This window comes from Bactrocera dorsalis, chromosome 6, assembly GCF_023373825.1.
Source record: "Bactrocera dorsalis isolate Fly_Bdor chromosome 6, ASM2337382v1, whole genome shotgun sequence".
Classification (NCBI taxonomy): Eukaryota; Metazoa; Arthropoda; class Insecta; order Diptera; family Tephritidae; genus Bactrocera; species Bactrocera dorsalis.
In genome coordinates, this window is record NC_064308.1 from 41,923,967 (window position 1) to 42,068,145 (window position 144,179).

Sequence of the window (144,179 nt, forward strand, 5' to 3'; positions counted from 1 at the left end):
AGGAAATTGAAAAGTAAAATCCTCTCTCGACGAACAAAAGCCAAACTCTATAATTCGCTCATAATTCTCGTCCTGCTATATGGTGCAGAGGCTTGGACGATGGCAACAACCGATGAGTCGACGTTACGAGTTTTCGAGAGAAAGGTTCTGCGAAAGATTTATGGTCCTTTGCGCCTTGGCCACGGCGAATATCGCATTCGATGGAACGATGAGCTGTACGAGATATACGACGACATTGACATAGTTCAGCGAATTAAAAGACAGCAGCTACGCTGGCTAGGTCGTGTTGTATGGATGGATGAAAACACTCCAGCTCTGAGAGTGTTCGACGCAGTACCCGCCGCGGGAAGCAGAGAAAGAGGAAGACCTCCACTCTGTTGGAAGGACCAAGTGGAGAAGGACCTGGCTTCGCTTTGAATATCCAATTGGCGCCACGTAGCGAAGAGAAGAAACGACTGGCGCGCTGTTGTTGACTCGGCTATAATCGCGTAAGCGCTGTCTACGCCAACAAAGAAGAAGAAGAAGAATTCTTGATTCTTCGACTTGTCTTGAAGTCCACTGATTTGTCATTTCAGTTCAAACATATTCATTTTCCAATGAAAATTTCATTTGTGATGACAATCAACAGAACACAAGGATAGTCGCCAGAAGTGTGTGGCATAAATCTGGAAATGCTATGTTTTTCACACGGCCAGCTATATGTGGCGTGTTCACGAGTTGGAAAACCATCTTCCACGTACATTTACTCATCGAAACAGAAACCAAAAGATGTTGTTTATCAAGCTGCGTTACATTGGAAAAATACTGATTATCAACACAATATAAACATAAATAAATAATAATATAAAATAAAGGTATTATGCAAAAACAATTCATAGTATTTTATACACGCAGATCATGCATTCACACTTTTAGAGATCGTTGCTTCTATTTTTAAAAATTTTAATTTTTTCTACAGGAGATAACATGCGTTTCTCTATTCCGTATTCGCACACATACACTTCCTTTCTTAATAAAAATATGTTCTTGTATTTCTTCTAAGAACTGACGGAGGCTTTAGAGGAACATCTTTCTCTTTTCCTCAATATCAGCATCATCCAAAATATCTTCACTAATAAACATATGTTTGCAATTGCTTTACAGAGAATTTACAAGAAAATAGTGGTGTCGCGCGGTATGACCTTGCAAAGGGAAACCTATTCTCACTGCAGGAAAGTTCATAAAGCCAGAAGCAAATCGCCGACCATCAATCAAACACGTGTTAGCGCGTGAAATGAGCTATCCAAAAAGATATAGCGTGACCCGATGCGACGAATAAAACTAGAACTACGCGCTTTCAGCGCCAACTAGCGAAAATACCGCAAGACTTTTTTGAGAACCCAATAATAGGGGGCGACTTCTACTTGGGCGTGGATAAAATTACACGAGGCTCTCTTATTACCTCTGATTTTTCTCTCAAACGAGTTTTAAGTTGGTGGCAATGGAGATTAGGGAAGGCGGGATGCCAGAAATAAACCGCTATAATTACGTCATGACAAAATCAGTGTGAAATGAAATTTCATTGAAGTGTGCGTACAAATTTTAGTAATGTAAATTAATTAATGATTTTGCCTTTAGACATTTATATATGCATTCTAAATGTTTCATTGAGTATCTATATAAATAAAAATGAATCACCAAAATGTATGTACGCTCATAACTTTCATACGACTGAACCAAATTTGATAATTTTTTTTTATAATGTTCGTTGAGGTTTAGGGTTGGTTTCTGCGGAGAAAAAAATTCGAATAATTGCCGGAAACCCCCTGAAAAAAGCCCTTTTCTTTTTCTCATACAAACGAATGAATGTTTGTTCGTTAGTAACGCTAAGAGAACGGCTGAACCAATAATGATGAAATTTTAAGAGGTTGTCCGTCGTAGATCGGGAAAGGTTTAGAAATAAAGAACTTGTATGTCTTTCATGAGGAAAAGTCGGAAAATTGAACAATTCCAAAAAGTTAATTTTTTCCATACAAATGTTTTTATTCAATTTTTTTGTGGATTGACATCCAGGTGTCTTATCAACTAATGCATTTGGACGAATTTACACAATCCACCCGAAAAACGACGATTGTTTCTACATACCTTCGGTTGCTATTGATTAATGTACGCGGTTCAACTTTATTTGAGTCATTGCTTACTGTGAATGGTATATAGGAATATGTGCAAGTTTTGGAGAAGTAAGCCAGCAATTATAAATACTGGAACACGTTATTCACTGGAATGAAAATGAAGTTCGCATACTTTTCGATATAAACCTCGACATTGTCAAAGCAATTTAACATCGCCTTCGCTAAAAATTGGAAATGGTTAAATTTCGGTTGATACTTCTGGTGGTTCGATATCAATTCCATCTTCCCTTTATCAATTCACGAAGGATGAACTCATCACAAATGTCCGGACATTGGACAAATTATCATAATACGATTCCTTAAGTGCACGCACAATATTAGCTGCCAAAAATACCGATGTTGTTGACTTCAACTGGAAGATTCAAAGTCAAGTTCCGGGAGACTTGCGCTCATACAAATCGATCTTGACAATGAAGACGACGCCGTGAGTTATCCAGTGGTATTCCTAAATTCTTTGGACAGGCTTGGTATGCCACCTCATCATTTGCGTCTCAAAGTAGGATCTATCATTTTTATGTTTCTCAATCTTCATGCGCCGAAACTGTGTAATGGAACCCGACTGATTGTGACGCACCTATCGAGTACAAAGAGACAGAATGCTTGATCCTACGAATTCCTTTGAGTTCTAACGATTTGCCATTTCAGTTCAAACGTATTCCGTTTCCAGTGAAAATTGAATTTGAGATGACAGTCAACAGGACCTAAAGATAGTCGCATAGTGTGAGGCATAATTTTGGAAATGCTATGTTTTTCACACGGCCGTAGCGTGCTCACGAGTTGAAAAACCATCTTTTCTGTACACCGGAACAGAAACCGAAAAATTTTGTTCATAAAGCTGCGTTACATTGAAAAAAAAATGAAATGATAAATTTAAATTTCTTTTCATTTCAAATTGCATAATTTCACGCAGGACAACGGCTGCGGGGTCAGCTAGTTTTGTATAATTTAGCGAAAATGCCAAAAATAAAGAAGTTTTCAACTTTTCTTTTAAGGAAAAGGATAGACAGATTATTGTTTTTTTTATTCAAATTTTGTTTAAGTTTTAATATAAATAAAAATAGTATGTGTGCATAAATATTTAATAGAGTTCATATAGTAGTTTTTAAAAATTATTTACTAACCTTAGTACATATTATAATATAATAATTTGTTTGTAATTAAATTTTTAAATTACGTACGTTGAATAAAAAATAATAATTTATGATATCAAAATACTGATTGTAGTACTTAGTGTAGAAATACTTTCAAAAGTTACAATATTTTGGTAGGAAAATTGTAATTAGAACAGTATAAGTTACTTGTAGTAATTAAAAAAATAATAGTTTAATTAGTAGAAAAGTGTAGTAATAGTTAGTAGTACTTGCTTTAATTTAGAGAAATATATAAATAAGATTTTGGTTGTAAGACGTAGGTTTTCATTATTTGTAGTTTTATTAGCAGAGTCGTTTGTGTGTTGGGAAAACCGAAATAAAATATCTGTCTGCCTGTGATTGTCAATTTTCTTTAAAAATGAAGTGTGACAAAATGCTAAGGCTTCATGCTGTTCCAGACACACATTTGACAAATGCACCGGAACCCAGTTATGATTATAAAAATGTTTTTAATCCCAATTCAATTAAAGAGCCACATTATTTCATTTCACATCAGTGCGCTTTTAGGCCCTTAGGGCCAACAACAAAATTACCAGTTGTCTTTGATACGTGGAGTCGTACTTCACAAATTTCATTAAACGAACATTTGTGATGGTAAGCCCAAAGAAGAATTTTACTCAACTCTTCGGTTTTGCTTACATAAGTAACTTTAAGGGATAGATTACTACAATGTACCGCCAAATAATCATGCATGAAAAAGACAGAAACTGTCAGCTCATTGTGTGGAAAGAGCATCCCAGCATACTAAAATTTTTGACTTAACACCGCAACAGAGCATTTGAAAATGCTCAGTGATGCCAATACAATGAAATATCCATTCGATTCATTAGCTACTAAAAGAGACTTTAATGTTGATGGCATATTAACTGGATCCGAAAATTTGGAGTCTCTAGAGAAATGAAGTAATTAAAATGTTAAACTCGACCGGATTCACCTTAACGAAGTGGTTTTCGAACCAGCCTAAATTTTCGACAGACAGGACAAATACTCAACTAAAAAAGGATTTGATTCGATGTGTTCCGGATGCCAATTTCAATGATCTGCGAGCTTCTAAACGAAACGTATTGTCAGTCTCTACTCACCTTTTCTATCTTCTAGGATTATGCGCCCCACTAGCTCCCACTAGTTACTTAAGGAAAAATTCTATTGCCAGAGCTTTGGATCCAAACTAGATGAGGGTGAGATGATTCCCTTGCGCCTTGACACTAGCTGGCAGAATTCCAAAGCCAACCTACTGCGCTGTCATCAATCAACATTCCTCGGTACGTAAACCCAGAGTCGAGTGCTAAATGCCAAATACATGGCTTCTCCGACGCTTCTTTAACAACGTACGGATGGCACATACATATACAAAGCCAATATGCTAATAGTGTCAAATGTACGCTGCTTACTGCAAAGACTAAAGTGACTGACTCTGAAATCGTATTGCATTGGATAAAAACGTGTCGAGGTGATCGACGTGCGTGTTTGCCGGTGTGCCAAATAAAATAAAAACTTATTAGAATTGGGTAATAAAACAAATTTGTATATTTGATGGTGTGTAATATATACGAGGGCTGTCCGATAAATAACCGACCTCAACGTGAAGCTAGCGGCACATCTGAAAAAAAAGTTTTTACTTGAAATTGTGCATATTATAATAGCTACTCGCCAAATTTCAGAAATTTATCTTGCGCAATTATCTGTTGACAGTCGTTTTTGTGAGTCTATTTCGGTGATTTCCCCAAAATGGAAAGAATTGAATATCGAGCTGTAATTAAATTTTTATTTTTGAAAGGCAATACGCCTTCACAAATCAAAGATGAGTTGGACTCTGTGTATGGTGACTCTGCACCATCGTTTACCACCGTAAAATTTTGGGCAGCTGAATTTAAACGTGGTCGCAGGAGCTTGGAAGATGATGAACGTCCTGGGCGTCCAAAAACTGTAACCACTAACGATAACATCGCTAAAGTTCATCAATTGGTACTAGACGACCGCCGGATTAAAGTTAGGGAAATAGCTGAGATTATGAAGATGTCAAAAGAAACTGTTTGTCACATATTAAACCAAGATTTGGGCATGAGAAAGCTGTCCGCGCGTTGGGTGCCGCGTTTGCTTACGCTAGACCACAAACGTGCGCGCATGAACATTTCCAGCGCTCTGTTGGCTCAGTTTAGAGGCAATAAGACCGAGTTTTGGCGCCGATTGATAACTGTAGACGAAACTTGGATTCATCATTATACGCCCGAAACATAAAACCAATCTAAACAGTGGATTGAAAAGGGGGAACCAGCCCCAAAAAAACCTAAAGCTGTGTATTCGGCTGGGAAAGTGATGGCGAGTGTTTTTTGGGACAGCCATGGAGTTATTTTTATCGACTATCTTGAAAAAGGAAAAACTATAACAGGAGCATACTACGCATCATTATTGGACAAGCTTAAGGGAGAAATTTCGAAAAATCGGCCACATTTGCAAAAAAAGAAAGTCTTGTTCCACCAAGACAACGCACCATCTCACACCTCAACAGTCGCCATGGCGAAAATCCACGAATTGCGGTTCGAACTGCTTGACCATCCACCTTATTCACCGGATCTAGCACCAAGCGACTTTTTTTTGTTTCCTCAACTTAAAACTGCGCTCGGCGGCCAGAGATTTTCGTCAAATGAGGAGGCAATCTCTTTCGTGAACTCGTATTTTGCAGACAAAGACGCCAAGTACTATTTGGAAGGGTTGCAGAGATGGGAGCATCGCTGGGAGAAGTGTGTGGAGTTACAAGGAGACTATGTAGAAAAATAAAAAAGAAAATTTTGAAAAAGTCGCGTGCATCATGGTTAGGTCGGTTATTTATCGGACAGCCCTCGTAATATGGGAGGGTTATGAGATACAACTGTATAGAACAATAATACAGCTTAAGGGTGATTTCTAAATTTCTATTCCCGCGTTGATTTGCTGATTCTGCTGCTGTTGTTGTTGTTGCTGCTAATACTGCTGCTGATTTGGCGCCTGTATGTCCGTCCATTCTGGTGATTTGTTTTATTAAGATTCTTAGATCTATTTTGATTTGGGTAAATGACTATTGTTGTGAACGGGTTGGAGGTATACTTTGGGTTTAAATCGCACAAGCACCAGTTAAAGTCCAACCGAGTGCGGTGTTTTGTGCGATCACGGTGCTGTTATCGGGGTTGAATAATCCGGGTTTCATTAAACTTAGGTAGATGTCAGCTCCCAGTTCCAACATGATTTTGTCATTCTTTCATGACACTTCTTAATGATTTCGCCACTTAAGTATTGATTGTAGGGTCGGGTCGGTAAATCATGCGTCAGTAGGCAGTTAACTTTGACATGTCAGTCGAAATCAGTTAATGATCCTATGACGACTTTGCATATACGATGCGAGTCGAGGTACGTTTTCCGTAACCTCAATTTTTGAACCAGCTCTGAGACAATTATAGTTAACTTTCAGGTCGGGTTGATTAAGACTCGTATTTTATTTTATTTGCCATCGTGTTTAACTTTGATCATGACTGTTGGTATGAGGGTCGGCTTGGCCAGTAACGTGGGTAGATCTTTTTGTTTATGCAATCTTTCTTTATTTTTTGTTGTTTTTTCTGGCTCTTTGCAGAACAACAACCTGGGGTGCCCATGTAGGGTTGATTGGTGTTCCTCATTATTTTCTCTTGCTCTTCTAATGTACATCATTCACAATGCGTAACCTGCTATCAAATTTACTTGACTACAACTCAAGAAATAAGGATTTCTTTCTTGAGCATTTACTTCAGCGCTGGAAACAGACCTTTAGCCTAAAGCTTAGTACGCAGCTCTCAAGAAACGTAAAAACTTCATATAAAAAAACGCTTAAGAAACGGTCAAGAAACTTTCCTGCGATAAATTTACTTGTGCTAGTACGCAGCTCTCAAGAAATCTAGTAGTAATTTTTAATACTTTTTTCAATAAAATGTGAATATGGCAAACCTGGTTTTGCGAAGAAACATCAAATCAACAATTGTTTCTTGAAGGAAATTCGAAGTAATCGTCAAATTCCTCCTAAATTAGTTGAAATCATTATTATGAAGTATATTCCATTTTGAAATGTTGTATAAAACCTACCAATCATCAACAACATTCCTTAAATCTCAATGAAAATATTTATGTTACCATACACATACATACATAATACGCACAAAGTTTGTTTAGTTTGTTTATTCTCTCTTGCTCTTCTAATTTGGATCATTCACAATGCGTAACCAGCTGTCAAAATTACTTGAGAAATAATGTATTTTTGTTCTTGAGCAATTACTTGAGAGCTGCGTACCAACCTTAAAAGTTAACAGACGGCTTAAACTAGTGGTAAGTATGCATAGAAGAAAGGGGTAAGTATATGTAGTTATAATTCAAAAATTTCGTAAATTCATGGTAATCGAGCATTGTAATATATTTGTAAAAGATGATGTTTTTGGTAATACAAGTATAACAATGGTAAGTATTTTACATAGAATAAAACAAATTACTGGTATTCGTTTACCTCGTGAACGGTATAAGTTTACCATTGCGTCAATGACTTGTCAAAATTTCGTTGTATAAACAATGTGCGTAAATTTGCGAGATCATGAATGCAACCCTGCAAATAGTCAGCTGATTTATTTTAATGTGGAAAAACATAAAAGAGGTTAGCATGAAGCGTCAAATTAAAATTTCAACAAATTTCCACTATTGTAAACATTTTAGAGAAAGTACAGAAAAAAGTAAAACGGAAGTCGCAGGTGCCATACTTGCTGCAAGCAGTGGCCGATGTGGTGAAAGAGGCTCGAGATAACAATTTAAAATAACGATTTTATTTGTATGCATATGTTTATTTTAGATTTATTAATGGTTTTAAGAAACATGCGGCCCAAAGGTTTTACCAGAAAGTACAAGTAAATATACCGGCACTTAAGCGGATTCTTTGTATGGCTTTGAAGAGCAAGATGCAACACCTCAAAGCATCTTACTTACAGTGAGTGGCATGGAAAGGTAACACTGGTGCTGGGCTACTGGCGAATGGGGATGAGGACAGAAATGAATCAAATGGAATTAAGAAAAATGAAAAATCAATTTGAATTAAAATTTAAGCTAAAAATAAGGTTAGTAAGAAATTGAAAAGCTTAAATTAGCATTTGAAGATCACATGAAAATCTTTGAAATTGAATTTAAACGTAAAATTTCCTAAAACCTTAATTACTACTATTAAATAAAACTACATTTTAATATTATATGTGTTTTATTTATGATATCTTAGTTGCAAACAATATTTACAAGATTTCAAGCATTCAAATCATGTATTATCGTAAGTAGGTAAATTTTGTTTGTTAGACACATCAATTTTACCTTCCTCATTTATAAATTCATTAATGTAAAAGCTTTGGTCTTTTTGAACCTGTAGAATATTGTGCGGTATTCCACAAATTAATATCCAACGACAAGCAAATTTTTGGCGAAAAAGGTGGCTTTTATTTGTATTTTCAGTTCTTTTTAACTGTTGAACCGTTCTTTTATTAAACCAAAACAATGTTGAATTCTAATTCGATACTGGCTAAAAGTTCATTTGAGCAGATTTCGTTGTTGCAAAGTGCCTTCCGTTGCATTTGTTCTAATGGCAGTTATAAGACTCGCACTCACCTTCCAACCACTCTGCTTCTGTCAATAGTACAGAAGTTTTTGTGGACAACTCGCAATTATTATATATTCTTGCGACATGTACATTGCCAGGATACCCAGGAAACGAATCAATAGATTGTGGTCACAGACACATTGAGCATTTAGAGAGTATACATGTTTTCAGGAGAAATATGCTTCTGAGTCTTCAGTAGGTTTCTCAGCCAATTTTATTTCCGTGCCGTCAACATAGCCAATACAATGTGGCAGCTCATGGAGTGTTTTAGCCACTAAAGTTCAGCGCTCTGCTGCATCTGGCCAGTACATAAACTTGTCTGTAACTTCAGAATTACACAAAGAAACTCTATTGGTTATGACCTATATTATCAAGAAATATATGATCAAGCATAGCTGCACAATCTAATGGAAACAATTTCAAGAATTGCAAGTTTGTTTTAAGTTACCAACGGAGAAGTAATAAATGTGAGTACTTCTCCGTCGGTAACTCACACGGTCGATTGCTGTTTTGTTTCGGGCTCATACGCATAGATCCATGATTCATCACCTTATAAACGTCTTTTGAAGCACAGCGATCGTATTTTTTCAGCATTTCTTTACACCAATCCACACGAGCCTTTTTTTGAGCGATTGTGGATTGTGCGCGATCCAACGAGAAAAAACATTTTTTACGGCCAGGTGTTCATGCAATATCGAATGTATGTTGGTGGGAGAAATGCATAGACATGCCTCTATCTGAAGGTATGTTACATGACGGTCTTGCATTATCAGTTCACGTACGGCATCGATGTTTTCTGGCACAACGGCTGTTTTTGGACGACCTTCACGTAATTCGTCTTTGAGCGAGCGTCGGCCACGATTGAATTCGTTGTACCAGTTTTCCACAGTGCTATAGGGTGGTGCTTCATAGCCATACAAAGATTTTAGTTCATCGATGCACTCTTGTCGTGATAATCCACGTCGAAAGTTGTGAAAAATGATCGCACGAAAATGTTCACGAGTTAATTCCATTTTTTGGCAGAGATGAATTTTTTAATTCCCTGTAAATAAAACAATTCCCGATTAAATGACACAACGTTCTGAGTGATGTTATGCTAAAAAATGTCAAACTTTCCAATGGAAATGTCAGATTGCATCTGGCAACAATTAGTGTTGCCTAGTCCAGAAATATATATAGCAGCCTATGTACAAACCAGAGAACGGCATCGGCTGAATGAAAAACATTCGTACGCGCTCAACAGCCGAATAATCACACTGTTCGGATCAGCCGATCAAACTTGCATGCGCTCACATTTTCGTTGTTGATTTTAAATTCACTCGGGTGTGTGCGATTTTTTGTTTCACTCCGAGTTTGTTCGGCTCGTGTTCAATATAACGATTTCGGGCGCTTGCTCATTCGGTTCAACAATCATTGTTTTGAACAAGAATAACACTCAACTCCCAAAAATCAACTCGTATGATTTTACTCATGCGCGCAGCAAGCGGCACTTTTTCTGCACAGATGAAATGTGAGAAGAAGAAGGTGAAACACAACACAATCAAAATATTTTCACAACAAAGCATTTATTTTCATGTTTTCATTTTATTTTAAAACAAATAAGGAACATATTCATTGGTTACATCGCATATTACATACATATTTTGATTTCAAATTTATAGTATGCGAAACTTAATTATGTTTTACATTTACATACATACGTAAATTAAGAAATTATATTGAAAGATTGTAGAAAGGAATCAATGGTCGAAAGCTTTAAAATAAGAATTTAAAAATATTAGGCTGTCGACAGATTTTGGGCAAAGACGGTTCCTCTTTTCAGTGATCACGTTTCCAGCCAAAGAAAATCCGCGCTCTGCAGCTGCACTACTTGCCGGCATTGAGTGGACCTTAAGTGCGAATTTGGAGAGTCTTGGATAAGTTTGTTCTTTATCCTTCCACCATTTTAAAACATCAAATTCATCTCCTATATCAACACTTTCTCTACAGTAGCCTTCCAGCTCATCTTCAGGTGTTTTAAAGCTATTAAGTGTCGACTTCTTAATTAGGTTGGGGAAAAAAAAAGAAACATTTTGATCCTTGTTTACTTGTGTACTTGTTGAACATCTGTCAATTGAAAAAGTTGAGCTTTCAAATAAAAATTCTGAAGTATCGCAATTTGGTGTGCTTGGGCTAATTTGAGCAGAACTTGTTGTTGTTGTTGTTGTTGATGTAACGTCCAAGTACTTCATTTGTGAAATACAAAATTTTTTTATTGCGTCTTGATCGTTGGGCTGCATTTGTAACGCAGGTGGAAACAAGAAACAAGCAGCTTTTTGCCACATACAAATATTTGGAATCCAGATTTCATCAACATTATTAAGAATCTTTTCTTTTAATGTTAACAGAGCCGGTACATCTGCCACTTGTGGCGCGCAAATATGCCGCATTTTTTCAATGGACGGTATAACGAAACAAAGGGATGGCGAACTGCAAAATTGAAGCTTCTTAAAAATTATTTCGAAATCGCTACATAAATCTACCAATTGTTTCAGCGTTGAAATGTTTATAAGCAACAATCGTTGGCTTTCTTGGTTTTCTTTCAGAATTTCATTAATGCTGAACCAATTGTCTACAATGGATTTAAACATTGTGAAATTTGAATTCCATCTTGTTGGGCATTGGTTTTTGAGCGAGGTTTGTAAATGATGCTGTAAGTTAGCTTTTTTAAAATATTTGACAATTTTTTTGCACATTTCTACTAACTCAGCAACTTCTATCGATTCCTTAAACGAACTCTCCAAAACGTTGGCAAGCAAATGGCTGCTGCAGTTTAACCGAATATTGTTCTGCAAAGCTTTGACGATATTTGGGCCTCTATCCGTAACGAACTTCATTTGGTCCAAATTATATATGCCGAATTCAGCAAACAAAGTGTTCAACTTATTTAAAATGTTTGTGCTAGTTGAACGCTCGAAGTTCATTGACTTAACACCTAAAATTAGATCCACCAATTTTAAATCTTTCTGGTAGTGCAAGGTGACTCCAAGAAAGTTGCGATGGACGTAACTGTCCGTCCACAAGTCAACTGTGGCAGTTGCTCCACCACTATGAGCAACTTCGGCTATCTCATCTTTAATCATTTTTTTTTTTCATCCGCGAACTTTAGCGTAGCTCGAGACACCGTTGTTGCATCAGGCAGTAGGTCATCAAGATCAACTCCTTCCTTATATCTCCCACCAATACTGATTAGGAACTTTGCGATGTTCCTAAATCCATTGCCATTGATTGCTGAAAAGGGTTGGCAGTCCTGTGTCACCCATTCCACACATGCGTCAATAGCATCTTTTTTTTCTTCGGGTTTCGCAGTAGTCAACAATGCTGTCTCTTTAAGCAACTTGCAGCATTTATGACGGCTTAAATTTGAAGACTGCTTCGGTGAGTATTTTACGAGATTATGACAAGACCGGCAATATAAAAATCCATCCAGAGCGATGCCATCCTCCTTCACAATTTCTGTCAATATGTTCCAAATATTGCTTCTTCCCTTACGTCGGGCAGACAATTGGTATTCATTTGCGCGAATTTTTTCAATGATATCCTCCATATCGATCAAATAACAAAATGCTACTAATTATGAACTACAAAAATGTAATGTGTGTCATAGCGAAAGAAAGATTTTGACTAAAAAGAACAACAACAAGAACAAGATACAACAACAAACTGCATAGAAATTGTAACGGTACATGCAGTCGTAACGCTCCCATCGTGTCGTCTTGTCGCCAATAGTTTACTCCAGCGTTGTCCACGGCCTATGCGCACAATAGCGCACGGACAGTGCCAGACACCTCACACCAACATGTCGCGACAAGTGTCTGTAAAACCACGATTGTGCTACTGCATTCAACTTCGTAGGCAAGCAAAGCAGAGCTTTGCGATCAGTTGACGCTAGAATAACCAACACAAGCATAACGTGCACACAGTCACGTTGGACAACACTGGTTTACTCATAATCGATCAACTCAAATTGAACCGAATGATGCTTTCGCCAACACATGCTCATTTTATTGAACCCTGAGTTTTGTTCAGTGAGTTGAATTGAGTGAGAAATTTTGAACCGAAGACTCAAGATCCTCGGAGTGATGTGTACGGCAAAATTAGTTGATTTTTACTCATCACTCTGTTTTTTTCAGTGAGTTGAGTTGAATGAAAAAGTTCGCGTATGAGTAAATCAAGAAAATAGTGATTTTTGCAGTTCTCTGGTACAAACATATTTAGAAGCTTCAATGGCAAGGGCAAGGTCTTCTCTAATTTCGTCGTCTCTTTTCGTCATTTGTAATATGATGATACCATTTTAGCATTGAACACTCCAAACAAAAGCATTTAGATTACCGTAATTTTAATAATATCTCCAACATTAGTAACTTATTTAAAAGGATGTTTCCCAAAATTTAAGAAATTTCACTTTTTCGCTTACTCTCGGCATTTGAGATTTATGATTTTGGCACCTAAACAGTTGATAAAAAGCATTTACACGAACCCTTTTATATGTGTTACGTGAACACACAGTGCAAAAATGTATAAATATGTGAGATTGATAAACTTATTCGCCTAAACGAATACCACTACTATAATTTGTTTAAATATTATTTAATTCATTTCATATTTTTTTTTTAATATTTGATTTTAGATTTATAAAGTCGCTTGACGCAACACCGGCCACTTTGACAGGTTCATGATCCTTCAACGTCGATAGGTAGCACCGCGAGCTTGCGAATGGGGCGCTTAATTGCGCCTATACGTCTCACGTCACACGGCGACTCGTGCTAGTACTCACTACTGCGAGGGCGTGTTGTCTTCGTGTACGAGGACGAGGTCGCCAGGCTGCAGATTGCGTTTCGGGTGCTGCCATTTGTTGCGCTCCTCAATATTCGTGATGTACGTTTTGGACCACTGTCGCCAAAACTGTTGTTTGAGACAGCAAACCTCTCGTAGGCGCGAAGTGCGTCCGTTGGTGGCGGCGGTAAAGCTACGAGGGAGCACTTTATGAGTAAATGTGCTGTAGTGAATGCTTCGCCATCGTTGGGATCCTGGCTTAACGGTGCAAGGCGCAACGAATTGAGGATGGCCTCCATCGGCCGGCAGTGTTTCTCGATCTTCGTCAGTGAGCCACACGTTGCCTATTGCGCATATGGTCTTCACTGCCGCCTCCCATAACCCGCCGAAGTGCGGCGCCCTCAGTAGTAATGAAGACGAATTTAAACCCTTCTTTGGCGGCGAATCTCATTAATTTCGGAGACTGGGATAAAAACGCCTCTTTGAGTTCGCGCATCTTGCGATTGGCACCGTCAAAGTTGGTTGCGTTTTCGCTGTATATCGTCTTGGGTATCCTTAGTCGATAAGTCAGAACCTAGTTCTAAGTGTACTGCTTTTGACGTGAAGCATACGAAAAACGCCAAAAAAGTTTTAACGGATGGTCGAACTCGTATTTTTAATGTAGTATAAATTGGACCACAAATATCTACGCCACATATAAGAAAGAGTCGTTGTGCTCGAAGTCTTTCGACTGGCAAGTAATAATTTTAAGGTTCAAGGCGATCAGTTAAAATTGAATGAAAACGACATATGCGAGTGTTCATGCAAGAAGGGATTGAGTTTTTGTAAATTCCGAATGTTGAATCACCTGAACAATTTTCAAAAAACTCAAGTATAATTTGTCCCTGCCCTCCGTAGGCATTTTTGATCTATTCCATCGTAATAAATATATAACCACACGAAGCAGTTTTAGATGAGATGAAAATTTTTCGATAAGGATCTATAATGTATTATCTTCCACATTTATGACTAGTAAGAAAGTACGTTTCTTCTTCTCAATCCTTTAGGAAGTGTAGACCGCTAAAACATATTGAATTATTCAATCCAATCACGTTGCAACCCCGAGACATCTGATCCGGAGGATTTTGTTTCCTTGGCACATGTGGCTAATGTACTTGTATGTTGTCACTCTATTTGCGACCATTTGTGTGTAGTGAGATGGATAAGATGGATGCGTTTTCAACCAATGCAATACGTTTTCAGAATCAGTCACTCTAGACTTTGCAGTAAGCAGCGTACATTTGACACTACTGGAATATTGGCTTTGTATGTATATGTGCCATCCGTACGTTGTTAAAGAAACGTCGGAGAAGCCATGTATTTGGCATTTAGCACTCGACTCTGGGTTTACGTACCGAGGAATGCTAATTGATGACAGCTGCAGTAGGTTGGCTTTGAAATTCTGCCTGCTACTGTCAAGACGCAATGGAATCATCTCACCCCAATCTAGTTTGGATCCAAAGCTCTGGCAATAAGATTTTTTCTTTAGTAACTAGTGGGGCTAATAATCCAAGAGGATAGAAAAGGTGACAAATCCAAACAAATTCTTTTTTTATTGAGTTTTTGTCATTGAAGCTTAATGACGTTTTAGTGCAATTACAGTCGAAAAATTTTAGGCTGGTTCGAAAACCACTTCGTTCGTCGATGAATCCGGCCGAGTTTAACATTTTAATTACTTCACTTCTCAAAAGATCTACGGACTCCAAATTTTCGGATCCTGTTAATATGCCATCAACATCAAAGTCTCTTTTAATAGCCAATGAATCGAATGGATATTTCATTGTATTGGCATCACTGAGCATTTTCAAATACTTTGCTGCCAGAAATAGAGCAGACGCAGTGCTTTAAATTACGGTGTTAAGTCGAAAATCTGAATATGCTCTGAGGGATGCGCTCTCCACACAATGATCTGACAATTTTTGTTTTCGTCATACATGATTATTTGGCGGTACATTTTAGTAATGTATGCCGATAAAGCGTACTTATGTAAGCAAGAACGAAGAAGAATTGAGTTTAATTCTTGTTTAAAATTTGAGAAGTACGGCTCGAGGCATCAAAGATAACTCGTAATTTTTTGTTGTTCTTTCGGTCTTCAAAACGCACGGATATAAAATGAAAAAGTGTGGCTCACTAGGGATCGTATTATTTGTTGGGCTCGTGTGACCCAGCGCTTTATACTCGTTCAAGAAGTCCATATACATTTTACGAAGTTCTGGAACTTTCAATGTTTTCTTCTCCAGGGCCTGAAGCCGCCGAACTGTGATTTCATAGGAGTGACCGAACAAGTTACGGTCAGCTTTAAAGGGCTATCTGATTTGAAACCTTCCTGGAGATAATGCTACAGTTGTATTGACGAAAAATTGTTCCAACTCTCTTTGTTCTGGTGTGTTCTGCAGCTCGAATTATTTTCTCCAGTATCAAATTGAAGAAGTCACACGAAAGAGACTCGCCTTGTCTGAAACCTCGTTTGGTATGGAACTGCTCAGAGAAGTCCTTCCCGATCCAAACGAAGATTTTTGTGTTGCTCAACGTCAGTTTACACAGCCGTATTAGTTTTGCGGGGATACCAAATTCAGACATCGCGGCATAAAGGTATCTCCTTTTCGTGCTATTAAAAGCAGCTTAGAAATCGACGAAGGGGTGGTGTGTATCAATTGTCCTTTCGCTAGTCTTTTCCAAGACTTGACGCATGTTGAATATCTGGTCGGTCGTTGATTTGTCAGGTCTAAAGCAAACACTAATAAGGTTCATTCAGTTTGTCGACGGTGGTAGGCCCAGGAAACGTGCAGTTTCGACGGAGTCAGACCAGAGGGAGGAGGGTGTTAGATGGGTGGGGTTTGTGGGGCATGCAAAGAGGTGGTCAATGTCATGCGGAGACTCGTTGCATGCAGGGCATACATTAGGTATGTCAGAGTCTAGTCCGGATAGGAGTCTAACCTGCTACAGTATCCAGAATGAAGTTGCGCTAGGGTCACTCGCGGCAGCTGGAGCTCTTTATCTGCTATAGGCGGTGGTTTGACTCTAAGAACGCCATTCAAGGAAATGGAGTCGGTGAAGATTGATGGCTCCTCTGTGAATGGCGGTCAGTACCTATCGAAAGTCAGTTGCCTCCGAAGTCCGGTCGGCGTGCTGTACGATGTCGTCGACGTAGTCAAGGAAGGACCTTTTGATGCTCCTAGGAAGCGGTTCCGCTCCAAGCAGGTGGCTGCAGGGGTGGTTTCTGCGAAAACATCCCAGCAGGAACTGCCTGGAGAGGAGTTCATTATGCTCCTTAACTGGGAGCATAAGCGTCTCACTATGTAGAGGTTCGATGGGAGGCATCAGAAGGCATCCCGTCGCGGTCCGGAGTGCAGTATTTTGACAGGTCTAAATTTCCTAATCAGCGTGCCACTGCATCCAGGCGACCATAAGGGTGCTGCGTAATTGAAGACCGGACGGCCGATTGCCTTGTAAGTTGCCACCAACGTTTCTTTGTCTTTTTCCCATGTGCTGCCGGCTAGCGGCTCTGTACTTTGGCGATGATCGCCGTCGTATGGGGAGAGAAGGAGCATAGACTATCGAGGGTTACACCTAAAATCTTAAGGTTATTGACAGTCGAAATTTCGACGCCGTCGAATGCAATATTAAGTTCAAGTCTATACTCCTTCGTCCTGTTCGTAAATATGGTCGCTGTGGATTTGGTGGGGGAGAGTGTTAAATTCCGTGCAGTGAGGAAACGAGAAAGGTCGGTGAGGTAGTTGTTTACCTTCGAACACATGCCATCGATTCCATTGCCCGACGTCAATATCGTGCAGTCACCAGCGTACGAGGTTATGGAAACCCCCTCTGGTGGTTGAGGAAGTTTCGAGATATAGAAGTTAAACAGTAACGGGGAGAGGACACCACTCTGCGGAACCCCTTGTTTAATTCTTCTCAGTTTAGATGTTTCACTTCGAAATGGAACGGATGATTGTGGACTGCACAGTAGTTCATGGTCCACCTCTTCAGTCCTGGAGGAAGCCTAGTTTTTTCGATATCCTGCTGTAGCGTTGTGCGATTGACAGTGTCAAAAGCTTTTGACAAGTGCAACGGGTGGTTTCTGGTTGAGGCCATTAACTATCTGAGCGTTTATGACGCTAAGTGCTGTGGTGGTGCTGTGCACTTTTCAGAATCCATGCTGGTGGCTGGCTAGATTCAGGTGGTGAGTGAAGGTCGGGAGTAAAAAGGCCTCAAGTGTCTTCACTACTGGGGAGAGGAGAGTTATCGGACGATAAGATTCCCCTTTGTTGGCGGTTTCCCAGGTTTCAGTAGTGCGACCACTCTTCCGGCTTTCCACACATCGGGTATTTGAAGAGTGGTCAGCGCCAGGTTGAGGACCTTGGTGAGATATTTTACTCCCGTCGAGCCTAGATGCTTTAACATTAGCATGTTGATTCCATCAGGGCCAATGGATTTGGAGGATTTTGCCATGTTGATGACACCCTGAACCTCCTCATCGGTGAAAGTAAGTGGCGCGCCTTCGTTTGACATTTTGCGCAGCCGTCGATTAACACATCGTTTAGATTTGTCTACCGAAGGGTGCAGAGTAAACTGTCGGCTAAAGTAGCTCGCGCACTTCTCCGGGTCCGAGGAGGCATGACCATTGAATTGAACTTCAACTCGGTCGTCATGTCTCTTCGGGTTAGACAAAGCTTTGACAGTAGCCCAAAGCTTACTCACACCGGTGGAGAGGTTGCAGGACTTCAGGTGCTCCATCCATTTCGTCCGCTTATGTTGGTTTACCATTCGCCGAATCTCCAAATTGAGATCCCTTATTCGGGGATCCCCGGGATCGGCATGGCGTAAGGTGTCGCGCTCATTAGCTAAGACAGCTGCTTCGGCTGGGAAATTGGGGCGGATTTCCGCTATTCTTCCAGCCGGGATGAAGCGAGCAGTAGCTGCTGCGATCACCTTGCGGAATTGACGTTCGCCAACGCATACGTCCGTAGGAATGGGTAGAGCGTTGAAGGTGCTCTCAGTGAATTCTGTAAAGTCGACCCAATTAGCTTTTTTGAAGTTAATGAAGGTACGGTTGTCCACAGAAACGTAATCGGGAGGCTTCTCGATTGAGATAATTATACGCGGATGGTCTGATGCAAGAGTTAGCATAGGTCGCCAGGTTATGCTGTTTATCAGGCCACCGCTAGCAATGGTGATATCCGGCGAGCTATTACAGGTGCCCATAACTCTGGTGGGGGCTTCGTCATTCATTGTGCAGAATGTCGAATCGTCAATCTGTTCCGCCAGCTCCATTCCCCTACGATCGTTTGACAGGCAGGAATGCCAAAGATCGTGGTGCGCGTTAAAGTCGCCTAGTACCAAACGGTTTTCACCACGAAGTAGCGCGCCTATATTCGGGTGATATCCTGTAGGGCAACATGTAACTGGGGGAATGTATATATTAAATATTTCGAGCTCGACATCGCCTGACCGGATAGCTATGCCCTGATATTCTAGGGTAGTATCCCTGGGGTCGATGTCTTCATCGATTTGACGATACTGCACGGTGTTGTGCAATATGAAGGCTAGGTCACCACCATTATATCGCTCGCGATCTTTACGAATGATGTTGAAACCTGCACAACTCAGAAGGTCTGAGCGGCTGTTGAGCTTGGTTTCTTGGACCGCAGCTATCGATATACGTTCCCGATTCATGAGTGCAACTATCTCCTCGATCTTGCTCTGGAGTCCGTTGCAGTTGAATTGAAGTAGTCTCGTTTGTCGCGGGTGTCCGTGAGTAATCCTGGGGGTGAGGGAGTGACTTGTTGGTGGTGTTTGTTGCAGCTGCAGAACCCGCGGGGGCGGTTGTCGCACTGGGGTGTTGGTTGGCGACGCCACTGTTGTGAGTTACGGGGGCAGACTCCTGCAGCATGAGGCAACGTAAGTTTCACTCCACTCACGTGTGGTGCGCAGGCTGGAACACGCCGGGAAGTGACCCCAGCCAGTGCAGGAATTGCACTTGACTGATATAACGTTCCGACGTATGACGGTCTGACACACGGAACAGACTGTGCGAGGGACCAAGAGCTGCTGGTTGGAGCTCGCACGAGGATTGGAGCGGGATGAAGGTTGGGGGGGGACAAGTCAGAGCGGGAGCTAAGTTTCCTGATTGAGCTCCTGGGGACCGTGGAGATCCTCTGTTGGCCACTCGGGTTGAGTGGCGGCGCGGCGCGCGAACTGAGTGCCGATTGCACAGCCGTAGAGGCTTGAGTCGCAGTATTGCACAGGAAACATTGGGCCACGTAACGCGTGGTCCACTCCCTATGAGTCTTAAGGTCAGAACAGGTCTTAAGATGGCTCCATCCATTGCATGTATTGCACCTGACTGAGGTGGAGTTTGGATGGAGCCGTTTTGCGCATACGCAGCAGAAAAATTCCTCCGGGCTCAGGTTGGACTCAATGCCAGCACGAGTCAGGAGGATACGGAGCAACCCTGCTGCAAGGCGTTGCTCTAATGACGACACACACAAATGGATGATTAGCCGAATTCATCGCATAATCCAGAATTCCGCCGAAATCATAATTATTTTTGCGTGACTTAACAAATGCGTTTATTTGGCCTCGACTTTTGTACTTGAAAAACCCGCCGTTATTTTTGTTTGTCCCAAACAAGTTGTAGCTAAAAATAAAAGCGATTATTAGTAATTTTTAAACTTATAACGAGCTCAAACTTACTTTCAACTCTTCCCTCCGCCACCGTAACAATTTGTATCGAAGTTCCTGACTCATTATCAATATCTATTGGAGCTTCCGAGTTAGAGGGGGTTTGAATTACAATAGTTGTAATATTATTTGCTTGTTTCTATTAGTAAAGCAAAAGTCAATAACTTTATATTAAAAAATGTTAAATTATAATATTAAGTACATACTCGTACATATATACCTTCCACTGTAGGATGTCTATTCTGGACATGTTTTCTTAAATTTGTTAAAGTTGTTTTATAAGAAATTTTTGATTTGCAAATATTGCATTTTGCATATATTTCATCTAACTCTTCAAACATCTGCCATAATTCACTTCTTTTTCTTGATAAATTTCCTGCCATTATTACAAATTATAAGAACGTTACACTTAAAACTTCAAACCGCTAGGACGAAAAATAGCATATACGCATATACATATATACGAGTACTGCTATATATATTTCTGGCCTAATAATGAAAATGGGCATATTTATCAACGAAAATGTTTTTTTTTTTCGTTGGATTTGGCTCGTCTTGGATCACCCACACGGTCGATTGCTGTTTTGTTTCGGGCTCATACGCATAGATCCATGATTCGTCATCTGTGACGATCTTATAAACGTCTTTTGAAGCACAGCGATCGTATTTTTTCAGCATTTCTTTACACCAATCCACACGAGCCTTTTTTTGAGCGATTGTCAAATTGTGCGGGATCCAACGAGAACAAACCTTTTTTAGGGCCAAGTGTTCATGCAATATCGAATGTATGCAGGTGGGTGAAATGCATAGGCATGCCTCTATCTGAGGGTATGTTACATGACGGTCTTGCATTATCAGTTTACGTACGGCATGGATGTTTTCTGGCACAACGGCTGTTTTTGGACGACCTTCACGGAATTCGTCTTTGAGCGAGCGTCGGCCACGATTGAATTCGTTGTACCAGTTTTCCACAGTGCTATAGGGTGGTGCTTCATAGCCATACAAAGATTTTAGTTCATCGATGCACTCTTGTCGTGATAATCCACGTCGAAAGTTGTGAAAAAATGTTCACGAGTTAATTCCATTTTTTGGCCGAGATGAATTTTTTAATTCCCTGTAAATAAAAAAATTCACGATTAAATGACAAAACGTTCTGAGTGATGTTATGCTAAAAAATATCAAATTTTCCAATGGAAATGTCAGATTGCACCTGGCAACACTTAGTGTTGCCTACGTCAGAGATATATAATGCAGCCTATGTATACTGAGCCTGAAGAAAGTTGTTACTTTTCTGGTATTTGCTATTGTGATCGCATGTATATACTGTACTATTAAAAAATCACTGTTTCACAAGTTTATTGTGAACTTCTATCGCAATCGCAATTCACAGGTTCGAACTGCTATTTATAAAATGTGATCGCAGTTGCGATTTTTCAATCACAGTGAAAAAATCACCGGTAGTGAAATATCGCTCATCACTATTGCGTGTATAGTTGTTGTTGGTTGCGGATGATGTTCAGCAACAAAAGAAACAAGATATTGGTGCAGGAATATATGGTGGCACCGAATATACACGCGACATCGACCTGCTCTGCATTTGGATACAGTATGTTCCTTACGAAAACAATGTATGCATAAGGGCACCCATTTGCCAAACTTAAGTCTCTGTTGCACAGAGTCAGTTTTAAAAGTGGTATAGGCTGCTAAAAAGTGGTCTATGGTTTACACGGCTCGAACGTTGGCTGCTTTGTGTTTGCTGCAAATAAAACGGACTTCGCTGCATTTAAGTCAACTTTTGTCATTTCTTATCGCCCAGCTATAGCATAGTCATACATACATAGCCGATATAGTCATACATACATAGCCGGCTTAGGGATAGTTGGCAGATCAAAAAGTTTTGAAACTGTATTGAAAAATATTAAACTTTCTTGAGACTTTTCGTAAAATTTTTTGAGACTTGCTAACGCATTTACTGTGCCTAGAGCCTTTCCAGAGCGACAATTAACCAGATGGTTAAATTTTAAGGTATCTGGGATATTTGTGAACCAAGCTCTCAAAAAACTCATGAAATTTTTAAATTTCGAATATTTCCCCTTGAATTTCGGCATATTAATTTTTGAGAGCCTTAAGCTGTGTGATGTTACGAATGATGTTTCTTCAATAGACGCTCTATTTTTGGCTAAAATATTTTTAATTATTGATTTCGTTTCAACAATTATGTCCTCTAACTCCCCTCGAGCCATGTCGTCTTCATCAACCTCTTCAATTCTAGATTGACGTTTCATCAATTTTTCACTATGTGAGTTTAGTATATCGATTCGACAGTATTTTTGAAAAGGCCCGTTTATAAAAGTTAGCAATAGCTTGGTTGAACGTTTTTGAAAACTTTTTTATAACTAGAAAATTTACCAAGGATTATACTATTTAAATACGTATATTTATAGTTATTTAAATAGTTTATGATATAGCATGTGCTATAAATATATATTATAATTGTGAAAAAAGGGAGAGCCAAAAACTGAAAGTGTGCACTTACTTTTATTTGATTTTTAATTTTCGTATTTTATCTTTTTCTTTTGTTCGCACCACTTTCAGTACTTCGTACCCGTTACCTGTTGCGAGTGCGTATGCGGTTTGCTTGAGAAAAGTTGAAATCCGTTTGATTGTCTGTTTATCCGTACGTCTGTCTCGATGAAACTTGGTATATGGCTGTCCTAGTACAAAAAAAATACGAGTTCCCAGATAGGCGTAGTCGGACTACAAATATTATAAGAACTTCTACCGACAATGTGTACATGGATGAAATCGGAGGAAAACCCCGCGCACACCCCCATACATACTTGTATAACGGTATAGTTGATAATTACTAAAAGCGCGATAAATCAATAACTTAATACGCCAGAGACTTTTAACTCAACCATCGAGATTGTATAAGAGAACTTTATGGGAGCCGTTGTGATAATTGGACGGTGGGTATGGCACCGCCCACTTTTTGATGAATCCCATATCTCGTGACCCTACCGATTTCGTACGTGGCATTTTTTTACATTCTTAGGTCGTATCGGCCCATATCTCTCCTGCCAATACTCTCAAAACTATTGGAAAAACTGCTTGCTGTGCGTATTAACAACATAATTGAAGAGAGGAAGCTGATACCAGCGCATCAGTTTGGCTTTCGAAAAAATCACTCCACTATTGACCAAGTACATAGAATAACTCGAGTCATTGAAAATGCCTTCGAAGACAAAAAGGTTTGCTCAGCTGTTTTTCTCGATGTGTCTAAAGCCTTTGATAAAGTTTGTCATGGCGGGCTCCTAAACAAAATTAAAATGCTTTTACCAAAAAAATATTACAATATTTTAAAATCATACCTTTCGGACCGTTTTTTTCGAATTAAACTTGGAGATATATACTCTGACTTAAAGGAAATAAAGGCTGGTGTTCCTCAGGGTAGTGTGTTAGGACCCATCCTTTACCTACTCTTTAAGTGCGATCTACCACATGACGACAATTGTATTACAGCAACATTTGCAGATGACACTGCGGTTCTGTCTGTTGGCAAAACACAAACTGCATCAATTGCAAGATTGCAGGAACATTTAAACAAAATATTTGAATGGACAGCTAAATGGCGAATAAAACTAAACGAGACTAAATCAGTACACATTGATTTCGCATACAACAATACTAGATACGTGCCTCTGTACTTAAACGGTGTGCAAATACCATATCATAATACCGTGAAATACCTAGGCATGACCCTGGACACAAAACTTAGATGGAGTGCACATGTCAAAAAGAAAAAAGAAGAATTAGAAATAAAATTCAGAAACTTGTATTGGCTATTGGGTAGAAACTCTGCATTATCCACATATAACAAAATTCTAGTCTACAAGCAGGCGTTCAGACCAGTTTGGACTTATGGGATACAACTTTGGGGGTGCTCAAGCCCTAGCATTGTTGCACAAATCCAGCGATTTCAAAACAAAGTTTTAAGATGCGCCGTCAATGCGCCTTGGTATGTTCGCAGTCACGATCTTGAACGCGATCTCGGAATTGACTCAATTGCTGCATCAATTAAAAAATGTGCAAAGTCTCATATGGAAAGACTTTCTGACCATGTGAACACTGAAGCCAGGGCTCTTGTCACTCGAAGTGAATGGAAAGAAAGGCTTAAGCGCAAAAAACCGTATCACCTTATACAGTAACCAGATTCTCTGCAATTTATACGCAGAGCACCATTAATTATTTTGTATTATACAATAAGCAAAACAAATTGTTCGTTAGTTTATTTTATGTTAACTAGTTACAATGGCACTGAAATAAAAAAAAAAAAAAAAAAAAAAATTCTTAGGTCATATTGTGAAAATGGACGAAATCGGACCACGCCTACTTCCCATATAACACAATTTTAAATTCCACTTGAATCGTTCATTTTCAGTACACAAATTAAGAAGCAATTAATATAACGGGATAAAACATTGCACGATCAATATCTTTAATGTGTGCCACCTTATGACTAAAAATTGTTTGAATCCAATAAAAACTGTTCAAGCCCCTAAGTACCGAATATTTAGACCCCGGTACCTTAGTTTCATATAAGTTCGTATAGAACAACAATTGTTCGCTCACTCCCGTTCTGGAAATTTCAATTTACATTAATGAATGAAAGTTTTACACTGATGGAACAATGTCTCTAATGGAAAGGTGGCAAAAAATGGTCGACCGAAACCAAGTACATATTTGTCTCAATGATACAGATGATGTTGGCTGCACATTTGAATTGACAGCTCGACCAAAAGGGATTCAATCGCTGCACTCCGGAGCAGCTAATCTGCTCCTAGCTTTATTGCTGCAACCTCGGCCTGGAAGACACTGCAGTGGTCAGGAAGTCTGAAACTGGAGTTGATAGAGAGCCCTCGACAGTAAACCCCTCCACCAACCTTCCCCCCAAGCTTTGACCCTTCCGTAATGAAGATTCCTGCCCCCCTCCTCCAAACGCTTCTTCCCACCCATAGCTCCCTCGTCGGTATATGGGCAGAGAAGGAGCCGCCAGAGTTCGATTTGGCGACTCCATGATCCAGATGATTGGGTATATAGTCAAAGTGTGTACGCATTCCTTTAAGAACCCAGATTCTCTGAGTCTAATAGCCCAATAACCTTCGCGGTTATACACCTTCCGGCGATGTTCACGGGCACATGGCAACATGGGAGCCCTTGCCATCCTCTGGATGAACGTAACTCTGGCAGGTCTCCAGGCTCCTGGGATGTAGCCTAGTCTGATCCTGTTCGTAAAGATAGGTGCCAACCAGCTGCATGACACTTTAAGGGCCTGCTGCAGCTGTGTTGGTATGATGCGGTCCGGTCCCAGAACTTGAACTGTTTGAACGAATTGATCGCCCATGTCAAGTGTCGCTCATCGAAAAGGTCGACAAAGGCAGTACAGTTATTATGCAACACTCCGAGAGATATCCCCACAAAAGACGTGTTGCTCGGGAAGTGAACACATCAAGGAGCATCTGAAAGGGTTCTTCACTGCTCAGGGCCTACTTCCCATTTGCAACCTTGTGACAACCCGGGGAAACTGGGTTTTTACATGAATACGCCTGAACCTAGAGAACTCGTGACAGGTCTCCACTTTTTCGCAGAAGTTCTTTCACGATGTTCTCTTAGCCTTTCTTAATTCGGACTTGTATATTGTTTTATACAATGCCGAGTTGAATACTTCGACCCACCCGTCCACCCTGGTGCGCGTGGGAGAGTTTTCCGAAGCCTCCTGCAGTACTCTTCCCAATCTGTATTCCTATTCCTAGGATTTCCAAACGATTTTCCGACTTGGCTAAACCCGATATATCTGTGGTCAGAAGAGGAGTGATCATCGAGGTTCCTCCAGTTTGAAATCAGCGGGGCAATCTCGTGTGAGGTAAGAGTGAGGTCAAGAGCCTCACTGCTTGTCGAGTTTTGGAGCGATCCTATTTTTGTTCGAGTTTTAAAGTAGCCAACCGTGCACACACCTTTCGTAAGCCCAAATGTTCGGTCAAAAAGCGATAAATTGTTGTTTTGGAGATGTTCAATTCCATTTACATGTTGGAACCACTCGTGCACTCTACTACGGGATAGGCAATCATCGCCATAAACTTGTTTCTTCAATTGAAACGTTTCGGTAAAAGTTTTACCAATTTTAAAACAAAATTTAATGATGGCTCTTTGTTCGAAGCTCACTTTCGCACCGATAACATTGAACATTCTCACTGGACAATCGATAAAGGTAACAGATTCTAACGCACCAGTTGACATATAGATGGCGCCGCCAGAGGGCGATAGATTCAAAAAATTCCTGTTTACTTTGGAACGCACCTTGTACATGTACATACATTTAGTTACTTAAGTCTATGAACATTAATTCTGACATACTAACAGAAAATTAAGATTTAAATTAGAATTCCAAAATAATAAAACTACAATTATACAAATAGATAACTTAAACTAAAAATAGAATTAAGGGCGTTAATGAAGGAATCCTTAGAGTGAGAGTTAAACTCACGCATCGCACGCTTAAAGAGCATAATCCGCAAATTTGGTATTCTCCCTTTTACAATAAAATGAATAAATAGATCTGAGACAACGCTGAGGTATATTGAAATTAATTTTTCCTACTAAATCTTATCCAGACCATGGGCTTTGCATTACCGAAACGTTAAGATGCTTGCACTACATCATTGCCGTTCGCTGACAGAAAAACGGGAGGCTAAGCTATTTGGGGATAGCTCTCCCTTGGCTTGCGTTTATTGTTTTGAAATCAGGTTTTCTACTAAATCCTTGACAGGTCAGGTCGGCATTTGTCCTTTATCACCTTTACCTTTGGTCATTACTGCTTTATACGCTTCATCCCACGGGTTTTCATCCGCTTTATCGAAGAGTTATTTAAAGCATCTAGCTTTGTTTTTCCTAATTGCTGTTCTAAGGTCTTTCCGTCTTGCTTTAAAAGTTTCGCGTAGTCGCTCATATTCCACGGTTCCTCTTCTTCTTCCTAATTGGCGTAGACACCGCTTACGCGATTATAGCCGAGTTAATAACCGCGCGCCAGTCGTTTCTCCTTTTCGCTACGTGGCGCCAATTGAATATTCCAAGTGAAGCCAGGTCCTTCTCCACTTGGTCCTTCCAACGGAGTGGAGGTCTTCCTCTTCCTCTGCTTCTCCCGACGGATAATGCGTCGAATACTTTCAGAGCTGGAGTGTTTTCTTCCATCCGGACAACATGACTTAGCGAGAGTAGCCGCTGTCCTTTAATTCTCTGAACTCTGTCATTTTCATCGTATATCTCGTACAGCTCATCGTTCCATCGAATGCGATATTCGCCGTGGCCAACGCGCAAAAGACCATAAATCTTTCGCAGAACCTTTCTCTCGAAAACTCGCAACGTCAACTCATCAGTTGTTGGTATTGTCCAAGCCTCTGCACCATATAGCAGAACGAGAATTATGAGTGACTTATAGAGTTTGGTTTTTGTTTGTCGAGAGAGGACTTTGGTTCTCAATTGCCTACTCAGTCCGAAGTAGCACCTGTTTGCATGAGTTATCCTGCGCTGGATTTCTAAGCTGACATTGTTGGTGGTATTTACGCTGGTTCCAAGATAGACGAAATTATATACAACTTCAAAGCTATGACTCTTAACAGTGACGTGAGTGCCAAGTCGCGAGTGCGACGACTGTTTGTTTGATTACAGGAGATATTTCGTCTTGCCCTCGTTCACTCCCAGACCCATTTGCGTTGCTTCCTTGTTCAGTTTGGAGAAAGCAGAACTAACGGCGAGGGTTTTGAGACCGATGATATCAACATCATCGGCATACGCCAGCAGCTGCACACTCTTATAAAAGATTGTACCTGCTCGATTAAGTTCTGCAGCTCGAATTATTTTCTCCAGAAGCTGGTTGAAGAAGTCGCACGACAGGAAGTTGCCTTGTCTGAAACCTCGTTTGGTATCGAACGGCTCGGAGAGGTTCTTCCCGATTCTGACGGAGCTTTTGGTGTTACTCAACGTCAGTTTACACAGCCGTATTAGTTTTGCGGGGATACCAAATTCACACATCGTGGCATACACGCAGCTCCTTTTCGTGCTGTCGAAAGCAGCTTTGAAATCGACGAGGAGGTGGTGTGTGTCGATTCCCCTTTCACGGGTCTTTTCCAAGATTTGGCGCATGGTGAATATCTGGTCGGTTGTTGATTTTCCAGGTCTAAGGCCACACGGATAAGGTCCGATCAGTTTGTTGAAGGTGGGTTTTAATCTTTCACACAATACGCTCGATAGAACCTTATATGCGATGTTGTTGTAGTTGGCGCAGATTGTGGGGTCTCCTTTTTAATGGATTGGGCATAGCACACTTAAATTCCAATCGCTGAGCATGCTTTCGTCCGACCATATTTTACAAAGAAGCTGATGCATGCGCCTTATCAGTTCTTCGCCGCCGTGTTTGAATAGCTCGACCGGCAATCCGTCGGCCCCTGCCGCTTTGTTGTTCTTCAGGCGAGCAATTGGGTAATGGAACGTCTGCCCCATCGTCATCGATTGGGGTATCGGGTTCGCCTTCTCCTAGTGTTGTGCGCTCACTGCCATTCAGCAGGCTGGAGAAGTATTCCCTCAATAATTTAAGTATGCTCTGGGCATCGGTAGTTCACCTTGGGGGATCTACAAGAGTATGCTTCGGTCTTGAAACCTTCTGTAAGCCGCCGCATCTTTTCGTAGAATTTTCGAGCATTACCCCTGTCGGCCAGCTTATCAAGCTCTTCGTACTCACGCATTTCGGCCTCTTTCTTTTTCTGTCTGCAAATGCGTCTTGCTTCCCTCTTCAACTATCGGTATCTATCCCATCCCGCACGTATTGTGGTCAATCGTAACGTTGCGAGGTAGGCAGCCTGTTTTCTCTCCGCTGCGTCACGGCACTCCTCGTCGTACCAGCTTTTCTTTTGCATTTTCCGAAAACCAATGGTTTCGGTTGAGGCTGTACGTAAGGAGTTTGAAATGCCGTCCCACAGTTCCCTTACACCGAGTTGACGAGTGCTCTCAGAGAGCAGGAGTGCAAGCCGAGTAGAAAGTCGTTCGGCTGTCTGTTATGAGTGCAGCTTCTCGACGTCGAACCTTCCTTGTGTTTGTTGGCGTGTGTTTTTGCCTGCACAGAGGCGGGTGCGAATCTTGGCGGCAACAAGATAGTGGTCCGAGTCGATGTTAGGACCTCGGAGCGCACGCTCAGAGTCTCTCATCCGAGGCTGTTGCTGATTTTTAATTGACGGTGTTTTTTTACGTGGTGGGTCCCAAACCCAGCGCACAACCCTATGCAGGGGATGTTTCGCCTTCTCACTTTAGGTCGCCTTCAAACGGATGTTCTTAGGCTACCCAGAGGATACTTGATAAAGACCGGAAGTCGTGAGCTGCTTGAGTCATATATAGAAAATCGACACCTGTAATTGTGAAAGGCCAAGTTGCAGCGTTCCGCTGGAAGTGCTGTCATAATCTACTTGTATATAGAGATTTTGCACATAAAAATACATTATGCTGCATTAGGTGATGTTCAGCATGAAGCACAAGTATATGGATGTTTCTGAGGAGTAATGAGACAAGGTGGGACTTCTATGGTATAATTAGAGGGTGGCGCTCGTTATACGTTAGGATTGAGTTGGCAAGCCTATCATTCGCTCGAAGCAGACCTTTCGTGTCTAAAAATGAGTTAAGAACTAAGAGTGAACTCCTTTTATCAATGGGTTTTGATTCTCTTAATAATGAGATATCGCGGCTGAAGAAATGTGAGTGAAGTATTTGAGTTGATGCGTTTAAAGCAGTGGTTGGCATGAGAGGATCTGTCACTGTGTTGGTGAGCACGAAAAAAAAGTAGCCCAGTGAGAACTTGGAATTAAAATTAAGCATCTAATCTAAATAATTAATAGTATAATGAAAATTAACAAAATGTTTTTTAAGGATATATTCTCTATTATCTTTAAAAGACTTGGAACATAAAAGGCATTGCATGGCACCAAAGGCATTTAGAATCATAAAATATTTCTCGCAGGGCATATTTGGTTTTGCGCTATAGTCTTGCGTGATGTTAATTCGTTGACGGCACGACAACGACTGAACGATAGAGCGTAAGCGTACGTGTGAAGTTAGTTCGCAAAATTTTGCTATGAAATGCCGACCACTGGTTTAAAGCGACCTTCTGTTAACCATCGGCGGCCATTCCACCAGCGGTGTGCACCTTCTGCCTAAATCCGCAGGATTGTCAGCATTGACACGTGTCGCCAAGTGGTTGATCCCACTAGGACAAGTATTTGTGACATTTGATTAAACATGTACGTCTTCCATGCGTGTGGTGATCGGCACCATAGAAACCAGTGATCTGCAGTGAATGAGTTAAACACAACTTTAAGCCACTTGCTAAAAATTGAGTATGAAGCAAGCAAATTATTCACGGAATGAGTATCAGTGTGAATACTGCTCACTTATAATTATGAGTGAGAGTGGCTTGTGAGCTGCTTAGCTTGTATGAAGCATATATTCACAAGTGTTTGCTTATGAGCTCACAATACTTGTGAATCTTTGCTTAGGATTCTCTGACATGCATGAATATACTTGAAGCTCAATTGTGCGCAAGCCACTTGAGCCGTAACGCTATGAACCAAAGGCTAAGAAATCCATTACGAAATTAGTAAGAGTTACTATTATAATATTGTGTAACAACAAGGATTTTGTAACTGGTCTAATAATGACTAGATATAATGAAATAAAAAACTAGATTTTCATATTTTGTGTTAATTTTCTCTATTATTAAAAAAATCACATATGTAAAGGGTGATTTTTTAAGAGCTTGATAACTTTTTAAAAAAAAAAACGCATAAAATTTGCAAAATCTCATCGGTTCTTTATTTGAAACGTTAGATTGGTTCATGACATTTACTTTTTGAAGATAATTTCATTTAAATGTTGACCGCGGCTGCGTCTTAGGTGGTCCATTCGGAAAGTCCAATTTTGGGCAACTTTTTCGAGCATTTCGGCCGGAATAGCCCGAATTTCTTCGGAAATGTTGTCTTCCAAAGCTGGAATAGTTGCTGGCTTATTTCTGTAGACTTTAGACTTGACGTAGCCCCACAAAAAATAGTCTAAAGGCGTTAAATCGCATGATCTTGGTGGCCAACTTACGGGTCCATTTCTTGAGATGAATTGTTGTCCGAAGTTTTCCCTCAAAATGGCCATAGAATCGCGAGTTGTGTGGCATGTAGCGCCATCTTGTTGAAACCACATGTCAACCAAGTTCAGTTCTTCCATTTTTGGCAACAAAAAGTTTGTTAGCATCGAACGATAGCGATCGCCATTCACCGTAACGTTGCGTCCAACAGCATCTTTGAAAAAATACGGTCCAATGATTCCACCAGCGTACAAACCACACCAAACAGTGCATTTTTCGGGATGCATGGGCAGTTCTTGAACGGCTTCTGGTTGCTCTTCACCCCAAATGCGGCAATTTTGCTTATTTACGTAGCCATTCAACCAGAAATGAGCCTCATCGCTGAACAAAATTTGTCGATAACAACACATTTCGAACCGAACACTGATTTTGGTAATAAAATTCAATGATTTGCAAGCGTTGCTCGTTAGTAAGTCTATTCATGATGAAATGTCAAAGCATACTGAGCATCTTTCTCTTTGACACCATGTCTGAAATCCCACGTGATCTGTCAAATACTAATGCATGAAAATCCTAACCTCAAAAAAATCACCCGTTACATATATGTATTATGTTATCACTTATAATATTACATTTTATTTTATAAAATGATAATTCAGTTCCTTTCAATGGAATTAAAATTAAAAATAAAAATCACGTCGGTTTAATGGTATAAAAATGAAATTAATTAATTACAAAATAACATACTTCAGTTAGTTTCAGTAAAAAATAAAAATACTAAGCATAACATTTACTTCAAGATTTATGTACATACATACATAAGATTCAACTCCAAAGGTACAAGTACTTATGTATATACTATAAGTATAGCTCTAAATATATCTTAAGATTGAGGTATTGCACAAAATTACTTTTCAATATCATTGTACATATATTTTTGTTTTTTAAGTTTCTAGGGTCTTCTTGTCATATTAGCCTGCCGGAAAATACACGTTCAGACGCCGCACTACTTGCAGGTATAATTAATATTTTAAGTGCAAGTTTTGATATGCGTGGAAAGTTAGTTTTATGTTGCTTCCACCATTGAATTGCGTCAAAGTTATTATCAAATTGTATTCTTTCTGTAAAATATCGATCTAACTCATCTTCGATACGTTCATGGGCGCCCATGTTTGAAATATTTGGAAAAAGAGAAGTTCAGGTCATTTGCAGGTGAAGACGTATTTGATGTTGAAGTAATTGGTGAAGATGGAATTTGTGGGGTCTCATTGGACATCTCTCATAGCTTTTGTTGGAGGATGTAAAAATAGTGCTACTTTGTGGTAAATGCTTAAATTAGCAAGCCATATACTGTCGATATATGTTGATATGTTACGTTTAAATCTGACTATTGTTGAAATGTCTGTATAAACTACTCCGGATATCGTTTTTAATCGAAAAATTGAAGGAAGTACAAAACATATTGACACAAAACCCACCCACATTTCTTGTATATATGTATAGTATCTCTTAGTAATTTAAAAAAAAAGTGAATAAAATGATAAGAAACAAAGAAGTTTCAGTTTTGTAGTTTTTACGAAGTCACTAGACTCTTCTTCTTCTTAACTGGCGTAGACAACGCTTACGCGATTACAGCCGAGTCAACAACAGTGCGCCAGTCGTTTCTTCTCTTCGCTACGTAGCGCCAATTGGAAATTCCAAGCGAAGCTAGGTCCTTCTCCACTTGGTCCTTCCAACGGAGTGGAGGTCTTCCTCTTCCTCTGCTTCCCGCGGCGGGTACTGCGTCGAATACTTTCAGAGCTGGAGTGTTTTCATCCATCCGGACAACATGACCTAGCCAGCGTAGCCGCTGTCTTTTAATTTGCTGCACTATGTCAATGCCATCGTATAACTCCTACAGCTCATCGTTCCATCGAATGCGATATTCGCCGTGGCCAACGCGTAAATCTTTTCTTTTCTCTCGAAAACTCACAACGTCGACTCATCGGTTGTTGTCATCGTCCAAGCCTCTGCACCATATACCAGGACGGGTATTATGAGCGACTTATAGAGTTTGGCTTTTGTTCGTCGAGAGAGAACTTTAATTTTCCATTGCCTACTCAGTCCGAAGTAGCACCTGTTGGCAAGAGTATTTCCAGGCTGACATTGTTAGTGGTGTTAATACTGGTTCCAAAATAGGCGAAATTATCTACGACTTCGAAGTTATGACTGTCAACGGTGACGTGTGAGCCAAGTCATGAGTGCGACTGTTTGTCTGATGCCAGGAGATATTTCGTCTTGCCCTCGCTCACTCCCAGACCCATTTGCGTTGCTTCCTTGTCCAGCCTGGATAAAGCAGAACTAACGGCGCGGGTGTTGAGGCCGATGATATCAATATCATCGGCATACGCCAGCAGCTGTACACTCTTATAAAAGATTGTACCTGCTCGATTCAGTTCTGCAGCTCGAATTATTTTCTCCAGAAGCTGGTTGAAGAAGTCGCACGATAGGGAGTCGTCTTGTCTAAAACCTCGTTTGGTATCGAACGGCTCGGAGAGGTCCTTCCCGATCCTGACGGAGCTTTTCGTGTTGCTCAATGTCAGCTTACACAGCCGTATTAGTTTTGCGGGGATACCAAATTCAGACATCGCGGCGTAAAGGCAGGTTTTTTTCGTGCTGTCGAAAGCAGCTTTGAAATCGACGAATAGGTGGTGAGTGTCGATTCTCCTTTCACGGGTCTTTTCCAAGATTTGGCGCATGGTGAATATCTGGTCGGTTGTTGATTTACCAGGTCTGAAGCCACACTGATAAGGTCCAATCAGTTTGTCTCACTCGTTCCTTTTAAAACCTCTTCGTGTAGGTATAAACTTCAGGGATTCATCTACCTAAGCTCTTCACTTTCTAGAATGTAAGATAAAGCTTGCTTCTAGGCTTAAGAAATAATTGAATAAAAGGATAATAAACAAATAAGTTTCAGATTTGTAGTCACTACAACCTGCGCGTAGGTATAAAATACAGTTTGAATAGGCACGGAATTTGTGAATGTATTCATGAATAAACAGTGAGCCACTCACTCATAAGTGAATGTATTCATGAGCCTTTCAACTCATCTAATGGTATGCAACGAATAGCTCAAACAATTGTATATAGAGAAGCAAGCCAAGCCAAGTGTAAGCGATAAGTGATTGTGAGACATATTCACACTCATTATTACACAAGCAAGCCATGAGATTGTGAGAAGATAATATTTTTAGTGAGAGCAAGTATGAGTGAACATTGGGGGTGATTCATGAATATGAGAGTGTAATCATAAGCCAAGTATTCACTGCAGATCACTGATAGAAACTAATTGTGCGAGCGTTTTTAAAGGAACCACCTTAGTCTTTGCTAATCTTAATTAATAATCGCTTTGTGTACGCACAAAAATAGTGGCGCAATATGCCTTCTCAGAGGCGTCACAGAAACAGTGTACTTCGACTTTCTATTTCAATCATTTTCAGTGGAAATCTGCAGTTTTGAGGGTTTTTATGACTTGTAATAAGGATTCGTATGGAAGGCTTCTAGACAAAATATCGTCACATACTGGGGTTGCCAGAGGAAACTATGGCTTTGTATTTTCTGCCAATTCGGGCAGTGTTCAATTGGCTAAGTATGGATGCCAAAGGTTACTGTTTTTAACTTAAAGTCGCGTAGTGGATTAGTGGGAAGTTTTCTGAAAATAATTTGTTAAAAATTTTGATCGTCTTTATGTACGACTATTTGCCTATACAAATTAGTAAAGATGCCTTTTTTACTTTCACAGCGATGTTACTCGCTTTATTCTTTATTGCTTAATGAATTCTAGCATTCCACTTCGACCTGATCTGACTTGCTTGTTTTGCTCCACGGAGAAATGGTTCTTTGTTGTTCTTTCGAGCTGCAGATCTTGGCGGGAAACAGTGCTATGCGGGAGTTGTTTATTGGTATGCTAGCCAGTCAGCGAACGCCACGCACATTCCGCACATATTGAGAATTGAGTGCAAGAATAGGTTTAGCTTAGATTATAGCAATAACCTTTGTGTCAGATTTTATTAACCCTCGTGTTTGACAACAGGTGTACCTTAACTACTCCCCTTGTTAAGCTCGAAGTGTCCGCGTTTCGACAAAGTCATTTTGAATCTCGAAAATCGATGTGATAGTGAGAGCAGGTCGAAAAAAAAATTACAATTGTAGTAGCTTATAACTAGGTTTACAAAGTTGGTTTAATGAAATGGTTACACAGTACAACAGCTAATCTGGGGGGTGAGAAATTCCAAGTCAGGGTGATGGTACCAGGTCAGTATAGTAAGACTCTCAAAGTGTTTGGCGTTCGTATGTGTCAGTTTTTTTTATGACCTTTTAAATTTTTTCCTTATCTTGATGTTTTTTCGCGAACCACTTGTCCGATTTTGATGAAACAAATTTAGAAAAATTAAGAATTACAATTTCTATTTGTTTTTATTCAAAAAAGTGTCATTTATCGCCTTTTTTATAAATTTTTTTTAGGCAATATTTATTAAAATAAATAAAAATAAATAAATAAATAAAATAAAAATAAAAAAATTATAAAAATGTTTACTTTATTTTTTTAGTAGTTTATGGCCAGAAGTCTGGAGTTATTGGGGAAAATTTAAAAAATTTATAAAAAGAAGGCGATAAATGACACTTTTTTGAATAAAAACAAATTGGATATTCCAAACGAAACCAGGTCCTTCTCCATTTGGTCCTTCCAACGGAGTGGAGGTCTTCCTCTTCCTCTGCTTTCCGCGGCGGGTACTGCGTCGAATACTTTCAGAGCTGGAGTGTTTTCATCTATCCGGACAACATGACCTAGCCAGCGTAGCCGCTGTCTTTTAATTCGCTGAACTATGTCAATGTCGTCATATATCTCATACAGCTCATCGTTCTATCGAATGCGATATTCGCCGTGGCCAATGCGCAAAGGACCATAAACCTTTTGCAGAACCTTTCTCTCGAAAACTCGTAACGTCGACTCATCGGTTGTTGTCACCGTCCAAGCCTCTGCACCATACAGCAGGACGGGAATTATGAGCGACTTATAGTTTGGCTTTTGTTCCTCGAGAGAGGACTTTATTTTTCAATTGCCTACTCAGTCCGAAGTAGCACCTGTTGGCAAGAGTATTTCCAGGCTGACATTGTTGGTGGTGTTAATACTGGTTCCTAAATAGAGGAAATTATCTACAACTTCAAAGTTATGACTGTCAACAGTGACGTGAGAGCCAAGTCGCGAGTGCGACGACTGTTTGTTTGGTGACAGGAGATATTTTGTCTTGCTCTCGTTCACTGCCAGATCCATTTGCGTTGCTTCCTTGTTCAGTTTGGAGAAAGCAGAACTAACGGCTCGGGAATTACGAAACAATTTTAGACGACCGGCTCTTTAGAGTGTCAGAATAAATGTGTCTCTTTATTTCAAAGATTTTCTTGCTTTTATAGTTTCACAAAAATACTTATCTTTTAATTTACAAAAATTCTTATCTGTGGGAAAATTCCACAGTGCTGCTTCGGCATACGCCAGCAGCTGTACACTCTTATAAAAGATTGTACCTGGGTGATTAAGTTCTGCAGCTCCAATAATTTTCTCCAGCAGCAGATTGAAGAAGTCGCACGATAGGGAGTCGCCTTGTCTGAAACCTCGTTTGGTATCGAACGGCTCGGAGAGGTCCTTCCCGATCCTGACGGAGCTTTTGGTGCTGCTCAACGTCAGTTTGTGTAGCCGTATTAGTACCAAATTCAGACATCGCGGCATAGAGGCAGCTCCTTTTCGTGCTGTCGAAAAAAGCTTTGAAATAGACGAATAGGTGGTGTTGCGCCAAGCGACTTATGTATATATGTTCAACCTAAAATGAAAATAAAACATGAACCTAAAATTACTTACTTTTCTGAAGTACATTTTATATTTGAATTTTAAAGTTTTCCTTTTGTTGTACTTACCCTAATAATGTTAAATATACTCACCTTAATCTATTACCATAAGTTAACGAAATGAATTGTACTTACCTCCTTTTTGTACATACATACATACTAACATTGCAACTGTTTTTTCCCGTTAGCTTTAAGATTTAGGCTAAGTTGCTGAAATAAAGAAGTTATTGTAATTAGACTGCCAAAGAATTCGCACGCGTTTCTCGTTTTTCGCTATTTCGCCGTCGCAATTTGCAGTAAGTTCAAGTGTCCGGTACAGGCAATTGGTCAAGTTGTGTTTAGTGAATATTTAAAAAAAAATATTAGACAAACACGCACCCCAAAAAACACAGAACTTTAATTCCCAAGAAGGCTTGAGAAATTTCATGGCGCCCGAGCAGGTTAACTTAAGATTTACACTCAGTGAAATAATAATAGTGCAAAAATTCTTTTCGAAACCAATTGCCAATTGTTCGGTTTTCGGAATTCGATGTTCACGGTTGTGAAAGTGAAAAAACAACAAATTCTAAAACAAAAAATAACCCAAAAAAAATTATAAAAAGGATTAAAAAAAAGACGTGTGGCACTCGGGGACTGCCACGTAAAGCTATTGCATAGCATTCTGTATCAACTTAAGCAATTATAATTTTATTTATTTATTTTATTCATGCAGTATTTCTTTTTCTTTGATATTAATTCAAATTACACTTTTTGAGCGTGGTGACCGATAAGAAAACAAATTTTTCTATTATTATTAGATAAACAAAACGTTAATATTGTTTAAAATATTTTTATTATTTTACAATACATGTGGGTTTTATTTTATTATCTTACAGTAGCTGTTGGTTATTCAGGAATATTTAACGTTGAAACTATAGGTTTATGATAACTGAAATAAGAAACATAAGTTTGTGATTTAATATCGTCTAAATACCTATAAAATACCGCGTCAATGGTGGTCCCATATTTTGTTGTGGACTCTTGTGGATCATTATTCATTTTCAAATTCAATTTTTTTGATAGAAAAGCTGTCAACCGCTCTGATTTTTTATCAGCGAAGTTAATGTTAAAATCGCCAGCCAAGATAAGTGGAAATTTGTTACCATTTCTACCAAGTGTTTTAAACCCTTCTTCAGTGTACTCCAGTAAAGTGCGATGAATAAAATGTTCTACCTTGTCCAATTTTGGTTTCGGAGAAATGTAAATTGCTACCATAACTATTTGTAGGCCATTTCTAAGTTTGCATAAGCACGCACAAATATCTACAACAACTGAGCGCTTAACATTAACATCGTTAACGTGCGCAATATTTATTTCAATATTCGGAGTCAAAATATTAGTAATATCATTTTCATTTTGGTAAATAGCTACCCCACCTTTTGAAACAGTCTGCCAAAGAAATAATATATGTACATATGCATGTGCCATAGAGGATTCGGTCCCCGCGCTCAAGGCCCGCGATAGAAGCTATGCAATAGCTTAAAAATAAAAATCTTCAAGCGAAAAGCTTTCCATCGAAACCTCATTCCTCTAAATCGGTTCATTTTACAAAAAATATTTCGCTCTTGAGTCATCCTGCATCCAGACACTACCGACATATCACGGAAAATATTTCTCCTAAAGAGTCATCCTGTATGCACACACTACCTTTACGGTCGCACCTTTGTGGTATGCAACATTTTTCGTCACCGCAATGTATTTTTCACGAAACACAGCGCCACCTGTGTGCCACGTTTTAAGCGTCAGGTATACTTGCGTTACGGATTTCTGGATTCGGTCCCCTCCCTCAGAAGCTGCGATTAAATCTATGCAATAGCTTAAAAATCCAAATATACACATATGTATATACGAGTACATATCGATATATAAAGTGCGTGCAGTGAAACCTGAAAAAAAGAATAAATACATATATACATACGTGAAGACCAGTGGAAATCTATAAAAAATTATATAGATACAGTGCAAAGTGCAGTGCTGAAATACTTACCCGTATACTTACCTAAGCTTAAAAAAATCGACAAACAAGAAAAGGGAAGTATTGTGGAGAGTGTGCGTATACTAGGGTGGGTCGATTCCGGACTTTTTTCGATTCGGGATTTCTAATAGTGCGGAAAAGTTGCCTTAGTACTTGCTAATTCCAATGAAACTTTTTGTTTTGAGATCGGATTGCATCTTCAACCCCAACTCCGGCCTTGAAATTTCGCCTAAAATCGTGAAATTCTCTACCTAGCGCCTGAAACACGCATCTCATGCCAAAATGTATAAAACAAAAGTTATTTGTCACGTCATTTGCTACCGAAATGGTATGCGTGATCATGGCCGTAGGACGAACCGTTCCCGAGATACGAGCGAAAATGCGGCGCGCCACAGCGCAAGGTGAAAATTGTTGCAGCTCTCAGCTTACCTGTATTGGTCACCCAGAACCCACCTCGTGGAGGTGGCTGCTCTTCGGGTTCCTCCCAAGCCCAACCCAACCAACCAACCATATGTCAGGCTTGTTTTAGTCTGAATCTGTGTCAAATTTATTGATAAAATCAGATTTTGTACTAAACTTTGGCACTTGTTGCCTAGATTTCAGTGTAGAGCGTGTAAAACGATCACGAGATTGGGGCCAATAACTTTAGAAGATGCCTCTGTCACCAGTTTGACGGTTCTATTGACTGCCACGGTGTGAGAGGGGAATTCACTAAATTTCCATACCTCTGCAGTGTCTGCCGACAGCCCTTTTATGAGTTCTTCGATAGAAACTGAACAAAGAACTGGTGGAACAGTCAAGGTAATAGTCTTCCAGTTAATCATATCGTAATAATTATTAGCTTTAAAATTCAGCTTTGGCACTTTATTACATCTAACCCTTCCATTTACAGTGTCAGACTCTGCTTCTCTGGCTGCCAGAAGACGGTCAAGGGATAACTTTCTGACTTCTATCCGTTCGTCAGTCATCATACTAATAAGCAAAGAAAGCATTCTGTTGAATGGATGAATCGACAACCTTGCGCAGTTTAGCAGGTAAGTATCTCGACCTTTGAATTGCAGCATAGAGATGGCGCGAGCCGTCTTTGATTTAACTGTTGAATCTTATTGAGAACCACAAAGGTGAGTAAACTGTAAGTATGTACTTGACCAAAATCTTTACTTCCTTTGTTGGTTTGTCAGTAGAAATGTATAATCTCAGAATTCTATTTGCACAGGTGAGCCAGCGAGATTTGCACATGTTACCTGGATGCATCGACGCTAAATCTGAGGAACATTGACCGGAAATAACAGCTTCTGATATTTTATAGAGATAAGCTTGGTCTGTGCTAAGTTGGGTCGGATTAATGACCTCAGAAGGTAATTGGCAGGATGGAAAACTTTCAAATTTAACAACAGGCAACTTTTCACAATCAGGGAGCAGTTTACCTATGTCGCCAGAGAATGTATTTGGACTCTTTGAGACACCATCTATGTGTTCGAAAAGAGCACGGAATGGAAGTTCGTTGAAATGTAGAAGACAAACAACCCACTGTAATGGCCTACCTATTCTTTCTTCTAGTTTCCGAATGATTCCACCTTTCCAACCAGTGTTCGTGTTGGTGCCATCAGCACCGACAACTTCTAGATGTTCCACATCAACTGAATTGTCTTGTAAATGTTTCCATATAGCTTGCGTCTCATCCTCAGCTGACCCGGAGAAGGAGAGGTGACGTGGCCAAAGTAATGACAACCAGGTTTCGCTATAAGTGAAATATGTTCCTCTTTGACAGTGTCGCGGTAGTACTTTTCACCTTCGCAGACTTGTGTAAGTGTATTGTCTTTGCGGCCGTCAAAATACAGCCCATATACAGAGTCAATACTTTCGGTGTTTTGGAGCTTAACTTCAACACTTTTTTTTTGCCAGACTAATCTTGCATTTGTCAGTGATAAAGCTAGCCTGATCCTCTGTTATCAAACCTGCTTTTTTGGCATCCAAAAAAGCAGATGAAACAATCAAGGCCGCTGCTCTATCACTTACTCCCAATCTTTTGGCAGCTAAAGCAGTGTGTTCTAATACTAGTGTGTTTTGTTTGGTTTTAGAAGATGGAAGAGAAAATTCATCATCAGCATCGTTTTTGGAAGAATCCATGTGCGACGCACCTACATTGTTGTCGTCTGTATGAGAGTCTGGCTGATCTGAATGGCCACGTGTTCTAGCTGATACTTTTCTGGTAAGTGTTGATGTTGAATAACGTTTTGAAAGCTTTTCTTTACGTTCATTTTTCTTTGTAATCTTTTTTGTTTCAGGTAGATCAACACTTCCAATGCGACCAATTCTTCTGGTTCCCTGGTCCAAGAGAAATGGTTGTTCATTGATAGGAACTTTCCTTTCCTTTGGACAAGTGCAAGAAGAAAAATAAATGCATTTACAAGCACCTATGTCAAATAATTTTCCGGCAGAAGAGACAAAGTCGTCTTTTTAGAGCTCAAACCTATTGGGTTCCTTAAAAACATTTGTTTAAGAGAAATAAATTTCTTATGGTATGTGGTGAGCATTTGTACAACTCTGGTGTGTGAAACTATCGGAATAGATGACTTTTTGAAAGTATTTTCAACCTTTTTTGCAACTATTTCTGTAACCTCTTTACTCCTAGGTTCATACTTGTCGCCTTGGAGTCGCCCTATACGAAATCTTTCAAACTGATAACACAAAAGAACATCCTGGTAAGTAGGTAACTGGGACTCAGAGAGATTGTACGGATATGCCAAACACCGGACATTTCTGTCTAAATTTAAATTTAGATACAGAAATTTTGAGTTCTTTGTTCTGTTGAGAGAATATAAGTGATAGCACTCGGCGAAATCGACGACAAGAGTGAAGGAACTCGATGAAAAAATATTTATGTGGAGACCAGTCCGAACGTGTCGTATGGCGCAGGGAAATGAATGTAAGTGATAGAACTCGGCGAAATCATCGACAAGAGTGAAGGAACTCGATGAACAAATATTTGTGTGGAGATCAGTCCGGACGTGTCCTTTGGCGTAGGTGAATGAATGTGAGTGATAGCACTCGGCGAAATCAACGTCAAGAAGTGTGGCCGCAAGCCGATTTTCACCTTGCGCTGTGGCGCGCCGCCTTTTCGCTCGTATCTCGGGAACGGTTCGTCCTACGGCCATAATCACATGTACCATTTCGGTAGCAAATGACGTGACAAATAACTTTTGTTTTATACATTTTGCCATGAGATGCGTATTTCAGTCGCTAGGTAGACAATTTCACGATTTTAGGCGAATTTCCGAAATTTCAAGACCGGAGTTGGGGTTGTAGACGCAATCCGATCTCAAAACAAAAAGTTGCATTGGAATCAGGAAGTACTAAGGCAACTTTTCCGCACTATTAAAAATCCCGAATCGAAAAAAGTCCGGAATCGACCCACCCTAGCGTATACGTGTACATAGAAATTCACCAAACAAAGAAATAACGTAAAAGGAGGTACTTGATAAGTGCGAAAAGTGATCTACTTATGCGGTACAGTGGTGGGCACAAATAAAGGCATAAAACGTTTTTGGCCTAAAAAATAAAAATAAAAAAAATTTATGTTCCAGTTTGAAAAAAAAACCCTTGCTTAAAGTGCCGCAATATTGAACTACCGGTAAAGCCTACATACCGGTAGAAACCAAAGTTCCGGTAAAAAGACAACCCGCTGGTGCCATCACTTCGTTGCTGCCGTCTATCCGCTGCTGCTGAAGTCATCGTGGGAATGAGCTGCCGCTGCATCCTGTGCCAGAGGGATGTAAGCGCCGGCAAACAGCTGACGCACCAGGTAACGAGTGCGAATTATTGAAAGTGGTGCAAGCAAAAAAACAATAATAATAAAACTGCAACGCACACTTTCAGTTTTTGGCTCTCCCTTTTCACATTACACACCTATTTATACATATGTATGCATGTATGCATGTGTGTCATTCTGAGGCAACCTTTTTTTTTTCAACTGAAAAACAGGCTCAAAACTTTCGAAAATGTGTAAAAAAAAATAATCGATTTTTCGGAATCGATCTCCAGTAGTCGAAGTCGATTAAGAATCGGTTCTTGACATTCGAAAAATCGATTGTTTTACGAGAAAACTCGATTCTCGAGTAGAATCGGAATCGAGTTTACCATCCATGCTGGCAGCCATCGGGGCACATATAAAACCTCCGCACACTAACCACCACAAAAAAAATGATTTTTTTCCATGTAATTTATACGGAAAACAGAAAATTTGAAATAGGCACCTCTTAATATTAATATTAAGAGCTCAGCTTTTGAGTGACTTTTTTTTACACATTTTCAAAAGTTTTGAGCCTGTTTTTCAGTTGAAAAAAAAGGTTGCCTCAAAATGGCACACTCTAATGTACATACATATATTGAAGTGAATGTGAAGGGATTTTGGGATTGCGGATTCGCCTACATTAAGGTGGGACCTTTTTGTAGATGGCATAATTTTGAAATTTTAATTCGGTCAGCTTTTTCGGTCAGTTTTCTCTCGTGTTTTCGCAAGTTTAATTATTGGACAATATTTTTTCGCGTTAAATTTTCGACTGTGCTAGTGCTCATTTTGCATAACTCATCGGTTTGGCTTTCGTATACTTGGGAATCGATATTATTTTTTCTCGTTTTCGTAACCGATTCCAAATATATTTGTTGCCAACCTTTATTGCTATTGGTTTGGCTTTCGTATATTTGGGAATCGATATATATATTTTTTCGTTTTCGGTATCGATTATTAATATATCTGTTGCCAACAGTTGTAGTTTTTCTTTCCGGAAATTTAATTTAAACAAACAAAATGCCAACCTCTCTCCAAGTAAGGAGTTAATCGACTTAAAGTCATTAAAGCGTCAAAGGATGGTGGCAAACAATAGTATTTTGCGAATAAAGACGGGCCTTTTAGAAAAAACCATGTCGTTAGATCCGATTGAATTTGAATGTCGGCTCGACACACTAAATTCGCATAGCGAAAAATTAATGAAATGCCAATCTAAAATTGAAGAGATTGATGAAGACGACATGGCCCGAGGGGAGTTAGAGGACATAATTGTTGAAACGAAATCAATAATTAAAAATAATTTAGCCAAAAATAGAACGTCATTTGCCGAAACATCTTTCGTAGCTTCTCACAGCTCAAGACTCCCTAAAATGAATTTGCCGAAATTCAAGGGAGAATATTCAGAATTTAAAAACTTTATGAGTTTGTTTGAGAGCTTGGTTCATAATGATCCAAATATCCCAGATATAGAGAAATTTAACCATTTGGTAAATTGTCTATCTGGAGAGGCTCTGGGAACAGTTAAAGCGTTTCAAATGTCGGATGAAAATTACCCGAAAGCGTTGGCAAGCCTCAAAAAGGTCTATGATAACAAATGCTTGATATTAATATCTAAACTTTTTGAGCTGCCAACCATCCCAAAGCCATCCGCGCCTTCATTGCGATCAATGATTGATGAAGTGTCTGCTGTTTATGACTCTTTGCTATCTCTGGGCGATGAGAAGCAAATAACAAACGCCATTATAATACATATAGTTATGACAAAGGTTGACTCTACCACCCGATCCAAGTGGGAAGAGCAACTTGACTACGATCACTTACTGTTTAGGCCAGCGCCTAAATTCTTATCACCCACCCTAGTGAGTATATAACAAACTATTGCCAGTTAGCAGTTGATATAAACCGCTAACAACTTTTACTCAACTGGCAACAGTTTTGTTAAAATCACTACACGTCACTCAATAGCTTAGCAAGCTAATCGCTTTTTTTTCAACCCTCAACCAATAAGGAAGAGAATCAAGACGTCCACCGGCCATCATAACCATTCTTATTAACAAAGGTAATTTATAACAATTTAACGTATTAGACACAATAATTTCGTTTTATATATTAAACACAAAATTGGGTGTTTTTCCTTAAACTAATACACTTTCCTTTTTTTTCTTATTCTTAATAATCGACGCATCGTCCTCCTTGAGTGACGCGTCGAGAGTTCGAGAGTAATCACTTACCATTATGGAAGGATTGCGAAGCAACTTAAAATAGAAGATTTCAGCAGTTAGCAGCGGAAGGAACATCTTGTTCGAGGACGAAATCCGGAGCCACAACCAGCATGAGCCACATGAAGCAGCCACACATGGACAGGACAAAATCAACTTTAGTTGCTGCAGAGGCAAAGCAGCCAACTTGTCAAAAATGCAAGTCAAAGGAACATCCTTTAACTGCCTGCCCCACTTTCAAGACGCTTCCGGTACAGCAGAGGTTCGAATTTGTGAAATCGGTGCCCTTGTGCATAAATTGCTTGCGTAAAGAACATACGGTATCCAAGTGCAGAGCGGATCGATGTCGTGTATGCAATCGATCGCATCACACATTGTTGCACCAGTACCCGGTTTCCTGCCCCGCTGCATCTCATCCGCAACCATCAACCACACATGCCATGCATACAGCGAGTATGCCGGATCGGGTAATGTTGGCGACAGCTGTTATTCAAGTGAGGACCAGTTATGGTGAATACCTGCCTTCGAGAGCGTTACTGGACTCAGGCTCCCAAGTCAACTTTATGACGGAGGACTTGACACAAAAGTTGCGGATTCGTCGCCAACACAAAACGTTGAACATAATAGGATTTGGAAATTCCAACACGAAAGTGGGGACAAAATTAAGCACGCTTGTTAAGTCGCGGGTAAATAATTACGAATTTTCGGCGGAATTTTGGATAATGCGTTGCATTTCGGCTAACCATCCAGACCATAACGTAAATGTTAATGGCTGGGAAATTCCGCACAATATTAAATTGGCGGATCCAGAATTCCATAAATCAAAAAAGATTGATATCTTATTGGGTGCATAAACCTTTTTCGATTTGTTAGCGGTTGGCCAAATTAAAAGTGGCCCTAATCAACCAACGCTACAGAAAACCCTTTAAGGGTGCGTTGTGTCTGGCAAATATGCCAGCAATCGAAGTCCTCCTCCTTCTGCAAGTAGCTCATTATGCCAATCTGAAGATGACTTAACGTCAATTAATTCGGGGGTCCAAAATTTCTGGGAGTTAGAAGAATTACCTTCAGAAACATATGGCATCAAATTCACACAAGAGCAAAAAGAGTGTGAAACATTTTTCGTGAAAACAACTCAAGTATTGCCTTCAGGACGGCTTCAAGTCAGAATGCCATTTAAAGCTGACCGTAAGTTACTCGGTCACTCTTATGAAACCGCAGTTCGGCGGTTTCAGGTCCTGGAGAGAAGGACATTAAAATATCCAGAACTTTGCAAAATGTATCTGGACTTTATGAATGAATATAGAGCGTTGGGTCACATGAGCGAAAGAGGATTTGTTTCGATTTGTTTTGGATACCAACTTTAATGATCTGCAAGCCACTAAACGGAACATATTGTCAGTCTCCGCTCGCCTATTCGATCCTCTTGGATTATTAGCCCCATTAGTTACCAAAGCAAAAATCTTATTGCAAGAGGTTTGGATTCAAAAACTAGATTGGGATGTGTCGATTTCATTGCGCCTCGACACTAGCTGGCAGAATTTCAAAGCCAACCTACTGCAGCTCTCGTCAATTAGCATTCCTCGGTATGTAAACCTAGAGTCGACTGCTACATGCCAAGTCCATGGCTTCTCCGATGCTTCAATAAGAGCAAACGGATGCTGCATATACATATGAAGCAAATCTGCTAGTGGTGTCAAATGCATGCTGCTTACTGCAAAGTCTAGAATGGCTCCGCTGAAGACCAAATCTCTTCGGCGTCACGTCTTCTTGCCAAATTATGGTCACGAGTTGTGTTGGGTTCACTGCCCGCTTTACTTACCACTTGTGTGCTTTCGTTATGCGCCACTTGTTGGTATATTTGTTTTAACAATACGAGCTTTTATGTATACCACTCGATTAGTGGGGGTTGTCTTTTCTGTCCAATAAATTCACTTAATATAATTTTTAACCATATAAGGTGCACACTCGATTCATAGGGGTTTCCTTTTTCGTACAATAATTTCGCTTAATATAAGTAATTTCACTTCTCGAACAAACTTAAATATCAGGCGATGGAACGCTGCGTAGCGGTGGCGGGAAAGCGAAGTTGATTCAAAGGCGGTAGAATCTGTACTGTCTTGTGTAAGTTAACATAAGCTGCCCTTTATCAACGAGTCAGCGAATCCACATTCTCACGCTGGCAGCTAGCAGTCAACATAAGCAGCACTTTGTCAACAACAAAGTCCGCGCGTGGCCTGAGTCAGCGAATTCACATTCCCACGCTGACAGGTAAGGCACAGCGGTAGCGGCAAACTGCCAACGCAAGCGTCGGCGTCGTATCCGCTGCAATAACTCCACAACAACTGAGACAAGGTGCAGGTTTAAGACATTTAGAATGTAAGTTTAGTTTTAAGCAGAGAACTCATCAGACAGGATGGTCTGATCAATAAAGCAATAATAACAAAAAACAAGACGGTTATTTGTAATTGGCGCCCAACTATATGGGAATAAAAGAAATTAAAGTTCGTTAAAAAATAGTAAAAACTATTCAGGAACAAAAATTAAAGTTCGATAAAAAATAGTAAAAAAACTATTCGGGAATAATTGTACGGACCATCAAGGAGGAGACGTCACAAAAAAAGCAATCACGGACCAAAGGGGATCGAAAATTTCTACAAAAATTAAACAATAGAATTAAGATTCAAAAATATGTAAGTAGAGTGCAAAAAATATAGTATGTTGAATTGCTCTAATAAAAAAAAGTAGATAAAAAAGAAAACTTATGTTAAATATAACTGTAAATCTTTGCACGAGTTTTTGAGAAATAAATTTTGCGCAGGCCAGCTTATTGGTATCGGTTTTACTTCAAGCTCATGAGTGATCAGGACCTGGACAAAATATTTGAGAGACTTAACGGAATAGAAGTTAGTAAAAAACAATGCAACAATAGGGATAATACTGAAAATTGGTGGACAGAATATAGAGTGGCAGACAAAAGACAAGAAATGGCGCTAGAACCAGACCAATTAAGGGCATTAGTGGAAAGTGCAGTTTGTAGTGCACTTGCCACTCAAAGAGAAAATTTCGAACAAAAGCTTGCAATTATTAATCAACGACTAAATGACGTTAAAATCGACACACCGAACATAGAAACATATAGGGAAACAGAAATTGTACCCGGGATTAGATGTGAGGAGCCACTCGATATTGTAAAGTCCTTACCGGACTTCGACGGCAAGCAGGAGAATTATGTATCGTGGCGGCAGGCGGCACACACCGCCTACAAAGTTTGTGAGGGCTATGAGGGTAGCAGCAAACATTATCAGGCTGTTGCCATCATTAGGAATAAAGTTAAAGGCCCGGCCGACATGGTTCTGGCCTCATTTAATACCGTTCTAAATTTTAAGGCCATAATTAATCGACTCGATTTTAGTTATTCCGACAAACGACCAATTTACTTGATCGAACAGGAGATGTCAACTCTCCGCCAAGGAAGTTTGTCACTACTACAATATTACGACGAGGTAGAGAAAAAGTTAACCCTTTTAACTAACAAAACGATAATGACTTACGAAAAATCAATTGCTGCATCACTGAACGAAAAATACAGAATGGTTGCATTACGCGTATTTATTTCAGGGACTCAGAAACCCCTTAGTAATGTGTTATTCTCAGCCTGGCCTAAAGATCTACCTTCGGCTGTAGCGTTAGCACAGGAGGTGGAATCTAACCATGAGCGATACCATTTCGCAAGCACATATGCCAGGAGCCTGGAAGACAAATCCCAAAGGCTAAATATAGAACAATCTAGGCAAAAAGGTACAAATAGCAGATATCACACGAATGACACGTATCTTGCGAAAAATCCCCATTTTAACAGAACGCGGGACTTCAACAGCAGGACTCCGCCGAAACTAGAGCCAGTACAGCCAATGGACGTTGATACCTCGCAACGCTTCAGAGAACCTTCAGCACAACAGAAAAATAGTGGATACTCATCTCGATATCCTAATAATCAAAATCAAAAATACGGACAGACAGTGAAGAGACCAAGTAATGATTCTGCAAAATTCACAGGACCAAAACAACAACGGGTTAACTACCTGCCAAACGTAAATTCTACTTCTAATCAAGAAGATACGACGTATCATGAGGTAGCAAACTCAGAGGCCTCATCAATCGAAGACGACCTTACTGAACCTAACCAGTTAAATTTTTTAGACAGGACTCCTTGCTACCGTTCATTGAAAGAACAGTTGCAGGGAGAAAACTAAAAATATTGATTGATACGGGGGCATCAAAGAACTATATAAAGCCTCTAAAAGTGCTTAAGCACATAGCACCTGTCGAAAATTCTTTCTTGGTAAAGTCAATCCATGGCTTTACTCACATTAAAGAAAAATGCACGGTAAACCTTTTTGACACAAATAGTACCTTTTTTATTCTCCCGACGCGTTTTTTCTGATCCCAATCAGGCCCTACCATTTAACACAAATATTGTCGCCACTATTCGCACCGAAAGTGACGACCCGGTGTATTCTAAGCTATACCCTTATCCAATGGGTGTAGCGGAATTCGTGAATACTGAAATTCGCGATTTACTAAGAAATGGTATTATCCGACCGTCTAGGTCACCATACAACAACCCAATATGGGTTGTAGATAAAAAAGGAATAGACGCACAGGGCAATGTGAAGAAACGTCTTGTAATAGACTTCAGAAAATTAAACGAAAAAACCATCGATGACAAATATCTCATCCCCAATGTAACCGTAATACTATCAAATCTAGGAAAGGCCAAGTATTTCACAACACTCGACCTGAAATCGGGCTTTCACCAAATAACTCTCGCAGAATCCGATAGGGAAAAGACCGCTTTCTCGGTAGGCAACGGAAAATACGAATTCTGCAGGCTTCCTTTTGGATTGAAGAATGCGCCCAGCATTTTTCAAAGGGCTATCGACGACGTACTGAGAGAACAAATAGGAAAGTCCTGTTGCGTTTACGTCGATGACGTTATTATCTTTTCAGAAACCGAAGAAAAACATGTCGAGCATATCGAGTGGGTGTTAAAGAGGTTACATGAAGCTAATATGAGAATTTCGCGCGAGAAATCACAATTTTTTAAGGAAAGCGTTGAATACTTAGGCTTTGTTGTGTCTAGGGGAGGCATTAAAACGAGCCGCAGCAAAGTAGATGCTATACATAACTACGAGAAGCCTGCCACTATTTTCAATGTCAGATCCTTTCTAGGTTTAGCAAGCTACTATCGTTGCTTTATTAAGGACTTTGCGGCAATAGCAAAGCCTTTAACAGATATTTTGAAAGGAGAAAACGGCAAGGTTAGCGCCACACAATCGAAAAAGATTAAAGTGGAATTAGACGAAAAACAATCACTTGCTTTTAACAAATTGAAGGAAGTCCTTACATCGGAGGATGTTATGTTACTCTACCCAGACTTCAGGAAGCCATTTGATCTAACGACAGACGCTTCATCTTTGGGTATAGGGGCAGTACTGTCACAAGACAATGGGCCAATCACCTTTATTTCAAGGACTTTGAAAGATCGTGAGAAAAACTTTGCAACTATCGAACGCGAGTTAATTTAAACATTTTTACAGACCATCAGCCACTTACGTTTGCGGTTTCAGACCGAAACCCAAATGCCAAAATTAATCGCTGGAAAGCGTTTATCGACGAGCACAACGCTAAAATTTTTTACAAACCGGGCAAGGAAAATCATGTTGCTGACGCGCTATCACGACAGAACATCCACGCTCTAGAGGAGGATGCCCAATCAGATTTGGCTACAGTCCACAGCGAAATGTCACTATCCTATACGATAGAAGGAACTGAGAAACCATTAAATTGCTCCCGAAACCAAATCGTTTTAGAAGAAGCAGACATGACTTTAAGACGGAATTTCATATACTTTGGCAATAAAACTCGTCATATAATTCAATTTACAAATAGGGAGCACCTTATTGAGGAGATAAAAATAGCTGTAAACCCAAATGTGGTAAATGCCATATATTGCGATCTACCAACATTGGCCAGCATACAAGATGAATTAGTAAGGAGGTTTCCGTCAACAAAGTTTTGGCACTGCAAAAACATGGTGTCTGATATTGTCAACAAAAACGAGCAGAGGGAGATTGTTGTTGCTGAGCACAATCGAGCTCACAGAGCAGCCCAGGAGAATATTAAACAAATCCTCTGCGATTACTATTTCCCAAAGATGACAAATTTGGCGAATGAAGTTGTCGCGAATTGTAGGATCTGTGGTAAGGCCAAATACGACAGACACCCACGTAAGCAGGAACATGGTGTAACTCCAATCCCCTCCTATACCGGGGAAATGTTGCACATTGATATCTTTTCGGCAGATAAAAAGTACTTTCTTACCTGTCTGGACAAATTCTCAAAATTTGCGGTGGTGCAGCCTATACCTTCTCGAACAATTGTGGATGTGAAGGTCCCAATCATTCAGTTAATGAATATATTTCCAAACACAAAACAATTTATTGTGATAATGAAGCTTCTTTAAATTCTGAAACGATGACCACATTGTTGAGGAATAGTTTTGGTGTGGACATCGTAAACGTACACTTTTGGAGATAGCCAGATGTTTGAAACTGGACAGAAAAATTAACGAGACGACAGACCTCATATTAATGGCAACAACTAAATACAATCGAACGATTCACTCGGTGACCAATATGAAACAAATCGAAATACTTCACGCCAACCCACCCGAACTGAGGAATGAGATAACCATGAAAATAATGAAGGCTCAACAAGTACAAATGGATAGGAATAACCCCTCCAGACGGAATAGAGTATTCGACGTGGGGGAAAGAGTATTGGTAAAGACTAACAGACGACTCGGAAATAAATTAACCCCTTTATATGTTGAGGAGGAAGTTGAAGCAGACTTGGGAACCACGGTTCTCATAAATGGGAGGGTGGTCCACAAGGACAACCTTAAGTAAGGGAAAATTCTTAGCATATTTTAGAATTCTTTAAATAGCATAGGGTAAATTATTTAAGCTTCTTTCACACTATCTTTCAGGATACTGATTGCGATACTTCTTATTCAAACGACGACGGCAAAATTGACCGACTATTCGACTTCCGACTACATACCGATTCAGGATGGTGACGCGACGATTTGGGACGAATTTGGCTATCTAAGGCATACAACTAATCTTACAGTATACAAGGGAATAGTTGAGGAAACCAAAGGCTTAACAACGCAATTCCCTCTATCCCATATGAGAATGTTACTCGACGCAGACATTGCACATATAAAGGTGCTTCTGACAACACTGGACATCCATCACAGGCAGGCTAGGAGCATTAACGTTTTGGGTACTGCCCTAAAGGTTATCGCAGGTACGCCTGACTTTGACGATTTTGAAAACTTAAAGTTCTGACAACAGGAACTTGTAGACTCAGAGCGACATCAGGTAGAAATAAACACAAGGATACCAGAAAAGATAAATGAACTGACGGAAACGGTTAATCACATCATTAAAAACTCAAAAGCTGGACAGACCGACACTGGTCACTTGTATGAAATGTTGCTTGCAAGAAATAGGATCATTATAAATGAAATTGAAACTTTAATTTCAACTACTACCCTTGCAAAGATAGGGATAATAAATCCCATGTTGTTAAACTCAAATGATATAAAAACATTATTGAAATGCACTCTACAAACACAACTATCACTGATTTAATGGAGGTATCATATATTAAGGTTCTATTAGACGGTAATCTTCTACATTTTATTATCAAATATCCCAAGCCAGTACTAGTCTGTAAGAAAATTATTATTTTTCCTGTACAACACAACGGAACAATCCTGCACCTTGGGAATAACAACAATGTTGCCGATTGTCATAATCAAATTTTGGCGATTGGAAATTGCAGCGCAACGCTCACATCAACGTTTTGCAAAAAATTACAACATCCAACGTGCGCGCAGCAGCTTCATTCTGGTAATGTTGCCCACTGCAGCACTCGCCCTAGCCACCTTGAACCAATTATGGTGGTCGATGATGGCATAATCATCGTTAACGATAATACCGCTTTAGTCAAGACTACCGCAGACACCGAGAAGACCATAAAGGGAACTTATTTACTTTCCTTCGAAAATGAGATTCAAATTAATGGATCCTACTTCAAAAACTTAAACGGCATGTTTAAAAAATTACCAGGATCAGCAACGACGGCGCTCCTCAATATCACCAGTCATCAAGAGATTTTGAGTCTTCCATACCTTCACAAGATAAGTATGGAAAACCTGCGTTTTATCGGGAAAATCGAAGGGAGGACTATGATGGGACCAACGATATCAGGTCTCAATAGCATTGTCATACTAATTACCTGTTACGGTCTAATTAAACTATACCGAGAGCGAAAAAGAAGACTCAAATCCCAGAATCTTCAGAACGTCATAAACAATCTTAAGAAGTCCGTGGACGGCCTTCATTTAGAAGGGGAGGAGTTAACATAAGCTGCCCTTTATCAACGAGTCAGCGAATCCACATTCTCACACTGGCAGCTAGCAGTCAACATAAGCAGCACTTTGTCAACAACAAAGTCCGCGCGTGGCCTGAGTCAGCGAATTCACATTCCCACGCTGACAGGTAAGGCACAGCGGTAGCGGCAAACTGCCAACGCAAGCGTCGGCGTCGTATCCGCTGCAATAACTCCACAACAACTGAGACAAGGTGCAGGTTTAAGACATTTAGAATGTAAGTTTAGTTTTAAACAGAGAACTCATCAGACAGGATGGTCTGATCAATAAAGCAATAATAACAAAAAACAAGACGGTTATTTGTAATTTGTACGCTGACCCTTTTTAAGTGGAATGGTGTGGTGTGTGTTTTAGTGTGTGGATTCTGGACTCTCGCGTGTGGGTGGTGTTGATGTGGACTGTGGTGATGTCGAGGTGAGTGTGGTGAGAGTGCGTGTTAGAGATGGGTGTAGGTGTGGTGTGGGGCAGGCGACTAAGGCTCATTTAGCCATCCCGGCCCCACTAGGCGAATATTTCAGCCTAGAATCCACTGAAGCTGCTGCAGAGTGGCTACGACGCTGCTGAGGCCTGAGGTGCGGCGCGGACGCGGTCGTTGTTGCTGGCGTCGTGTGGACGCCCCATTATGTGGCCGCCGGGCAGGGGATGATGATAGCCCTATGGTTCGACGGGGCCGTGCATCCCGGCTTAATGGCGGTCGTTGTACTGCGCCGCGGTTGCGGTCGGCAGGAGGTTGGCTGGTGCCATTCCGAGGTGTACGGTGCAACATAGTGTGATGCGGGCCCATACAAATTTGGCACAGATTGCCCGATGTACACTCGTGAGTTTGGTGGACAGGCGTCAGGCAATTGAGACAATGGCCGTGCGCCTGCACGTCCAACTGGCGTTGTTGAGGTGGCAATCCCTTAAAGATGACGCATTGTGACAGCCGGTGGGGTCGACGACATAGGGGACATCTACGGCGTTGTGGGTCGGCGACAAGGCGCTTGGCGTGGCACATTGACAGCCGAACGAGTGTTTGGTGTCGGGGCTGCTGGCATGTCTGCATCCATATTGATCTGTTTGGCAGAGTGTTATTTCAATTAGAATTTGGTTGCATATAGGACATATGAGCATGGCTGCCACGTTATGCGGCATGAGTGGGTCGTTAGATTAATCGACTACTTTTGTGCGGAGCGAATTGCAGCGTTCAGGTGGAAGTGCTGCCACAATCTGAGTTCGCATTTTTTGCTTATGCATAGTGCAGATCTTGCACATGAAAATGCATTTTTTAATCTGGGGCTTAAGACGGGGAATATTATACTCTTGGCGTACCATATGTTGCATGAGGCGCTGTTCGGCGTGCAACATTAATATATGGATGTACTTCAGGAGTAATGTGGCAAAAGGAGACTTCTCAGGTATTATGATGGGGTGGTGTTCGTTGTAAGTCAGGCTTGAATTAGCGAGCCGACCATTGGCACGAAGCAGACCTTTCGTGTCTAAAAATGGGTTTAGTACTAAGAGTGAGCTCTTTTTGTCAATTGGCTTCGATTCTCTTAGTAACGATATGTCGCGACTGAAGTAGCGCGTTTGGGTTGAGGCGATAAGCGCGACCTTTGCCTTTTGTAAGTCCTGGTGCGTCAATGTATCGCAATGGGTGTAAGTTACTCCTTTAACTTTAAGTTTAAGTTGCTCTATGAATTTGAGCATATATGCGACTACTCTGAGGGCTCGGGGAAGGATTTCATTATCATCCACTATTGTATGATAGGTTGCGATGTTGCGCATTGTCGATTGTGGCCAAGAATCTGTGGATTCGGTTAACCATCGGGGGCCATTCCACCAGAGCGTGGTGGTGGCAAGATCAAGGGTTTGCACCCTCTTGTACCTAGATCAGCAGGATTGTCGACACTGGCTACGTGTCGGCATGTGGCTGCTCCTACTAGGTCAAGTATTTGAGAGGTTCGATTAGAAATATATGTTTTCCACGAGTGCTGTGGCTTTTCTAACGAGGCTAGAACGATTTCGGAATCGGACCATAGATATAATTTGCATTTGGTCATGTTCATGTGGGTCTGCACTATGGTAACCAGCTTTGATAGTAGCAGAGCGCCACAGAGTTCAAGTCGTGGTAGACTTATCGTTTTTAGAGGTGCTACTTTTGCTTTTTGTAGGTGGCTTGTGGTTGCGGTGTCGCTTTGTGCGCGCACATAGATCGTGGCACAATATGCCTTTTCAGAGGCATCGCAGAAGCCGTGTAGTTCCACTTTGTATTCGGGGGAATAAGTTACCCACCGTGGAATTTGTATCTGCGAGATGTCTTTTAGATTATTAGCAAACCGGGACCACTTTTTTAAGCGAAGAGGTTTCACTTGTTCGTCCCAGTCTGTTCCGTCTAGCCATAATTCTTGAATCAGGATTTTCGCTTGTATCATAATTGGCGCAAGCCATTCTGCGGGGTCAAAAAGTTTTGCCATTGAGGATAAAATTTGCCTCTTTGTTAAGGCGGATAATGCGGTTATGGACTCTGTCGTGTATGAGAACTGGTCCGATATCGCATTCCATTGGATGCCCAGTATTTTTGTTACACTTTCCTTTTCAAATATAAGGAAATTAGTATCAAATTTGTTATCGTTTGGTGTATTTTTTAAGATACTTGGGTGATTAGCTGTGATCTTTTTTAGAGGAAACCCTGCGGTGTTGAGGGCCTTTATCACTTGTGATAAGGACTCGTATGCTTGTGGGAGGCTGTGGCTCCCAGACAGGATATCGTCTACATAAGTAAGTGTTTTTAAGACTTGTGTTGCCAGAGGAAATTCTGACTTTGTGTCTTCTGCCAGTTCGTTGAGTGTACGAATGGCGAGGTATGGGGCACAGTTTACGCCAAAGTTAACTGTTTTTAATTTAAAGTCGCGTAATGGACTAGTGGGAGATTTTCGGAAAATAATTCGTTGAAAATCTTGATCATCTTTATGTACGACTATTTGTCGATACATTTTTTCAACATCCCCATTGAAAACGTATTTGTATATACGCCAATTTAATATGAGGAGCATTAAATCTGGTTGGAGTGTGGGGCCCGTGAATAGAATATCATTGAGGGAATTCCCCGAGCTAGTGCATCTGGAGGCATTAAAGACAACTCTAACTTTTGTTGTTTTTTTGTCAGGCTTTACTACTGCATGGTGTGGCAAGTAGAATGAGTGATATTTGCCTTTTGTGATTTTTTCGCAAGGGCTTACTTCCTCCATGTGATCTAAATGGAGGTATTCTTCTAAGACACCGTCATAATGTTGTTTGAGCTCACCTGTTCTAAGTAGGTTTTTTTCCATACTTAGAAACTGCTGTATTGCAGAGGTGCGAGAGTGACCTATGGCGAGTGTATCTGGAAATTGTTGTTTAAATGGTAGTCGTACGACGTACCGACCATTTCCTGATCTAGTAGTTGTGGCTTTGTAAAAGTTTTCACAATACAAAAGGACGGCCATTGTTCATAACCTCCATGAAATATTTCTGTATCGCAAGCTGGCACTTTAAGGTGAATGCCTGAACTCTTGGCTTGAATTTGTGGCAGCTCTACTCTCGGTTGTGGAGTAGGTGCAATTGCTTTAATTAATCTCAATTGGTCGGAGATCATAGCTCTAGTTTCCTCGTACTGGTCTAAGCAGTTTTCGTATTTGGAGCAAGCCGAGGATTTAAAATTTTCCAGAAGATCTGATTCGTCAGATTCTAGAATTGCGTCAAACGCAGCTTGGAGACGTGTCCAGCAATTGCCTAGATTTTCTTTTTTAATTTTTAGTACCGATTCAGAATTGTCTTGAATCGGTGAGGATGAAAATCGAGTGCAGTATCGAATTAAACTGTCACTCTCAGCAATTAACTTAGTATATGAAATATCTTTAATTTTTTTTTGCTTTGTAGCACCTTGCTTTGAGCGTGTAGCTTCAGCAGGTGTACATGGGCACTTTTCTTCAGAAATAAATTTCTGTACTTTCAGATATTGAATCGATTTAGTTAGTAGACTTAGTTTTTGTTTATTTTATTTGTCCGTATATATTTTAATTTTTTAATTAGTAGAATGTATTGTTTCCTTAGTAAACGGTTGCATTTACCTGCAAATTTGTGGAAGTTATAAATATTTTACTTTGTTGATACATACATATGTGTGTATGTCAATTTATTTTGTTGCCAATTTTGGTAATATATGTAATGTATGTATATGTATATACGATGTGAATATTGTGCATATATGTATGGTTGATATATTGTTCCTTTTATTTTAATTTTCGAAATTGCCTTAGCTTACTTAGCGCAATCCTCCTTATACTGTTTTGAGTATAAGGGGTATTGCCGGAAAATGTTGTCAAGTGAATACTTGAAAATGTTTTTTTTTTTTTATAAACTTTGTGTGCTTGTGAACACAAGTGTAAGCATAACTATGCTTTTAACAGATATGTATATGCCAGTATATATGTATATAATTATATATTATACTATATACTGTTCATACATATATTGTATGTACATATGTAATGTACCAAACTGTTTTCGGTTTCCCGGAAATCAACCGTAAGTTCAAACAGTTTGGTAGCAACCGTTTTATTAAAGTATACAGTTGTTAGAAAAATGAACTGTAACTTTCAACATACATATATGCCAATAAATAAAAATATTATACGAATAAAAGGAGTCGATACATTCACTTTGTGCCGCTTCAACGGTATTTGAGGGCTTTAGTATGTGGTTAATTGGGGGGTGTTTGCTTTTGTCGCTGTGTCCCAGTTGTTTCCTGCTGCTGCTGATGTGATGTTATTAGGGTGGACCACGGTATCCCTTTCCTTTCCGCTCTTCTTGTTGTTGTTTGGCTCGTACTTATGTAGATGTCTTTAATATATTTTATTTCAACAATTATTAATTTTATTATTTCTTTATTTTATTAAAAATTATTGCACTTTGAAGTCACTGTTTGTTTTTAAGCTTCGCGCCCGTTTTAAAATTAAATTAATTTTAGCGCCCGGATTTTTTTTTATTTTTTGTTTTTAGTTGTTAAGCACAGTATTGTATTTTTTCTTCTTCTTCTTAATTGGCGTAGACACCGCTTACGCGATTATAGCCGAGTTAACAACCGCGCGCCAGTCGTTTCTTCTTTTCGCAACGTGGCGCCAATTGGATATTCCAAGCGAGGCCAGGTCCTTCTCCACTTGGTCCTTCCAACGGAGTGGAGGTCTTCCTCTTCCTCTGCTTCCCCCGGCGGGTACAGCGTCGAATACTTTCAGAGCTGGAGTGTTTTCATCCATCCGGACAAAATGACCTAGCCAGCGTAGCCGCTGTCTTTTAATTCGCTGAATTATGTCAATGTCGTCGTATATCTCGTACAGCTCATCGTTCCATCGAATGCGATATTCGCCGTGGCCAACGCGCAAAGGACCATAAATCTTTCGCAGAATTTTTCTCTCGAAAACTCGCAACGTCGACTCATCCGCTGTTGACATCGTCCAAGCCTCTGCACCATATAGCAGGACGGGAATTATGAGTGACTTATAGAGTTATGTTTTTGTCTGTCGAGAGAGGACTTTGCTTCTCAATTGCCTACTCAGTCCGAAGTAGCACCTGTTGGCAAGAGTTATCCTGCGTTGGATTTCTAGGCTGACATTGTTGGTGGTGTTTACGCTGGTTCCAAGATAGACGAAATTATCTACAACTTCAAAGTTATGACTGTCAACAGTGACGTGAGTGCCAAGTCGCGAGTGCGACGACTGTTTGTTTGATGACAGGAGATATTTCGTCTTGCCCTCGTTCACTGCCAGACCCATTCGTTTTGCTTCCTTGTCCAGCCTGGATAAAGCAGAACTAACGGCGCGGGTGTTGAGGCCGATGATATCAATATCATCGGCATACGCCAGCAGCTGTACACTCTTATAAAAGATTGTACCTGCTCGATTAAGTTCTGCAGCTCGAACTATTTTCTCCAGCAGCAGATTGAAAAAGTCGCACGATAGGGAGTCGCCTTGTCTGAAACCTCGTTTGGTATCGAACGGCTCGGAGAGGTTCTTCCCGATCCTGACGGAGCTTTTGGTGTCGCTCAACGTCAGTTTACACAGCCGTATCAGTTTTGCGGGGATACCAAATTCAGACATCGCGGCATAAAGGCAGGTCCTTTTTGTGCTGTCGAAAGCAGCTTTGAAATCGACGAAGAGGTGGTGTGTGTCGATTCTCCTTTCACGGGTCTTTTCCAAGATTTGGCGCATGGTGAATATCTGGTTGGTTGTTGATTTGCCAGGTCTAAAGCCACACTGATAAGGTCCAATCAGTTCGTTGTTGGTGGGCTTTAATCTTTCACACAATACGCTCGATAGAACCTTATATGCGATGTTGAGGAGGCTAATCCCACGGTAGCTGGCGCAGATTGTGGGGTCTCCTTTTTTATGGATTGGGCTTAGCACACTTAAATTCCAGTCGTTGGGCATGCTTTCGTCCGACCATATTTTACAAAGAAGCTGATGCATGCTCCTTATCAGTTCTTCGCCGCCGTGTTTGAATAGCTCGGCCGGCAATCCATCGGCCCCTGCCGCTTTGTTGTTCTTCAGGCGGGTGATTGCTATTCGAACTTCATCATGGTCGGGTAATGGAACGTCTGCTCCATCGTCATCGATTGGGGAATCGGGTTCGCCTTCTCCCGGTGTTGTGCTTTCACTGCCATTCAGCAGGCTGGAGAAGTGTTCCCTCAATAATTTAAGTATGCTCTGGGCATCGGTAACTAGATCACCTTTGGGGGTTCTACAAGAGTATGCTCCGGTCTTGAAACCTTCTGTAAGTCGCCGCATCTTTTCGTAGAATTTTCGAGCATTACCCCTGTCGGCCAGCTTATCGAGCTCTTCGTACTCACGCATTTCGGCCTCTTTCTTCTTCTGTCTGCAAATGCGTCTCGCTTCCCTCTTCAACTCTCGGTATCTATCCCATCCCGCACGTGTTGTGGTCGATCGTAACGTTGCGAGGTAGGCAGCCTGTTTTCTCTCCGCTGCGACACGGCACTCCTCGTCGTACCAGCTGTTCTTTTGCACTTTCCGAAAACCAATGGTTTCGGTTGCAGCTGTACGTAAGGAGTTTGAAATGCCGTCCCACAGTTCCCTTATACCGAGTTGGAAAATCGTTCGGCTGTCTGTTGTGATTGCAGCTTCTCGACGTCGAACCTTCCTTGTGTTTGTTGGCGTGCGTTTCTTGCTGCACAGAGGCGGGTGCGAATTTTGGCTGCAACAATATAGTGGTCCGAGTCGATGTTAGGACCTCGGAGCGCACGCACATCTTAAACACTGGAGACGTGTCTTCCGTTTATCACAACATGATCGATCTATTTGGTGGTTTTTCGATCCGGAGACAGCCAGGTAGCTTGATGTATCTTCTTATGCTGGAATCTAGTACTACAGATAACCATATTTTGGGCCCCGGCGAAGTCGATCAGCCTCAACCCATTTGGGGATGTTTCCTCGTGGAGGCTGAATTTAACGACAGTAGTCCCAAAGATACCTTCTTTGCCCACCCTAGCGTTGAAGTCGCCAAGCACGATTTTGACATCGTGGCGGGGGCATCTCTCATAAGTGCGCTCCAAGCACTCATGAAAAGCATCTTTGGTCAAATCGTCCTTCTCTTCCGTCGGGGCGTGGGCGCAAATCAGCGATATGTTGAAGAACCTCGCTTTGATGCGGATTGTGGCTAGACGTTCTTTCAGCGCAGTGAATGATAGTTCTCGGCGACGGAGTCTCTCTCCCACCACGAATCCAACACCAAACTTGCGCTCCTTTATATGGCCACTGTAGTAAATGTCACAAGGACCTACTTGTCTCTGTCCTTGTCCCGTCCATCGCATCTCTTGGACGGCGGTGATGCCAGCCTTTATTTTCACGAGGACATCAACCAGCTGGGCAGCGGCACCTTCCCAATTAAGGGACCGGACATTCCAGGTGCATGCCCTCAATTCGTAGTCCTTATTTCGTTTGCCATGGTCGTCATCAAAAGGGGGGTCACTCATCCGAGGCTTGTTGTTCCTTTTCATTGGGGGTGTTTTTTTACGTGACGGGTCCCAAACCCAGCGCACAACCCTATACAGGGGATGTTTCGCCTTCTCACGTTAGCTCGCCTTCAAACGGATGTTCTTAGGCAACCCGGAGGATACTTGGGCAAAGACCGGAAGTCGTGAGCTGCTTGAGTCATATGCAAAAGAATCGTTTCTGGCCACTCCCAAGTGAATGGCGATCAGAGAACTTTCCTCACTTGCGTGAACTTCTACACATGACTCCATCCATTGTATTTTTTATTTATATGTATATTTATATATTTATATGTCTCACTCTTATATATTTATATGTTTTCCTTTTTGATTTTAATAAAAATTATTATTTTTTTTTTTGGATTTTGATGTGACACTACGGCCCGTTTTGTGTTTTCCGTTTTCAACTGTTTTTTTTGTTTTTTGTATGTAAGTATGTATGTGTTTGTCACTAAAGTTCGATTTCACTTGCAATATATATTTTTTGTATATATGTATATTGAACTAAATTTGTATATGTGTATGTATATGTCACCTTTGTGCACGAATTTTTGTAAGTTTTTCTTTTTTTTTTTTTGAACAAGTTTTGTATGTATGTTTGTGTCACAATTTTAACCTTTTTCGGTTTTTTTTTTTCAATAGTGCCATTCTTTGCGGCTCGAAGGACCAATGTTGGGTTCACTGCCCGCTTTACTTACCACTTATGCGCTTTATGTGTTTGAAATAAAAAAAAACTTTCGTTATGCGCCACTGTTTGGTATATTTGTTTTAACAATACGAGCTTTTATGTATACCACTCGATTAGTGGGGGTTTTCTTTTCTGTCCAATAAATTCACTTAATATAATTTTTAACCATATAAGGTGCACACTCGATTCATAGGGGTTTCCTTTTTCGTACAATAATTTCACTTAATATAAGTAATTTCACTTCTCGAACAAACTTAAATATCGGGCGATGGAACGCTGCGTAGCGGAGGCGGGAAAGCGAAGTTGATTCAAAGGCGGTAGAATCTGTACTGACTTGTGTGTACGCTGACCCTTTTTAAGTGGAATGGTGTGGTGTGTGTTTGAGTGTGTGGATTCTGGACTCTCGCGTGTGGGTGGTGTTGATGTGGACTGTGGTGATGTCGAGGTGAGAGTGCGTAATAGAGATGGGTGTAGGTGTGGTGTGGGCAGGCGACTAAGGCTCATTTAGCCAAGTTGCACCAATGTTGAGTCGACGATTCGAGAAAATTACATTTTGGACAGACTCTGAAATTGTATTGCACTGGGTAAAAACGCATCCATCTTCATTACAAACCTTCGTCGCAAATAGAGTGTCCGAAATCCAAGAATTTTTTTTTTTTTTTTTTTTTTTATTGAAACGTAATAAATGAGGGGTCTACATTTCATTGAAATTGCAACTAGTGATAAATTTAAACTAACAAGCAATATTTTTCGCAATGTATGAAGCAAAACAATAAAAGCTGTAATAACAAGCTTTTCTTTTTTAAACTAAATTTTATAACTAAATATAATGATATTTGCTATTTTCTTAGATTCGTAATAGATCAAGAAACGTTGTTCTATTTCTAGCCTCTCCTAGTTGTCGGGCTTCACTGTTTATATGATTTTGCAACCTTTCTGCATGTTTCGATGCTGTTTCGCGAATGACTTCCCGAACCATTTTTAAATGAAGATCGCGGTGCAGATCCGAATTTCGTATGTACCACGGCGCATTTACCATTTTTCGCAGAACTTTGTTTTGGAATCTTTGAATCGCTTCGATGTATAACGGGGCAGCGCATCCCCATAGTTGAATTCCATATGTCCAAATAGGTTTCAAAGTTTGGTTGTAGACTAGGAGTTTATTTGATGTTGTTAAGGGTGATTTCTTGCCGATTAACCAGTTTATTTTGTGGTATTTTAGTTTTAATTCTGAAACTTTTTTTTGTATATGCTCCTTCCAATTCAACTTTGCATCCAACGTCATACCAAGATATTTCACCGAGGTGGAATACGGAATTACTTCATTTCCAATATGTAAGGGGATGTATGTAGCACTTTTGTTAGTGAAGTTTACATGGATAGACATCAACTCGTTTAAAGTAATGTACCATTTCTGTGTCCATTCTACGATTTGATTTAGTGAAGATTGCATTCTTTGCGATGACTCAACTACATTTTTGCCGGTCGTAATGATGCAGGTATCATCTGCAAATGTGGCGATTGCGCAGTTTGGCGGCGTAGGCATGTCGCTAGTAAACAAAATATATAAGATTGGTCCCAGGACACTTCCTTGAGGTACTCCTGTTTTTATCGGCTGTAGCGTAGTATATGCTTGTCCCTGCTCGATTCTGACGTAGCGGTTGCTCAGGTAAGAGTCAACTAGTTCGGTTAGATACTGAGGAAAGTGAAGTCTTAATTTATGAAGTAAGCCATGGTGCCATACTCTATCGAAAGCCTGCGATACGTCAAGAAAAACAGCTGTGCAATTGTGCTTTTTTTCCATCGCATCTTCAATTATGCTCGTTATTCGATGAACTTGATCGATTGTGGAATGTTGAGATCTAAATCCAAATTGATGAATGGGTATAAGTTCTTTTTCTTCAATTACGTTCTGAAGTCTTCTTATGATTACAGCTTCAAGTAGTTTGGATAAAATAGGCAGCAGTGAAATTGGACGATATGACGAGGCTTCATGTGCGCTTTTGCCAGGTTTTTGTACCATAATAATTTCAGATACTTTCCACGACAGCGGGACGTATCTGAGATTTAAGCAAGCGTTTATTATCACCGTAAGCTTTTCTATTGCTTTTCGCGTTAGGTTTTTTAGTATATCAGCAGTAACCAAGTCAAAGCCGGGAGCCTTTTTTGGTTTAAATCTACTTTTAATAATATTTTCAACTTCTTTATTTGTTGTTGGTTGGATTTCACCTACGTATTGCGATTCTTCCAGCTGTGGTAGAGTACCATTGAACGCAAAAGGACTAAATGTTTTAGTTAGTTTCTCTGAGAAAACTTTCGCTATTTCTTCGTCGCTTCTGGCCCAGGATCCGTTTGGCTTTCTGACGGGTGCATTCGACAATATTGGTTTCCTATCATTTTTTATAGCTTTCCAAAGGGAATAATCCGTATGTTTGTTTGGCGTTAATTTCTCAATATAATTATAAATATTTTGATTTGTAAATAACTTTATTTTGTTGCTGAGAATCTTAGTTAAATTGTTTAGTTCTGTTTTATACTGAGGAAATCGCGTGATTTGCCATTTTTTACGTAGTTTTCTCTTTTTCTTTATGAGTTCCAAAATATCGGAAGGATATTTAGTATAAAAGTTTTTTTGTTTAGGAACAGGAGTACTTTTCCAAGCCGATTCTTGAATAGTTTTCGTAAATGTATGAACTTCATCTTCTAATATTTCTTTAGTGGTTATATTTACTTTACAATCAATATTTTTGTCGAGCATAACTTTGAAATACTCCCAGTCCGTATGTCTATTAGAGAGATAAGGTGGTATGTCGATTTCTTGTAGATGGCCATTTAAGATTAGATATACTGGCGAGTGGTCAGAATTTAAGTCCAAGCCATTTTCCATGGTAATGAATTTCTTAGATATTTGTCGAGTGATGAAAAAGTCAATCAGGTCAGGTAGTTTTCGTGTGTCGGAAGGCCAGTAAGTCGGCTTGCCAGTAGACATAAAGTCGCATCCAGTAGCCATAGCAGCTTTAAATAGCTCTCTTCCCTTCGGTGTCGTAACTCTTGAACCCCATTGTGAGTGCTTTGCGTTAAAGTCACCACCCATGATGAATTTTCCATGGTGTTTTAGTATAAGTTCCTTGTACAAGTCCATTTTGATATTGTGTCTAGGTGGGCTATATATCGCGGTAATACTTATTCTTCCGAAGCTAGATTCAACCGATATGGTCGTGGTTTGGAATTCTGGGACACTTATATTAATTTCTTCGTAGTGGGGAATATTGTCTCTGATAATTATGGCACTCCCCCCTCTCGCATTGTTATTTGGGTGGTTTGAGCAATATGTCTTGTAGTTTTTGAATTTAACGAATGTTTCATTAGTAAAATGGGTTTCTGATATAAGGCAAATATCAATTTTTTCTACATGGAGTAATGCCTCTAATTCTTTTCTTCGTTTGAGCAAGCCATTTGCATTCCAGGTCATAATTTTTATCGGTTTCATGTTTGCGCTTTACTTACACTTTGCTGTCGCTCTAGTTTAGATAGACGTTCGTGGGTAAGTTTACCTTGCTCTTCTAGCTTATTAAGCTTATCGAGAATTATCGAGAAATTATAGGTAATATCACTAATGGAATTTGAATTTGTATCGTTTGCAGACGTATGTTGTTGAATTTGACCTTTGGTTATGCTGGCATATGAGGGTTTTCCAGATTGCTGACTTACGTTAGTAACTTCCTTCTGAGGAGCAGTAGAACCGGTCGCACTTAAGCGTTTTGGTTGTTGGTGATGCTCTTTATTTTTCTCTGTCGCGTTTTTAATTTTTTGAAGTTCTTTTGCCACTTCACATCCCCTATAGTTCGCAGGGTGATTCTGATTGCAGTTGCAACATTTTGGCGGTAGTTCGGCAGGTTTTGTGCAACTTAGAGTTGTATGATTTCCGGCGCACTTTACACACCTTGGTGGTTTACAACAGTAATTTCTGGTGTGACCGAATGCCTGACAGGACTTACACTGCGGTACCAGATTCGATGGCTTAATGGGTTCGAGTTTGACGACAGAGTTTAAAATATGTTTGATTTCATAAATTTTCTTTATGTTCTCTGTGGATTCGAAGCATAAGATAAACATATTTAATGGTTTTTTTGTTTTGTATTGAAGTTTCTTTATGACTTTTGTAACTTTAAAACCCTGCCTTTGAAGATCTGAGACAATGCTTTCCGGCTCACATGAGTGATGAAGGTCTTTAACCATTACGCGTATATCCCGCGATTGCTTGTCCTCGTACGAGTACCAGGAAATTTTCGATTCGTTTAATTTACTTGTAAGTATTCTATAATCTGAACTGTCAGAAAGGTTTATTTTACATGAACTTTGGCCAATGAGCTTAAGTGTGTAAGAATTTTTAACTTCTGCGTTTATCAAAGAACGCATTAAGGGTTGATTAAAATTTTCTGATATTATGATTGGCGGAGGGCGATGACTTACTTTTATATCTTTTTTATCTTTTGTTGTATTATCCGGACTCGGAGACTTCAGCGTTACATCCGGTGAAGAATTCGCTTTGCGTTTCTTAGTTTCCCTACTTTTTTTCTTTTTTAATAACCAATTTGTTTCTTTTTCAAGCTCTTCTTCGTCTGTTTCGGCTACAAAAGTCGATTTTGGTGAAGAAGAAGGCGTTTCATTGGTGTATTTGATTAGCGATTTTCTTAAATTTTCATTTTGGATTTTAAGTGTCGCATTTTCATTTTTTAGCTCATTGTTCAATGCTTCTATTTTTTTGATACGTTCGAGTAACATACCTAATTGGTTACGTGGTGATCCCCCACCAGGAGGCGGGGTTTGTATGTCCATTACGATCTAATGGAAATGCGGTTACGTTACGTGATATAAACTGCCTTATCCACTGCTTTACCGACTGTGAAGATAATGCAGTGTCCCTGGCCACCTACAACTCTGCGTAAACAGCTGGTTTGCCGTGTGACAGGAACAGCTGATAACTACTTCAGGCGTGCGAAGGAGAATCGTAGCGGTGGAACTGATTGAGTGCTTTTTATTTTGTTATTTTTATTTTTTTGTTATTGTTTTAAATTTTTATGATTTTGTGTTAAATTATTTATGGTTTTCAAACTATAAATCAAATTGTTAATGTACCCGTGATGTCAACGATGTCGAGGACCTCAGGCGAATCTGTCTGCAAATTTTCACAGCCTGGATTACGCGTTAATTAAGGTAATTTAAGGAGCACACCCAACTGTTGACCGTACACTTTGACCGTACACTTAGCTTGAAATCCAAGAATTGACTGACAATATACAGTGGCAACATGTGCCAACGAAACAAAATCCTGCGAATCAAGTGTATCGGGGTTGTAACGTGGACGAATTGAATAATTCTATATGGTTTGGCGGTCCACAGTTCCTCCTAGAAGACCCCGCTTTATGGCCAATTAACGCTCACTTCCAGCTCTCCCCAGAAAACGAAGCCTTAGAGAAGAAGAAAAACGCTGTCACATTTTCTGCAAATGTGAAAGATAACACTAAAATGGAGCTGATTGAAAAATTCTCTTCTCATCAAAAGTTGCTTCGTGTGGTCGCATATTTATTTCGATGGATCAGACGACCAAAGATGCCTACTGTGGGAAGAGCTCTGACTGCAGATGAATTAAACTTGAGTTTTTTGAAAATTGTTCAGGTGATTCAACATTCTGAGTTTGCGAGCGAAATCTAAAAACTGACTAAAGGCACGACGCTACCCGCTAACTTGCAAAAACTCAACCCGTTCTTGCATGAGTACCCGGATACGTCGCTTTCTTTTAAATTAATCCGATAAGGAGGTCGCCTATTAAATGCACCTCTCCCAAATTCCCATTATTACTGAATAAAAATTCGCATTTCGTTATCACTTATTTACGGTTCCTGCACTTTCGAAATCACCACGCTGGGGCAAAAGCGTTGGTTGCGTTTCTTCGAGAACGTATATGGCTAATTAATGCCAGAGAAGCTTGCAGTAGAACCGTAAGAAATTGTACGCACTGCTTTTATTACAAGCCGAAGTTGCAAACCCAAATAATGGGAAATTTGCCAGTTGAAAGACTTCGAGCAATACGACCCTTTCAGATATGTGGCGTAGATTTTTGTGGTCCCATATATACAACGTTAAAAATACGTGGTCGACCCCCCGTTGCTTCACTTCAAAAGCAGTACATTTAGAACTCGTCTCGGACCTATCTACTAATTCTTTTATTTTCGCCCTCATAAGGTTCATTGGTCGCCGAGGGATGCCACAGAAAGTATTCAGCGACAACGCAACCAACTTTGTCGGCGCCGACCGCAAGCTGCGCGAGCTGAAGGAGGCGTTCCTAACGCAAGCCCCAGAACTAATGGGGTTCGCAGCCGAAGAAGGATTCAGCTTCGGCTTTATACCACCCAGGGCGCCGCACTTCGGCGGATTATGGGAGGCGGCCGTGAAGTCAGCCAAGCAACTGATTGTTCGAGCACTCGGCAACGCTCTACTCACAACGGAGGAGCTGTCAACACTACTGGCTGAAATGGAGGCCATTTTGAATTCTCGTCCCCTCGCACCGTTGGGACAGGACCCCAACGACGGAGAAGCACTAACTCCAGCGCACCTTCTAATCGGTTGCCCTCTGCGAGCACTGCCACCAGCACAAGTGCCAACGGACCCAATTCGTTGCTGCGAGAGATGACAACTTGTTTGCTGTCTCAAGCAACAGTTTTGCCGACAGTGGTCCAAAACATACATGACGGGCCTTAAGGAATGCAACAAATGGCTGCACCCCAAACGCAACCTGCAGCGAGGCGATCTTGTCCTCGTTCACGAAGACAACGTGCCGCCGTAGCAGTGGGTAATCAGACGCGTCGTCACAAGCGTCGATGGCCAAGACGGCAAGGTACGAGTGGCAGACGTGGCAACCAAGGCGGGCACCATAAAGCGCCCAATTCACAAACTCGCATTACTGCCCATGGATGTTGAAAGATCCTGACCTGTCAAGGTGGCCGGTGTTGCGTCAAGCGACTTATATATGTTCAACCTAAAATGAAAATAAAACAAGAAATTAAAATTACTTACTTTTCGGAATACATTTTATATTTGAATTTTAAAGTTTTCCTTTTATTGTACTTACCCTAATAATGTTAAATATACTCACCTTAATCTATTACCATAAGTTAACGAAATGAATTGTACTTACCTTCTTTTTGTACATACATACATACTAACATTGCAACTGTTTTTTTTCCGTTAGCTTTAAGATTTAGGCTAAGTAATCTTCTTCTTCTTCTTTACTGGCGTAGACACCGCTTACGCGATTATAGCCGAGTCAACAACAGCGCAGCAGTCGTTTCTTCTCTTCGCTACGTGGCGTCAATTGGATATACCAAGCGAGGCCAGGTCCTTCTCCACTTGGTCCTTCCACCGGAGTGGAGGTCTTCCTCTTCCTCTGCTTCCCGCGGCGGGTACTGCGTCGAATACTTTCAGAGCTGGAGTGTTTTCATCTATCCGGGCAACATGACCTAGCCAGCGTAGCCGCTGTCTTTTAATTCGCTGAACTATGTCAATGCCGTCGTATATCTCGTACAGCTCATCATTCCATCGAATGCGATATTCGCCGTGGCCAACGCGCAAAGGACCATAAATCTTTCGCAGAACTTTTCTCTCGAAAACTCGCAACGTCGACTCATCGGTTGTTGTCATCGTCCAAGCCTTTGCACCATATAGCAGGACGGGAATTATGAGCGACTAATAGAGTTTGGTTTTTGTTCGTCGAGAGAGGACTTTACTTTTCAATTGCCTACTCAGTCCGAAGTAGCACCTGTTGGCAAGAGTAATCCTGCGTTGGATTTCCAGGCTGACATTGTTGGTGGTGTTTACGCTGGTTCCAAGATAGACGAAATTATCTACAACTTCAAAGTTATGACTGTCAACAGTAACGTGAGAGACAGTCGCGAGTGCGACGACTGTTTGTTTGATGACAGGAGATATTTCGTCTTGCCCTCGTTCACTGCCAGACCCATTTGCGTTGCTTCCTTGTTCAGTCTGGAGAAAGCAGAACTAACGGCGCGGGTGTTGAGACCGATGATATCAATATCATCGGCATACGCCAGCAGCTGTACACTCTTATAAAAGATTGTACCTGCTCGATTCAGTTCTGCAGCTCTAATAATTTTCTCCAGCAGCAGATTGAAAAAGTCGCACGATAGGGAGTCGCCTTGTCTGAAACCTCGTTTGGTATCGAACGGCTCGGAGAGGTCCTTCCCAATCCTGATGGAGCTTTTCGTGTTGCTCAACGTCAGTTTACACAGCCGTATTAGGTTTGCGGGGATACCGAATTCAGACATCGCGGCATAAAGGCAGCTCCTTTTCGTGCTGTCGAAAGCAGCTTTGAAATCGACGAATAGGTGGTGAGTGTCGATTCTCCTTTCACGGGTCTTTTCCAAGATTTGGCGCATGGTGAATATCTGGTCGGTTGTTGATTTACCAGGTCTGAAGCCACACTGATAAGGTCCAATCAGTTTGTTGACGGTGGGCTTTAATCTTTCACACAATACGCTCGATAGAACCTTATATGCGATGTTGAGGAGGCTTATCCCACGGTAGTTGGCGCAGATTGTGGGGTCTATTTTTTTATGGATTGGGCTTAGCACACTTAAATTCCAATCGTTGGGCATGCTTTCATCCGACCATATTTTGCAAAGAAGCTGATGCATGCTCCTTATCAGTTCTTCGCCGCCGTGTTTGAATAGCTCGGCCGGCAATCCGTTGGCCCCTGCCGCTTTGTTGTTCTTCAGGCGGGCAACTGCTATTCGAACTTCTTCATGGCCGGGTAATGGAACGTCTGCTCCATCGTCATTGATTGGGGAATCGGGTTCGCCTTCTCCTGGTGTTATGTGTTCACTGCCATTCAGCAGGCTGGAGAAGTGTTCCCTCCATAATCTAAGTATGCTCTGGGCATCGGTGGCTAGATCACCTTTGGGGGTTCTACAGGAGTATGCTCCGGTCTTGAAACCTTCTGTAAGCCGCCGCATTTTTTCGTAGAATTTTCGAGCATTACCCCTGTCGGCCAGCTTATCAAGCTCTTCGTACTCACGCATTTCGGCCTCTTTCTTCTTCTGTCTGCAAATGCGTCTCGCTTCCCTCTTCAACTCTCGGTATCTATCCCATCCCGCACGTGTTGTGGTCGATCGTAACGTTGCGAGGTAGGCAGCCTGTTTTCTCTCCGCTGCGACACGGCACTCCTCGTCGTACCAGCTGTTCTTTTGCACTTTCCGAAAACCAATGGTTTCGGTTGCAGCTGTACGTAAGGAGTTTGAAATGCCGTCCCACAGTTCCCTTATACCGAGTTGGAAAATCGTTCGGCTGTCTGTTGTGATTGCAGCTTCTCGACGTCGAACCTTCCTTGTGTTTGTTGGCGTGCGTTTCTTGCTGCACAGAGGCGGGTGCGAATTTTGGCTGCAACAATATAGTGGTCCGAGTCGATGTTAGGACCTCGGAGCGCACGCACATCTTAAACACTGGAGACGTGTCTTCCGTTTATCACAACATGATCGATCTATTTGGTGGTTTTTCGATCCGGAGACAGCCAGGTAGCTTGATGTATCTTCTTATGCTGGAATCTAGTACTACAGATAACCATATTTTGGGCCCCGGCGAAGTCGATCAGCCTCAACCCATTTGGGGATGTTTCCTCGTGGAGGCTGAATTTAACGACAGTAGTCCCAAAGATACCTTCTTTGCCCACCCTGGCGTTGAAGTCGCCAAGCACGATTTTGACATCGTGGCGGGGGCATCTCTCATAAGTGCGCTCCAAGCACTCATGAAAAGCATCTTTGGTCAAATCGTCCTTCTCTTCCGTCGGGGCGTGGGCGCAAATCAGCGATATGTTGAAGAACCTCGCTTTGATGCGGATTGTGGCTAGACGTTCTTTCACCGCAGTGAATGATAGTTCTCGGCGACGGAGTCTCTCTCCCACCACGAATCCAACACCAAACTTGCGCTCCTTTATATGGCCACTGTAGTAAATGTCACAAGGACCTACTCGTCTCTGTCCTTGTCCCGTCCATCGCATTTCTTGGACGGCGGTGATGTCAGCCTTTACCTTTACGAGGACATCTACCAGCTGGGCAGCGGCACCTTCCCAATTAAGGGAGCGGACATTCCAGGTGCATGCCCTCAAATCATAGTCCTTATTTCGTTTTCCATGGTCGTCATCAAAAGGGGGGTCTCTCATCCGAGGCTGTTTATTTCTTTTCATTGGGGGTGTTTTTTACAACAACCCTATGCAGGGGGGTCATCTAGTTGCTGAAATAAAGAAGTTATTGTAATAAGATTGCCAAAGAATTCGCCGCGTTTCTCGTTTTTCGCTATTTCGCCGTCGCAATTTGTAGTAAGTTCAAGTGTCCGGTACAGACAATTGTTCAAGTTGTGTTCAGTGAATATTTAAAAAAAATATTAGACAAACACGCACCCCAAAAAACACAGAACTTCAATTCTCAAAAACACTTGAGAAATTTTAGGTGGTGTTAAAGAAAATTATCGCAAATTGCTCTTGTGGATTCTTTTCCCTTCGATCATAACTGTAGTACCGAGATCTCTTTCAACCACTTATTCTATAAAAATTGTATCAAATTTATTACCCAACCGTTTGTTTCTTCTCAAAAAAACCTTTTCTCCAACTTCGTATATTTTAGTTAGGTATTTTAGTTTAGTTTAGGTAGTTAAATCTTTTAAGAGTTTTTCCTTGAGCTTCTACTAATCTTCTTTTAACAGCATTTAATTTTTCAGCTGGATAATTGTGAAATACGTCAATAGGCTTAGCGTTTATGACAGAGTGTAATTATGGTTGGTCGTCTTTCTTTGTCAAATCAATAACAAGTAATTCGGTGTGAACAAATTTAACGCCTGGAAATTTGGATAATATTGAACTCTGTATTTTCGATAAAGTTAAAAGGTTACAATGAAGACCATTTGTTACATTATAATTTAATGAAGATTTTAAGCAGCTTATTAATTTTTTAACTGTTGAAAATGTAACAAGTAATATATTTCCTAAGAGGGCTTTTTCCGAAAATGTAATACGAATTTTCAACACTCTTTCTCAAGTAAAATATTTCTAGACATTAATATTTAAGACCAAGCATTTCTACAAATTTAACATGTTTTTGTTTTTGCAAATTTTTAGTAAAAATATCAGATACATTTTCATTTGTTGAAACATACTTTAACTCTATTTCTCTACGATCAACGACATCTCGAATGTAATGATATTTTATATCTATATGTTTGGTTCTCTTATGAAATATAGGATTCTTCGAAATTTGTATTGCGCTTATGTTGTCGGCCTTTAACAAAATTGGCTTTTCGGAACTGCAACCTACTTCCTTCAATAAGCGACGACATCTTGCTTCTTGGATTGCCAAGAGAATGTACTACCAGCTAGAAAGAATGAATAGCCGGTGTATGACTTCCTGTCTGTATTGTTGCTTGCCCAGTCTGCATCCGCGTAGCCTTCTACTGGCTTCTCACTTTTGTGGTAATAAAGCTTTAAGTCTAGATCATGCTTTGCGCCAGCCTCTTGTTCGAAATGAGGATCATGGTTTCTTTGAGCCAATAAACTAACTGCATGCATTATATCAGGACGTGTTGAAATCGCCAAATACATTAAAGATCCAATTAAAGACTGATAGTTTGTTATGTCCACCTTCGAGCAGTTCTTTTCGTTACAGCTTATTTGAAAACCAGGATCGAGAGGTGTGCTTACTGGACGACACGAGTTCACTCCGTATACACTCAACAACTCTTTGATGTATTTTTTCTGACACACAGAAATCGCACCTGTTTTACCCTCACGTTCTATTTCGAAACCAAGAAAGAACTTCAGTGTATTACCATCATGTAATTTAAACTTTGACCTTAGTATGCGTTTTATATTCGTAATTTCTTCTTCCCTAGGACATGCTAGTATTAAGTCATCAACATAAACTGCTATGTAACTGTACTTTTTGCCTACCTGTTTGACATACAAACATGGCTCACTTTTGCACGGATTGTAACCTAAAGTTTTTAATGCTGTATCAAGTGTATTATTCCACTCTCTACCTGACTGTTTTAGGCCGTAAATAGCCTTGTTTAGTTTTAATACCTTGTTCGAATTTTTATTATCTATAAAACCTTCCGGTTGTCTTATGTAAACTTCTTCTGTTAGATTGCTATTGAGATATGCATTTGAGATGTCCACTTGATGTAAATATAACTCTTTCTCAACAGAAATTGCAAGTAACATACGAATCGTTTCGTATCGTATTGCTGGCGAAAACGTTTCCCAATAATTAATTCCCAGTTGTTGACTACAACCTTTTGCTACTAACCTTGACTTGAACTTTTCGATATTTCCCTCTGGATCACGTTTTATACGAAAAACCCACTTTGATCCAATTACTTTTTGACCCTTCGGTAGGTCTACTACCGACCAAGTGTTGTTGGCTACTAATGCCGCATATTCGTCTTGCATAGATTTCTCCCACTCAAAAAAGTATTCGCTTGCTAATGCTTCTTTGACTGTACGTGGCGTTTCTATATCTTCACCATACTGAAGATAGTTCAACTTCTGATATTCCTTTCTGGGACGACCAACCCTCCCTGTATGGACAAATCTTGGCCTACCGCGCCCTCGACGTATTTCACTATCTGAGTCATGAACTTCATATTCTGCTTCATTTTCATTTTCAGCTTCTTCGTCTTCATCTTCAGTACAACTTACAAAATCTTCAACCTGATCGTTTTCCTCATTGCTTTTGTCTAAGTTTACAATTATTGTCGCTATATCTACATTGTTTTTAGTGCTGTTTTCACATTCGGACACACCGATAGTATCATTGTTTTCGATAAACTTTACATCGCGCCGAATAATCACTCTTCTTGTTTCTCTATCATATAAACGATAAGCTTTTGAAACTTCAGAGTATCCGACGAACACATACTCTTTGCCCTTTGCGCTAAATTTACAATGATGCGATCTAGCGAAGAGGCTCGTGCACCAAAAACTCTTAGATGCTTTACCGACGGCTTTTTATTATACCATGCTTCATACGGTGTAGAATTTTTTAACAATTTTGTGGGCGCGCGATTACGTATATATACAGCTGTATGAACAGCTTCGCCCCATAATTCTTCTTCCAACTTAGCATGTACCAATAAGCTCCTGGCCATCTCGACGATTGTACGATTAACTCTTTCTGCCACCCCATTTTGTTGTGGAGTATATGGCACAGTTAATTGTCTTTCAATTCCGCATTCATTTAAAAATTCACTAAATTTATTATTGATGTACTCTGTACCATTGTCACTACGCAACTTTTTAATTTTGTTCTTCGTTTGGTTTTCCACCAGATTTTTAAATGTTTTAAATTTTTTTAAAACTTCACTTTTTTGCTTTATGCAATATACAAAAATCATTCGCGAAAAATCGTCAATAGAAGTGAGGAAATACCTTGCGCCACCAACTGATTTTAAGTTTATCGGACCACAAACGTCCGTATGCACAAGTTCTAGTATTTGTTTAGAACCTAAATATTTCATACTTCTTCGGAAAGGGCACTGCACATATTTTTGATTTATTGCATGTGACGCAATTTGTTTTAGTGTTAATATAATTTTTATTTAATCCATGTACCAAATTATTGTCTGCGATTTGTTTTAAACTTTCAAAGTTTATGTGGCCATACCGATTATGCCACATCATGTTGTTTAACATAATTTTTGAATTATTTGCTTGCGCATAAAAAAGAAACAAGTTATTTTGCAAGTTTGCTCTCAGTAGAGCTGTCCCTTTTAAGTTTTTTACTTCAACATAAAACTGTTTGAAAAGCACTGTATGTTTATATTTTATAGCTTTGCTCACGGAATAAAAATTCATTTTGGGTGAAGGTACAAACAAAACATCACGCAATTCTAGTGCACATTCCTTTGTCCTTATTTTTACCGTACCTACACCTTTCGAGTAAATGAAGTTATCTGCTGCTAACATTATTTTTTCTTCTTTTTCGACAAACGAAACAAACATGTCCATATCGCAGCACATATGAGTGGTCGCTCCACTATCGACGCACCAAGCATGTTTACCCTTTTTAACTCCCACATCCGCTGCATACATAGCATACGAAAGCTCATTATCATTATAGGCTTGCTGTTCTGTCTTTCGCTTACACTGTGCAATCGTATGTCCTCGCATACCACAACCAAAACATTTTCCTTTGAAGTTATTCGATTTTGCGTTTGCGTTTGCGTTTGTTTCTGCGTTTTCAAGTGTTTTGTTGCTACTATGCGCTGATTCTTTAACACGAACGTAGACCGCTTGCGCCGTTGGCTCTTGACTTATTTGTTGTTCTCTTCTGGCACCTTCTTCTAAAAGCTTGACTTTTAGAACACTAAACGATGGTAATTTGTCACAAGTTTCAATAGCAATTACGAAGTTTTCATACTCTGCAGGCAAACTGGACAGCAGTATAATAACCTTTAACTCTTCGTTTAATTCTATATTGAGCTCGGCTAATTTATCTACCACCTCGACAAACGAAGTGAGATAAGACGACATGATTTGGCTTGCAGACATACTGCATCCAAGCAACTTTTTGTACAACGAAACTTTTTGTAACGGTCCACTAGGCATATGCACTTCTCGAAGTTTCTCCCAAGCCTCTGCTGACGTTTTGCATGATTTTATATTAGAAATTTGTGTTGGTTTAACACATAAAATTATGTTCGCCAATGCTTTTTGGTCATCGTGGTCCCATTTTTCCGCGTTTTCTTCACATCGTTTAATATTACCATTAACGATATGCCATTGGTCCATATTGACCAGTATACTACGCATTTGCACACACCATACATCATAATTCTCATCACCGAGTTTTTCAATTTGGAAATTAGAATTCATTTTTAACAAAATTTTGCTTAGTTGAACGACGGATTTTTTATTTTTTATTTTTTACTTATTTAACTTGCGCGTGTTCTGGGTTAACTGGGCCCATAACCTTTGTTGAACTGAGAACTCTGCCAACATTAACAGTATCAAAAAAATGATGTGTCGAATAAATTTCTGGAACAAAATTCTAATGTTTTTATTAAAAGCATTTGATTTAGATAAAATGAGTTGATTTTTGAATTGATTAACACGTTGCTTTATAGTTTTTATAGTGTTACTAAATGACTCTTCAGTGTGAGCGGTTTCGCTTGTTTCAGATTCTTCCAAATTATTAACGTACTGCCTGGAGAGAGCGTCAGCTACTTTATTTTCTTTTCCAGGTTTATAGTGAAAATTTGGCGAAAATTCTTCTATAAATGCGCGCCATCTTTTCATTTTACTGTTTGGATTTTTTTCCGATATTGAAAAAATAAGGGGTTGGTGGTCGGTAAAAATGTTTATATTTTTTACACCGTAAAGGTATTGTCGCAGCGTTTTCAAAGCCCATACCATAACAAGAAGCTCTCGTTCATTCGTGGCGTAATTTTGTTCTGTAGCAGAAGGAGTTCTCGATATCATTGTAATGGGGCGGCCATTTTGACACAAAACTGCACCTAAAGCGGTCGACGCACAGTGGGGCAGAATGACCTAAAAGTTGGCATCAACTAAACGGCTTAAGCTAGGAAGTTGGAAATTGGTACTCTGATTCCTCTTACTAAAGTAAGTATGTGTACCAAATTTCAATATTTTATTGCGTTTACAACCGAAGTTTTTAGACTGTATCAGATTTACCTGAACCGTTCATATAGTGATTGGTGGCGACTGCTTTATTTTATATATATATTTATTTATTTATTTATTTTAATATGAATTGTAAATAAATTTACACACATACTAGAAAAAAAAGAAACTATATTTATATTGCCAGTTTAATCACTAGACCAATTTTCGTTTTCTTGACCGTCATCATCGTAAATATCATCATATTCTTCATCGTTATTAGGAATAAGTGGACATATCAATAATTCCAATACTTCAGTTGGTAACTTTTGGTTATTAGTTCTTTTGAAATTTCTCTTTGAACTTATTACCGGATCAGACCTTAGCATAAATGAATTGAATATGTCAATATTAGTTTCCACACGGCCGCATTTTCTTGAATGGTGTTCGCGATATCTTTTAAAATCTTTGTTGCAAGCCTCTTGTGCTTCTTCCGATAATTGGCCGATTGGTAGTAAAGCGTGAGAAATTATTTCAGGGCCATGTATTAAAAACTTTTGCATTGTTGGAGGCATACGATACCAAGGGTATTTATCCACAAAGTACCTAGCAGTGTCCTGGCAATACTTCGTGAACTTTTCAACATTTATTTCATGTCCGCTGGCTACAGTTATTAATATATTGTGCAATCTTTTAATCAAAGTTAAATCCAACTTTGTAATTTCGGCCGAAATCTCTGCCTCCCTAAAGAATCGACGCGCTGTGTTGCCATCATTAGAATTTCCAAACCCTGGCTTTGGAACATCAACAATCAAACCGCAGCGATTTTTAAATTCGTTTTGTATTCGTTTTTTATTTTCAGCAACAATATTTTTTTCCAAGTCATTTCGAACTTGCCATTTTTCTACTGGTAGTTTATAAGACAGATGCAAAAGACACTCAAAGAATCTTATCCATCCGTGCAATATTGATAGTCCAAAGCTTAAGTTATCTGTATGTATTTCTCGTTTCACCATTTTGTCAATATTGTTAAAATCTTTTGATGTTGCACTACAAATGTAGCACTTTTGAGTGGATGTCGTCTGGGTTATCGCATTACAAACTTTCCCATCCACCATAGTAAAAAGTAAAGCGTGCTCAACTTCAATAGATTTTCCATCACATATCGTTTTAGATTTTTTAAGATTTCCAATCTCTTCAGTAACTCTGTTTTTCTCCGCTATTGAAACTTCAGATAGCGCGTCGAAGATGGAGCAGGATTTTGCCAAACAACTTTTTCGCCCAACACAATACGAATAGGCACAATACTAGTTATGAAAACAGCAGAATCAGAAGCTTCAATACCATGAAATACTTGCTTATATGAGCTATGGCCTGAGCTACCATCGAATCCCCACTTTGTGTACATACGCAATTTGTGTAAATCCTTTGCGGGAATGGAATCTATTACAGTCTTCTGTGCAATAATAAGGATTGTAAAGTTGCACAGACAAGCGTATTAGTTGCCTTGATGTGCTCTTTGGAAGGATAACATTTCTTTTTTTTCTTCCTGTATTACTTTATAGGAAGGAAATTTATCCCGAGCAGCCAATCTTATTATATTGTACTGGTTTCTTGTCAACTTGGCATCTACCACGACAGCCAAAGCATCTTCACCTGACAAACAAGTACTTTCTTAATGGCCTGATGAAGTTTTTGAACACATATTTGCGCTATCATAATCCTGAGATAAGCTTTTCATCAAAAGTTTTGATGCCTTCACTTTACCCGATTCCCTTAATTTCATTTGAGCAGCATAACTCAGGACATCAACTGTCGTAGATTCCCTCAAATCTTTTGTTTTCATTCGTTTGGTACGCTCTGAGCTTTCTTCAAAAGATCTCTCAGGCCGACCACCTTTTTGGCTTGAATTTTTCATAAAACTAATTAAGCAATCCAGCCATGTTTTATTAATTTCATTAAAAACGTCTGTTTTTCGGTACGATTTGTTCCAACGAAGTTTAAATTCAGACTTCAGGCGGTTCAATGTTTTATTCAATTCTTCTTTAGTCACTTGCTGAAATTTTGTTTGTTTTTCCAATTCATTTTTTAAAAAAATAAACTTTTCATCAGTTGTGATTTTTTCACAACAAAATATTATTTGAATGAGCTCCCTACGATTGACGAAAATTGTTTTTGAACTAGCACCTGAAATTAAAAGTTAAATCAACCACTAAAAGATTATAAAATTAAGATAGTATGGCAACACTGAATTCTATTTGACGATTTACAACTAAAATAATAAAGATCACTACAGTTCACATTTGTACTTGTAGTTGACGTTTGACAAACAAATAATCAAAACAAAGTAAAAAAAAGCTTCGAACTAAACTACAACAAAAAGTAGTACATAGGCACATACAAAAATGCGAGCAAATGCCAAAACGCAAAAAATCCGCACAATTTTTTTTTCCAATTAAGTACATAAATATACATATTACAGGATAATTAAAAAATTTCCGGCCGATCATGCCGGGCTCACTAACTTTTCCAATTTTTTAGAACTTAAACTGTAGGAAAATAAACTTATTAAGGTAGGTTTTCGAAAAAAACGACCAAAATGTGAAAATCACAATTACGCGCAAAGTGAATATAAACGAATCTTTATAAATACCCGATGTTGATGGTTCCATAATTAAAGTTGCTAAATTATAGTCAGCGACTGGAAAATATATATTCAAACTGTGAATAGAAAATGCACAAAAATCAAACTGCACTTATAGCGAAATTAAGCTCTGTGTTTGTAAGGCTCTAAAAAGAGAGGTGGTGAAAATGACATTGAAAAACCGTTGGTTTATTGTTGCTAGTATATTCATAAATCCAAAGCAATAAACGAAAAGTGTTACCGGCTATTTTGAAAAAATTAGTTTTTGCCAACTTTTCTGGTCTGCTGCCCCATTGTGCGACGAGGCATCCGTTGTCAGATCGAAAGGTTGGTTGTAATTTGGATATTGAAGAAGAACGTCTTCGGAAGCTAACACTCGTTTTACTTTTTCGAAAGCATTCGGCGCCTCACAATCAAGTACAATTTCACCATTTTTAGTTTTTTTTGCCCCTACATGTCCGTTCTCGCCACGAAGATATTTAGTTAATGGTTTTACCATATCGGCATAATTTTTTACATATCGACGATAGTAGCCTGATAGACCGAGAAATGATCGCAGTGCGCGCAATGTTGTTGGAAGTTTATAATTAAAAATTGCGTGTACTTTATCTGGACAAGTTCTTATACCCTTTTCTGAAACCAAAAAACCCAGAAACTCAACTTCGGTTTTGTAAAACTTTGACTCTGTCGACACTCTCATTCCTGCCTTTTCAAACTTGCCTAAGATTCTATCAATGCCAAATGTGATTTTTCGTCGGGTGAATAAATATGTCATCGATGTAAACGTGACAACATTTCCCGATGTCTTCGCGCAGGACGTCGTCTATCGCTCGCTGAAATATGCTTGGCGCATTCTTTAAACCGAAGGGTACCCGACAAAACTCATACTTTCCATTGTTAATGCTAAATGCAGTTTTTTTTTCTATCTTTTTCGCATGGAAACCAGATTTTAAATCTAAAGTCGTAAAATTTTTTGAATTTCCCAAATTGGCTAAAATTATAGTTGTGTCCGGTATTGGATATCGATCAGGAACTGTTTGTTCGTTAATTTTCCTATAGTCGATTGCCAGTCGTAGCTTTGGATTACCACTTTCATCTAAACCCTTTTTAGATACAACATGGACGGGGGAATTATATGGAGAACATGATTCTCTAATTATACCATCTCTGAGGAGTGTTCTTATTTCGTTATTAATGAACGGCGCAACTGAAACCGGATACGGATAGCTTTTGCTGTAAATTGGATAATTTGTTTGAGTACGAATCCTACCCTTAACATTGGTGTTAAATGATAGTGCTCTATTTGGGTCAGCAAATGCATTTATGTGTGTGTTAATCACATCCCGAAATTGAGTTTTTATGCGATATGGAACAGAGTCTTCTTCTATTGTATTCAAATTGCTTTGATTGCATGAGAGATGCTGTAGTTTCTCTTTACCATTACGGTAAAATAAGTATCAATTTTCAGTATCAACATTTGCCTCCATTTCTCTAAGAAAATCGTATCCAATGATACCATCAAATGTACTTAAGTTGGGAAGTAAGTAAAATGTTGAGGTATGATCGAGAACATTCATCAGACATTTCTTATTTATTAAATTTGTCCCATTGATAGACTTTAACTGGAAAGGTTTACCGATACTTTTAATGCCATGCAGAAACGAAAAATTTTTAACATAGTTCTTAGAAGTTCCGGTGTCGATTAAAAGACGTAGCTCCTGACCGCTTTTGGAAGTTTTAGTTATAAACGGCAGGAGCGACTTTAGTTTAAAGAATTAATTTCTTCAACTTGTTTAGTATTGCTATCAACTTGATTATAGTTATTAGTATCATCATCAAGGTAACTACTTTCAGCATAATTTCTGAAATTATCGCCTTGAGAATACTCTTCATTATAATCTTCGCAAACTACTTGATCAAAGATTTCTTTTTCAGACAGAAAGTTAACTTTTTGCATTTTATTTAGGGATATCTGATTTGAGGAGGATTGGATCGCTTAAATATTGGAGGATGAATCATTACGATGGAGCAGATATTCCATTACCCGGCCATGAAGAAGTTCGAATAGCAGTTGCCCGCCTGAAGAACAACAAAGCGGCAGGGGCCGACGGATTGCCGGCCGAGCTATTCAAACACGGCGGCGAAGAACTGATATCATCAGCTTCTTTGCAAAATATGATCGGATGAAAGCATGCCCAACGATTGGAATTTAAGTGTGCTATGCCCAATCCATAAAAAAGGAGACCCCACAATCTGCGCCAACTACCGTGGGATAAGCCTCCTCAACATCGCGTACAAGGTTCTATCGAGCGTATTGTGTGAAAGATTAAAGCCCACCGTCAACAAACTGATTGGACCTTATCAGTGTGACTTCAGACCTGGTAAATCAACAACCGACCAGATATTCACCATGCGCCAAATCTTGGAAAAGACCCGTGAAAGGAGAATCGACACTCACCACCTCTTCGTCGATTTCAAAGCTGCTTTCGACAGCACGAAAAGGACCTGCCTTTATGCCGCGATGTCTGAATTCGGTATCCCCGCAAAACTAATACGGCTGTGTAAACTGACGTTGAGCAACACGAAAAGCTCCGTGAGGATCGGGAAGGACCTCTCCGAGCCGTTCGATACCAAATGAGGTATCAGACAAGGCGACTCCCTATTGTACGACTTTTTCAATCTGCTGCTGGAGAAAATTATTAGAGCTGCAGAACTGAATCGAGCAGGTACAATCTTTTATAAGAGTGTACAGCTGCTGGCGTATGCCGATGATATTGATATCATTGGTCTCAACACCCACGCCGTTAGTTCTGCTTTCTCCAGACTGAACAAGGAAGCAACGCAAATGGGTCTGGCAGTGAACGAGGGCAAGACGAAATATCTCATGTCATCAAACAAACAATCGTCGCACTCGCGACTTGGCTCTCACGTCACTGTTGACTGTCATAACTTTGAAGTTGTAGATAATTTCGTCTATCTTGGAACCAGCGTAAACACCACCAACAATGTCAGCCTGGAAATCCAACGCAGGATTACTCTTGCCAACAGGTGCTACTTCGGACTGAGTAGGCAATTGAAAAGTAAAGTCCTCTCTCGACGAACAAAAACCAAACTTTATAAGTCGCTCACAATTCCCGTCCTGCTATATGGTGCAGAGGCTTGGACGATGACAACAACCGATGAGTCGACGTTGCGAGTTTTCGAGAGAAAAGTTTTGCGAAAGATTTATGGTCCTTTGCGCCTTGGCCACGGCGAATATCGCATTCGATGGAACGATGAGCTGTACGAGATATACGATGGCATTGACATAGTTCAGCGAATTAAAAGACAGCGGCTACGCTGGCTAGGTCATGTTGTCCGGATGGATGAAAACACTCCAGCTCTGAATTCGACGCAGTACCCGCCGCGGGAAGCAGAGGAAGAGGAAGACCTCCACTCCGGTAGAAGGACCAAGTGGAGAAGGACCTGGCCTCACTTGGAATATCCAATTGGCGGCACGTAGCGAAGAGAAGAAACGACTGGCGCGCTGTTGTTGACTCGGCTATAATCGCGTAAGCGGTGTTTACGCCAGTAAAGAAGAAGAAGAATCGTTAAAGGCTGCTGTGGCGGAGCATTACGTATTGACTGAATTTGTTGAAAATTATTTTTATTTATGAAAATTATTTTAATTTGTTGAAAATTATGATAATATGAGGTATTATTGTCGATTTCTATCGGGATTGGCCTAGTGTGAGTGTTTTGAAAGTTGTGGGTAATGAGTTCAGTATGGGGTTGCGAATAAGGTTTTGCTGTTAATGAGTTTCCTGCGGCAAAAGCGTGGGCAAAATAATGACACATGTGAGTAATTTTAAACTTTTGAGCTTCTTCAAGTGCGCAGGGAAGATCCTTTGGCCTTGCCGAAAATAGAGTGTCGCATGTTGGACGACGAAGCCCAGAAATGAATACCCGTTAATCGTTTCCTCTTGCTCGATCGTTAACAGCTGCAATAATTTCTCTATTACTACTATGGGTAAATATTTGTTTGTTAATTATGAGAGTTAATTGTTTGTCAACTTTTTCATAATATTCGGAAATTGACATCCTACCTTGCCTTAACACACTAAGTTCGTTCACTAGGACATACAATGATCTTTTGTCGGAGTTCGATTGATCCAACCTTGCAATGATTGCTTGAAAATTAAGCGCTGTATTGAACGACGAAAGAGTAGAATTAGCAGATTTAGTAATCTTGTTTCGAAATATTCCGATTGCAATGTAGTATTTTTCCGAACCCTCTTTATAATAATGTTGCGAATTTACTCCTTGCTAGTTTTACTTTACTAGGTTCGTATCTCTGGATTGACAAATAAAACTAATTCACTTCAACAAAATCTCTTTATTTTACAACTCGTCTACACTACGAGTATATCAGTTTACTCTTAGCACTGGTTGATTACGTTGGCGCTGCCACGGCTTATATAGCCACGCACTTCACGCTGATGCCGACGTGTCCTTCTAGAATATTGCGTCTGGAAATTACAAGAACAAAATGCTATACGGCGCCAAATGCATGCATGCCAAGCAGACAGCCGTGGCGCCAGACTCAGCAATTGTTTAAGTAGACAAGCAGACGGCTTCGGCGCCAGATGTCTATTTTCGACAAGCAGACAGTGCGGCGCCAGATGTCTACAACAAGACAAATGCTATTTCATATACCTACAGCTATTGTTCATAATAAGGGGACAAGCCTTTCTTTCGAAGTGGATTGTACAACAGGACCAGATCACCTTCTTCAAAACCTTTTGAATTTGCCGCTTGATCGAACCGGTCCTTCATCTTATTGCTCATCAGATGCGTATGCTGTTTTACCATTAGATGCAATTCATTCATTTCTTCCTTTAAGGCAGAACAATAATCTCCATCATTTCTTACAGCTGTAGGATTCGTTCCAACGATTTTCCGCAGATGTTCTTCGAGCGTTCGGTTGAATCTCTCCACCATTCCATCTGATTGTCGATGTAACGCTGTTGTCCATGTCTTGTGGATGCCCAATAATGTACAGACTTCTTGGAAAATGGAAGATTCGAAATTCCTGCCTTGATCTGAGTGTAATTCGACGGGCACTCCGAACCTTGTTATCCAATTTTCTACAAACGCTTCGGCTACTGTCTTCGCTTCCTGGTTTGGTAAGGCATATACTTCTGGCCATTTACTGAAAAAGTCCATGACAACCAGTAGATATTTGTTTCCGGCCGTACTGGTTGGGAACGGACCTGCAACATCCATTGCGACTCGTTCAAATGGTGATCCCACGTTGTACTGTTGTAGCCTACCGCGACTTTTGGCTTTAGGACCTTTAGCTGCCATGCACTCTACGCAATTACTTATCCATTCTGCTATGGAATCTCGACAACCGATCCAGTAGAACCGTTGTTTAATCTTCTCTATAGTTTTTGTAATTCCAAGGTGCCCTCCACTAGGTCCATTGTGATATTCTTTCAATACTTTCGGGATCATGGACTTCGGTACTATGATCAGCAGACGAGACTGTTTGCCATCTTCGCTTTCCCAGGTACGATGAAGGTATCCATTAACGAGGTTTATGCTATTCCATTGGGCCCAATATGATTTTGCAGTTGGACTCTCGCTACTTATTTGCTCCTTTGGTGGTCGTACCCCATTTTCTTTGGCCATTACCAGCTTTGCAAGATCAGGGTCCTCCAGCTGATTGATTCTGATGCGGTGAGGAGTCCAATCATCTTCAGGTTCTATATTCAGTAATCGCACGTCGATTATACCTTCTTTTCTTCTGATTTGGAGCAATGTTTACATTCCAGTGGACAAGGGCGACGTGATAATGCATCCGCATTTTTGTGGTGAATCCCCTTTCGATGTTCCGATTCGAAGTCGTAATTCTGTAATCTTTCGATCCATCGTGCAATTTGGCCTTCCGGATTCTTAAACTGTAATAACCATTTTAATGCTGCATGATCAGTCCTCAGCAAGAATTGTTGTCCATACAAATACTTGTGGAAATGTTTTACACATTCCACCACAGCTAGTAGTTCTTTTCGCGTCACAAAGTAGTTTTTCTCTGGTTTCCCGAGCACTTTGCTGTAATACCCAATCACTCTTTCTTGTCCTTCGATGAGCTGAGACAGGACACCTCCAATTCCATAAGCGCTCGCATCTGTATCCAGGATGAATTTCTTTCCAGGTATTGGATAAGCTATCATCGGCGCCGTACAAAGTAGTTCTTTAAGCTGCTCAAACGCTTTTTCTTGTTCCAACTGCCATACAAACGGACGATTCTTCTTTGTTAAATCATGTAAACTTCTAGCCACGTTCGCAAATCCAGGTAAAAAACGGCGGTAATACGTGCATAAGCCGAGGAAGCTGCGGAGTTCATGTATATGGGTGGGTTGAGGCCAATCTTCAACTGCTTTTATTTTTCCTTCCTCGGTGTGAATCCCCTCAGTTGACACTTTATGTCCGAGATATGTGACCTGCTTCTTCCATAATGAACACTTTTTGGGATTCAAGCGTAATCCGGCTGATGCTATTCGCTGAAAGACTTCCTCTAGATTTTTCAGATGATCATCAAAACTTTTTCCCATGATGATAATGTCATCAAGATACACCAAACATGTCTTCCAGTTGAGTCCTTTTAACACATGTTCCATCAATCGCTCGAACGTGGCAGGCGCATTACATAACCCAAATGGCATCACAGAGAATTCCCATAACCCGTCGCCCATACTGAAAGCGGTCTTTTCACGGTCACATTCATCAATCTCGACTTGCCAATATCCACTTTGTAGATCTAATGTAGAAAACCATTTCGCTCCAGACAAGGTGTCTAATGTATCGTCGATTCTTGGTAGAGGATAACTGTCTTTCTTTGTGACATCATTCAACTTCCTATAATCTACGCAGAAACGGGTGCTACCATCTTTCTTTTTAACTAAGACGATAGGTGAGCTCCATGGACTTATTGAAGGTTCGATTACACCGTTTTTGTGCATGTCTTCAATAATTTTGTTAGCATCTTCACGTTTTGCTAGTGGAACCCTACGCGGAGCTTGTCGGATTGGTTTAGCGTCTCCAGTATATATGCGATGTTTGACAATGACGGTTCTTCCTGTGTTTCCTTCGTTTGCAAATATGGATGCGTATTTTTCTAATAGTTTTTCTGCTTTTAATTTTTCATTTCCATGCAGTTCGTTCAGCAAATTATTTAGGAGTGTCGGACTTATCTGCTGTGGCTCAATAGTAGGCTTCTGTTGTGACCGTTCGCATCGTGCTATTGCACTTATATTCTGGCACTGTCCAATTACTGCTCCTTTCTTCAGACTTATAGGCGTGTTGAATTCATTCACTACTCTGACCGGAATGGTGGCGTCTCCTCTAGTTTTCACAAACGTTCTTCTTACCAATATGGGTGTATCTATTTTTGTTGGTTCCACAATCCACAACTCTTCAGTCCCACCTCCTCCATTCACTTTACCCCATACAATCGCCTCAGATTTTGGTGGAATACTCTGATTATCATCAACAATCACCCTCTCGCTTTCAACGTTGGTCACATATCCGGTGTTTATAGGCATCTCCATGTTCTGGCAAAACAGCATCTGCTTGTTTAAATCCAAAGTAACCCCGTAATCAATCATGAAATCTACTCCCATTATAATTTCATCCGTGATTTCTGCTACGATGAAGGTGTGATTAACTTCCAGGGTACCAATCATCACTTCGCAAAACACTTTTCCCGCGACAACTGCTTCCTCCCCGGTGGCCGTTCGAAGCTTGCAACCGACTAATGGTTCAACCGTTCCTCTTGCCACATCCGGTCGGATAATTGAATGTGTGGCACCAGTATCCAAAGTAAGCGTTGACAGTCGTCCATTTACGATGCCGTTGATAGTAAGATTGTTGTCATGGCGACCTATTTGTGATATCGAGATGGCGGGGCAAATAGTTGTGGGAACCAGCTCACGCCCCTTTGAACTGTTCCGTTTTAATTTAACGACTTGTGAGATGTGTATGCTCCGTCCTCGTTATCTGTTGGTTGTTTCCGTTTTGTTGGGTTTACTTTTATATTGCAATTTCGGGCAAAGTGACCCGCTTTTCCACAGTTGCAACATCTTCCTGTTGTATATACTCACGGTGCAGCAATTGTCTTCAGAGTCTTCAATATTTCTTCCATCAGCGCCGGTTGTTCCATTTCAACCCTTTGTACTTTGTGTGCTGGTTTACTTAGTAGGGAAGGGCGTGCGAAACCGTTTCAGCAAACGTCCTTTTTGGCAATGCATATGTGCCGCGTTTGGTGTCAACATCACGAATTCCATTTATGAAACATTGAATTTTTACCCTCTCAATGTAATCCACAGGTGCATCTGCATTTGCCAAATGAGCCAGTCGTTCTATTTTGGACTCTCGCTACTTATTTGCTCCTTTGGTGGTCGTACCCCATTTTCTTTGGCCATTACCAGTCGTTCTATTTCAGTTGCGAACTCTTGCAATGACTCGTTCATCTTCTGACCCCTATTTTGCAGTTCGATCTGGTATATTTGTTTCCGGTGCTCACTACCATATCGTCTTTCTATCGCACTCATCAATGCCTCATAGTTGTCCCGTTCACAGTCTGGAATAATCTGAAGGATTTCTGCCGCAGGTCCTTTCAATGATACAAACAAGGACGCCACTTTGTCCGCTGCATTCCAGTTATTGGCCATTGCTGTCTTTTCAAACTGAAGTTTGAAAATTTGAAATGGAATGCTTCCATCGAATGTGGGTGCCTTCAATCTTGGATTATTTGTTGATGGTACAGGGCCGTGCAGTTGCAGTTCTCGCATACGATTACTCAGTTGAAGAAATTCTGATCTTAAATTTTCTTCGTCATTTTTTATTGTGCTTAATTCGTCTTCAAAATTTGAAAATTTCTCTTGCACTTGTGTATTATTTTCTGTAATCTGTTGTACCAAATGCTTTTCTAACTGCGTATTATTTTCAGTCATTTGTTGTGTAAGGCGAGACTCTAACTGTGATGTATTTTCAGCTATTTGCGTCATTTGCTGTGCCAGACGATTTTCTGTTTGCACTGCATTTTCTGCTATTTACTTAATAGCCACTAACAGCATGTTCGTGTCTACACTTGATGATGTTCGTTGTTCTTCCACCTTTGTAGAAGTTCCTGGCCCATCAAATTCGAACTCGTCCACATTAATTCCATCCGCTTCCATTGCTTCACGTAATCGTGCCTGCAGATCCGCCTTTTGCCCGTTTATCGGCAAATTACGCTCCTCCAGTTCCTTTTTTAATTGCTGAATTCTCAATTCTCCGAATTTAACCATCTTGAATTTGGATTATTTGACAATCCCACTTCTGACACCAATTGTTGCGAATTTACTCCTTGCTAGTTTACTTTACTAGGTTCGTATCTCTGGATTGACAAATAAAACTAATTCACTTCAACAAAATCTCTTTATTTTACAACTCGTCTACACTACGAGTATATCAGTTTACTCTTAGCACTGGTTGATTACGTTGGCGCTGCCACGGCTTATATAGCCACGCACTTCTCGCTGATGCCGACGTGTCCTTCTAGAATATTGCGTCTGGAAATTACAAGAACATAATGCTATACGGCGCCAGAGTCAGCAATTGTTTAAGTAGACAAGCAGACGCCTGCGGCGCCAGATGTCTATTGTTTCGACAAGCAGACAGCCGCGGCGCCAGATGTCTACAACAAGACAAATGCTATTCCATATACCTACAGCTATTGTTCTTAATAAGGGATGCATATAGCAATACAAATACAACTTAATACTACTTTTGTAACAATAATTTATTGCAAACTGGGCAGCGGTACGCCATTTCAGAATTAATAAAAAGGAATACAATTTCGTTACAGAATGAGATAGAACTTTTGAAAAATCAAATAACTTAATTAACTACGAGAGATAATATAACAGAATACACAGTACAGACTATTGACGCAAATGTTAGATGCGACGAATCATTAGGGATAATAAAATCCTTACCGGAGTTTGCAGGAAGATCTGAAGCATACGTTAGTTGGCGAGAAGCCGCCCATAACTCAATGTCTTTGTATAACCGTGGTAGCAAAAGATACTTTGCTGCACTAACGATATTAAGAAAGAAAATAATACAATACGCAAATGACGTTCTTACAAATCACGGAACGGTCCTCAATTTTGACGCGATCATAAGTCGCTTGGATTTCGCCTATGCCGATAAGCGACCAATCCATATCCTTGAACAGGAGATAAGCATTCTTCGACAAGGAAACTTGTCCATTATTGATTATTATAACGAAGTCAATAAAAAATTGACTTTGATAATTAATAAGACGATAATGTCACATGGTTCAAATAAGGGACTAGTAGATCAACTTAATGACCAACACAGGAAAATGCCTTGAGAATATTCATTTCAGGACTTAACGGTTCCCTATCAAACATTTTGTTCTTGTTAGTCCCATCTGATTTACCAATTGCTTTAGCGAAAGCTCTAGAATTAAAATCAAACAATATGAGAGCACATTTTGCTTTCCAATTCAGTAGGAGTCAGGCTCAGCCGAACCCAGTAAAATTGCAAGTTCATAATCCTCGAACATCTCCTCTGAACCACACAAATAACCAGTTCCATAACAATTTAAGATTCCCTCAAGTAAACAAAAATAACCAACAATATGCACAAAGATATAACCAAGGATTCCAGAACAAAAATAACCAACAATACGTACAAAGATTTAATCAAGGATACCAAAGAAACCAACCTGAACCAATGGACGTGGATTCCAGTATCCACAAACAAACTCAACACGAACAAACATACGCCAAACGGAATTTTGAAAAATATAAAAGAACACCACAACCTCCATCTAAAATTCAACGCATAAATAATATTCAAGAACAAGCTTTTTTAGGCTGAATACAGGACTCCCATACATTTATAGGTATTACGGAGTAACAGAAGAAAACTAAAAGTCCTAATTGACACAGGAGCCACTTGTTGCTATTGCAAACCAAATACTTTTTTATATAGAGATAAATTGGATATAATTAAAAGAGTAAAAACAATTAACGGATTCACCACTATTGAAGATTATAGTGATGTAAATATCTTCTATACGATACAGAGATTTTACGTAATAGAAAATTTAGAAGCAGATATAGAGAATAGGGCTTAATATTTTGAAAAAAGCAGGAGTTGTAATAGATTTATAGAATGAAATCTATATCTATATAAATAAAAATGAATCGCAAAAATGTATGTACGCTCATAACTTTCATACGATTGAACCAAATTTGATAATTCTTGTTTTTAAATGTTCGTTGAGGTTCAGAGATGGTTTATGCGGAGAAAAAAACTCGAACAATTGCTGGAAAACCCCTAAAAACAACATAATTTAAAAAATGGAAATCTTGAATATTTGAAAACAGAAACAAAGAATGAAATCGAAAAAATTCATTCAAATATAAATACAAATTTACCCTTTAGAACGGACGTTAAAGCTGAAATGCGAACAATTGTTGAAACTCCCATATGGAGTAAACAATACCCATACCCCTTGTCCGTTAATACTTTTGTGAACAATGAAATAAAGAATCTATTAGATAATGGTATAATACGTCCAAGTAAAAACCCGTATAATTCACCAATATGGGTTGTACCAAAGAAAGGAATAAATGAAAATGGTACACCAAAACTTAGGCTAGTTATAGATTATAAGAAAATTAATGAAAATACAGTTCCCGATAAATACCCTATCCCAGAAACAAATGTTATATTAGCAAATTTAGGAAAAACAAAATACTTCTCTACTTTATACATATTTAGAGTCAGGTTTCCATCAAATTACAATGCGGGAAAAGGATATAGAAAAAGCAGCTTTTAGTGTCAACAATGGCAAATATGAATATTTAAGACTACCTTTCGGATGAAGGAATGCCCCTAGCATATTTCAAAGAGCGATGGATAATATATTGCGCAATTATGTAGGAAAGTTTTGTCATGTATATATCGATGACATAATAATCTATTCAAATAATATAGAAGAACATAGAGAACACTTACAGGTAATAGACAAAACATTTAGGGATGCCAATATGAAAATATCTTTAGAAAAATCAAAATTTTATGAAACCGAAGTCGAGTTTTTAGGATATATGGTTGCCCAAGGAATTTTTAAAACAGACCCAAAAAAATTGAGTGCATTAAACACTTCCCTATTCCATCTACTTTCAGACAATTACGAAGTTTTTTAGGAATTACAGGATACTATAGGAAATTTATTTAAGACTATGCTTTAATAGCAAAACCCTTAACTAGATACTTGTCAGGAGAAAATGGAAGAATTTCCCAACATACATATGTCAAAGAAAGTAAAACTGGATTAAGACCAAGAAGCAGTTATTGCATGTGAAAAACTCAAAAATCTATTAGCAAACCAAATTGAACTGGCACAACCAGACTATACAAAAAAATTTATTTTAACTACTGACGCATCAAATGTTGCAGTCGGAGGAGTTCTGTCCCAAGAAGATAAACCAATCACGTTCATATCAAAGGCATTAAATAACACTGAATTAAATTATGCAACAAATGAAAAAGAGTTATATGCTATCGTATTTGCTTTGAAAACTTTAAGGAATTACCTTTATGGCGTTACAAACCTAGAAATCCACACGGATCATCAACCTTTAACATTTGCAGTTTCTACCCGTAATCCTAATGCTAAAATGAAGCGATGGCATGCATTATCGAAGAATATTCTCCAAAAATCATATACAAACTGGGAAAAACTAACGTTATAGCAGACGCTATTTCACGACAATACTTACACAATATCGTATATCAGACATTTCAAGTAACAGCACTCAACATTCAGCAGAAAGTAGCGACAATATAATATAGCAGAAACAACCCGACCACTAAATCAATATTCGCAACAGATATTACTGAGTAAAGCTGGATTCACAATACATGAATCAATTACAAATTTCGGAAAAACACGGCACATTATAGATTATGATACAGTTGACAATTTGATAAATATACTTAAAGAATTTTTGAAACCAAATGTGGTTACAGGTATACATTGCACCGTAGAAGATTTGTACGAAATAAAATTCAAATTATTAGAAACATTCAATATTAAATTTCTTTATACTAAAAACTTCCCAACGGACATAACTAACACAGAAGATCAAAACATGATTGTCGAGGAAACACACAATCGAGCACATAGAAATTTTAGAGAAAACTTAAAACAAATACTTATGTAAATTATACTCGTATTATTGGCCAGACATGACCAAACAATTTAAGGAATATGTTCGAAATTGTGACATATGTAACAAAAAACAATACAATCGCCACCCTCAAAGAGTGCCAATCGGTGAAGCTCCTATACCAGAAAGGGAAGGAGAACAAAATAGACATATTTTTTGTACAGAAATTAAAGTTCTTAACAGCAGTAGACGCTTATTCCAAATACTTAGTAATCAAACACATAGATGACAGAATAGACCTAGATCAAAAGGTCCTCGACACATTACCTGCGATAATGAACCAGGTTTCTCTTCAATTCAATTCAAATCTTTAATGCAGAGAATGAACATCGAAGTTTATTATTGCACTCCGAAACATAGTACCACAAATGGTCAAGTTGAAAGAGTACATTCAACCCTAATAGAACTATCAAGTTGTATTCAACAGGAATACCATTTAATTAGCGATTTAGAAAGTATCTACAGGGCTGCACAACAATACAATAAATCAATCCATTCCATAACTGATAAAAAACCTATAGATATACATATATCTTAATAAAATCACACACAATGAAATACCATTAAAGCTAAGCAACGCACAGGGAAAAATGATAGAAAGAAATAATAAGAATAGAATAATAAAAACATATAAAAAGAATGACGTTATATATGAAAAAATAATAGGAGAAAGGAATAAGTTACAACCAAAATACAAAAAACAAAGGGTAAAAAAGATTTAGCTAATACTGTAAAAATATATAGCAAGTCAAGAATAGTTCATAAAGATAATATAAAATTATAAAATTAATTCCAGAAAATGATTCTTACATCAATAATCATCCTTTTGATACCATTCACTCAATGCGAAATTACTGACTATACGAGAGACGATTATGTCCTAATAGAAATTGGACCAGCCGCGACTTACACTGACTGGGGAGACATATTTCACATAACAAATTTGACATATTTAGCCTGTTCACTGTGGTTATCGGGTTATGTGATTATTAGATTAAAAATAACCTCCGTGAGCACCCTATGTTGTATGGTTATTTGCTTATTTTTACACAAACAGCTGTTCATTGTTTACAATTTTAGTTCAATGAAATTCCAACATATAAAATGCCTAAACAAAGTTTAAAAAGCAAAATAATCGAATTTAAAATACTCGTAAGTTCTGCTATTCAGGAAATGGACTCTATTGAAGGTATGTGCTTATTAAATAATCCGAATTTTAAGGGTTCAAAAAATTCTTTGTGTAGAATTTGCAGACATCTTGCATAATTTGCTGATTGTAAACAAAAAACAGCTGTTAATAGCAGAATTTCCAATAAGAAAATCTAAATGGAAATGCCAATCGCTTAGTTTTATTTATTTTTTGTGCTGCCATTTAGTAAAATTCCAACGACTTTCTAACACTGGAAATAAGCAAACAACCACATAACCTGTAAACAAGGGCCTAGGTTGGTCAACTTTGGTTATTTTGTCATAACGCATTTTGTTGTTGTTTACTTAATCACATAACCACATAACCCGATAACCACCTTATCGTGAACAGCCTAATTATAAAGAAATTCTATATATAGACATATATGACACAAAAACAAAACTAATTAAGGAATCACATAGCTCAAACTTTATAAAAATCAAGACTAGTGATACGGGAAATACAGTTTATTATAATAAATTCAACACGGACTTAGAAATGGACCAAATAGAACGACTGATATCACAATTAGAAATTACGACGGGGAGAAAACCGAAAAGAGGTATAAATGAACTCGGCGAAATTATCTGAACTCATAGAACACAATAATTTAACAATCACAGATGTAATAGACGCATCTAAATTTAAAATAGTACAGAATAATGAAATGTAATTAAAGATATATGTATACTATATGAAGCTAAATCTATAAGTCAAAATGATGGAAAATTAGTAATAGAAAATTAAATAATTAAATGTAAAAACACATACTCTAACATTAAAACATGTAAAATAGAATTAAGTGCTAGCTTTTGTGAAATAGATTTTAAAGAAACTTGCTTTTCTAAAATTTTAAATAATCAAAAAGGAGAATGTCTTAAAATTAAAGAAAAAAACAAACAATTAGAAATGATTAAAGATGGCATAATCTTAATATCAGGAAAACACACAGTTGATAACATCGACCTCGATGGTACATATTTAGTAACCTTCAATAACACCATAGTAATTGACAACAAAATTTATGAAAATCCAAGTTGCATAATTTGGAACTATATTAAATCAAATCAGCCTAGTCGGTTTGATGTCCTCGAATATCTTGAATCAGAAAATATAGATTTAAAATTTAAAAATATAAACCTTTTAAATATGGGCCAAGAAGAAATTAAATCTCACCCAACTCTTTGGGCACTCTTATTTTTGGCAATAATTATTGCTTTGATTTATGTAATTATCAAAACCCGCAAAAAATTAAAAAATATAAAAAAAGGAAAATTGAAGAAGCTAATGCCAATAAGCTTGAATCTATCACAAAATTGATGAATTAACATCCTAAGCCGAAACGAGGACGTTTCTTTTTTTAACAAGGGGGGTAGTTAATGCAACCCAAACCCACTAAAATAAACCCCTATCCAATTCATCTCTAGTAGACACATGTGTGATGTAAGTCGACACCACATTCATCCATTGGATCAAGCCAACCGCCTATCATAACAAATAGAATTAACGTAAACAAAGAATATTAAAATCAACAATAGCCAATTTGCAAAGTCATCATAAAATCTATTGGAATACAATTACAAGAAGAACTTGATCACGCAACAAGAAATGCCACAGCCATCTTTTTTGCATGATCAGCATTATAATACTATAAGAACTAAAATTAAGAGATAAATAGGGCAGTTATGAGTTATAAGTTATAAGCGAGAGTTATAAGTTATAAGTTAAAAAAAAAAAACAATAAAGAAAATAAAAAATTAATTTGCGTACACATATGAATATGTCACCGATAAAAAATTGATCTTCACAAGTCAATATGGCAGCCAATAGGGATGGCGATGCATTCTGAAAAAGAACGATTTTTTAATTGATTCGAATCGTGACCTGATGAATCGATCCACAAAAAAATCGAGATCTAAAATATCGATTTCCAAAAAATCGATCTTGTTTCCAATTTTCTATCTTAATATAAGTATTAATCAATTTTATTAATAATAAGACGAATGTTATAATTAACGAACTTTAATTAGTTAAGTCAGGGACTTCGATAATAACAATTATTTTTATTACCATATCAAAGTATCAGATCCGATAGAACGAGATATTTATTTTCAAAGTTGACAAGTTTTATGTTACAAAGCAAATAGATAATTTAGCTTATAGTTCCCAATGCTTAATATTTAAACTTTTTAAAAACAACAGTCTGTCAAGTCTATTGGGATCCAAGCGGTTCCGCTCATCACTTGCGATGTTTCCGGCAATTGAAGAAGGCGCTCAAAAGGAACAGATGATCCCACAATACTCATATACATCATGGCTATATACAATGATCAGTTAAGCCTAGGTAGCTTTGACTATTATGCGAGTCAGTCCAAATATCTGCAGTTAAAGATAATGCTTCTACTTCTTCTATTTTTAATTTCAGTTGTGTTGAAAGAATGACATATTTATCGTCAATCATATGAGTAATTGTTTTTCTCGCTGGAACTTTAAAAAGCGGAGCTACTACTTTCATTAAATATTGAAATTCTGTTTTTTCCACAGTATTGAGAGGTAAACCATCCTTTGCTATCATGAATCTGTAAGCATCTGTATTTATTTCGTTGTTCACAGTATGTTTAATAAACAGTCACTTAGTCAGAAAACGAACAAACAACAAACAAATTAATCGAATGATGTGATGACGCAATCACAGAACAGATAAAAAAAGTCATAAATTATAAAAGTAACTTTTTTCTGTTGAAGAGAAGTGACGCGAAAGAAACTAAACAGACAGCCATCTCGTGAGTTTTTGAGTAATTAACCGGCAGCACTCTTGTAATACGGGCACAAAAACAAAAAAAATTGAATGTCAATTTTAAAGGGTGATGTATCGATCCAATGAATCGATCCAGTATTACATATCGATTTAAAAAATCGATTTTCTTGGCTCGAAAAAGATCGATATTTCGATTAATCGATCTCAGATTGTCCAAATATTAAAAATTTTTACCTTATTTCTATTCTAATTTTTCTGTTCTTCTGGATTAACAGATTCCTTTTGTTTTTTGCTTGCTCTGCCATTTTTTCACCGGTATGAATTATGTATTTTAAGTGTTAATGCTCAATAAATTGCCATATGAACATACAATTTGTATTCATATCTGAAACTTTATAGTTTTTATAGTTAGGATTTCTGAGGAATGTATCTACCGAGTAAAATAAGAGTTAGGTGTATAAATTAATTAACAGAGCGGTTCTTAATAATTAAACAGTTTTTAGCATTAAGAAATTTCAAATTACAATCGGAATAAATAAATAAAACATATTTTCATATAAAATATATGTAAATAAAATTGTGTAACTGCAAGTAAATAAGAAACGGTAATAATAAAAAATTAAGAATCCGTTTTATACGAAATAAACTCTTATTTATTTAAAAGAGTTTTCGGTTTATACTGAGAAAAATTTAGTTCATATATACAGATATTTTACCATACAGTACAAATAATGAACAATAACAAAAATCAAAATACACCTGGAGCTACACGCTCAAAACAGGTTGCTAAATTTATTTCAGAAAGTGACAGTTTATTAAGATACTGCACAAAATCTTAGAAAATTTTGGACTCGCCTCTGCGGCTCATGACGCCATAGTAGATTCTGACGATTCAGATCTACCACAAAATGCGAAGCTCTAAAAGCTAGATATTAAAACGAAGGAATACCTGTCGATAAGCAAGTAAATGCACTATTAAACTTGCCTGCAATTAAGAAAGAAACTAGTGAAGAATTTGAAAGACTAAAATCCACTGTTTCTAATTGTTTGTCGATTCTGTCGACACAAAATTTTTTTCTAACAAAACACAATCGTTCATATCCAAACAAAGAAAACATAGGTCATGCGAACTATGCACAAGAGGGCACAAGTTTAAATCTTGCGTAAAGTTTGAAAAATTAAATATTAACTTTGTCAGATTAAAAAGATTCTGTACAAACTTCTTGTCCCATACGCACAATCTCTAAAATTGCATAAGCAAATTTAATTATTTATAAAAGACACAATTCAATGCTTCATGACAGCACATATCCAATCTCACTCCAAAGAAGCGCTCACACAAAAAGAACCACGTGTTTAATTGCAAAAACAAATCCCGAAAACCCAAATTATAAAAATTGCCAAGAAGCACCATCTTGTAAGAAGCAAAACTCTAGAAGATTAGTATTGTGAAGACTTCTCTAAAGCAACGTTTACTAGAGGCACATTTTTCCAATATTCCGCAAATTGGTATAAAAAACAAAGCTACCTCCGACAGTCCATGTATAAAAATGATGTACAACTTTTCAGCCCCGCAGGATGGCTTTCGCCAATAATGAAAAGAAACAATTCTGAACAAATACTAGATCGGTGGCCGGTTATAACATAAAATATAACACAGTTGTTTCAAATGTCGAAATATCGACATTTCTCATAAATTTCAAAAATAAATACATACAATCTCAAAAGGAAGTTATGGGATCACCATACTCCCAATGCGATACAGTGACGCACCTACACTTACAAAAGGCCCAGGTCGCTCTTATCGCATCTATACAAGCGCTCCTCATATGGGTGGGTTATGAGAATCAGCTATACGAAGCATCAAATTAATTATGAAGAACTCCACGAATCAAAGCTGTTCTCGCTGGCATTCTCTCGCGATACCCACTCTGGCCATATCTGAGCCAGGCGTGGAGTTACTATCCTTCATAAGCCGAGAATAAATAAAATGCAAACCATTTCAGACAAGGTAAAGGATACATAACCGGTATACCAAGCCGATAAAATAAAAAATTGTAAATAACCGTAAATAAAATTAATAAAAGCGACTTTTAATAATACTAGGCAAAATACAGCTTAATTCACCACAGCTGATGACACTACAACATAAAACCAATATAACACACCACACTCGTACGCAACCCGAAGTATATACTCGTAGTTCTTGCGTGCTACAGTCAAGTCAACATTAACGTAATACGACGAACATACGTGGTAGAATCTTTTGGGCACTTAAATCAATTGTAACATCGCCATCCGTATCCTTCGTAATCTTCGGTTTATTTAGTAAAGCAATATACATCATAACGACATGCGTAATTTACATTAAATTAAATAAAGTGTAAATCTACCAAACCGAGATAAAGAATTTTATTTTAATCAGCTATATTGTGTGTGTGGTGTGTGCCCCCCATTACATTGGGTTCACTTTTAAACAGTGTGCAAAGTGTTATTAGCAAAGGAATATCATGCTTTCATTTGCACTCAGAAACTATAAGTTTGAGGGAGGTTTATATAATATATTTCTTAATCAGGAGAACTTCCTCCATTCATCCATCACATTATAAAATCGGAATATTTCTTTTTGAATTCAAAGTTTATATATGTATGTATATAGCTATAACTACTATATTACTATTACTGTCTTGGCAAATGGAATAGACTCTAATCATGACTAATGTAAAGCAAAATCAAAATTATTTTCAGTATTGCTTTTTTATTTTAGTGTTTAATTTATTTGTTAAAGTTTTAATTTTAGTGATACCATTATTATTGATTGTAGATTTATGTACCTTTGTGTTAAACAGCGTTTCATTGTTTTATTATTTTTATTTTTTTTGTTTCGACAATATTGATAACCAAGAAAAACTTCTGATTACTAGCGGCTGCGTTTGAGTGCCCACAGTGATGGTATTAACTTGGTTTGAGACACAATACTTTGCTCTTACCTAACAAATGTTAAGGTAACCACACAAATTGTCATGGGAAGTAAAGCATAAATTCTAGGAACAATTTTCGACGTTTCTTAACATGAAATCCATGATCACCACCGTTGATAACATAATTACATCATCTTCGTTAACTTACTTAGCAAGTAAACTCCATCTGGTATCGCAAAGGACCAAACTGGTGTATGCTTGACTTAATGGCCTACCAGATTACCCTAATCTACGTTAACATATCATCTTAAGTATTGTAGCTATGAACTTTTTATTACAGTTAGGTACTAACTTAAATGTATGGTATTTATTTTATAAATAAAGGTCACACAACCCAATAGAACACAACATGTCATCCACACAACCACAGCTACACATCATACCAACCACACTACACACCAACACTTCGCTTTTCTCACCACCCACAACCGATACAAAAGGATTGGTCACATCGGAATGAGGGCCTTTTTCGTTCTTACCATCGGTACGATCGTCGACGCAACGCTGCGTAACACTAGTGAACAAAACTTTCAACTGAATTTTCAAATTGTTAAGTGAACCAAAGTGCTAATAATTTTTGTATAAAGAATAAGAACATTTTGTGTGGATATAAAATAAGCATTGAAAAAAGGGAAGAAAGAAATACAAACAAAATATTTATTTGAAAGTGAAATATTACTTTTCTTTATTTCAACGAAATTTTGCGAATTATACATTCCAGGTGCAAGTGCAAGTGGAAGTGCAACAAGTGAGTATATCACCGACATCCGGGTGAACAAAAAATTTACAATTAAACAAATGGTCCTTCGAGCCTCTTTGAAAGGCACCTAGAAAAAAAAGAAAAAGACAGAGTACAAGATACTCGTACATACATACATATTAACAGTGAAAATAAATTATAATAAACGGGCGCGAAACATATTGAAACAAGCTAACACAAAACTCACTAAAAACTAAAAGCGGGCCCGATTTTATAATAAACGGGCGCGAAACAAACTGAAACAGAACTAACACAAAACTCAGTAAAAACTAAAAGCGGGCGGGATTTAATGAAAATACAAAATAACAATACATTAAGCACGGGAAAGGAATCCAGCAGGAAAGCAGAGAGAAGGAATGCTACATACAGTAATAACGCCAGAACAAGGAGAAAAAAACTAAACTCAGAGAGAGAGAGAGAGAGAAATATTCGCATAAATAAGTATCTCACCCTCTGGAAGACCCTTGGCGGAAATTAATGTAAGTCCAGTCCAATTTAATTTATGTATGTATTTTTTTTCTTTTAAGTAACAGTCAGTAATATTTCGGCATACAGTTACTTATAAAAAAACCCAACTGTTCTTAATAAAATATAAATATATTATATATACAGTAAGACAGTTCGGTATATATGTATGTATGTATCAAAATAAATGACATGCCTATAAGCTTATTTTGTGTTTCCAAACACAGCGCAATATAACTCAAAAAATAAACTTAAATTAAAATTTTACAAAGTCAAGTATACCAATTTGCAACTATCCGGCGATACCCCTTGGGCTAATAAGCAACAAGCAGGATCGTGTACAACTAATAAACAAAGGCGAACAAAAAAACAAAAAAGGAAAAAAATATATAAGAAAAATACATGTGTACATATAGACATTATTAATATATTGGGTAGTCAAAAAAGTCTTGCGGTATTTTTATTGTGGCACCCATACATCGAGCTACTTAGTGACTCCAAGCTTCTTCAAATGGTTTATAACGGTTTGTTGACTACTATGCCGGTCTCTTACGACCACTTCAGCGATTTTATCGCAATTTTCGACGACAGGCCTTCCGGAGCGTGGCGCATCTTCGACCACCTCTACACCAGAACGAAAACGTTGAAACCATCTTTGTGCGGTGGAAATGGAAACTGTATCGGGTCCATAAACTGCACAAATTGGCGGCTTGAGATGCATTTTTGCCTCTATCGTAGTAGTACTGTAAAATATGCCGTATTTTTTCTTTATTTTGCTCCATGTTTGGGACGCTATAACCCACGAACAACTTAAAAGAAACGACAATCAATCAAACACGTGTTAGCTTTCCAAAAAGGTATAGCATGACCCGATACGACGAATAAAACTAGAACTACGCGCTTCCAGCGAAAATACCTCAAGACTTTTTTGACAACCTAATATATATAATAATAAGTACAACACATATGTGCTACTATATATTTCCGAATTTTTTGTTTTATTACACAAATATTGTATGTGTACAAATTAATTCCCGCAAAAGGGAATTTTTTAAAAAATATATGTTTTACATCCGCGAACGCGCGGATCAAATGAAAACGCTTGTAGTTCTGGTGGATTGCAAGATACAAATCAAATCTTTATTTCTGAAATACTAATATATATACATTTTGGTTTTATTTACTTAAAGTTAAAGCTGAAGTGTAAGCATCAACTTGATTGAATCCAGAACAAAGAGTTAATTACATTTTTAGCTGTGACAGCAAATTCCAGCAGAACGTTACGCGTTCTGATTTCTTTACGATTGTTATTGTTATGCCTTCTTGTGAGGGCGAGCGATATTGTTTTGATAATAATGGATTATTGGATTCAGAACGGAAAAAGCATATCGAATTCTTAAATAATCAGAAAAGTGAATTATGTTTCTAGTTTATGAGGCAGTGTAATTGCAGAGTGCAAAGATTCAATTTTGTTTACAGTTATGCTAAGGTTTCTATGCGGAGGCTATCGTTAACTTACATGCCTATGTAATTAAAAAATCAAATGGTACATACATAAATTAAATAACGCCAAGGTTCAACGACGTGCCCTTTCGCTTAATTCGTGTCTCCAAACACACCACAAAATAAAATATCAAAAAAAAAAAATTTATATAAGTCAAGTATTCCTACATGCGAATCTCCAGCGATACCCCTTGGGCTAAACAAACCAAAAAAAAAGCCACAAGCAGGATTGTTTAAAACATAAGCAAAGGCAAAAGAGAGAACCACAAAAGATAATAAGCGAAATTTATGTATGTACACATATTTTCCTTTACATTTGCATGTCTCCCGCCGAAATTTATATCGCAATCACACTCACCTTAATGCTCATGCTCTTTCCGTACTCAATCTCTCATTAAAGAGATCCTTATAAAAACAATTGATACATATATATGTACTGATCTAAGAACAAATACTTATAATCTTTCAATATAACACATTATATAAAGGGTGATTTTTTAAGAGCTTGATAACTTTTTTAAAAAAAAACGCATAAAATTTGCAAAATCTCATCGGTTCTTTATTTGAAACGTTAGATTGGTTCATGACATTTACTTTTTGAAGATAATTTCACTTAAATGTTGACCGCGGCTGCGTCTTAGGTGGTCCATTCGGAAAGTCCAATTTTGGGCAACTTTTTCGAGCATTTCGGCCGGAATAGCCCGAATTTCTTCGGAAATGTTGTCTTCCAAAGCTGGAATAGTTGCTGGCTTATTTCTGTAGACTTTAGACTTGACGTAGCCCCACAAAAAATAGTCTAAAGGCGTTAAATCGCATGATCTTGGTGGCCAACTTACGGGTCCATTTCTTGAGATGAATTGTTGTCCGAAGTTTTCCCTCAAAATGGCCATAGAATCGCGAGCTGTGTGGCATGTAGCGCCATCTTGTTGAAACCACATGTCAACCAAGTTCAGTTCTTCCATTTTTGGCAACAAAAAGTTTGTTAGCATCGAACGATAGCGATCGCCATTCACCGTAACGTTGCGTCCAACAGCATCTTTGAAAAAATACGGTCCAATGATTCCACCAGCGTACAAACCACACCAAACAGTGCATTTTCGGGATGCATGGGCAGTTCTTGAACGGCTTCTGGTTGCTCTTCACCCCAAATGCGGCAATTTTGCTTATTTACGTAGCCATTCAACCAGAAATGAGCCTCATCGCTGAACAAAACACGCGCGCGAAACACATTTCGAACCGAACACTGATTTTGGTAATAAAATTCAATGATTTGCAAGCGTTGCTCGTTAGTAAGTCTATTCATGATGAAATGTCAAAGCATACTGAGCATCTTTCTCTTTGACACCATGTCTGAAATCCCACGTGATCTGTCAAATACTAATGCATGAAAATCCTAACCTCAAAAAAATCACCCGTTATGTATGTATGTAACTATGTGCTAATATCTAGATGCATATGAAAATTTAAATCATGAAATGTGATTTATGTACATATAATATTGCTGTAATATACATATAATATTAAGTGTTTTAGGGTATCTCATATACATGCATATGTACATATATAGCATATCTATGTATATACAACCATATTCATACATATTTATATGAAATTATATAATATTATCAAACATTATAAATATTTAATAAATAACTCTTATCAGCACATTAGCTACAAATATAGTTTTGAAAATAGCAAAATTTTATTTGAATGTTATCAGTTTTGCATGCATTCGGAAAAATATGCAAAATGATAATCACATCAATTAATATGATTGCATGTAAACGTATATAATTATATCCAAAAGACTAACATACGTCTGTAATAAGAATGTATATTTCTGAGCATAATTTTCATTGAATGCTCTTCACGCGCCACTGCTAAAGTTTCTCCTTCTTAGCCAGCTGTGGTGAAATGCACCCATCGCATTTTGTTAGCTTTTAAATATACGTTCTCTGTAACAACTACTGGCAATATAAAGTATAACGGTGATGATGAGTCATCGTCCTCTGTCAATAAATACACGAAACAGTATCCACGTACTTTTCTTTCGGAAACACAAACTAGAAATTATGGATATCCACTCTATCGGCGTCGCTCACCAGACGACAATGGCAGAACATTCAGCATTCAATTTTGAAGAATGAATATCGAAGTTGACAACTCATGGATCATACTATATTCACCATTATTGACTAATTCACATTCAAAAGTCATATCAAAGTTGAGTTTTGCAGTTTGGTGTAATCGATAAAATACGTTTGTAAGTACGTCACCAAAGAAAGCAACATGGCGATTAATAGTCTTGAACGATACGGTCAATACGTGAACTGCACTAAAGCGCTTTGTAGGATATTTACTTTTACAATTCATGAACGTTTTCCGACTGTTGTGCATCTCGCAATTAATTTGGAGAATGACTAAAGAGTCTATTTCAACCCAGAGAATACATTACAGCCAGTGGAGACACCGCCAGCAACAAAATTAACATTTACGAGTTTTTTCTCAACTTCCGTCAGTGATCCGTTTGCGACAACATTGCTATATTCGAAATACGTTTATATTATAACGGGTGATATTTTTGAGGTTAGGATTTTCATGCATTAGTATTTGACAGATCACGTGGGATTTCAGACATGGTGTCAAAGAGAAAGATGCTCAGTATGCTTTGACATTTCATCATGAATAGACTTACTAACGAGCAACGCTTGCAAATCATTGAATTTTATTACCAAAATCAGTGTTCGGTTCGAAATGTGTTTATCGACAAATTTTGTTCAGCGATGAGGCTCATTTCTGGTTGAATGGCTACGTAAATAAGCAAAATTGCCGCATTTGGGGTGAAGAGCAACCAGAAGCCGTTCAAGAACTGCCCATGCATCCCGAAAAATGCACTGTTTGGTGTGGTTTGTACGCTGGTGGAATCATTGGACCGTATTTTTTCAAAGATGCTGTTGGACGCAACGTTACGGTGAATGGCGATCGCTATCGTTCGATGCTAACAAACTTTTTGTTGCCAAAAATGGAAGAACTGAACTTGGTTGACATGTGGTTTCAACAAGATGGCGCTACATGCCACACAGCTCGCGATTCTATGGCCATTTTGAGGGAAAACTTCGGACAACAATTCATCTCAAGAAATGGACCTGTAAGTTGGCCACCAAGATCATGCGATTTAACGCCTTTAGACTATTTTTTGTGGGGCTACGTCAAGTCTAAAGTCTACAGAAATAAGCCAGCAACTATTCCAGCTTTGGAAGACAACATTTCCGAAGAAATTCGGGCTATTCCGGCCGAAATGCTCGAAAAAGTTGCCCAAAATTGGACTTTCCGAATGGACCATCTAAGACGCAGCCGCGGTCAACATTTAAATGAAATTATCTTCAAAAAGTAAATGTCATGAACCAATCTAACGTTTCAAATAAAGAACCGATGAGATTTTGCAAATTTTATGCGTTTTTTTTTTTAAAAAAGTTATCAAGCTCTTAAAAAATCACCCTTTACATGCGATGCATCATCGAAGAAATAGTTACGCAGAAAGCAGGGTCAACCAGTAGATGGACATCCAGGTGTGTTCTCAACTAATGCATTAGAACGAATTTACACAATCCACCCGAAAAACGACGATTTCTTCTACCTTCGGTTGCTATTGATAAATGTACGCGGTTCAGAATCATTTGAGTCATTGCATACTGTGAATGGTACGTAGTGTGCATTTTTTTGAGAAGCAAGCCACCAATTATAATTCCTGGAATATGACAATCACTGGAATCAAACGAAGGACGATACGATAGCTACTTCGAATGCCACTGAAGTTCGCACACTTTTCGCGATGATCACCCTTCAAATCCGCGTTATGGGATACGACCAAAAATTACATTGCCGAAGACATTTTACATCGTATATGCTAAGAATTGGAAAAGGGTCAATACCGGTTGATACTTCCGGTGGTTTGATATCAATTCCATCTGTCGTTTATCAATTAACGAAAGATGAACTCATCACGAATAATCGGACATTGGACAAATTATCGTAACTACGATTCCTTGACTGCACGCGCAACCTTAGCTGCCACCAATACCGATGTTTTTGACTTAAACTCGAAGATTCAAAGTAAAATTCTGGGAGAATTGTGGTCATACAAATCAATCGATCGTCTTGAAAATGAAGACGACACCGTGAATTATCCAGTGAAATTTCTAAATTCTTTGGAGAGGCTTGGTATGCCACCGCATCATTTGCGTTTAAAAGTTGGATCTGTCGTTATGATGTTTCGCAATCTGATTGTGACGCACCTATCAAATATAAGGGGCCGAATGCTTGATTCTACGGATTTATTTTGAGTACTAACGATTTGCCATTTCAGTTCAAACGTATTCCATTTCCAGTGAAAATTGAATTTGAAATGACGATCAACAACATAGTCGCATAGTGGGTGGCATAAATTTGGAAATGCTATGTTTTTCACACAGCCAGATATATGTACGTGGCGTGCTCACGAGTTGGAAAATCATCTTTTCTGTACATTTACGCACCGGAAAAGAAACCAAAAAATATTGTTTATCAAGCTCCGTTACATTGAAAAGAAATTTAGAAAAATCGCAAATAAATGATTATCAACCCAATATGAATTTTTGTCCTTTCATTTCAAAACACATAATTTCACGCAGGACAATGGCTGCGGGGTCAGCTAGTACATATGTATATAAAAATGAATCGCAAAATGTGTTGGTAAGCGCATAACTCAAAACGCTTGGACCAATTTTGCCAATTCTTTTTTTTTAATGTTCGTTGAGGCTTAAGAATGGTTTTTACGGCAAGAAAAATTCGAATAATTGCCGGAAAACCCCTAAAAACAGCCCTTTTTTCCCATACAAACGAATGAATGTTTGTTTATTAGTAACGCTGAGAGAACGACTGAATGATGAAATTTTCAGAGAATGTTCTGTGTGAATCGGGGAAGGTGTAGAAATAAAAAAACTGTTTGGTTTTCGTGAGGAAAAGTCGGGAAATTAGATTATTCCAAAAAGTTAATTTTTTCCATATAAACTTTTTATCAATTTTTTGTGTTTTGTTTTTCAATTATTTGAATCGTTCAAATTTGTCGTTTGCTTCCAAAATTTTTGAAAATTATTCAGTGAAAATGTTATGTGTGTTGCACAAAAAGTGATCAATTACAGATTGAAATTTGTTACATTGCCACGAAGAGATCGCGCTAATATCGGTCGGCGTTCTTTTTGGCATGAACATATTGGATTGTCAAAAAAGTCTTGCGGTATTTTTGCTAGTTGGCGCGGAAAGCGCGTAGTTCTAGTTTTATTCGTCGTATCGGGTCATGCTATACCTTTTCGGAAAGCTCATTTCACGCGCTAACACGATTAATGTTCGTGGTTCAGCTTCATTTGAGTCATTGCGTACTGTGAATGGTACGGTGTGTGCAAGTTTTGGAGAAGTAAGCCAGCGAACAAAAATGACATTGCCGAAGACATTTTACATCGTCTAAAAATTGAAAATGAATCAATTCCGGTTGATACTTCCGGTGGTTTGATATCAATTCCATTCGTCGTTTATCATTTCACGAAAGATGAACCCATCACGAATGTTTATCCGAACATTGGCCAAATTATTGTAACTACGATTCCTTAGGTGTACGCGCAATGTTAGCTGCCAAAAATACCGATGTTGTTGACTTAAACTGGAAGATTCAAAGTCAAATTCCGGTAGACTTGCGTTCATACTTTCCTTTTTGGAAAGCTCATTTCACGCGCTAACACGTGTTTGATTAATTGTCGTTTCTTTTAAGTCGTTCGTGAGTTATAGCATCGCAAACATGGAGCAAAATAAAGAGAAAATACGGCATATTTTACAGTACTACTAAGATAAAGGCAAAAATGCATCTCAAGCCACCAATAAATATTGTGCACTTTATGGACCCGATACAGTTTCCATTTCCACCACACAACGATGGTTTCAACGTTTTCGTTCTGGTGTAGAGGTGGTCGAAGATGCGCCACGCTCCGGAAGGCCTGTCGTCGAAAATTGCGATAAAATCGCTGAATTGGTCGATAGATACCGCAAGACTTTTTTGACAACCCAATACATTAGCAGCCTAATGCACATGACCGAGTACTCCCAGGATGCGATGACAAACGTGCGGTATTATGGATCGCGGTCAATCAGCAAGCGATCGTCACGATGTCACAGCAAGACTTTTCAAACAACAGCTTCGATGGACTTTATCTTGAAGCAACGTATATGTGGCGCTGTTAGATGCCAGATGTATTCTGTTGAGTGCCAAAAGAGAGGCTTGCCGCACCGGATGGTGGTTACACCAGATAAAATTGATGAACCATTTCTGCGGAAATTTCTGATGCAAAGAAAGATCCAGTGTTATACCAATCCCACTTCGGTTTGTATGTCTCACAATAAATGCAAACAGTTTCCACTTGCTTTTCTTTCGGAAACACAAACTAGAAATGATGGATAGAATGGATATCCAGTGGCGTCGCTTACCAGACGACAATGTCAGAACATTCAGCATTCAATTTTGAAGAATGAATATCGAAGTTGACAACTCATGGATCATATGTACTATATTCACCATTATTGTCTAATTCACATTCAAAACGGATATCAATGTTGAGTTTGGTGTTATCGTTAAAATACGTTTGTAATTACATCACCAAAGGAAGCAACATGGCGGTTATTGGTCTTGAACGGGATGAGAGCGATGAGTGAATTGCATTAAAGTGCTTTGTAGGATATTTACTTTTGCAATTCATGAACGTTTTCCGACTGTTGTGCGTCTCGCTGTTAATTTGGAGAATGGCCAAAGAGTATATTTCAACTCAGAGAATACAGTACAGCCAGTGAAACCACCGCCGGCAACAAAATTAACATTGACGAGTTTTTTCTCAACTTTCGTCAGTGATGCGTTTGTGAGAACATTGCTCTATTCGGAAATACCTTGATATTATACATGGAATGCATCGTCGAAGAAATAGTTAAGCAGAAAGCAAAGCCAACCAGTAGAGGGACATCCAGGAGTGTTATCAACTAATGCATTTGAACGAATTTACACAATCCACCCGTACAATAACGATTGTTTCTACCTTCGATTAATATTCGTGGTTCAGCTTCATTTGAGTCATTGCGTACTGTGAATGGTACGGTGTGTGCAAGTTTTTGAGAAGTAAGCCAGCGAACAAAAATGACATTGCCGAAGACATTTTACATCGTCTAAAAATTGAAAATGAATCAATTCCGGTTGATACTTCCGGTGGTTTGATATCAATTCCATTCGCCGTTTATCAATTCACGAAAGATGAACCCATCACGAATGTTTATCCGAACATTGGCCAAATTATTGTAACTACGATTCCTTAAGTGCACGCGCAATGTTAGCTGCCAAAAATACCGATATTGTTGACTTAAACTGGAAGATTCAAAGTCAAATTCCGGTAGACTCATACAAATCGATCGATCGTCTTGACAATAAAGACGACGCACAGTGAGACAACGCCGGCATTAAATACAAGGAGTCATTTTAGAGCTCTGAAATTTTGCACAGGTTATTTTTGAGACAATTCCAGTTTTTTAAAAAAAATATTAAGAAAATTCGCCTACTTTTACACCCACCTACCATACAGTCGAAATTTGTAAAATGCCGTATTGTCCGTAATACTTTAGGTATAACTTTCAATTTTGGTATACTTGAATGTTATATAGTTACAAACATTATTTGAAATAAAAATTAAACTTTGGCCCACTTTTAACCCCATCACCCATACTACCTCAACATAAAAAGTGCCATATTTTCTAAAATATATTAAATACAACCTTCAAATTCTATATTCTTCTTCTTAATTGGCGTAGACACCGCTTACGCGATTATAGCCGAGTTAACAACCGCGCGCCAGTCGTTTCTTCTTTTCGCTACGTGGCGCCAATTGGATATTCCAAGCGAAGCCAGGTCCTTCTCCACTTGGTCCTTCCAACGGAGTGGAGGTCTTCCTCTTCCTCTGCTTCCCCCGGCGGGTACAGCGTCGAATACTTTCAGAGCTGGAGTGTTTTCATCCATTCGGACAACATGACCTAGCCAGCGTAGCCGCTGTCTTTTAATTCGCTGAACTATGTCAATGTCGTCGTATATCTCGTACAGCTCATCGTTCCATCGAATGCAATATTCGCCGTGGCCAACGCGCAAAGGACCATAAATCTTTCGCAGAATTTTTCTCTCGAAAACTCGCAACGTCGACTCATCCGCTGTTGACATCGTCCAAGCCTCTGCACCATATAGCAGGACGGGAATTATGAGAGACTTATAGAATTTGGTTTTTGTCTGTCGAGAGAGGACTTTGCTTCTCAATTGCCTACTCAGTCCGAAGTAGCACCTGTTGGCAAGAGTTATCCTGCGTTGGATTTCTAGGCTGACATTGTTGGTGGTGTTTACGCTGGTTCCAAGATAGACGAAATTATCTACAACTTGCCCTCGTTCACTGCCAGACCCATTCGTTTTGCTTCCTTGTCCAGCCTGGAGAAAGCAGAACTAACGGCGCGGGTGTTGAGGCCGATGATATCAATGTCATCGGCATACGCCAGCAGCTGTACACTCTTATAGAAGATTGTACCTGCTCGATTAAGTTCTGCAGCTCGAACTATTTTCTCCAGCAGCAGATTGAAAAAGTCGCACGATAGGGAGTCGCCTTGTCTGAAACCTCGTTTGGTATCGAACGGCTCGGAGAGGTTCTTCCCGATCCTGACGGAGCTTTTGGTGCCGCTCAACGTCAGTTTACACAGCCGTATCAGTTTTGCGGGGATACCAAATTCAGACATCGCGGCATAAAGGCAGCTCCTTTTCGTGCTGTCGAAAGCAGCTTTGAAATCGACGAAGAGGTGATGTGTGTCGATTCTCCTTTCACGGGTCTTCTCCAAGATTTGGCGCATGGTGAATATCTGGTCGGTTGTTGATTTGCCAGGTCTAAAGCCACACTGATAAGGTCCAATCAGTTCGTTGACGGTGGGCTTTAATCTTTCACACAGTACGCTCGATAGAACCTTATATGCGATGTTGAGGAGGCTAATCCCACGGTAGTTGGCGCAGATTGTGGGGTCTCCTTTTTTATGGATTGGGCATAGCACACTTAAATTCCAGTCATTGGGCATGCTTTCGTCCGACCATATTTTACAAAGAAGCTGATGCATGCTCCTTATCAGTTCTTCGCCGCCGTGTTTGAATAGCTCGGCCGGCAATCCATCGGCCCCTGCCGCTTTGTTGTTCTTCAGGCGGGTGATTGCTATTCGAACTTCTTCATGGTCGGGTAATGGAACGTCTGCTCCATCGTCATCGATTGGGGAATCGGGTTCGCCTTCTCCCGGTGTTGTGCTTTCACTGCCATTCAGCAGGCTGGAGAAGTGTTCCCTCCATAATTTAAGTATGCTCTGGGCATCGGTAACTAGATCACCTTTGGGGGTTCTACAAGAGTATGCTCCGGTCTTGAAACCTTCTGTAAGCCGCCGCATCTTTTCGTAGAATTTTCGAGCATTACCCCTGTCGGCCAGCTTATCGAGCTGTTCGTACTCACGCATTTCGGCCTCTTTCTTCTTCTGTCTGCAAATGCGTCTCGCTTCCCTCTTCAACTCTCGGTATCTATCCCATCCCGCACGTGTTGTGGTCGATCGCAACGTTGCGAGGTAGGCAGCCTGTTTTCTCTCCGCTGCGACACGGCACTCCTCGTCGTACCAGCTGTTCTTTTGCACTTTCCGAAAACCAATGGTTTCGGTTGCAGCTGTACGTAAGGAGTTTGAAATGCCGTTCCACAGTTCCCTTATACCGAATTGTTGATGAGTGCTCTCAGAGAGCAGGAGTGCAAGCCGAGTAGAAAAACGTTCGGCTGTCTGTTGTGATTGCAGCTTCTCGACGTCGTACCTTCCTTGTGTTTGTTGGCGTGCGTTTTTTGCTGCACAGAGGATGGAGTCATGTGTAGAAGTTCACGCAAGTGAGGAAAGTTCTCTGATCGCCATTCACTTGGGAGTGGCCAGAAACGATTCTTTTGCATATGACTCAAGCAGCTCACGACTTCCGGTCTTTGACCAAGTATCCTCTGGGTAGCCTAAGAACATCCGTTTGAAGGCGAGCTAACGTGAGAAGGCGAAACATCCCCTGCATAGGGTTGTGCGCTGGGTTTGGGACCCGCCACGTAAAAAAACACCCCCAATGAAAAGGAACAACAAGCCTCGGATGAGTGACCCCCCTTTTGATGACGACCATGGCAAACGAAAGAAGGACTACGAATTGAAGGCATGCACCTGGAATGTCCGGTCCCTTAATTGGGAAGGTGCCGCTGCCCAGCTGGTTGATGTCCTCATGAAAATAAAGGCTCAAATTCTATATTACTGTAATTTATATCATTTAAAATGTTTCATGCAAAAATTACAATAACACGCCCACTAATACGCCCACCTCTCATTGAAATGCAATAAAAAAAAAACAATTTTTTTTTTCATTCTAATTTCTAATTTTTTCAATTTATTTCTCATTCTAAATGAATTAATATAAGGATCTGATGATATTTGCAAATAGTGCATTACATCTTCATTCGTAGAAATACGTGAATTTTTACGAGAATGGAATAGTCTACAGTTTCTATACTCCTTATTCAATGCTTCTTGCGCTTTTTCGGATAACATTCCTGTAGCAAAAAAAAAATGTTAATATTAAATAAAGTTTAAAAAAATACTTTAAAAAATAAAAATTGCAAACAAACCTATTGGCAATATAGCCTCAGATACCATTTTGCTGCCGTGAATGAGAACTTTATGCACAGTGATGGGCATGTAGTACCAGCCATAAAGCTCTACATATAATTTTGCAGTGTCCATGCAATACGTATGGAATTTACCAACATCTATATTTTTACTACTATTTATAGTATTTAATATAATTTTAAAGCGGTGAATTAAGTCTACATTTACACCAGTTATGTCAGCGGTTATTTCTGGATCTTCAAAAAATCTTCTAGAGACATTACCATCATTGGTTGTTCCCATGCCTTGTTTCACCACATCGACTTTTAAGCCCAGAACTAATTTGAAATTTTTTTTCATTTCTGTTTTAACAGCTTCTTTCTGTTCTTTTGTATCTTTATTTGTCCTCCACGCTTTGAAACTTTTATTATAACCGATATGTAATATACATTCCATGAATTTTATTCGAGCATGTAGCGGCGAAATTCCCAATTTCAAGGCTTCAGCTGAATTTGTTCTCAAAATAACTGCATCCAAATTATTCATTTCATTAGGTTTTGTTCCACATATGAAACAAACAGCCATCGAGCAATTCTTACTGACTGTTGTTGCCACTTTTCCGTCAATCATCGTCATAGTTAAACTATGAGATATCGCAAACATTTTGTTGAACATTTCGAATTCTGTCGTTTTTAAATTTTGAATTTCTGCATTTACACGATTTACTTCATTGTTAATAACATCTGCTGTTTCTTTCACAAATTCGAATTTCATAGGCCTGCAAAGTCTTGTTGAAGATGGTACTCAATTTTCCCAACACGAATAAAAATCATTGTAAAGATCAGTTAACTTTAACGGAACAAGAGATGTTAAAAACATATTTTTATCAGAAACATTTTCATCGGTGAAATGTTGTTGATATTCACTGGGCCCTGATGATCCATCACACCCCCATTTTCTTATTAAATTCAACTCATTTGGAATCTCATCAATCTCAGTTTTTGTTTTTGCTTGAAAAATTCTTGAAACAGTGTGATCAAGTAATTCTTGTAATCCAACACTGCTAAAACTTTCATCAACCTTAATATTTACAGGATAGCATTTTTTTTTAACTTCCAATATTTTGCTGTAGTGTGGGAATATGTCACAACCAGTTTCTTTTGCAGAGCTTCTTAAAACATCATATTGGTGTCTTGATAGTGAAGCATCAATTATAAGGCTGAGTGCTTTCTCTGGTGTAAATGATTTGAATTGTTCACTCTTTTCATATTTTTTAGCAGCAGACACTATTAAGTCTTCTGGAAAACTTTTACAAAATTGAGATATTTTACTTCTCTTAGACCTTTCTTGGTTTTCTTCGAAAGCTTTTACAGGTCGTCCACGCTTAACGGAATGCGAAGTGGTTGGTTGTTCATCATCCAAAGTTTCTTCACATATGGTGTAAAGCTGTGCAAGCCATTCTTCATTATCAGCCAAAAATTTACTTTTTATGCGCCCAGATTTGTTCCATTTTGATTTAAATTTTGGTATTAAATATTTTATTAAAAAATCACGAAATTTTTTAATAATTAAGTCTGACATTTCATTGTAATTTGTTGATATGACACCAACAACAACATCAATATCTTTATTGCTATCGATCCAAATATTAAAAATTGCACTATAAGAAATTGTTGAATTATCCATGACCTTGTTGAATGTTTTTTATCACTTTATATAAACTTGTTTAAACTTGCACGCTCAAATAGATTGTGAATTACATATATAATTGCAATTACCATTTGTTGATCAATTATATTTAAAAAAATTTTATTAAAAAATTTTATAAACATAATTAAAGTGTGACATTTATGACGTAAGACGCATTTTTTTTCTAAATTCCGTAAATTGGAAAAGTTTTCGAAATTAAAAAATTCGGCTCGACAGACTATAGAGAAAACATTTTCGAATATTTAAAAAAAACCGCATCAAAAAATGTTAAAAACTGTATGAGTTATCATGCAGACCCTGGAGCAACTTTTTTTTATTGTACTTTGTGGCACGTGATATTTTATGTACTAATTTTTGTAAAGAAAAATTAAAAAATATTTTTTTTTAAACTTTAAGTACCAATAAACATTTTATAAAATTTTTTTTATATTCATTTCTATTGTTATCCCTTCTTAAAACAATTTTTCTTTTAGCGCATTTTTGGTGCTGCTGGACGTATCTAACCCCTTAATAAGTAAGTGCTATAATATGGCTTGCTGGGATAAAAGTTATTATAAATACAAAAAGAATATTCTTATTTACGTGAGCTTCTTTTTTTTCTCTAAATTTTTTTACTTCACTAAAATTGATAAGAACACGATCATTTATGTGCGTACAGATGTACATATGTTTGAGCAAAAAAAAAAAAACTGGTTTGGCTCAGCGGATGGAAAAAATGCCCAAAAACCAACAACAACCAAAACCAAAATTATGCTCACTATATTAGGCTGCTTATGAGCTTTGGACAACAAAAATAATTATAATGCAAGAGACTATTTTCTATTTTCCTGCCAGGCGACAAGCGGCACTACAATATAACAATTAAACTAACCACATTAGAAAGTGATCATAACACAACTTAGATAAGAACAATATCTTGCACTAACAATTTAAATTAAAAATTGTGCAACTATCTAACCCAAAGTCAATGACCTTCAACAAAATTATCTATCAAATTAATAACGTAAATAAAATTTATGTAAACAAGAATGTTTTTATTAAAACATTAATGACCTTTAAAGCATAATTCTGAATAACTAACAAAAAACAAATGTAATTTATTACTATTCTCTTGCACAATAAGTGAATAGTAAACAATTAAAAAAAATAAAAGTAAAAAGTTGTAAACATGCTATTGCATGCTAACATACGTATAGCGACAGAATGTGCGCGTTACGTACTTTTTGTAGTTTTTTGTATGTTTAATGTGCTTTTGCAAACTTTTGCTATATCTCTTCTACTTTAAAGTAAAGCTGAGATTTCAAACTTTCATTTGGTATAAGTCTGCACCTAGGGCGAAGGGCTGCTCTATATTTCCTAGGCCATTGAAAATGCAAAATGTTCAATTTTTGCACCACAATTCTGTTGTTAAGAAAAAAAAAATTGTGTTTTTTTTAATTTATTTTTTCATTTACTAATTCTACAATAACTAAATTAATTAAAAAAATATTTTAAAGTTACATTTATTATGTATTTTTATTTTAATAAGCTTTTGATTATTACATATTGAACTAACATATTTCAAGCGCGAATTACGATTTCCTGTGAATGCACAGAAAATGTTTTAAAGGGTGATTTTTTAAGAGCTTGATAACTTTTTTAAAAAAAAAAACGCATAAAATTTGCAAAATCTCATCGGTTCTTTATTTGAAACGTTAGATTGGTTCATGACATTTACTTTTTGAAGATAATTTCATTTAAATGTTGACCGCGGCTGCGTCTTAGGTGGTCCATTCGGAAAGTCCAATTTTGGGCAACTTTTTCGAGCATTTCGGCCGGAATAGCCCGAATTTCTTCGGAAATGTTGTCTTCCAAAGCTGGAATAGTTGCTGGCTTATTTCTGTAGACTTTAGACTTGACGTAGCCCCACAAAAAATAGTCTAAAGGCGTTAAATCGCATGATCTTGGTGGCCAACTTACGGGTCCATTTCTTGAGATGAATTGTTGTCCGAAGTTTTCCCTCAAAATGGCCATAGAATCGCGAGCTGTGTGGCATGTAGCGCCATCTTGTTGAAACCACATGTCAACCAAGTTCAGTTCTTCCATTTTTGGCAACAAAAAGTTTGTTAGCATCGAACGATAGCGATCGCCATTCACCGTAACGTTGCGTCCAACAGCATCTTTGAAAAAATACGGTCCAATGATTCCACCAGCGTACAAACCACACCAAACAGTGCATTTTTCGGGATGCATGGGCAGTTCTTGAACGGCTTCTGGTTGCTCTTCACCCCAAATGCGGCAATTTTGCTTATTTACGTAGCCATTCAACCAGAAATGAGCCTCATCGCTGAACAAAACACGCGCGCGAAACACATTTCGAACCGAACACTGATTTTGGTAATAAAATTCAATGATTTGCAAGCGTTGCTCGTTAGTAAGTCTATTCATGATGAAATGTCAAAGCATACTGAGCATCTTTCTCTTTGACACCATGTCTGAAATCCCACGTGATCTGTCAAATACTAATGCATGAAAATCCTAACCTCAAAAAAATCACCCGTTATTTTGAATGAATGAAACTTCGGTGTTACCGTACAGTGCGGCTTGCCGTTCAGTTTATTATTCACCATCCCATTTCTTATAAAAATCCTATTTGCTAAATTTACTTGAAGCCGTTGTGCTGACTTGACATTCCTCAGCATCAACGACCCGGCATATCTTAAATAAACATATCAAATAAAAACAATGGTATTTGATTTCATAATCATGTTTGCTTATGCATATTATATATTTATGCATGTTAATATGCATGTATGTAGTTGAATCTGAAGATTCAATTTACATTTTATATGAATAAAAAATACTTAAAAAATACTTGTCTTTTTTTTGACAGTGGTGGAGTCGTTTGACGACGCAACTCCCCCAGCGTTACTGTTTGAACTCTCCTGAGTTCTTGTATTTACAATTTTTATTTTTGTTGTTTTTTCCTTTAATATTATTACTAGGATTGCTACTACTACCATTACAATGATTATCAATGTTATATTAATACCATATGATACATTTTTATGGTATTTTAATTCTGCAATTTCTTTTATGTTTTCTATATTTTTTATTGCAATATCATTGAATGTTAATTTTGGTGTGTAGCTTTGGTTTAATTTTTCGGCAGGGTATATAATTGTATGAATATATTCTGTTTTATTATTTTTACATTCTTGTTTTAAAATTTCCATTTTACAATTTACAAATTTGATTATATAGTTATTTTTTAATACAATTTTTCTGTCATCGCAGTTTTGTTTTAATACATCATTTTTTGCATTTCTTATTAATATTGTGTCATCGCTTATTTCTTGTATTGATGTTTTGTTATTATATTTAAATTCGCAAGTATTTGAAAATATGCAGCTTTTACTCAATTTCAGATTTTTAAATGCTTTATTTTCTACATAATCAAAATAGTTTTCGCCAATTTTTATAACGAATTTTTCTTTTTCAATAATCTGTAATTTATTTCTATTTGGCATTGGGGTTATTAATTGAATCTTAGTTTGAAAAAATGTTCTTGGTATCTGAATTGCGAATATTATTGTATCGTTTCTGTATACTACTACTCCTACTTTTGATAATTTTAGTTTGTAAAAATCAATCTCATATTTTTCAATTTCTTCCCTAGTTAACATACTTGGATGTACCATATTGTATTTAGCCACCGCTATATTATTTTGTATTTCTTGAACTTTACTTTCTATGAATTTTAGTTTATTCATTTCATCATTATACAAAATTTGTCTTTCAATTCTATTTTCCTCTTTGTTTATTATATTTAAAGTTTCTATTCTTTGTTTCCTATCTGAATCTATAGTTCCTTTTAATAAGTTTAGTGATCTATTTAAATATTCATTAATTACTATTTGTTTATTTAAATTTACAATGGCATTATGGCCATTTTCTTCAATAATTTTTAAATGGTTCAAAATGTCTTGTCTGTCATCATCATCCATGACTCCAAACATCCATTTATATGCTATTCCTCCTATATTTATACAGCCTCTTTTATTTCTCTTTTTGATATTTGGTGTTATAGATATGATTTTTGCTTTTATATTTTTTATTTCATCAAACAAAATTTCTTTATTTTCAATATTTAGTTTTTCAATATTTTCTTTAACCTGATCAACTACGTCTGCTATCTTGTTCGGATTTATAGTATGTATAACTGTACTTATTTCGTTAACTATTTCTATGTCCTCTGTTTGTATAATTGTATACCCCGCATCTTCTATTATTGGTGTAATTTGCAAAAGTGCTGTCACCAATGATATGATTATTGTTAAAAAAATAATTATTATCGTCATCTGTAAAAGTAGAAATGTATAACCGTTTTAAGTTTTGATTTAAAAAAAATGAAATTGGATTTTAGTCGCCTCTTACGACAGGCAGCTCTTACCATGGGTATATTCTAGAAAGACCCTTTACCCACTGGGGTAAAAAAAAATCATGTATATATATGTATGTAGGAAAAAAAATTAAATGTTATTATCTCCATTAAATGCCTTTAGACTGAATGAATCGTCATCATTCTCATTTGGATTTTCTACGTTTGCCAATTTCTTTGGTCTTTTTATATTTGCCGGATGGACGTTTTGTAAGGGAAATATTCTGAAATATGGTTGATCTTTATGCCGTACTCTTTTGTAGTTTTTAATTGGTCCTGTTTGTCTGTTTTCTATATATTCTTCTCTGTTTTGATTTAATTTGGCTATTGTTTTCTGTTTTACTGTATTTATTCTATCTTGTAATATGGATGGACAAATGTTTTCTTTGGCGTCCCTTGGAGAACATTTGATAGTTGAGTGGTACCTATCGTTATAGTTGCATATAACAATTTGTATCCTCATTTCTGTTGAAAGACTGGAATCCTCAATTCCTGTTAGTTTTTCCAACAGGGTTGAGTGCAGTCTCTCAATGTCTGCATTTCCTGTGTGGCTATTTGGTTTAGTGTGGTGGACTTCTACATTTTCGTCATTTAAATATTTTATTAATTGTTCTGCTCTAAACTCATTATCCATAATAATTTTTTTAGGTTTACCGAATTTCGCAAAATGTTCCATAATTATTGTCTTTTTAGCTCTCCAGTTTCTGTCTGTTATTCTGTAAGCCGCTGCGAATTTTGTTAATCTATCAATTACTGTTACAAATGATTGCTTATTGAAATGAAATATATCTACATGAAGTATCTCATTTTTATTGGTTGGAGTTTCAGTTAGGTGAAATTTAGGTTTAATGGGTTTCCTATCGTATTTGATTTGTTGGCATTTTTGGCAATTATTTATTATCAATTGTATTTCTTCTTTGAATTTTGGAAAATATATTTTATCTTTTAATGTATTATAGGTTTCATTTATGCCACTATGCATAGATTCTTTTGTATAGTATAGTGATATTTGCTTATGTAATTCTTCTTCTTCTTCTATTTCTGAGGCTCTTTTTGTGCATTTTATAAATTTTAAACTTCTATCTTGAGCAAACATTTCAATAAGTAGTTTTTGTATTTTATGGTAATCTGCTTCAGATATTTCTGAAAATATTCCTACTATTCCGTTTCCTTTTATATATTTTTTTAATGTTTCCTTGTTCTCTTCTTTTTCATCCATTGGGTTTATTTCAATTATTTTTCTTCCATGGAGTCTTTGCATTTGCTCTTTTTGTCTATATGTTAATATAATTTGAATTTTATATTTATTTACAATTTCTTCTTTAATTGGAAAGTGTTCAAGCAGTTCTTCATCTGCTGAATGAATTGTTTCCGACAATGCTAAGTTTGATTCATTGTCGTTACCATCTTTTATTTTTGGTGAGTTTTCAATTCGACTCAAGAAATCAGCTACAACATTATTTTTTCCATTTAAATATTGTATTTCAAAGTTGTATTCTTGCAATTTCAATAACCATCTCTGATGGCGTTGAGAAAATTCTTTTCCTTTATATTTATTAACAAGATATTTGATCGGACAGTGATCAGTTATTATTTTAAATTTATTGCCATATATATATGGTCGAAAATATGTAATAGAGAAAATTACCGCTAAAAATTCTTTGTCTGTAGTTGAATATTTTTTCTCATGATTATTTAGAGTTCTTGAAATGTAGCATACTGGTTGGCCTTGCTGTGAAAGCACTGCTCCAATAGCATAGTCACTAGCATCAGTTGTGATACTGAATTCTTTGTCGTACTCTGGGAATTTGAGAGTTGGGTGAGATGAAATGAGTGCTTTTAAATTTTCAAAGCTTTCAATATATTGTGGATCTTTAGCGTTTATTTTATTGCCCTTTTTCAAATATTTTATCATGGGGTAAGCTATTTTAGAATAATCTTTTATGAATTTTCGATAATAGCCCGTTGCTCCTAAAAATCCTTTTAACTGTTTCTCAGTTTTTGGTATTGGTAGCTTTTGAATTGCTATAATTTTATCTGGATTAGGCTTGATGCCTTCTTTTGTTAAAATGTGTCCTAGGAATGTAGTTTCTCTTTGAAGAAAACTGCATTTATCTGCCTGTATTTTTAATTTATTCTCTTGTAGTTTCAAAAAAAATTTTTTTAATGAGTCTATGTGCTCTTCTAATGAAGTTGAAAAAATTAATATGTCATCTAAATATACGACACATATTTTATTTATATATTCCCTCAATATGTCATTCATAAATCTCTGAAAAGTAGCTGGGGCATTTTTGAACCCGAAAGGCATTCGGACGTATTCATATAGTCCTGCCGGAGTGACAAAAGCTGTTTTCTGGATGTCCCTTTCTGCCATTAAAATCTGATGGTAACCTTTTGCTAGATTTATAGTGCTAAAGTACTGTGCTTTGCCCAATTTATCTAAGATCCCATCGATATTCGGTAGAGGATACTTATAGTCTACAGTCAATTGGTTTAACCTCCTATAATCAACCACTAGCCTGAATTTTTGTATTCCTGACTTATCTATCTTTTTCGGTATTATTAGAATAGGTGAGCTATATCTACTGTGACTTTTTCTTATTATCCCTTGCTCTTCTAATTCAGAAATTTGTCTTCTTACTTCTTCTTCATGTTTTGGAGGTAATCTATAAATTCTTGAGTTTATTTGTTGATCCGTAACTGTTTTAATTTCATGAACTACTGCTTTTGCATTTGTGAGTTTGTCCCCTTCTTTATAGATAAGTTTATTGAAATGCTTTAATAATTTTTCGATTTCCTTTTTCTCATTTAATTTTAAATGATCGAGGTTGATGTTCTTTATTTCACTTATATCTAATGAATAAACTTGCTCTTGCATAGTTTTCATATAGAATGGAAGATTCACACCATTTTTCAAAATTATTGTCATTTTTTCGATATCAATGGTTTTAACGTTTTTAAAAAGGAAATCATTTCCTATTAACAAATCATATAGTTTATTAAAATCCATTAATAACCATCTCATTTTTGTGTTTTCCGGGTATTTAAATTCTTTGGGACAAGGGCTTTTTACCTTAACATTTGGCGTTTTAATTATCCCGTTTAAAGTATTCACCAAAGTGCTTTCACTTTCAAGCACTGGTAATTTAAATTTTTCGAAACTCGATTTTTTCATTATACTTATGGTTGAACCTGGGTCGACCAAAGCATAAAATTTTTTTTCAAAAAATGTTAATATTATTATAATTTTGTTTAATGATTCCGAGGCTAATTTGTAAAACAACTCCTCGTTCGTATTTGATTCTTGTGGATCACCTCTCCTACTCATTGTGTCCACGTCCATGGGTTCTGGTCCCCTATTTTGTACTTGTTGTCTACTATTTACTGAATTTCTTTGCTATTTGGAATAATTATAATGATTTAGATTTGTTTGAACTTGTTCTGAATAGTTTGTACGATTTTGCCATCGAGGCTGTCTTGTTTGATTGGATTGTTGTCGATGAAGGTTTATTTGACGTTGTCCGGATTGTGGACGATACTGTTGTTCAGAAAAATTTTTATTTTGTGAACGATATTGTCCTGAATAAAAATTTTTGTTGTTAACACCATTATTTTTGGTATTAGCTTGAAAGTTGTTTCCCCCTTTTTTTAGATAAGGATTTAGATTGCCTTCATCCAACCCAATAAATTTATAAATTTCATTCGCCATTTCCGTTAATGATGTGACCGATTGCACTGTATATGCGAATGTCCCTGATGCTAATTGTTTTATTCGCTGAATTAGCATCCCTGAAAAAATTTCTCTCATAGTGTCACCATTTTCGCTTAGTGCACTATATTCTGTTATGTCATCCACGATTTCGTTTAATCTTTTACTTAATTCAGCTATACTATTTACTTTCAAAATCGAAATTTCTTTCGTGATCATTAATTGATTTTTTGTGGGTCTATAATGTTGCCTTAATTTAGTTTTACAACTTTCCCAATTTTCAGGTGGGTTTATTTGCAAAAAATTTTTTGCTGATCCACCAATTTTCAAATCATAAATAACCCTGAATACTATTTCTTCCAGTCCTACATAGTCCCTTCGTACCCTGTCAACTGCTTCAATGAAAGATGGCAATTTTTTTACAATTCCTTCAAAGGGAGATACATATCTTAAGTCTTTTTCGACTCTTTGCCTAATTGTAAGTTGATTTATTGCTGCATTTTGTGCAGCTATCTGTGTTAAAGATGCCAAGCATCGAGTTAGCATTTCTATTTGCTCTGCCATATTTTTTATTTTTAATTTTTATTTTATTTTTGCAACAAAAATTATAAAACAATTGCAACTCTGTTAGCTTGTTTCTTTTCTCGTTTGTTCGTTTCTTTTTCTAACTTTATTGTTTTTGAATTGATTGAAACATTTAGTGAGTATAATTTCTGCGTTGACTATTTTTTTTTTCTTTTTTTTTTTTACAAAGAAAGTAATGACTTCAAATAAAACTACTACTTGAATTATTAATTGAATATTATTTTACCTTGCTGTTGGTGCTGCTGTTTTTGTTGTTGTTTTGTTGTTACTGTTGTTACTGTTACTGGTGTCGTTGTTGTTGTTAATGTTGTCGTTGTTAAATTATTAGTTGAATATTATTTTACCTTGCTGTTGGTGCTGCTGGTTTTATTGTTGTTTTGTTGTTACTGTTACTGGTGTCGTTGTTATTATTAATGTTGTTGCTGTTTTTTTTTGAGTTTGCTGCTACCCCTGTTGTTGTTGTTCTTGCCTCACTTTTACTCCAAATTCTTGCTTATTTTTTAAATTTTTATTTTTAAATATTTTTATTTGCTGAATAAGAATTGTTTCACCTTTCAATTTGATCACGGAAAGTTATTAATGTTTCTATATTTATTTATTACTTTTATTGCTTTTTTTTCATATTTTTATTTGCTGAAGAAGAATTGTTTCAACTTTCAATTTTATCACGGAAAGTTATTAATGTTTCTATATTTATTTTTTATTTTTAATGCTTTTTTTTCATATATTTATTTGCGTTCAATTTTCGGTCGCGGCCAAACAAAAACTTGGTTCTTACATCCTACCGACTGCGCCAATTACGATTTCCTGTGAATGCACAGAAAATGTTTTTTTTTGAATGAATGAAACTCCGGTGTTACCGTACAGTGCGGCTTGCCGTTCAGTTTATTATTCACCATCCCATTCCTTATAAAAATTCTATTTGCTAAATTTACTTGAAGCCGTTGTGCTGACTTGACATTCCTCAGCATCAACGACCCGGCAAATCTTAAATAAACATATCAAATAAAAACAATGGTATTTGATTTCATAATCATGCTTGCTTATGCATATTATATATTTATGCATGTTAATATGCATGTATGTAGTTGAATCTGAAGATTCAACTTACATTTTATATGAATAAAAAATACTTAAAAAATACTTGTCTTTTTTTTGACAGTGGTGGAGTCGTTTGACGACGCAACTCGCGTTGGCATACCTCAACTTTGACTTGCTCTAGACAAACAGTAATGAAGTTATGAGGCTGAAATTTCAGGGAATTGTTACTCATATATCTGTTAATATACTGTGAAAATTTCATCCAAATTGGACGACACGTCAAAAACCATTTTTTGCCGCGGTTACTATTGGGCTGTCTCACTGTGCGACGCCGTGAATTATCCAGTGGAGTTTCTAAATTCTTTGAAGAGGTTTGCTATGCTTCTGCATCAAAGTTTGATCTGTCATTATTATGTTTCCCAATCTTCATGCGCAGAAACTCTGTAATGGATCCCGATTGATTGTGACGCAGCTACCGAATACAAGGTGCTTAATTCTAAGAATTCCTTTGAGTTCCAATGATTTGCCATTTCAGTTCAAACGTATTCCGCTTCCAGTGAAAATTGCATTTGACAACAGGACACAACTTGGTTTGCCAAGTTTGGAAGTGCTATGTTTTTCACACGGCCTGTGGCGTGCTCACGAGTTTGAAAACCATCTTTTCTGTACACCGGAACAGAAACCAAAAAATGTGGTTTAGGGATGGAAAAGTCGACTCTGACTTTAGTCGAAAATCGATCTTTTATTAGAAATAATTGACTTTTTAGGATCGATTCAAGCCTGTCTTGAATCGATTAAAATCGACTTTTACTCGATGACTTTGACAGTTAACGAATTAAGATAATCACTATAAGATTACTTTTAAAAGCACAATATAAAGTACCAATCGAAGTGTTTCCTTATAAATAGCCTCTTTCTGATTGGTCTATAACAATATAATGTTTATATTGCCGCCGGTAATTGATGTAATTAACTTTTTAATATACGGTACATAGTATTTGTTTAATCCAAACAAATACTCCTCTGCATTACTCCCACAATTTACAAAAAGTAATAGAGGCGTAATGTAGAGGAGTATCAACAGCCAACTTCACGCAACAGGCGAAAAAGGAGAAACGAAGAAAACGAACGATGATAATGATGATTTATGATCTTCGGATCGGAAACAAAATCCTAATCCGTTCACTGTGTGGGAAAGTATGAAATATGAATATCCGTATCTATGGAATGTAGCTAAAAAGTACTTGCCAATAGTTGCAACGTCTGTATCCTGTGAGCGATTATTTTCACATGTAGGACTTATCGCAAATCAGTTGAGGAGTCGCTTATCACCTCAGCACATTAATGAGCTAATATTTTTAAGATCAATCGGCGAAGAAATGTGGTTTTCGTAGTTATTTATTTTTAAATTTTTTGTTTTTTAATTAAAAAAAGCAATTTTATTATCCAATACCAAAATGTATGCAATGAAATCATAAAATACTTTTTATAATAGGTTAAAAACTAAAAAAATATTTAATAAAATATTGATATATCTAACGAATTTCGTGTACGAGTTGCTTAATTTATAAAAAGTCAACTTAAGTCACAAAAGTCGACTATCGGGGTTGATTAATTGACTTCCAGAATCGAAAAACTAGAAGTCAATTCCAAAGTCAAAAATCGATTCCGCTCGCGCTCTTTCCATCCCTAATGTGGTTTATCAAGCAACGTTACACTGAAAAAAAAATTAAGTGATAAATTCAACTTTCTTTTCATTTCAAAACACATAATTTTATTATGGACAACGGCTGCGGGGTCAGCTAGTGTACCAATAAAAAAGCCCCGTCTGTACAAACTGGCATTGACCGCTACGTTAATATCAAAAGGAAATTAAGTCCTTCAGAGTCAGCGGTTAATCCTAAAAAATTCAAGGCGACACACCAAATTAAAATAAAACGGAAGTTTTAATGGCAACATATTTGCCATACTAAGCAATGGTTCAGACGACGATGCGAAAGGTTTTGGTTAATGCCAATATATTCAAGCATTCAAGCACGTCGTAACCAAATGTTACAAACACCTAGTAATGAAATTATAGAACGAGCAAGTTCGAATCCTATTACTTCTAATAATAATAATATGCAAGGAAGCTATGCAAATGTGATGAAAGGCAACACTGAGCAAACGCAACTCCCGCAAAATCCTCCAAATGGAGGTATTGAAACTCTGATTATAAATCTTACACAGTGTACGACACAATTTATGACTACCATGCAAAACATGATCTATGTTTTAATAAAATCGCAAAATCAAATGCTGCAAAATTTATTAAGTAAAAAATGAGCTTACTAAATATTTGTATATGGAATGCTAACGGTGTTAACCAACATAAATTGGAACTTATTAGATTTCTGGATGAAAAGTATACAGATGTAAGCTTATGGCAGAAACTCATCTAACAAATAAAAGTAATTTCAATAGACCGGGATTTAGACTCTATGTTACAAATCATCCGGATGGAAAAGCACATGGTAGCACGGCAGTGTTGATTAGAAATCGTTTAAACCTATATGCTCTAGAATCTCATGCTTCACCACAGTTACAAACTAAAACAATATCACTAAAAAATCGGGGTTGTGACTTAAACCTTACGGCTATATACTGTAAATCCCGTTTTAAAACTACAGATAGCGAATTTAAAGACTTTTTTGTAACACTAGGTCAAAGATTTCTAGATGATGACTGTATCAAACTGTTAATAATAATAACCTTAAAATAATATCTTCTAGTAAGCCGATATATTGGCATAGTGATCGTAAGAAAATACGAGATTTAATTGACTTTGCTGTAATCAAAAATATAGCTAAATCGCACATAACAGCTGATACATGTACTGATCTATCTTCTGATCACTCTCCTGTACTAATAAAGTTGTGTGAACAACCCATATTCGTTAATCCAAAAGTGAGTCTAACCTCTTATAAAACGAATTGGTTAAAATATAAAAAATACGTAAGTAGCCACATTAATATTGAGTACAAAATAAATACAGTAAGAGATATTGACGAAAGCATAAGAGAAGTCAATGATATAATAACCAGCGCAGCTATCTTGGCAACACCAAACAAAAACTATAAGCCGCTTGGTCCCAGAAAAATCACTAATAGAAAAATAGAAAAGCTTGTAAATGAAAAAAGGCGTGCAAGACGTGAATGGCAGATAAATCGTTCCTCTTCCACTAGCTTCAATTAAAATTTGCTGTACGTAAATTAAAAAAGCGCTTAAACGTGAGGAAGAATTGAACACGGAAATGTAAGTATATAAAGAAGCTGTGTCCAAATTCAAACAAGCAAAATTCCCTTTGGAAAGCCCATAAGTCTATGAAGCCACCAACTGACTCCAACATGCCAATAAGAGACTTGGGTAGGGATGGCAAATTTTTTTTTTATCGATTAAATAATCAAATGATTAATTGTAAGATATAAAAAAATAATTGCAATTAATGTAAAAAATTCGATTAATAGATTAATTCCAATTTTTTCAAGTAATACTAAATTGCATAAAGACCACCACCAAGTTTCAGCGCCGAATCTTGTATTATAATGTTCTATCACAGAGTCCCAGACATATCCTAAAAGAGAAAATGGCCTATATTTGAAGTTAAATAGCACAATGACATTAAATTTTTCAAAATGTGTACAGCAATCTTAAAGTAAAAGATTTGCCTCTTGTTTGAAAGACTATGTTTTGTAACTTTGCGTAAAAATAAAACTAATAAAATATAGGAGACTATATTCTTATTTCAGACATTCAAATTATGTTGATACATATATACACAAAACCAAAAACGAAAATAAAATTAAAATATCGTATTAAAAATTCAGTTGTCTTAGCATAAATGAAAATATATTCATTGAAGTCAAGAAAATTTTTTCTCTGTTCAACCAAGTTTGAAGAAAAAGCAATTTCGATAGACGTTTTGTTGTCAAACGATTTCGTTTTTCGGTCGCAGTTGCACCCGCTTTTGAGAAAAGCCGCTCAGCTGGTACTGAGGTACCAAGTAGATGACAATACTTTTTTGAAAGTCCGTACAGTTTTGGGTAAACGGTTTTCATTTCTTCCCAAGCATCAATAGTGTTTTGACTTAGCTCTAATACCTGACAATTCAAATAAAAGCTCATTTCATCTTGTGGAGATGTAAAATTGTTGTCCTTCCTCCTTCTTTTGTGCACTAGAGTTTTGTGAGGAGCCCAGAGGTCAAACTCATTCTCAACCGATTCCACTGACGACTCGCTGCCCGTTTCCACAGTATCATCTGCAACTGTTATTCCAGTACGTAAAAACTTTATAACTGAGGACAACGCTAATGGATCTTTGAAATGAATTATTTTGAATCTCGGGTCGAGTAATGTTGATGCAGCTAGCAAAAAGGAATGTTCGATGTAGCCAAATCTACGATCAAACTGATTTAACACGACATCTTTTAGTTTTTCAGCGACTGGCTGTTTAGCTGTTATTCTAACTATTTGTTCCCGACCACAGTGAATTAATGGAATCACTTGACTTAACGTTGCTCGTTGTTCACCACTTAGTTGTTCAGTCATTGGCACTAATGGTCTCAATATACTGAGTATTTCCATGATATCATCTTCTTCCTTAGATATTATCATTACCGGTGCGTCAGAATAGTTGAGGAGTATTTGGTTAATATATGAACATAGTTTAATGAACCGTTCAATCATGTAGTAGGTCGAATTCCAACGTGTTTTCACGTCCAAAATTGGCTTAAGCATTTTGCCTTCAGCTACTCCGGCAGCAGCTTGCATATTTCGAAGATCATCATTAGCTTTAACACTTCGTTTTAGCCACTTTACTATTTCTTTGCATTTTACAACAACTGCATTTACTTCAGGATTGTTCAGTGAGTTTTCACATACCAAATTGAGGGTGTGTGCAAAACAAGGAACATGGCGTTTATGCCAAATAAACCATGTACTGCTTTTACGATGTTTGCACCATTGTCGGTCACTACAGCCATTACTTGTTTTTCGTCAATAGAAAAGTCAAAACAGCAATGAGAACTTCGGAAATAGTATGTGATGCAGTATGTGCTTCCGTTAATTTATAAACGCCAGTTGTTCCATTAAATTGCTTCGTCCCATTTGCACCATGAATGGTCACACCAAGCATGCTATTCATTTCTACATCAGTCCAGATATCTGTCGTTAAACTCAAATATGAAAAAGTTTTTAGCATCGCTACACATTTTTCTTTTTCTTCATAGTACATATTTTCAATATGAGCCTTGATGGTATTTCTTGTAGGGACTTTGTAAAGAGGAAAATGTTGCTTCATGAAACTTAAGAAGCCTTTACCTTTTAAAACATAAATGAAGCGTCATTAATTATCAATTTGTTTGTAATGTATTTTAATATACCTTCAACAAAGTCAAAAGGTAGATTTTCCTTGATAACCATTTCCACTATTCCATGCTGTAGCTTTTGGTTCTTTGAGCCATGAAGCGAAAAGTTTTCAATATTTTGGAAGACTTTAGAAATGAGGGGTTGAGGATTTTTACTGCTACAGCTGGGTAGTTCTCTCATGCTGCTTTCATTCGGTTTCTTGCTGCTGAAGCTTGGCCCCTCACTCAAAGGGCTTTCATTAATTGGTTTGCTGCTGCAACTCGGCATTTCAATCATGGTATCAGTGTCATTATCACTTAGGGAAACATTGTCTTTACTCCTAGATTGCAGAGTCTAATTTGTACAGATATGTATATTTATATATAACTAGAAGAAATTTAAAATGTAATACCGATTGCTCCAACTTACCATCAATTTGCAGGCTACAGTTGCATGCTTTAATTTTAAATGCTGCAATATATTTGATGTGTTATTAGAAAATTTTAAATTTTTGCATCAAAGTTGACGTTTAACATAGTTATTGCTTATACATATTATTAAAAAAATTTACACACTTCGCTTTTAACTAGCGCCATTGCTCTTCAAATAACTGAACGTAAAATGCGTTTGACTTAACTGTAAATGCAGTGTTACCAGACATTCATTTGTTGATATTAAACTACGTTGACATCAGAGAACGGCTTCGGGTGAATGAAAAACATTCGTATGCGCACAACAGCCGAATAATCACACTGTTCGGATCAGCCGATCAAACTTGCATGCGCTCACATTTTCGTGGTTTATTTTAAATACATCGGGTGTGTGTGATTTCTTATTTCACTCCGAGTTTGTTCGGCTCGTGTTCAATATAATGATTTCGGACGCTTGCTCATTCAGTTCAACAATCATTTAGGGTATTCACATGGTGTCATAGTGTGTCATATCGTCATATTGTCATATTTTTTTATGACTGTCATAACAACACTGTTGTTGTTTCACATGCAAAATTAAAATATGACTGATACAACACTGCGTGGTATGTTTCTTGAGTTCGCTATTCTATCAGCTGTATTTGTTTACTTTCTTATTATTGGCGTTTAAGTGTTTGAAATTAATAAATTTAATAAATTTCGTTATTAATATGGAAGGAAATCACGATATTCAGGTAAATTAAGTTGAATGTAAGTGAAGTATGAAATATTTTGATGTTTATGTGGTTGCAAATGATTTTATTGCAATGTAAACCAAAACGCCGCCGTTTCAACCCGGTACATAAGTGGAATGCGGCAGGAGAAAAAGCGCTTGTGGAGTTCCTAATGAAAAATAGAAGTTTCGAGGTTTGTCATTTCAATAAAAAAAAAAAAAACAAAACAAAGTCAAATAATTTTTTTTTAAAGAAACCAACGGCTCAAAGCTTTTATGGTCGTTTCATCGAAGACACGCAGCTAACGGTAGAATGGAAAGTAGTGCGCCCAAAAGTATGCAATATGCAATCAGCTGATTAAGAAATATGACATTTTAAGAATATTAAAACATGACATAAGACATACAACAAAGCTTGTGAATTGCCTAATTGTTTTGAACAAGAACAACACTCAACTCGCAAAAATCAACTCGTATGATTTTACTCATGCGCGCAGCAAGCGGCACTTTTTCTGCACAGATAAAATGTGAGAAGAACGGAAACAAAAACAAGCTACAACAACAAGCTGCAGTTCGTGGAACGCAAGGGGTTTGCATAGAAATTGTTACTGTACATGCCGTCGTAACGCTCACTTCGTGCCGTCTTGTCGCTTATCGTTTATTCATGCACGATCAACTCAAATTGAACCGAGTGATTCTTTCGTCAACACATGCTCATTTTATTGAACGCTGACTTTTATTCAGTGAGTTGAATTGAGTGAGAAATTTTGAACCGAAGACTCAAGATGCTCGAAATGATATGTACGGCAAAATGAGTTGATTTTTACTTATCACTGTGTTTTTTCCAGTGAACTGAGTTGAATGAAAAAGTTCGCGTATGAGTAAATCAACAAAATAGTGATTTTTGCAGTTCTCTGGTTGACATATTAGAATTTAACTATGTTTACACCGTTTCTAGTTATTAATGACTGATGCGACCAATTTCGACCCTTGTACGCTCACTTAGATGAACATAAAATGTATTAAATTTCAAAATGCTGTCTGCGATTATTTTGCAATTACTCGAGTAATAGTCGAGTAATTAGAAAAGGTATTTCGATGCAATTAAATCGTAAAGCAATTAAATCGGAAAGCGTTATGCAGACGTAGAGGACGTTCAAAAGGCTTGCACCGACATACTGGAGGCCATACCGGCGACATTCTTTTGGACCTTCTTTTGGACCGTGCAAAAAGCTGCATTGAAGCAGAAGGAGACTATTTTGAATAAAATAAATTGATTTTAGCGAAAAAATCATTTGTCCTGTTTTATTTTTAAAGTCCTGTTCACTTTGGAACGCACCTTGTACAACTCTAATTCGACATTGAGGATCGTAGTAGCCAGGGTCGCCGCCCTCTAATAAGTTCAATGTACTTATCTCCTAAACAAAAAAAACTACAATAACCAAATTCGCCCAGCTCAAGTATTATATACAATATAAAGATTTTCAAGCTTCCGGGTGACTTTGTACGGCATCTATCGGCCAATATGTGAGTTATCTCAATGAAAACGAAAGAGCGTGTTTTACTCATAACAGTGTATCTTTGTGTTAAGATAGATAAATTTGAGCGAAAACTTAACCTAGCCCCTTCATATCTAATATAAGCATTTTCGGACATCCATCTGACTTTGTTCTATATGATTGGTTTTTTAGTATGTAACTGGTTAATAGTATGAGGTATTGGAAAAAATAGATAAAATCGATACTACCCCAAATTCCATATAATTTTCGTTTTTCTAACAGACTCTATATGTCTATCAGTATAGGAATTATATAGTATATGTATATATGTTATATATAATTTGAATTTACCTTAATTCTGTGTTGGCTAATTTTAATTTATTGCGCCGAGTCATTTGCAATTAGTTTTTGTTGCTACATTTTTAAATAGTGCAATTGTTAGTGTTAATTTTTATTGCTTACTTAAATTTCTTTCTTGTTTTTATTCGTTGCAATCTTTGTCCACAGCTGTTCGCAAGTTTCTTACTTTTCGTGTGTTACAGTGCATCTCAAACTGCTCGCTATGTTGGTTGTTGATAACCAACTATTTTTATTGCATTCATTTGTTATAAATATTTTTGTCATTGCTCTTTTTACTTTTATTATTTAACATTTTTTACATTTTTGTTTAATATTGTTTTTGTTCATTATGACTTGTAACTTTCCGAACTGCTCTGTGAAAGGCGAGTCGGAATGCTTTGTTTCTTGCTGGCTTTGTGATGGGCTTACCCATCTTAAATGTGCTGGACTGACAGGTAGGATATTGGATTCTATTCTTGACAGTAAGGGATTGCGCTGGTCTTGCTTAAAATGCAGACCAACTGAAATTGAATTGTTTAAAGTTTTTAAGCAAACGCGCAATGGTTTCAAGGAGATTGGTCGTGAGCTCGAAACCCTGACTGAAAAATTTAAGCATTATGTAACGCTGTTTCAATCATTTCAATGACTAAATCTTCGGGAAGAGAATCCAAAACCTTCATCAAAACGTAAACGTCCGTCTGATGCAGATACCACTGTATCTTCCTTAAAAAGAATGCCTCCACCCACTATTGACCTCATTAACCTTTCATCCCCTTGTCCTCAAGGTGAGAAGGTTCCGTCTGCTCAGGTCACTGAGAAAACTGTTACTGAACACGGTAAGCGGAAAACAGCTCAAGATCCGCCTCCAAATACCTACAAGTCAGCTAATAAAAACTTAGTTGTAATACCGCGGAAAAAATAAATTTTTATTTCGAGACTTGCTGCGGACACCACAGTCGATGATATAAAAAGTTACATCTCGTCGAAATTAAAAATGGAAGATACAGACATCCGTAAATTTAATTTCAAATACAATAGGGATATTTCATCGTTTAAGATCGACGTATCCGCTGACAGTTTTAAATTGATACTTGAAAACTCTTTCTGGTCATCTGGGGTCTTGTTTGCTGTTCATTCTTCGATTAGTACTCGCTTATGTTTTAACGAGTTTTTAGATGATATGTCGGAGTTGGGTCTGAACCAAATTAATTTAATTTCAAACGAATTTGGTAAGCTCTTAGATCTAGTTTATGTTGATAACGCTTCAATGTTCTCCGTTTTCCGATGTGATCCTTTGGTTCGCCCAGAGGACCCGTATCATCCTGCTTTGAAAATCGATATCGAAATCATAGCTAACTTTGCTCATAATAATACACAAGACCTTTGTTTTCGGTTCAACTTTGCGAAAGCTAATTTTAAGAAGATTAATTACGAACTTTCGAAAGTAACTTGGCCAGATTACAGCGGCAATATTGAATTTAGTGCTTCCCACTTTAATGAAACTATTTTAAACTTATTTGAAAAATATGTTCCGAAGTGTGTTATTACTCAAAAAATGAGTTCTAATTTATAGTTTTCGAAAGAATTATGTAAATTAAAAAATAGAAAATCTCGTGCTTTTAACCTTTTTAAAAAAACTGGTTTAGTTACTGACTATTCAAAATATTCTAAATTGCGTCGACAATTTGCTGAACTTAACAAAATCTTATCTTATTTATAAAAATGAAACCGTATTCGTTGTCACGGCATCACGCGTGAATGGCTGAACCGATTTGGCTGATTTTTTTTTTTTTGTTGTATTTGTTATTATTAGGAGAAGGTTCTTATGTTAGAAAAAATTAAGAAAGTTGCCGGAAAACCCCTAAAAACAGCCCTTTTCTTTTTCCCATACAAACGTTTTATTTTGTATGTATATACATACATACATATATACATATGTATACATATATATACATATGTAAGTAAAAATGATTGTTTCTTTGTTAGTAACGCTAACGCTCGAGAACGGCGGAGCCAATCTTCATGAAATCAGAAGTTGTTCGCTGTGGATCTGGAAAGGGTTAGATATAAAAAAAAACATATACTTTTCATAAGGAAAAGTCGAAAAATTGGAAATTTCCAAAAAGTGACTTTTCATACAATTCTTTTCTGCTTTGTTTTTCAATATTTTGATTTGTAAATTATTTGAATCGTTCAATTTCGGTCGCTTGCTTTTTTATTCCGGAAATTTAAGAGAAAAAATATTAAAAATTATGCAGTGAAAACTTTATGTGTGCTTCAAACGAAGTGATCAATTACAAATTGAAATTTGTTACGAAGCAACGAAGACATCGCGCTAACATCGGTCGGCGTTCTTTTTGCCATCAACGTATGGCAGCCCAAGACATATGAACTACATGAGACTCCCAGGATGCGATGACATATGTGTGGAATTGTGGATCGCTGTCAAACAGCAAACGATCATTACGATAACACAGCAAGACTTTTCAAACAACAGCTACGATGTTTGATGGAATTTACATTGACGAGTTTTTTCTCAACTTGCGTCAGTGATTCGTTTGTGAGAACATTGCTCTATTTGGAAATGCCTTGATATTATGCATGGAATGCATCGCCGCAGAAATAGGTACGCAGAAAGCAAGGCCAATCAATAGATTGACATCCAGGTGTGTTCTCAACTAATTCCTTAGGACGAATTTGCATAATCCACCCGAAAAACTACGATTGCTAATACCTTCGATTGCTATTAATAAATGTACGTCGTTCAGTTTGATTTGAGTCATTGTGCACACTTTTCGCGATGGTCATTTCGACATATCAGCCTTCAAATCCGCGTCAATTATGGAACACGAACAAAAGTACATTGCCGAAGACATTTTACATGGTGTTCGTTAGGAATTGGAAATAAAATCTATTAAATATATTTGCAAGTATGTGAACAAATGTAGTGACATGGCTGTCTTCGGAGATGCTGCCGAAAATTCAAATGATGAAGTCACTCAATATCAAATAGGCCGCTATGTTAGTAGTAACGACACCCTACTGTTGTTCACTTGGCCGTACATTTGGAAAATGGTCAACAGGTGTATTTTACAGATGCAAACGTATTACAACGAGTTGACAGGCCACCATCGACAACATTAACTAGCTTCTTTGAAATGTGCCAGAATGATGATTTTGCCAGAACGCTACTTTACTCCGAAATGCCAAGATATTATACCTGGAATCAATCATCCAAAAAAGTTCAACGACGAAAACGAGGACAGCCAGTTTCAGATTACCCACAAGTATTTTCCACCGATACACTAGGCCGTCTTTATGTAGTCCATCCCAGTCAAGACGAGTGTTTTTATTTGCGTTTATTGTTAGTCAATGTTCGTGGTCCAACATCATTCCAACATCTGCGAACTGTTAATAGTGTATTGTGTGACACATACAGAGAAGCCTGTCAACATTTGGGATTGTTAGAGAATGACACTCATTGGGACCAGACTCTCGAAGATGCTGTGATTTCGTCAAATGCTAAACAAATACGAACATTATTTTCTATAATTTTGTCTACATGCTTACCATCAGCACCGACTGATTTATGACATAAATACAAAGATCATATGGTGGAAGATATGTACATTGCATCAGATGCGTCTTAGAACATCGAATGCAGATTTGCAAATGAACGAAAAAATTCACAATGAAGCATTAATTTTAATTAAGGACATGTGTTTGATGCTTACCAACAAAGTATTAATACAAATAGGAATGATAGGACCCAATCGCGCAATATTCGACTCATTTGATCAAGAATTGAGACGCGAAGCCCAATACGATTCCGAGACATTACGAGAAATGGTTGATATAACAGTTCCCCTTTTAAATCAACAACAAAAATATTTTTACGATACGCTCATGAAAGTAGTGAACGATGGAACTGGTGGATTTTATTTTTTAGATGCTCCCGGTGGAACTGGGAAAATTTTTTTGTTACCACTGATTTTGGCAACAATTCAGTCGCAAAATGGAATTGCACTAGCCCTAGCTTCATCAGGTATTGCAGCTACGTTGTTGGAAGGCGGTCGAACAGCTCATTCAGCTCTCAAGCTGCCGTTAAACCTTCAAATTAATGAAAGTCCAACTTGCAACCTTTCGAGGAATTCTGCGATGGCCAAAGTGCTGCAGCAAACAAGATTGATCATTTGGGATGAATGTACGATGGCACACAAAAAATCTTTGGAGGCATTAGATCGCTCGATGCAAGATTTACGAAATAACAAAAACCGGTTTGGTGGTGCAATGATACTATTGGCAGGTGATTTTCGACAAATATTGCCAAATGTTCCACGCTCAACGCCAGCTGATGAACTGAATACCTGTTTGAAGTCGTCCATTTTATGGAAATACATTAAAACACTTAAATTAAGTATAAACATGAGAGTCGAATTGCAGGAAGACCAGTCTGGAGAAGTGTTTTCCAAACAACTGCTCGATATTGGTAATGGTATTATTGCTGTTGATACATCATCTGGATACATTACATTCCCTACCAATTTTTGTAACTTTTGTGAATCAAAGACCGAACTCATGGAGATGGTTTTCCCAAACATTGCTCAAAATTACGTAAATCACATTTGGTTAAGCGAACGTGTTATATTGGCCGCAAAAAATGTTGATGTGAATGAAATGAATTTTCATATTCAAGAGAAAATAGCTGGCGAATTGAAGAATTACAAATCAGTTGATTCCATTACTAATGAAGGTGAAGTTGTCAATTATCCAACAGAATTTTAAATTCGCTGGAATTGCCCGGCTTACCGCCTCATAATCTGCAATTAAAAACCGGATCAGTAATTATTATGTTACGGAACATAAACCCGCCACGTCTGTGTAATGGTACCCGGCTTGCGGTGATGAAATTATTGAACACCGTCATCGAAGCCACAATTTTGAAAGGGAAGTACAAAGGCGAAGATGTTTTAATCCCACGCATCCCTATGATATGCATTTACAATGTCAATAAATAAATCGCAAGGGCAGTCGCTAAGTGTATGTGGCATCAACCTAGAAAATCCATGTTTTTCACATGGCCAATTATATGTCGCCTGTTCCCGTGTCGGAAAACCATCAACATTATTTATTTATGCGCCAGAACTTCTTCTTCTTAATTGGCGTAGACACCGCTTACGCGATTATAGCCGAGTTAACAACCGCGCGCCAGTCGTTTCTTCTTTTCGCTACGTGGTGCCAATTGGATATTCCAAGCGAAGCCAGGTCCTTCTCCACTTGGTCCTTCCAACGGAGTGGAGGTCTTCCTCTTCCTCTGCTTCCCCCGGCGGGTACTGCGTCGAATACTTTCAGAGCCGGAGTGTTTTCATCCATCCGGACAACATGACCTAGCCAGCGTAGCCGCTGTCTTTTAATTCGCTGAACTATGTCAATGTCGTTATCTCGTACAGCTCATCGTTCCATCGAATGCGATATTCGCCGTGGCCAATGCGCAAAGGACCATAAATCTTTCACAGAATTTTTCTCTCGAAAACTCGCAACGTCGACTCATCCGCTGTTGACATCGTCCAAGCCTCTGCACCATATAGCAGGACGGGAATTATGAGAGACTTATAGAGTTTGGTTTTTGTTCGTCGAGAGAGGACTTTGCTTCTCAATTGCCTACTCAGTTCGAAGTAGCACCTGTTGGCAAGAGTTATCCTGCGTTGGATTTCTAGGCTGACATTGTTGGTGGTGTTTACGCTGGTTCCAAGATAGACGAAATTATCTACAACTTCAAAGTTATGACAGTCAACAGTGACGTGAGTTCCAAGTCGCGAGTGCGACGACTGTTTGTTTGATGACAGGAGATATCTCGTCTTGCCCTCGTTCACTGCCAGACCCATTCGTTTTGCTTCCTTGTCCAGCCTGGAGAAAGCAGAACTAACGGCGCGGGTGTTGAGGCCGATGATATCAATATCATCGGCATACGCCAGCAGCTGTACACTCTTATAGAAGATTGTACCTGCTCGATTAAGTTCTGCAGCTCGAACTATTTTCTCCAGCAGCAGATTGAAAAAGTCGCACGATAGGGAGTCGCCTTGTCTGAAACCTCGTTTGGTATCGAACGGCTCGGAGAGGTTCTTCCCGATCCTGACGGAGCTTTTGGTGCCGCTCAACGTCAGTTTACACAGCCGTATCAGTTTTGCGGGGATACCAAATTCAGACATCGCGGCATAAAGGCAGCTCCTTTTCGTGCTGTCGAAAGCAGCTTTGAAATCGACGAATAGGTGGTGAGTGTCGATTCTCCTTTCACGGGTCTTTTCTAAGATTTAGCGCATGGTGAATATCTGGTCGGTTGTTGATTTGCCAGGTATAAAGCCACACTGATAAGGTCCAATCAGTTCGTTGACGGTGGGCTTTAATCTTTCACACAATACGCTCGATAGAATCTTATATGCGATGTTGAGGAGGCTAACCCCACGGTAGTTGGCGCAGATTGTGGGGTCTCCTTTTTTATGGATTGGGCATAGCACACTTAAATTCCAGTCGTTGGGCATGCTTTCGTCCGACCATATTTTACAAAGAAGCTGATGCATGCTCCTTATCAGTTCTTCGCCGCCGTGTTTGAATAGCTCGGCCGGCAATCCATCGGCCCCTGCCGCTTTGTTGTTCTTCAGGCGGGTGATTGCTATTCGAACTTCTTCAGGGTCGGGTAATGGAACGTCTGCTCCATCGTCATCGATTGGGGAATCGGGTTCGCCTTCTCCCGGTGTTGTGCTTTCACTGCCATTCAGCAGGCTGGAGAAGTGTTCCCTCCATAATTTAAGTATGCTCTGGGCATCGGTGACTAGATCACCTTTGGGGGTTCTACAAGAGTATGCTCCGGTCTTGAAACCTTCTGTAAGCCGCCGCATCTTTTCGTAGAATTTTCGAGCATTACCCCTGTCGGCCAGCTTATCGAGCTGTTCGTACTCACGCATTTCGGCCTCTTTCTTCTTCTGTCTGCAAATGCGTCTCGCTTCCTTCTTCAACTCTCGGTATCTATCCCATCCCGCACGTGTTGTGGTCGATCGCCAGAACATAAAACTAAAAATATAGTTTATCAAAAAGCATTAGAATAGAGAGAAGCAGTGAAGGGTATAGAGGCTATTAGTTGCTTTCTAGAGCGCGAGTTACATCTCAGGTTACGTCTGACGGCATGCAGTTGTGCACCACATCGCATGATCAGCCAGTACGTGACCAAAACAGCAGAGTCAGCATATTTTGAGTCTGTTGGAATGTGCGGTATACCCACACATTGGGGCAGACTCGAGTTGCTGATCTGATGGCAGAGTCAGTTTGATTCTTGCTACAAATCAGACCGGAAGACTTTTACTTCATAACTGGCGCAGTCGGCTTTTGTAAGAACCAAGTTTTTGTTTGACCGCGACCGAAAATTTAACGCAAATAAAAATATGAAAAAAAAGCATTAAAAGTAAAAAATAAATATAGAAACATTAATAACTTTCCGTGATAAAATTGAAAGGTGAAACAATTCTTCTTCAGCAAATAAAAATATGAAAAAAAAGCATTAAAAGTAATAATGAAAAAAAACATTAAAAGTAATAAATAAATATAGAAACATTAATAACTTTCCGTGATCAAATTGAAAGGTGAAACAATTCTTATTCAGCAAATAAAAATATTTAAAAAAATAAAAATTTAAAAAAATAAGCAAGAATTTGGAGTAAAAGTGAGGCAAGAATAACAACAGGGGTAGCAGCAAACTCAACAATAACAGCAACACCAGCAACAGCGGAGGCAGCAGCAGCAGCTTTAACAAAAAACAAAACAACAACATCAACAGCAACAAAAACAGCAGCAGCTATAATGCAAAGAAGTATTGTAAGAATAAATTAAATATTGATATTTTAAGAAAACATAAGTTCTAGGAAAAGAAAGATAAACCAATTTAAATAAAATGGCTAATAATAATAGGAATTTAGAAAACTGTGTAGTAGCAATTACACAATTGTTAGAATTAAATGCAATACATAATCAGCGGTCAATAAGACAACGTATTGAAAAAGATTTAAAATATGTAAATTCCTTTGGAGGTGATGCCGGCCAATTGCCAGCATTCATTGAAGCAATAGATAGGATTCTGAGGGATTATCCAAACCAGGAACAAGAAGTTTTTAGAGTGGTGTACGATTTAAAAATAAGCGGAAAAGCAAAAAATTATTTGCATCATACTCCACCAGCTAGTTGGGAAGATTTCAAAATAAAACTTAAACAACATTTTAAGCCAAGGAAAGATCAAATGACCATAACTAGAGAAATAAATACATTGCGAGTAGGTAGCATTAGTGAGTTAAGCAGGAGAATCAATGAAATAATTGATGCTATAACTGAATTTGGAGCTCTGGATGAAAACGGGGAGGCAATGAAGGAAATTTTTTCAGGTATGCTTATTCAACGTATTAAGCAAATTACATCGGGGACTTGTACTTATGCAATAAGGAATTCAATTTCATTGACACAGTTATCAGGAATTATATACAGTTTCATAGGGCTAGACGATGGAAATTTAAATCCCACACTTTTAGCAAGAAACAAAAATTCAAACCAATTTGTTCAGAAGGCAAGAAATTTTAATAATAACCAAAATCAAAATAATCAAAGAATAAACAACTTTAGGGGACAAAATATTGGCGATCAAAACCATGATCGTTATTATACACAAAATAATTCGGGACGATACTCTCAAAGGAATACCAACTTTTCAGGGCAAAATAATTATTACCCAAATAATCCACAGAGACAAACTAATTATCGGACAGGAAATTCAGGCCAATATACAAATCAATATCGTAATAATAATACTAATAACGGCTATGGTAATTCAGCAAGACAAAATATACAGAACGGCACTCGACAAACAAGACGTTCAAATGGCCCAACACCCATGGATGTTGATGCTGTGAGCAGGATAGAAGAAACGAATAACAACGAGGAATTTTTTACCAATTAGCCTCGGAAAATCAAAATAAAATATTAATTTCACTTACTTTGTTTAACAAAAAATGGTGTGCATTGGTAGACCCGGGCTCTACTATCAGTATTATGAAAAAATCAAGCTTCGAACATTATAAGTTACCGGTTTTAGAAAAAAATAAAACAATAATTAGTACACTGAATGGTGATATAAGAGCGTCCAACGAAAGAGTTAAGACACCATGTCCACTAGAATTTAAATACTCTCACAATGCTAGGATGAGATGGTTGAAAATAGACTTTGAAAAACCGTACGATCTTCTGCTAGGGAACGATTTTATATTTAATAATTTCAGTATAATCGATATTGAAAACGAAGAAATTGAGCTTAAAAATGGTGTTAAAATTCCATTCTATATGAAAACTATGCAAGAGCAAGTTTATTCATTAGATATAAGTGAAGTAAAGAACATCAACCTCGATCATTTAAAATCAAATGAGAAAAAGGAAATCGAAAAATTATTAAAGCATTTCAATAAACTTATCTATAAAGAAGGGG

At 38.1% G+C, this 144,179-nt stretch overlaps 1 pseudogene; it reads right to left on the reverse strand.

The window, feature by feature from the left end:
* Nucleotides 1-130,217: 130,217 nt before the first annotated feature.
* LOC125779652 (uncharacterized) lies at nucleotides 130,218-132,342 on the reverse strand (annotated as a pseudogene).
* Nucleotides 132,343-144,179: the final 11,837 nt, after the last annotated feature.